The 144179-nt window shown below is 35.0% G+C and overlaps 11 protein-coding genes and 1 long non-coding RNA gene across 14 annotated transcripts in view; 4 read left to right on the top strand and 8 right to left on the bottom strand.

Annotated features, from left to right (window-relative positions):
• LOC146163114 (uncharacterized) overlaps positions 1-11917 on the bottom strand; it is a 15197-nt gene extending 3280 nt beyond the window's left edge. The window contains exons 1-7 of the mRNA XM_083381196.1: positions 11391-11917; positions 10791-10921; positions 10018-10107; positions 7755-7982; positions 7007-7120; positions 4878-4976; positions 2003-4258 (exon numbers count right to left, since the gene is read on the bottom strand). Coding sequence (XP_083237322.1) covers positions 2003-4258; positions 4878-4976; positions 7007-7120; positions 7755-7982; positions 10018-10107; positions 10791-10921; positions 11391-11478 — 3006 coding nt within the window. The 5' untranslated portion in view covers positions 11479-11917. The remainder of the gene's footprint in view (positions 1-2002; positions 4259-4877; positions 4977-7006; positions 7121-7754; positions 7983-10017; positions 10108-10790; positions 10922-11390) is intronic.
• Positions 11918-16000: 4083 nt separating this feature from the next.
• Positions 16001-35040, bottom strand: LOC146163113 (serine/threonine-protein kinase NIM1-like). Its single transcript, XM_083381377.1, has 9 exons — positions 34788-35040; positions 34098-34304; positions 32925-33046; positions 31860-32006; positions 29560-29631; positions 25642-25810; positions 22400-22613; positions 21741-21900; positions 16001-18137 (listed from the first exon to the last, which is right to left on the bottom strand). The coding sequence occupies exons 1-9, from the start codon at positions 34930-34932 to the stop codon at positions 17631-17633; spliced, it is 1743 nt and encodes a 580-aa protein (XP_083237503.1). The 5' UTR covers positions 34933-35040; the 3' UTR covers positions 16001-17630.
• Positions 35041-41394: 6354 nt separating this feature from the next.
• LOC146163112 (uncharacterized) lies at positions 41395-64146 on the bottom strand. The gene is made up of 26 exons (XM_083382886.1): positions 64051-64146; positions 63543-63583; positions 63076-63150; positions 62573-62636; positions 62082-62156; positions 61549-61702; positions 60083-60177; positions 59354-59472; positions 58136-58284; positions 57436-57524; positions 56693-56809; positions 56070-56130; positions 55647-55702; positions 54769-55107; positions 53644-53721; positions 52872-52998; positions 52310-52426; positions 51545-51738; positions 50489-50626; positions 49990-50134; positions 49261-49466; positions 47291-48917; positions 46618-46833; positions 45935-45983; positions 44229-44735; positions 41395-43532 (listed from the first exon to the last, which is right to left on the bottom strand). Exons 1-26 carry the CDS (start codon positions 64144-64146, stop codon positions 43517-43519), a joined length of 4950 nt encoding a protein of 1649 aa, XP_083239012.1. The 3' UTR covers positions 41395-43516.
• Positions 64147-69571: 5425 nt separating this feature from the next.
• Positions 69572-80636, bottom strand: LOC146163110 (cytochrome P450 2B4-like). The gene is made up of 9 exons (XM_083382881.1): positions 80355-80636; positions 79299-79441; positions 78937-79036; positions 78113-78222; positions 76955-77076; positions 75927-76057; positions 73799-73943; positions 70458-70618; positions 69572-69883 (listed from the first exon to the last, which is right to left on the bottom strand). The coding sequence occupies exons 1-9, from the start codon at positions 80634-80636 to the stop codon at positions 69572-69574; spliced, it is 1506 nt and encodes a 501-aa protein (XP_083239007.1).
• On the bottom strand, positions 72135-72902 carry LOC146163111 (uncharacterized). The gene is made up of 3 exons (XR_014494567.1): positions 72697-72902; positions 72472-72626; positions 72135-72360 (listed from the first exon to the last, which is right to left on the bottom strand). It is a non-coding gene; the product is annotated as an uncharacterized LOC146163111 (long non-coding RNA).
• Positions 80637-82202: 1566 nt separating the features above from the next.
• LOC146163109 (protein pelota homolog) lies at positions 82203-85098 on the top strand. Its single transcript, XM_083381862.1, has 2 exons — positions 82203-82468; positions 82959-85098. Exons 1-2 carry the CDS (start codon positions 82325-82327, stop codon positions 83961-83963), a joined length of 1149 nt encoding a protein of 382 aa, XP_083237988.1. The 5' UTR covers positions 82203-82324; the 3' UTR covers positions 83964-85098.
• A 10506-nt stretch (positions 85099-95604) lies between these two features.
• Positions 95605-101547, top strand: LOC146163108 (serine/threonine-protein kinase 3-like). Of its 3 annotated transcripts, none has more exons than XM_083383189.1 (5): positions 95605-96253; positions 97394-97540; positions 98845-98971; positions 100055-100165; positions 100761-101547. In XM_083383189.1, the coding sequence occupies exons 1-5, from the start codon at positions 95676-95678 to the stop codon at positions 101289-101291; spliced, it is 1494 nt and encodes a 497-aa protein (XP_083239315.1). In that variant the 5' UTR covers positions 95605-95675; the 3' UTR covers positions 101292-101547. The 3 variants fall into 3 exon arrangements, with proteins under 3 accessions (XP_083239315.1, XP_083239317.1, XP_083239316.1); XM_083383191.1 differs by having other exon boundaries at positions 100055-100169; positions 100774-101547; XM_083383190.1 differs by having other exon boundaries at positions 100055-100169; positions 100771-101547.
• A 4653-nt stretch (positions 101548-106200) lies between these two features.
• LOC146163107 (ATPase GET3-like) lies at positions 106201-111735 on the bottom strand. Its single transcript, XM_083381147.1, has 7 exons — positions 111526-111735; positions 110598-110806; positions 110211-110301; positions 109089-109239; positions 108599-108709; positions 107619-107828; positions 106201-107041 (listed from the first exon to the last, which is right to left on the bottom strand). The coding sequence occupies exons 1-7, from the start codon at positions 111675-111677 to the stop codon at positions 106919-106921; spliced, it is 1047 nt and encodes a 348-aa protein (XP_083237273.1). The 5' UTR covers positions 111678-111735; the 3' UTR covers positions 106201-106918.
• Positions 111736-111772: 37 nt separating this feature from the next.
• LOC146163106 (lysophosphatidylserine lipase ABHD12-like) lies at positions 111773-113317 on the bottom strand. The gene has a single exon (XM_083381148.1). The coding sequence runs from the start codon at positions 113283-113285 to the stop codon at positions 112257-112259; it is 1029 nt and encodes a 342-aa protein (XP_083237274.1). The 5' UTR covers positions 113286-113317; the 3' UTR covers positions 111773-112256.
• A 1603-nt stretch (positions 113318-114920) lies between these two features.
• LOC146163105 (lysophosphatidylserine lipase ABHD12-like) lies at positions 114921-116085 on the bottom strand. The gene has a single exon (XM_083382459.1). It carries the CDS (start codon positions 115969-115971, stop codon positions 114958-114960), a length of 1014 nt encoding a protein of 337 aa, XP_083238585.1. The 5' UTR covers positions 115972-116085; the 3' UTR covers positions 114921-114957.
• Positions 116086-121206: 5121 nt separating this feature from the next.
• On the top strand, positions 121207-142696 carry LOC146163103 (uncharacterized). The gene is made up of 20 exons (XM_083382877.1): positions 121207-121353; positions 121876-122000; positions 122520-122604; positions 130947-131007; positions 131686-131743; positions 132057-132210; positions 133170-133294; positions 133962-134046; positions 134665-134725; positions 134948-135005; positions 135118-135271; positions 136385-136509; positions 137172-137256; positions 137739-137799; positions 138293-138350; positions 139308-139458; positions 139962-140086; positions 140821-140905; positions 141236-141296; positions 142422-142696. The coding sequence occupies exons 1-20, from the start codon at positions 121207-121209 to the stop codon at positions 142694-142696; spliced, it is 2139 nt and encodes a 712-aa protein (XP_083239003.1).
• On the top strand, positions 128776-129693 carry LOC146163104 (uncharacterized). The gene is made up of 2 exons (XM_083382595.1): positions 128776-128922; positions 129568-129693. Exons 1-2 carry the CDS (start codon positions 128776-128778, stop codon positions 129691-129693), a joined length of 273 nt encoding a protein of 90 aa, XP_083238721.1.
• Positions 142697-144179: the final 1483 nt, after the last annotated feature.

Here is a 144179-nt window from a genome sequence, read left to right as displayed (position 1 = left end):
AACGGAAGGTGGACCTGAAAAACAAAACAAACAGACAGTTAGAACAAAACCAGATTCTTGCACGAGAGAGCAATATGTGTTTAATCTACATCAGTGGTTCTCAACCTCTCTTGGCTGCGTACCACTTTGCAGGGGGTTCTAATACTTTTTTTACACATACCCACCCAAAAAAGTTCGTGTTGTAAGGTCAACATGAATATTTTAGCTGAGGTCGCAAATTGACAAAGTAAACTTAACAAAGCTGTTGTTCTCGGTCAAAAAATGTGAAACTCGAATGAGTCTCAATACATTCAGTCATTAAAACGTTTGTTCGTTACTCTTTTCTTTTCGATAATCCAACACTTGAAACACTAAAATTATAATTATACCCCTTAGAACTAGATCACGTACCCGAAAGCGGTCCTTGGACCCCGGTGCAAAAAACCCTGGGCCCTAAACAAAAAAAATGTTATGGACCAAGTCATAAATTGACGTCATAATGCAAGTAGACCTGGAGAAATTGTTTCCTGCCAAAATTATGCGTAACTGAAATAGAGACTAAATATATTCCGTTGAAAAAAACTTTTTTTAACTAAACTCCTTTCGTTTAATAAATTCATTTATTTTTAAGAAATATGCTAATAATTTAATTATAAATTCATGGACCCCCTAACAAAAGTTCACGAACCTCAAAGGATTTCATGGAGTCCAGTTTAAGATCCTTGACGAATGTAGTTTAACTGTTGCGTGCTTAATAGTATCCGATAATAATTTTGCTAAAGTCCTTGAAGATGTAGTATACCGCCACTGCGCAAGTTGTATTATCTCCTTGCAGCAGTTAACTGATCTACAATCTCAGGACCCGAGTTTTACTCCATATTTCACCTACAAGGTTGAGAACCACTGATTTACATTATCAGAGTGTGTGCGAGTGTGCGTGTATCAGAAAGTGTCAGTGTGTGTGCGTACGTGTGTCAGAAAGTGAGTGTGTGTGTCAGAAAGTGTGTGAGTGTGAGTGTGTGCGTGTATCAGAAAGTGTGAGTGTGAGTGTGTGCGTGTATCAGAAAGTGTGTGAGTGTTTGTGTGTGCGGTTACCGTGCTACTACTGTTCCCAGCCAAATAACCATCTAGATCAGAGAGCGTAGAAGCGTAACTGAAGGCCACAGAGCTGCTAGAATCGTTATCTTGTTCGTTTTTCAGCAGCGTAAACGCACAGAAGGGTTTTCTCTTTTTATTGCGGTTCGTGTTTTGCGGAGGTGGTTTAAGTTTTGGGAAGTTACGTTCCAGGTTCCGTGTGTTCTGGATGGAAATTTGAAATAGAATAAATTGATTATAAAAAGGTTAACCAGTAACCTAAATACAGACAAAAACACACTAAATGTCGAAGCATAATGAATGGAGGTTGAAATGTGTCGTAGAATGAATATCAAAGCCCATACAGAAGTAGTGAGCGTTTTGTGAAAATTGCGTTTGTTATATTAATAGCATTATGTTAAATTAAACAAATGTTTTGAATTAAATTGAGTCGGGAAACTTAAAATAAATTGTTAATGCACCAAATAAATTTTGTCAAAGGGCTTTTATTTTCCAGTTATAAATATAAATAAAGAAAACATAATGCAAAATTTCCTGTTGACTTGCAGAAATGCATTTAGAATAACGAGTGAACGTCTATGGCTCACGGAATTCCGAGCTTTATTTTTGTAGCTGTAAATCTTGTTCCAATAAACAGCAATAACGACTGGAATAAAGCAGCAGGTAACCAGAAGAAACCACTGTATGTAAAACTCAAAGTTTAGTTAAAAAAGAAAGAGTTTAAGTAATATCAAAACAAAAACATGCAAAATGCATCTAGTCAGGCAACAAAACAGTCATCTACCGAACAGAAATTCTGCAAAATGCAACGAGGTTATTTCTTTCCAAAGCAACATGTATAAGTTTCCATGCAAAATGCACCTGAATACATTGAAACTTAGTCTAAAGCAACTCATGCCAACCGAAGTAACATGCCTAACATCTTAACCTTTCCAGGGTCACTTTGAGATGATGAGTCAGCATTTTCTGGCGCAGTAGCAAATGATGACTCATCAGTTCCCGATGTAGGGGGTTCCCGGTGTTTTGACGAATCAAAGAAATCGAACCCCAATGACCCCGACGATGACACTGCACTTTTCGAAGGCGGGGTTTCAAACGATGAGTCAGCGTTTTCGAACGAGGCAAAGTTTTGAAACGGTGACTCATCAGAACGAGAAGGAGATATTTCATCCTCAACAACAGAATCCCTTTGTTCGGGAAACGGTTGCCATGGCAATGATCCAGGATTTCTGGTCGGGATCGGAGGTACAATGGCGCCATCTAACGGTGGAAGTTCAGGAGGATCGCAACTTGGAGGTTGGGAGAAAATATCTACACTTTTATCCTCATCTTGCTTCGGAAGATCTTCCTTAATAGCATATTCTTCTCCTTCTGTTGGTATCACAGGAAGAGGAGGTGGAGGGATGGAAGGAGGAAGACTCTCCTCCTCATTTGGGATCGATCTCCGTTTCGGGAGGCGAGGGGGAAGTGGTGGAGGGGCTTCATCGAGAGGAGGGAGCCGGAAGTCCTCCGATAAATCCTCGAATGAAGAAGTTGGAACGGAATCGACGTTCTGAGGAAAGTTGAACTCCCATTGTTGGTGGAAGTCGGTTTGGACTTTTTCTTCCTTTTTATTGTCGCTTGCGATCTCCGCTTCTTTGTTCAATTTACTCGGCCCGTCGATTGAATCTTCGTTCCATTTAAAAAAGTCCTCGTTTTTTACGGGTGAAGGAGTTTTATCTTTGAGTAAGTTGCCGAAAACTTTGCTCACGTCGGCGAACGGATCATCCAGCGGATCTTCGACCGTCATTTCACCGAAAGGGTCGCAATTGTCGAAGACCGTCGATGAGATTACATCGATTGTTTCAGGAGTAACCTGGTTTGTATTTGTTCTCACATCTGTGTCTTTATTAACAGCTGTAGGACTAATACTCGTGGTTGGCATAAACGCGTCATTGAAGAGGTTGCTACTGGAGGTTTCATTGGTCGACGACGGAGTTGGCCACGCTTCTTCGTTCGCTTCTACAAGCGTCGACGGAAGTCTTGAAGTCTCCGATTGTGCAAATTGTGAGGAAGGAGCGTCGTCAAAGCAAGCCCACGTCAAACTTTGAGGCTTCGATGGCGCTTCTGTTGTCGTTAGACTCGTTGTTGAATGAACTGAATCGAGCGAAGTGGTTGAGCTGTGCTTTCGTTCATGGATAACGTCCTCCAGAGAAGCTTCACTCCGCATCTTCTTAAACATCGGAGGATTCTTCGAGTCTTTGTGCGTGACTCGCATCGACAAACTTGACTGCGCTCGGGGTCGCGACCTCGCTATCGAAGCAGGAGGCGGAATTCTCTCACTGGAGTTTGCTCGTAATTCTCCTCGCGACGACGATAAATCCACCGTTGAACAGTTCGAAGCGGAAGAATAGGCGCGGGAGAGCTTGTTGCTAGGCAACCGGTCGCTGCTCGTCGTTGAGGAGCTGCTGGAAGTCCGCTGGAGCCGAGCGGAACCGGTCGGAGAGGAAACGTGGTCCGTGGAAGATGCTTTCTGCATTGGAGACCTTGAGGAGTTTGGAAGAACGCTCGTCGATAAGCTCGGCTGGATTTGTTTGTTCTTGTTTCGCGACTTGCTTTTGTCGGACTTTGAAGAAAAAAGGTTGCTGATCGACAGCGATTTGCGAGGAGTCGACGCTTTGCTGTTTGTGCTCGAGAGCGATGACAATGAGCCATTGTTGTTTGTTGCATTGTCTGTCTGCTCGTCATCGGCGGGGGATTGTGACGCAATTCCTGTTGCCATCATGACTTCTTCGAAAAACGAGTTGTCCATGGGTTTCGTTGTAGCTTCAACGCCATGTGTCGCTAAAACCGGGGAATTGTTTTTCTCGCTCGAAATTTCTTCAGTACTTTTTTCTTCCGTCACGGCCGCAGCTTTTTCCAAACTTTTATTCGATTTGTTCGAGTTGACCCGCGAAATTTTTCCGAACGGAGGTTTAGTAGCAACACCGTTTTCTGCGCTCTTCGGATTGGTTCGCTTCTTTCGATCGGAGCGAAACGCGGGCCAGGGGTGCGATGTGGACCGACCGTGCCATGAAACAACAGACTTTCCGCTGTTTGTGCGACGGAAATCGCCCGGTGAAGTTCGAGTGTCAATTTTGTCGAAAGTTCCCGAAGAACTCGCGAGGCTAAAGTCGCTGCTCAGACTCGAAATGTCGCTCAGGTTCTGGTTTATAAATTGCGCGATAAATTACAAGAAAAGTCGCAAAACCAGGATATTGAAGAATAAATTAAAAACCTAATGTTTAAAAATGAAAAAAAAATATTTGGTAATTTTCCAAAAAGTAAAAGTGTCATTTTTCTTTTAAAAGTAAAGTTGTGTCATTTTTTAACATTTAGGCGGTGTTGAAAAATCTATTTTGAAAACAAATTCCTGGTTTTACTTTTAAATGAATTTCATGGATCGAAAAAACGAAGGTGAAAAATTATCATTTTTCAATATATATAAAAATTGAAAGAAAACCCAACAATAATTAATATTTAATTTTTTAACAAAATTAATAAGCAAGAATAATGAAATATCATGTAACAAAACAAAATTGAAATTATTTTGAACAATTGCTTTAAAAGTAGACAATAAACCTACCTATGATATTGATTTTTTTGGTTTAAACAATGATTACAATTCGATTTCCAGTTTTGCAAGAATAGGAATGAGGTATCATTTCAAAAATTACTTTTGTTAAAAGAATAATTTTTAAACAATAATTTTTTTTAGCCCCTCAAAAAAATTTTTTTGAACAATTAAAAGCAAAGATAATCAGATATTGTTGTTTTTTACTTACTGCAATGCCGAACATATCTGAAGAAGTTGGTGAACCTGGGGTGTCTGGGGATGTTGGGGTGTCCTCTGGCCACGGGTTGAAAGCATCCAGCTCATTCAACTGAAATATAATATGTTTATTGTAGAAATTGTTTGAAATCTTTTTATTTCCATAGGCCAGTGTAGCTGTGTCCAATAATATCGAATTGGAGCTAAAATATACAGAGTGGGCCAAAAGTAGGCTTACAGATATAAAAAGTAGGGTTTGGGTCTTCTCACACACCATTGATGTCAGGTCAGGTGAGCGTGGTGGCCATTCAATGCTACTTAAAAAAGTTTAATAACTGTAAGCCTACTTTTGGCCCACTCTGTATAAGGTGGCATCACTAATATTTTAGACATGTTTTGTAATTCAATGCAGCTATTTCTATTTTGAAAGGTAATTTTATTGAACAACATAGGTTAATAACAGGAGGTAATAAAATAAATTTCATTTTTTATTATGCAAATTTTGGATTATTAACCTAAAAAAGGAACTTTAAATGTTTGAATTTAATCTATGCTGTTTGCTTAAGCACAGTAATGATGTTGTTTGGTATCAGATAGCGCAATATCTGGTATTGAACAAAATGCCAAGTATCGAACATCCATTTTTGAAATAAGACCTAGCACTTTTATTAGACAGTTTTAAGGAATGAAGACAAAAAATCAGAGAGAGGTACAATTAGCACCATATCACAATTCTAGTTAGCTATTTATGCATTTGGTAGATGATTTGCAAAAATTTCTGAAAGAAAAGTAAAAGACCTTCATTTAAGAACTGTTCAACAATGGTAGGCCCCATAAATTTGATGTAACAGGCTACATATAGTTTTATATTTTTTTTTTTAATTTTTAAATGTTTGGTTGACCAAAGTGATTGCTGTAAAGCATTTTATTTTAATCATTATCTCACCTGTAACTTTAAATAAAAAAAATTGTAATATATTATTAAATAATATTTCTCTTAAACATTATATCAAAAAGTGACTATCGTTTATTATTACTGTTTTGCAATTTGGAAAAATTAAATAAAAAACAAATAAACAACATCTAACTATACAAGTGCGCACCACATAGCACATACTACTTATTTTTCAATTAAATAAGGTGTACAATTAGTTTTGTTTATTTATGAATAGCATTTAAAAAAAGTTGTGGTAGCTGCTAATATTTACAAGCTTGTCAAACACTATTGGCCTCAGGGCAAGTTGTACAGTTGCTCTTACAATTCACACACAAGTGCATAAAAGTTTAACTAAATTGCCTTTTAAAGGACATATATATTTATTGCAACATTCTTACTACCACACAACACAAGGCAAGTGGGATATCTCCCTATGAAGTTAACAACAATACATCTGTAATATAAATCAAACACCATAGAAGCCTGGAAGGAAAACTCCTCTCATAACTAGCAACAAAAGGGCCTAGACTTAAAAACCGTTTGTGCAAAGTTTAGTATCTATTACAATGTCATTCCATGTTTATAGAGTTTTATCTATACAGTAGTTTGCTACACAATTTAGTCAGTAAAGAATAAAAACACTAAATGGGTGCTGTAACGCAGTAGAATATGCCTTAATTTGAAAGGCTGCAGCCTACAAATTTACTAACCAGAAATTTGCAATTGACATATATACATATTTTGTGTAAAACCAATGAAATTTGGCTCCTTTCTTTGATATGACAATAAAGCCACAGTCATTTAAAGGTGTTTAAATTTAATTTTACTTTTTTATTTTTTATTTTGTTTTTAAATAAACATACAAGATTTATGTTTTTTTAGTGGTGAGAGTTTGCATTTACAAGTCAGTAAATTTCTTGTGCTATATCAGGGCCAGTCTGGATGACCAAAATTGATATTTAGGTTGTATTGAGCTAGGATTGTGCTTACATAATTTCCGAATACTTAATGAGCAGGATTGCAAAAAAATTTCGGAATAGGTTAGCAATAGGCTCACGCAATTACAATCCTATTTATTATACACAGATATTTAATAGTACAGCAATAAAAAAACAGCAATTTAATAAAATTATTGCGGAACATCTGACTATCTTTCACACTGGGTGAAAACCACTGCTTTACCTCACAATGTAAATTATATTTACCCCTTGCATATCCTGCAGCTGCTGTTCCATCGCTAGCAAGTTGCTTTCTTGTTGTTGTGCCTGCGGAGCCGGACGATTGTTCGGGACAGCGTATGTTTCCTCCTCATTAGGAGACTGCGCAAAAACATAAAAAGTTTTCAAAGATCAAAATTTGGTTTGCTAGACTTGTTTTGAATATAAATCCATTCAAAAGACAGATATAAATGCAATGGTCAACACAGTACGTAAGTTAAAAAAATTGTTTTACTACTACACTTAAGCTTCACATAAAATAAATTCCAAAACTTAAAAAAAAACTTTTAAAAACATAGTTATTTTTACATAAATTTTAATGCGCAAATTAATTTATTTTTTAAGAACTTGTGCCAACCCTGAATTTACAAGTGTATACCATCTGTTTATAAAAAGAGATAAAACACAAAATTATTTCTTAAAATTTTACAGAAATATATATTCCGCCTATAAGGTAATCGTCAGTTTTTCTATGCCCATAATAGCTTTTTAACTATAGTATTATTGGCCTTTTTACATGTTTGTGTTTTGTACAGAAACTGGGTTTATTGGCATAACTTTGTCCACTAAGGTTTTTGACATTTAGTGCTTGATTTTAACAAATTTCGTAAAAACAATAAAATCACACTTCTTGCCAATTAAAAAAAATTACACAGCAAAGAAATGTTTTGGACTGTTCCTTTTTGCAAACCCGACAAAGGACAATATAATGATAAAAAAAAATTGAAAAAAAAACCTCAGCTTTCTGTTTAGCTTCTTCCATTTCTTTTTTCTTCAAATCGTAAACAACTTGGAAAAGATCGCGAAGCGCCAGGACGAGATGTTCAGCGATCTTGGCCGTCTTTATCGCAAAGAAGCTGTGCTTGCCCTCACCGGCGCCGTAGATGTACCCGAAAGCCCGGCGGTCGGTCAAATCACGGGCAATAAATGATATTCGATGAACTGCGTGTTCGTGTTCAACATCCTGCCATAGAAATTAAACTGAATGCTCATTTTGGTTTTGCAGTTAAGAATAAAAAAGGGATCGTCGTAATACAACTTGGCGTCGTTTCTCTAAGCTTAATATTTGTAGGAATTTAACTTGTTCTTCAACCCATGGAAAAAATAAAAAAATCCAAACAAGCTTTTTTTTTAATAAAATCAAAATGAGCTTTTTTTGTTGGCGTGTCTAGTTATTTAATGTTTGTTAAAGATCCAAGTGAAGAAAAATCACTAGAAGAGAATTACAACAATTCTAAGATCAGGTACAGAACCAAGCACAGTCATCATACATATTGCTTTGGTGTTTGTTAAAACTCTGCATGTTTTTCTTATTCTAAAATAAAGACTAGTAGCCAATAAATAACATTTTTTGTAAACATTTAAGATTAATGTATTTCTTGGAATTTAGGATTAAAATGTAAAACTAACCAATGGAAAATGTATGAATGATGTTTGACAGAGTTCACTTTCTAAAGTTGTATAAACTTAATAAACATAAATATATTTTATTTTTTTAATTTAGACCAATGAATGGATTTCTTAATATTTTCGATTAATCTGTCAAACTTGTTAATAAATAAAGATATCTTACTGCTCTAAATTAAGAATAATGCCACTCTTGAAATTTCTGATAAGGTATCAAAGTTTCTAAAAGATGATTAACCCTTTGTTTCAAACAAACATTTTTAATGTTTGCGTATAAAGTAACCAAACACCAAATATTTACGTTTTTTTATATGATTAATAAACATCAACAGAATTGTTGATTAGTGTATTAAAGTGGCCAATATCTAATATTAATGATGATATCTCACTGTCTTGGTGATATCCCTACATTAAAAGCTATTTAAACCATACAACTGCATCCTAAATCATTTAAGATAAGGGATTAATGAAATTATGCAAATAAGACTAAATTCTATTGGGAGTTAATATTAGAATCAGATTGCACTGACAGGCAATTTCAAAGCAGTTTAAATCCTAAATAAGCTCAAAGCTTATTGGAATGCAGACCGCTATAGCTTAATCTTTCCTGTACAACAAACTAAATTCAAATGAATGAAGTATTCTACTTCAGTATCATATAACCTATATATATTGATTTTGAATTATTCTAAGCAGATTATATGGGTACTTAAAGATTTCAAACTCATTTTACTAGACAGATTAATCAAGTATACACTAACACTCACAAGATTAAAATATAAAGCTATGAAAAACACCCCATACGTACATTGGTAATAGGGTTTTAATTTAATTTTCAAGGTGGTTATTAGTAACATAATTTTGCAATCTAAACTATGCACAAGGCAGCAGAAATTCTTTGCATGTTTCGAACATAAGCACTATGAATAAATCATGATTCAGACCTCAAGGCCATCAGCTGTCGCCAAATTAAAATACATCAACACAAGATGATGCACACTAGCTTGCAACCTATGATGCATAAAGGTAAATTAAAATAACAACACCTTAATGTAAAAAATAAGCAAATTGTAAGTACAACAAAATCGCTGGCACTGTTGGCAATATTACAAAAAACATATAAGTCTGACATAGTTAGTTAAGACACTTCTTGCATCTTTGTATACATTTTTTTGTGTTGAATAATCGTTTGTTTACATTTTTGTGTAATGTTGTACTTACATATGAGCAGGTAAGTTTAACAATTCACAGCTAAGGAAGATGTCTCTGGCAATGTTTTCATTGTAGCATAAAAGTAACAGTTAACAGAGTAACACTCAAAAATTCATTTCAATGTAAACAAAACACATTTCTTTCCATGAAATACTAACATTTTATTAAAACAAATATTCAAATGACTGTAAGTGTTACGGACGTAAAATTAAGAAAAAACCTATTACAGCCGTAACAGTTACTAAAATAAAATATTGTGTTTTATCAGTTCATCGCAATACAGTAACAACTCATTAATTACTATTGTTTAAATAAACATTTCTAATGAGGAAAAAAAGGGCCAAAGAAAGATATACATACTAATATATACATAAACTTACCCCGTTTGTTAGATTGATAATGCGCAGTCCTTTCAAGGAAACATTGATGATAATTTTCTGTTTATGTTGGCCCGATGCCAGAACAGCAGCCTAAAAATTAATACAAGCAATTTAACACAGCACCACGACAACAAATGTTTTGGTTGCTCAACAACAATTTAACAGAATAACCTAAGTTTTATGTTTTCGTCGCACTTAAACTTGAAACTAAGTAAGTCAGAGAGCTAAAATTGCCCGAAAAACTTTTTTTTTTGATCAAAACAGAGGTGAATTTTAGCCGGAACAACTATTGAAAAAATTACAGTTTAGCCACTTGGCGAGTTGTGGGTAGGGATGTTCAAAGTAGAATCACTATTTATTGGATTCGATATTCTACTTTGAACATCCCTTGTTGTGGGTTGTTATTTTAGATTACTTTAAATTGATTATGAGTTTTGTAAATACAGCTTATAAAATAGGATTTTAGTTATCAATGTCACACATTATTGTGAGCCATTTTTATTATTCTACTCTAATAAAGATGATCAATACTATTTTAATAGCTAAGTTTATTATGTGTTGTGGTGGTAAACAACAAATACATTTTTGCAAGTGTTGAGCTTACACTAAAACAAGTGAACAGTTTAACACAGATTAAAGCGTAACAAAAATACACATATAAAATGTAAACTTGATAAAATAAATCTCTAAGTAAAAAAAGGTTGAATATATTGTTATCCGTTCAAAATTTGGCGTTAAAATTCATCATAGAGCTACATTACAGAAAGACCAACCTTTAGTTTAAGAATCGAGTCTTGGCACATTTTGTCGCCCCTGGACTCTGGAACATCGTCGATTCCGATAAGTTTTGCTTTGAAACTAGTTCCACTTCCTCTAAAGCGAGCTGTCGAATCCTTGATTTCTTCTGGAAGGTGGGAAATAAGTTGTTTAAATAACTGCCTTTAAATTGTTGAAATGTTATGAAGACAGGAATATTATACAAAGTGATGTAATAAATTACATCATATGCAATTAATAATACATGCATTGGGAGATCTTGTAATGACAATAAGAAATTTGTCAAACATTAGAAATAGTGATAGAGTTGTTGTTTTTTTATTATATTCCATAAATATGAATTTATTTAGCATCATCTTTAAGCGGAATTTTTAAATATTTTTTTAAAACAACCCAAGTAGGAAGCAGTGTTTGTTTTAATGCAACTATTTATTGGTGGTCACTAATCAGTAAATGATGAATTGTCCACACATCATTAGGATACAAAAAACAACATTACTTAAACCTAGTCCCAAAAATAAAACAAACTCCGCAATTTTAAGATAATCTTCTGCTTTAAATATATGAAGAAAAACAAACGGTTTCTTTGCTTCCACCTTGTGGTTTAACAGGTGTGGTCAGAGTCGAACCCGTCCCGTTTGTCGTTTGTTCCGATCCTTGCGATTGATTTGTGTCGAGCTCCATTATAATTTGAAAGTTAAAGAATAAAAAAATACAACAAAAAATTAAACATGGACTGGCTAAAGATGGAAATAAAAGTTGCAATTAAATTACTGTAAATATATTTGGGATTAAAATTAATAACGGATGATAGATTTTTTTCAATTTAATTAGTTTATTAGTTTAGCTGTGCTAAGGTTGTTATATTAAAGGCCTGACTGATATTTTATTAATGACACGAATAGTAATTTTGTAGGATGTTTTTGTACTTATAAACCTGGCTGTTTAAAAAAACTGTTATTCCTAAAAACAAACAAACAAAAAGTATTATTTTTTGTGTAAAAAAAGTAAAACAATTAGTTGGAAACAGCACAAAAATAAGAAACAACAAAAGTATTTTCATCAGGAAAAGGCAGGCATTTTGTTGGTTCATAAACAGCTTTAGGAAATGCATGACCACGGATTTGAGGCCAAACATAGTAAATGTCACTTCAAGAAACACTAAATCAATTATCCAAAACTTCTGACATGTCATGATTGAATGAAGTTATGGCGCTGCGTTGGGGAAAAAGGCGTCATTAGTTTTTTTTTGGGCATGTAGGAATAACTTTCAACTGGTTGAGCCAATAACATAAGTCTGCCTCTTATATATGTATATCTTGATGGGATGAACTTGCATTTAAATTACAACAACCTAATATTCAGGGCTATAAACAACCTAAAATAGTTACAAAACAAATAATTTTGAACTTTCGAATAAAACAAGCATTTTTTAGCATAATGTCTGGAGCTGGTAGTTAAATATTCAAGCCTATATATATTCAAGTAGGTAACATTTTGTAAACATGTTAAAAATGAAAAAAAGAATAATTTAATACGTTCACAAAATGCTACCTACTTCTGCATAAGCTTTGATGTTCTTTCTATTTCTAATTAACACCCAGCCATTATTTTTAAGATGTATTTTAAACGTTTACAAAGTCCGAATAATATTATGTATGAGATTTCATTCTACATCTAAGACACACCCTAATCTATTAATTAAACAGCAATCCTCAAACGTGAGATATTAAACTACATAAAGACTTGTCAAATGGACCAGAAAAGCAACGGCTAATTGCAACGAGCCAACACAAAAGTTAAGCACAGGAGGTTGGTTATCGATTAATAGGAGACCTGAAATAACAGACTGTGTGGTAGCGGGACAGCAAACACACGCACAACGGTACCAGGCGCTGCAGGCTCTGGGCAGGTCCCACTAGCAACTAAACAAATATTGCCTAATCATCAAGCAGTGGAAACAATGAATAAAGCGAACTGCAAAGTAAAGAACAAACTCCAAATTGAACAAGTTTTTATCAACTCAGTGCTTGTGGTCTTATAACTTTTAAAAGACTACAAAAAATAAATTATGCTGATATGATACCAATCTTAAAACTTTTGAAATTAACTTATCAACCAACTTAGTTAACAATTTTTATTTAAACTAACAGATGACCGTAAATTCAATTCAACAAACACTACACATATGATAACACAATACAGCAATGTGTAATGTATATACAACAATTGGTGATATGATATTGTATTATTATGTTCCAGAAATGGCCACCATGTTTAAAATATTTATTTAAATCAACAAATAAACCTTGATTCAATTTTAGAAACATTAGATAACTAAATAAGGCATGTGTATGTAAAACCCAGTCATACAATATTTTCTTATATTGTTAAATAAATTGATTTATAAGTGAGTTTTTATTCACCTCCATTATTTAAAACATTTATATAGACACACATACTAACTTTTCAAAACTAAACGCTTAGATAAAAGGTCAGCATGTTTAAAAAGATTGCCTGTAAAACCTATGACAAGCTAATTCAGACGATTGGCAATGAACCAATGAACTAAGATGAATTGAGGACAACACAAAATTAAACTTAAAGCTTTTCAACACCTTATGATCAAAAGCAGAGTTCAAATTAGAGAACAGAGAAGGGTCAGCAATAAGTAACAAAATATCCATGGCATATCACTTTAAAAATGTTGCATTTGTAATAAGAAACTATAAGGAATTCACAAGCTTTACAAATAAATTTGGCTTTTATCGCAAATGTGCTTAACGTAAATGCAGGTTACACAAAATTGTGTTTGACATTTACAATTAGATATGTATTTTTTCAGTTCTTTAATACATAGATTCTGATTCAGATTCAATTTATTTTGTGGATCTTTTCAAACATTGAAAAACAAAATAACACAAGGACAGTGAAAGGACCGTTCGCTCATCGAGTCAAGCTGGACCTAATAGTACTCTGGTTTATTTAATTTAAAAGCTAAAAATGGTGTGTAACTAAAACTGCCTTTATCTGATGAAACACAATGAAATTATTTAACCAGCCTAAATTACTTGAAACACTAGTTGCAAGAATGTTACAAAATACATAAGAAATTGATAAGAACTTTAGATAAAGGCAGTTTTTTAACAAGCCATATAGTTGTCAAATCTAATTAAAAAAACAATAAAAAAAAGAATCATTCATTTGATCAAAAAACTAAAAAGAGTCAAATATAATTGTTACATACAAATCACTATCCATATGACTTACAACAGAGTAAAGTTGCGTTGTTTGTCTGCTATTTTAGGCGGCTTGCCTTTGTATGTCTCAATAATATTGTCAAATAATGTAGAGTAATGGGTAAACTTAAATATTAACGCCATTACCAAAAAGCTACAAATAGTAGGGTATTTGTATTTAGTACCAACACCTGCTTTAAAATGTCAAGTAACTAGTTCAATAAAATTTCTGAACATTTCTTAATTATCTCCATCTTTAAAAAGGAGAATTTTGCACAGTAAGGACAGATGCTGAAGGTTAAGGCATGGGCCTTTATGCTTTTCACAGCACTTCCTTTAGAGAACTCAGGTGTGCGGCACCAAATTTTCAGGAGAGTCATGTTTTTGCACATCTGCAGAATCCTTTCACTATTAAAAAATTATTTGTATAATTTAGTAATAAGGTGTACATATACTAATGGCTTTAAAATATTTAACAACATTACTATTTTATTTGTAAACAAGAGCAAATTTTAAACTTGCCTAAGGTAAATGTAATTTTCTAAAACTACAACAAATCAAAGAGTTGAGCTAATTATACCAGTTAATAAATTGTACAATATGCATTGCAAGCTTCCAACAAAGATATATAGTTTTAAAATCACAACAAAGGGAAAGAACATTAAAACAAACACCAAAAATATATAGCGAACTATTTCCCTATTTAAAATGTATTTTTACATAATTTAATAAATACGAATTACTTCATTCCCGATTTTTGCAGGGTTTTTGGGCCTGAATTTGACACATGTTACTTATACTTTTAAGCGAATAAAATACTAACAAACAAGGTATCAACATACCTAACCGGCGCTGGTCTAGAATCCTACCACAATTATTAAATCAACGCACAATATTTGGGTTAGGCTGCGGGTTAATGTTTGGGTGAGGGTGGGTCAATTACTATTATATTAATTATCGAATAATAATACTTGACCCACCCCAACGCGAAACGCTAACCCGCACCCTAACCCAAATAATGTGCAGGATTCTAGACCAGCGCCATACAACCTTATACCAGCGCCCTATACAATTGTGTATTTACTAGTAACATGAATTTCGCAAAAATAATACTACAAATGTGTTGTAATAGCATAAAAAGTTTATTTTATACCTAATATGTTGATAACAGTGTGTTAAAGTTAACTAAACGGCCACAAAACGACTTTTAACACCAGTTATCGTAAGTAACACTCACATTCCAACACATTCACACTCACAATGCTGATAGTGCTGACCTCTTTGCATTCTGCGTCATAATTTGGAGTTTGGTCAAGTTACGACCATTTCACGCATGAGCAGTTGCTTCGCGGTCGCTCAAGCAAAGAATGTTCGTATGTAGGACATACTTTGTTCAGCATAGAAACCGTCAAAATAAACTGATTTTTTTGTCGTCTGCCTCAACCAAAGAGATTATAACCTCAACAGTATATATACAGTAACATACTTAATAAATGCCTTCTCGCTATGTTAAAAATGAATGGAGTTATTGAAACATTCACAAAATGCTACCTACTTTTATATTGGTTTTGCTACTTCACTAAGTCTAAAAATCAGATTATTTTTCAAATTATTTTTAACTTTACCTAAATATAGGGCCAAAATAGTGGTTGTCAAACTTTAATAGTAACTTATGTAGCGACCTCCATAATTTATTCAATAATTCGCCATCCGGTGAAAAAAAATATCTTAAAAACGCAAACGTGAATCTATAAAAAACAGTTTAGAATTTCATAACATAAATAAAGTAACTAATTTACAACAAAATTGTTGAAATTGATCAATTGCATTGCTTAATTCCATTTCACAATTTACGTTTAGCTTTAAGTCTAGATTCTTTACACTCCTAGCCCCACTTTAGGAATCAATAGGCTGGACAAAAACTCAGTCTTCGTATTTAGAAATTTATTAAAATAAACGAATGTGCAGAAAAACACCTCAAAACCCCCGTAACACACGTCCTGAGTTTTTCCAGGGGATGAGGTTTAGTCGTAGAAATAGAATTCGGGTTATTGACTACAGTGCTTTGAAAGATCGAAGAAATTAAATAGGAAAATATAGTGGATAACAGTAAAAAGAAAACAAAAAATTAAAATAAGAAAACGGGCAAATAATTCGCTTTTTGCTTAAAAATGTGGCAAATAATAATAAAATCACAAAATAACGCGCAAATTGATAAAATATTGACAAAGCAAAAAAGGCAAAACAAATGAAAGTAACTGAAGTGGCTTTAAAATGATAGATTTGAACTGTTAGGACATCTATAGCACTCCAGAAAATATTGACCCGCTATAGTTTCAGGGGTCATTGACCTGCTATAGTTTCAGAGGTCAATGGCCAGCTAAAGGTTTAGCGGTCAGTGACGTTCTCGTAAATTAGGGGTCATTGACCCGCTAAAAAATAAAAATTCTGTGACAAGTTTCATTAAAATACAAAAAACGTAACATTTTTACCACTATTTCAACATCTTTTTCAAAACACCTTTGCTTTTTACAGAGTTCCTAAAAATTGCAACAAAACACAAAAAGCGCAAAATACACAAAAAGGTAAAATTGAATTGCACCTGGTAAGACAAAAGAACGACAATAAAAACGCTTTTGATAAAAACGAAACAGTTCAAAATAAACGCGCTGTATTTGTCTGTTGGCTTTGCAGTTACAAAACACTTTTAACGTAAATATTTAAATGATGGGTTACTTAGGTGTGAGTGGGTTTGTAATGTGGAATACGCAAGATTAAAAATGTTGAAATATACGCGTCTTGTTCAATAAGATTATCGTAAGTGATTTATTTAAAACACCACCAAGCGGACAACTTTTAATATTTTATTGGTCCTGTGGTGGCGCAAGGGAGTCAGCGGTTCGAAGTGCAAAATATAAAAAAGATACTTTTAATGGATTTACGCATCCATTCCTGTGCACAACTCTCAATGTTTTACTATCGTATAGGTTTCAACTTACAAACACATGATATTTGAACCAGAATTATAAAGAAAAACATGGCAATTTTAAACTAGACTGAAAAATTCAAAAAGAAAACTTTAAATAAAATGTTTTTTTTTAAGTTGCAAATTTTATTTACTAGCAACCGCGTATTTAATTTATACTTGTAAGTTGTAACCAATACCACTTTCGCCGCCACACAGCTTATCAGCGACTCATACACCTTTAGAACAGCATCATGCCAGATTGTCAGTGTTTCTTAACCCATGGGTAGCGACCCAAAACTGGGTGGGCGTTCGACTTGATTGGGTCGTCAAGAAATTACCATATTTAGTATTTTAAATTAATTAATGCTACTGTAATATTTCTTATTTTGTTCACTTTAAGCTCACGATAAGTTCATTGAAGAGATTAAGTTCACCGAAGCTTTGCTGTTAACCTAACGCTCAGAAGTTGGATCGCCCCAATAATGTTGAGAAACACTGCTGTCGTGAGCTTAAGTTAGTCAGCCAACAATTTCTCCGACTTAACATTTCTCGCTTTCCATTGGCCAATCTTGGCACGTAATCGTTTTTCAGAGTGACGTCATCAAATCGTCACCGCGCGCTCAGTGACGTCACAATATAACGCAGAACTTTGATTTGATGTGCGCGGCGCCAGCTGGTCGGACCTTGTTTGACCTTGCGGGTGCCACGTGTGACCTTGGGTTTGACCCCGACACGGTTGAGAAGGTGCTATCCAACCATGACGATTTGGCGCCGTTGGTGGTCACGTGATGCGAAGGGAAGGCCTCTGATTGGCCGCCCTCAGCATTGATCGTTGAAGCGTGAAGGTCGTTTGCCTCGCACATGGCGCACGACCACGTGGTATCGCTGTGATTGTTGTGGTGATTGTGACGACACTTAGCTAGCGCGTGTTCGGTGAGCGCGCGAAGTTTGCGAAGTTCTTCTCCTCCGGCCGGCCCGTACAGCCGCTTGTGGGCGCGCAGGAGCAGGATGCGGTAAGTTCCCACCAGAGCGCTGAACTCATTGATGCGGAACTCCTCGCCCAACGTCAGCTGGCCGTTGCCTGGCAACTGGGGACGACGGGGAATCACCGGGTACGTCATCGTCGCGTCCGAACTCTGCAACATATCACTGTGACGTCACACAAGGTTAAGACCAACACGGCGCAACAACTTTTATGTCATTACTAATATTGAACAGAGCACATTGTGACGTCATATAACAGCGAGGTTTAAATCATAACAAATTTGTGTTTTGGCAAAAAAGGGAAACTGTGGCCTGCTAATTTAATGTGATTAAATGGTTGTAGCACAACAGCTCATTAAGGTGGTTCTCAAGCATTTGTAGTGTACGGTATCCTGCTTGAGATTTGACTAAATACTTAAAGTTGGATTTACAGCTGACAAGTTTTATATTTGGCAAACGGACATATGTGCTGCGAAGGTAGTTAGACCGGATGCAATGCAGTTTGTTGTACTTGTGTATACTTTTAACAACTTATATTCATGAAGGGCTCGAGTTGCACAGAAAGCCAAACTGTGCTCAAGTAACTTAAAGCATTTTTGAGGGGACATTTATTAGGATTTAATTGAACAGAAAAGGCAAATTTCCATCTTAATAAAGTATATGATGTGTTACCCATTTGGGTACACGTGATGCTTAATTAACTAAAAATGTCGCACAAACAAACAAACAAAATAGTGTGTTTTAAATATGTGATTAAATGATTATATAGTACAATCTTTTAATATTTAAAGTTACAAATCACAAACTCTATATTTGGCAACTCAGTTAACAGGTATTCTGTGAAGGTTATCGTACGTGTATTATGCGTTATTGAAATAATCGACAAACAGCTTACTCGACAGTATAACTTGAAAACCACAAGAAAACCTCACGATTCCAAGAAAAAGAATCTCTATTTCGGGAATTGGCGCAAGAAGTGATGGGTTGGGGTTTATTCGAGCGAAACGGGACTTTTTAAGCGTTCGAAAAACCTAAACAAAGTCCCCCCTTAAAACCCCTACAACCCCCTTATCTCTCCGCCGTGTAAATATTCCCAGGGCGGGGCTGGGAACGGTAAATGTCACCGGAATTTCTGGCGTAAACACGAATTTTAACTCAAACGCGAAGCCAAAAATATACCTGTTTAAGATTGGGTTACATACACTGTTCGTGAAACATAAATTATCATCTCTTAGGTTTAACGTTAAAATACAGAATAAGACTTGACCAAGCGTAAAACATTAAAATAGTTTTAGCTTAAAACGTTAAAAAAGGTTTCCGATTTTTTTGTGCAGTCAAAAAACGTTCTTTTTAAGTAGTTAATTAACATTAAGGATAGACCATAAGGCCGAGTATATATTTTTGAACCTAATTAAATAATTTATCCCGCACTGACTGTAACATGAATATGTCGCTTTGAAACGATTAAAGATAGGCGGAATGTAAATGTAAATGTAAACCCAAAAATTATGAAAAACTTTTGTCCCTTCAAGCAAATTTAAAAATATGTCGAGCAGAATATATATAATGGAACTTATTAAAATATTATTTTAAATATTTCCAAAAATATCTGGAAAAAATCGAAAAATCGAAATCAGTTTGTTTAGACGCAAATGTTTTACTTATATGAGGGCATAATTTAGTATTTTATTTCGTCAAATAATAATTTTAAAGTTTTTTGCTAGGTTACTAATGCCAATGTGCATTGAGAATCGTCTGTGGAAATACATTGTGTTAGTGCAAAAAATAATTTCGGAACTTGCTCAATTAGGTGATCTCCAACACTTGGCAACTTTACCTAAATTTGCGAGCTTATTCCAAACACAATAAGCACAAGAATACAAAGAATTTCATGATTCAATGATACTTGAAGCAAGAGACCGTAACATATGAATATATTTGTCAAGAGGGAAGCTTTTTGAGGTTTTAGTTTCCCGAAAAACGTCCAACAATATTCTTCCACTTCACATTAAGTTTGTGTCCTTGACACCGACATTGAACTGCCCCCGAGTGGTGCTTGTAACCCGGATTGTGACATCACAAACACAAAGTTAATTATACAAGTGCTCTCGGGCGCTTCAAGTGTCGGTGGAGGGCTGTACAAAAACTAACGTCTTTAAAAAAATGATGAGGAGAAAATGATGAGCAAAACTTCGCACAAAAGTTTATCTTGGTTACAATGGTTTTCAATATATTTCAAGGTTGGTTATGTAAGTTTAGAACATAGTGGACAAAGGAATAAGGTCGGAAATTGTGAATAAAACTTATCAAGGCGATAGTTATGTTTTAAAAGGTTTATTTTACGCATCTAACTCCTAATATTTATCTCAAAAACTGTGGATTTTCCGCACTTTAAAACACTTTGAGTTGGCATCGTTCATGTTTTTTGTTAATGATGTTAAGATTTTCACATTTTAACTATTAAAAAACATATTTAAAAACCCAACATTTTTAGAGCGTTTTGAAAAGGATGTCTATAAGCAGGAAATCTGAAATTTGGGAAATTACCCTTAGAAATACGAACTAGTAAATAACAATTCTTTAAGATAAAGTAAGATTAGTCGGATATTTCTAAGCTGTATTTTGTTAACTTTACCTCCACGTCCATAACCTAAACACAAAGCGATTGTTAACTACTGTCGCGTCACAGTCAAGTATTGTTCCCGCTAATATTATCGCGTTGTCATGACAACCGTTGACGACTCTGAGTTCAAACGCGACCAAGCATGACAACGGTTCGGACGCACAAGGGCTTGTGACGTAATAATAAGCACACAGTTGATTGTTGGAGTTCTAGAACGCTTAACGCTGCCGCTCGAGTCTCAAACATTTAACTTTGAAGTTGACAGCTGCAAAAAGCTGCAACAAAACTGCAGCGACATTTATTCCAGTTTAATTCCAATATTGTATCGGAACCGATAGCCGATACCAAATCAATATTTCAGCCATGATTTAAACCAAACCCAGCGATGTAACAACTTAGTAACAACTGGAGGTAACAAACCGTTGAAGCAAAGTTTGGCCTAAAATAAATAAATTACCCTTGAACGTTTAATTTAACTATTTTTCTTGTTTGAGCATAGTAATGACGAGCGTATTAATGAGATCGCGATACTAATATTTAAAATATCGGTTTTAGGAATAAAATGTCAACCACGTGTGTGTCCGTGTGTCTCTATATATCAATATATCAATATATTAATGCACCCGTGTGTCCGTGTGTATCAGGGTGTGTCATACAATGGCTAAACAAAATTTTGAGTTGGAAAAATTGGATATCCCCTAATCCGTATGTCGGTCTTTATGTGTCCTTGTTTCTCCACCTGTGTACATTGTACTCATGAATACCTATGTGTCCGTGTATTTGTGCATCTTTATCATTGCGGCCATATATTCCCATATCTATATTTCCTGTATACGCATGTATTTGTGTTTATGTGTCCCTCTTTCTACCTGTATGCATTGCGGCCGTGAACGCCTGTGTGTCTCTATATCAGTATGTTAATACATTCATATGTCCGTGTGTATTTGTGTTTCATTGATGCATCACATAAAAATAACTCGTCGTTAAAAAAAACAAAAAAAAAGTCTAGACGGCTGCATTTTGTTAATTTTATTTTTTATAGAAAATCCCATTTTCTAAATCTTGGTTTTTGTTGTTCAAATTTGAACTTGATTGATTGGATAAAAAAATTCCTAAACCTGTGTGTTCTCACCTCCTTAGCGTGCCATGAGAAGGGCGACTGCCTCTCCAGTGTGGACGATGACTCGAACCTCCTCAGTAGTTCCTGTGTGATTCCCAGCTTATCGAGGTAACACAGCGCGTAAGCTTCTTCGGGTTTGCATTGCTTCAAGTTGATCTGAGTTGGCTCCAGTCTGTAATAATGTAAATGGTTGAAGTAAGATGTTCTTGATATGTGTAAACAATTAAAGTCCCGGTATAAAGTTGCGAGCATTGGCAGGTTTCTGTTTGTCGATCACTGTTCCGCTGTGTGTAGAAACAATAAAACTTAAAGTTTAAAAACCAGATTAAAGTCAGGCGCAGACATTTTTTTGTAAAGAAATATATATTTCGCCTATTCTGGCATCGTCAGTTCCTTTAAGTAAAGTAGATTACATATACAAAGCAAAATAATAATGAAATCATTAAAAAGGTCAAAAAAATTATAAAAGCGGTAGAAATTGGGTAAATAAACAAACTAGGCTGTCAGAAGAAAAGTATGGTTTTCTGAAAGGTGATCTAGAAATTATGCAGTTTTAAATTACTTTACTTACACAAATTATTAGATAAGTAAAATTGTAGTTTACGTATAGGTAACATTTTAGAGTTTTTATTATATTTTGGTGTTACATTCTTAACGTTAAAGTGACGAACCTGTAATAACCCATGGGTTCTGGGTAGCTTGTCCTGGCCAACCATTCGGAAGATCGAATACCGGGGATGTTGAATCTTTCCGAGGGGGTCGACTTCAGGATTCCCCGAATGAGGGCTTTGCAAGCGGATGAGACGTTGGAAGGTATCGTGAACTGGCCCGATAAAATCCGCTTCTTTAATTTCCCGACGGTTTCGGCGCGAAACGGCATCGTTCCTGACACGAGAGGGCGATAAGGAGTTAATTTTAATTAAAAAGGGGCCGCTTATTATGTTAAGGTGATTATAGTGATTATTTGACAAAAACCCGAAAATATATATTCACTATAAGGGATATCCGTTACTTGGCAATGTATTCCAAAACCGACACCCGATATTTTAGAGTTAGACCAAAATCATGGACATCCAATCCACTAAAAAATGACGTCATTACTATGCGTAAATAAACAATATTCTTCAAATTGAAACGTGGAAACGCTTTCTGCGTTACCAGGCAATAAATGGCTTTAGTGCTGGAAAATTCGGTTACATTTCTTGTAAGCATGAATTATCAACAAAAGTTTCAAACGCAAATAATATTTATTCGGATCGGATCGGCACCGATATGAGCCTTATATCGAACACGTACCGATATTTTCGACTTTGCATCGGTAGCGGCTCTAATCCGATATATTATCGGGCAATCCTAAGGTCGGGCTAAAAATAAATCAACAATGACCAAGAGTCAGGGCTTCAGTAAGTGAAATTATTTTTAGAAGCTATGCTTGTTCCAACATTGAACATTGTTGTAGTTCAGTGCTCCTCGACCTATGGGTCGCTGTTTGATTTGGTTGGGTCGCTGACCGCAGTAGCTCACATGTTTATACTAATTGAGATTGGTTCTGAGCAAAATTCTCAATTAGGAAAATTAAAGAAGCAATACAAATTCTGTATAGTTATTAAAATTCGAAAATCTTTATGCTAATGCCTATTTTTTGTTTGCTTACAAGAAGCTAGTTATATTTCGCTTACAAAACAAAAAAAAAATTGGCTCGCCAAAGCTTAGTCGTCATATTTACGTTTAATATTTGGGCCGCCGCGAAAAAAGGTTAAGAAGCACTGTTGTAGTTGAAGGATAAAAAGCAGAAGACACGCCCTAGGTGACACTTCGGTACAGATTTTAATTTGAACGACGTATGCTTGTGGCACCTTTTTAAAGTACTACTTTGTCGCCTGAGGCGTTTTTAGTAAAAAAATTAGCAGATCAACAAATCACTCCAGGCAAACTTGGTTCATGATATTATGACACTAAAGGTGTAGTGTTAGTCTAATGCTGATTTTACAATACCCAGTGCGTTGCTCAAGGAGACCGGGATGCCCGAAAGTTACAAAAGGCAGTCTTTCCCAACCTTTTCGCGGCCACCCAAACATGAAGCGTAAAGGTATAGCAGTGAAGACTAGGCGACCCAATTATCTTCACTAAAATTTTGTAAGCGACAAAACATAAGACATTAGCATAAATACGTTTGATTTTAATCGTTGCGAACCAAAGTCATTAACGTCAAACTGAAAGCACAGGTTTCTTCTCACACCCCAAAAAATAAATTGCAATCGCGTTTTCTTCATCAATTTTATAATGTTTGCCGTGTCATTGGGCGGCCTGTAATAAGCTGGGAATAGATTTTTGGAGGGGAGTGAAGTGAAACGGTGGTGGTTGGATCAGTTCTGACACAAAAGCTGAAACAAAAGCGCTCGGCTTCTTCAGTTTGGACACGCGCAGAATGAACCGTGTCTTAGTTTTGCTAATACGAGAAATCTTGCTCACAAACAGTCGCAATTAACCAAGCCATATGAACTATATAGTCGGTGACTCAAAAAATGGCATAAACCAGTTTAAATTTAATTAATATGAGCCATATATGTTTTCGCATTGCGCAATTTACTCAAGTTTTAGAGAAATCCTGTTGAGAACCAAGCTCCATGAACCTAACAATGTATAACTACTGCAGTTGCGTCTCAACCAAATCTAACGACACAGTTTGGGATCGCGATCAATAGATTGGAAATATATGTATCAGTTTTGACGGTTTTAGGTTAAGGTTTACAAACATCGCCTACTTTGCATATTTCTCCAAATACAACCAATAAGATTGATACATTTATAGAGATGTGTGTCAACAAATGTGATCTAGCCTTTCAAAAATCGTCTGTTTGACCAACGATAAGATCTGACATATACACGGGGCTAACCAAATTCAGTCGATCAATAAAGGGCAGGGTTTGAATAGAACTACAAACATAAAACCGAGATAAGAACAAAATCAACGTCGGAATAAGACCAAAATAAGATATAGTCGAAAATAGGACTAATGCCTTAACAGTCGCAGTACCAAGTACCAACCGACCAACCGTCTTAATTAGGAATAAGTCCTAAACCCGTCGGAACCAGAACTAAATTGTCACAATAAGGCCAATACAACATTTTACCTAACCCCAAACCCTACCCCTAAGTGCATCACTAACTCTTTAAATAATTTTAACCCTAACATTGGACTTAATGCTATGGTATTATAGAATATTCTGCTTTGTTGCATTGTAGGTTTTATTGTGTGTTCATATTTGAACCTGTTGCTTTTTTGGCCTGTTTAGTGTGTTCCGCGCCAACTTAAAGTTTTGGAAATCACTTCAACTAATTTTGTATACTTTTACCTTCACAAAAAATTATTAAAATAGAAGCTACAACATAGATTTTGTAATCAATTTCTTTTAAACCAAGTGGGAACCCTAAAATTCCTGTTGGTAAATGGTCTAGAAAATACTTGGAATAAGACATTGGAACAGCGTTACCTTTACTTTAGGCCAGTGGTTTTCAACCTTTTTTCTTTGGTGGCCCATTTTCGTTGCATAAAAATTCTGTGGCCCAATAAATTTTCATGAATGGACAAACTATAAAAAGGTTTAGAACAAAATATAGCGGAGCATATAACAATAAATTACATTTCATTTACATTTCTACTCAATTCGTCCCCAAGCGATTATTCCTGTAAAATTAGGCATAGTGACACAAATGAAACTAAATTCTTCAATAAATCTAGCTTTTCAAATTGGTCGGTGGCCCATCTAAAAAGTTTCCATGGCCCACTGGTTGAGAATCGCTGCTTTAGGCCATAAAAAAACTATATTTTGCTTATAATGCCAAGCATAGGACACCCCTACTTAAAATTTAGCTTCAACTATTCGATTTCCGCTGACTCACGGTGACTCACCAGTTACGGAGAAGTAGAGCAGAATGCCGAGCGCCCAAATATCGACGCTCTCCCCGTAGTAGAAGGAATCACGGAACAACTCGGGCGCCGCGTAAGGGGGAGACCCACAGAAGGTGGTCAGGGCCTCACTGGAACCATCGGCCTCCGTGCTGAACCCGAAATCACCCACCTGGAACGAAGGGGAAGGTGAGAATCGAACCCGGGGCTCAAAATCACGTTTTAGTAATTTTGTTATGAAATTTGTGAATGTAAGTACTGGAATGGCGGACCAAATATAAAGTTTAACATAAAATAAAGGTTTCTAATAAACTTAACAAACTTTCAACAACTTAACTAAATTCCATAAATCGAGGTACTGAAATGGCGGACCAAAATAAAGTTTTACAGTGATTAGTTCACAAAGGTAAGATAAAATGCTTTAAGAAAAAAAATAGCTTTAATTCTTTTTTCTAATGAAAAAAAATGTTTAACTATTAAACTTAACAAACTTTCAATAACTTAACTTAATTCCATAAATCGAGGTACTGAAATGGCGGACCAAAATAAAGTTTTACAGTGATTAGTTCACAAAGGTAAGATAAAATGCTTTAAGAAAAAAAATAGCTTTAATTCTTTTTTCTAATGAAAAAAAAGGTTTAACTATTAAACTTAACAAACTTTCAATAACTCAATTAAAAAATAACAAATACGCAATCCATAAAATTCAGAAATTGAGATGAACAACCACATTTTATAAATTAAAACACCTTTATTTGAGTTAAGTCCAAGCTAACTAACTGGTCCGCAGGATTTAAGCCAAAAAAACTTAAGCCAAGTCATTTAGAAACAGCATGTTTAGTGCATTTAAGTCGTGTGATTAACTTGAGTCATTTCAACACTGGTACATACTGCAAGGATACACACCGCAAAAACTATGATGTTCGTGAGGTGTGGGAATCGATCCAAAGACCGTGGGAACTTTGTTTCTTTCAAGTGGGTTTTGTTGACACAGTGGCGGAAATATCGATTGCTTCAATTGTGGGTTTAGTGGAGCTTCGTAACAACTCCATAATGTTTTTACTACAACCAGTGTTGTAACACGCCTAATCCCCATTATACTTGACACCACTGTCATAAAACGAAGGTGGCAATGCTTTTTTATTTTTTTTTTGAGATTTGTCCATCACACGAGGATTCAGCAAATTTTATAACACGAGGATGACACTACACAATTTGTAATGATGATTTTGTTAATCACGAAGACTAGTGTGTTTATTGTAACGGTAGTCACTTGAGATTGCCAGTTACAGTATTCAAGCTAAGCAAGGGTATTCGTAACTTACTTTTTCGTCAAGGTCAAATTTTCACAATTATTTTTTCAAATCACCGGTTATAACACTAAGCTTGAGTACTTAATTACACGGGGTGGCACAACACATTATACAGCAGTGGTAAAGAGGCCACAGCTTCATGGCTTCTTACATTTTGTTTAACTATGCTAACTTTAGATCGATTTCGTAAATTATCGCGCTTATTGTAGGCGTAATTAATTTTTCTTTAATTCGCAGGGCCAGTAGTCCAAGCATTTTTTTTCATTTTTTTTTATTTAAGACGGCATAGTGTTAATCTGGTCAATGCGATCTATTTATCTCCGCAAGTAAAACGACAAGGAAAATGTGATTATCAACAAAGAAACTAAAAAGCGATTTATGGGAGACCACGCACAGATCAGTTGTTATCTATCTCCGGAAGAGCTCCTTTCAGTATCTGCTAAGGTAGGCAAACTTTTAGAGGGCGCAGGAAAAAATTGAAAGGTCGCTTCTGTTATTTAAAACACATTTCGTTCCACCATCATATGTTCAAATTTAACGCATCCAGCTCGTATAGAAACGTCTTAATCAAGTTGATGTCGATCAACTCGACCTTTTTGGCTTTGCAATTCTTTATAAAGCATCATTACAGATCCGTGCATAGTCTACCCTAGTTAAAGGTGTTATGTAAAATTTCTATGTACATAAAACACAAATAGCTACGCGCAGACGGAACCTACTAAAATTAGCACAGTCCGGCAGTTATATAGAAATGTGAATGAAGCATGAGACATCGAAATTACCAGCAGCTGCGAGAGGTGTGGGTGTTTTATTGTTACCGAACAATGTTTCTATTATGACTACATATTGGAAACGCCCGCGCTCGCAATACAACAAAGAGAGAGGTGCCAGACTCGCGAGTTATTAATCATACTTAAAAGCTGGAGTGCCCAGCCAGGAGTCTGTGCTGGGAAATGTAAAACTCAACGCTACACATTGTTTCTCATTAAGTGAACTTTTACGCCGATAATTTTGTGCTTGAGGTCACCTACTGACGTATGCCAGTGTTTCTCAACCTTCTGGATTCACTGAACTTTTTGTGAGCTTAAAGTAACAAAAACACAAAAACTACATTTGCAGAAATAAAAGCAAATTTAATGTAACTGCTTGATTTTGTTGCAAGACTTTTATGTTTACTTCAAATTAAAAATGACACCCGTCGATGAAAACGCAATTTGGAGTTTTTACACAAAAAACAACATTTTTCTTATGTATTGTTTTTATTTAGCTGATTGTTTTATTACTACAATCTTTTTACTTGCATACTGTGGTGTTTTTTTCAATTAAAAAAGATTTTTTTTAATTTTAATCACCTTGAATATCGCAAAAACACGTTCGAAGCAAAACGGTGAATTTTATCTTGCAACCATAATTTTTAGCATTTATATTTCCACAAATCCGAAAAACAGTTTAAATATCGTAAATTTAATTAAATATCCGTGAAAGACAATGGTCATATTTATGTTGGCAATTGTCGCCAAGAAGGTCGCATCTTTCAAACCGTGCTCAGTCAACCTTGACACGCACTGACCCGTAAAGATGCGACCAGTAGATTGGCCGATTGTTCACGCACAATACACAATTATGACGTAAATGCAACCCGACCCAAAGGTGGTCTATGTCGTAACGATGTAAACATTGTGTTAAACAAACAACTGCTTCGACTTTCCCATAACACGCATTGTGTCGAAATAAACCAGAAGAATAGAAAATATATTGTGCCCTCAGATGACATTACGTCTTATTTAATTCTATTTCAGAATTTTTTTTTTGGTTGGGGTAAAGACTAATTGTGGTACAAACTTTTGTAAATTTAAAAAATGTTATCAAAAGATCTTGTTTGTCTTCGTTTTCAACAAAAATAATGTTCCTCCGATGAAAAATCTCTAAATGTTGTTACTTTTTTTTTCTTTATTTACAGTATTATACATTCAGTTGACTTTTCGGCACGTTAAGTTAAGCCAAATGACATTTCGGCGACAGAATAATTCGAAACATTTTTCTTGTTAAGGTTTTCCAATGAAAAACACTAAATATATAAGGTGGTAAGCTGCAACATAAATTCGTCTCGTGTCTGTGTCTCTTTTCTTATACTTTTGCTGAATATGCGTAAAATTTTTTACAAAAGAGGTGACAAATTCTTCAAAAAAAACTCATTTATTTTGTAGTTTTTGTTAAGTAGGCCCACGCAATCAATCTGAAGTTAAAAGTTATTTGTACATAATTTATCTTTTCCTTAGTTTTACAGAAATTGTAACAGGTGATTTTTTTCACCATATGCTGGGGAAAGAATCAACAGAAAAACTCCAAATGTTTACAGCCGAAAGATGACTGAATGTCAATATTCATAAATGTGACTTTATTATTTTATTAGTAAATAAAAAAAGTCGCATGTCAAGAATAGTTATGTCACATGAAGTAATGTGTGAAAACTTACTACGCCTGCTAGCAACAGTTTGTATAGCTGGTTTTAATATCCAACGAAGTTAAGCAAGGCGTCAAATCGTCAAATTGTTAAACATGTTTAATTCGATACGTTTCGGCAAAGTTACATGAGGCGAGTTTATACCTTGACGTGTCGCTTTTCCGAGTAGAACACGTTCTCAGCTTTTAGATCTCGATGGATAACTTTGTGTTGGTGCTGGAATGTAGAAACAGAGGAGTTAATCAGTTGAAATCTAACTGTGGTCTGTATATTGTTCAATGCTCATCTACGCACTTTTATTTCCAATTAGTGCTACTTTCAACATTGCCATTATTTTTATTTATTAGTTTATTTTAGTGGACAGCTCTACTCGATGTACATGTCCTTGTGTTATTCTTTATCTTTTTTAAGTTGGTAAGTATGGACAAAAATAAATTGAATCTTGTGGTACAAGAACCGCTGCCAAAAAGCAATTGCCGACTAAAGTCTAAAGCCAACGCTACGCTACTACGCACTGTTATTTCCAATTAGCGTTACCTTCAATATTGTCACTAATTTTTTTTTCATTTCAATGGGCACTGAGCAAATAATCTTTTCGCTGTCCTTGTGTTATTCTTTATGCTATCTATTTTAAGTTTGCAAAGATGCACAAAAATAAATTGAATCTTGTGTTACGACGACCGCGGTCAAAAAGTTATCACCGGCAAGTAAAAGAAAACAAATAAAAAAATGAATTTTTTTTAAATAAATTATATATTTTCTATTTATACGACTGACTGTAAGGTGGTTTTACTGTCCTTGTGTTATTCCTTCATGCTATCTTTTTTAAGTTTGCAAATATGGATAAAAATAAATTGAATCTTTTGGTACAAAGACCGCTGCCAAAAAGCTTTTGTCAGCAAATTAAAAGCAAGCTCTTTGAAAATCAAATTGACATTTTTTAAATAAATTCTTTCTTAAATAAATCATATACATTTTTATTTATATTTATAGCCAGCAATTTTAAATGATATTTTCAACTAACAATTTCACAATAAAGATTAAAGTGAAATAAAAAAATCTAAAAGCATACGTTAAAAGTTTTTTTTTATAATATTTCAATTTGTAATCTAACCATATGCTATTTAACCAATTGTATTTATTCTGAACCTTTGGCTTATTTAATTAACATTTAATCCAATTATACCCAATGACGTAGAATAGATAATATCAAGTATTGTTTGAAGTTAATTTGAACTTTACCAAATGTGAACTGAAATGTCATGTCAATCGTCATTCGATTCTGAGCGCTTGCTGCATCGGGCGAGGGTTATTATGACGTCATACACTTACGCAGTCGACCACAAATGACGTCACGTGTATCAGGGTGTTAAATTATATTTATATGTCTTCAAATAGTTTGAACAAAACTTCGGCAGAATTTTATTTAATCTTTAGCCAAAATGCGTTACCTTTTTTTACAAACCCATATCGCATAATTACAACGATCACTTTTCGCGAATGTTGCGGTTGTAAAAAAGCACAATTTTAATGAAGTCTTTGGTTGAATTGCGTTGAACTATTTAACAAATTAATTCACGAAATTGTAACGACCCTTTTACAGGTTGTTCCGTTTGAAAAGATATTACCTATTTTTTTTACATTGATAAGATGATATATTGTGAAAACATTTAATGGTAAAAAATATATTAATATTGTCCAATGCCATTCGTTTTGCATTTATATTAAATTGGTGCAAGGAAGTTTTCAAAACCTACAATGAAATACCTTATTTTGGAATGTGTAAAATTTTATTTTGAAATGTGTAAAACTTTATTTTGAAATGTGTGAAAGTTCATTTTAAAATGTGTAAAGTGTAAAAACGTGCGCAAATTAGCACTGAAGGTCGTTAATTGCTAAGGCTAAGTAAGGCTTTAATCCCCACAGGCGTCCACATTAGCCAGTGTAACTCACCAGGGATTGCAAGCTTTGAAGGGCCTTATTATCGCTTCAGCGACGCACACAACACTCACTGACTTACACCTCTCTGTGCGTGGGCAAGCAAGCGAGAGAAAACGGTGATTATGACGTCACAACAGGTTTTGTGCGTTTCGAATGCAGGCATCGTCTAATTGCGTTTGAAGCGTGCTACGGTTTAAAGTTATCAATTGCCAACAGGAAGGATTTTTGTTTTTTGAAAGGTGTTTATACCTTTTTCTTTTGAATAAAATGGTTTATTACAGTTAGGTGATTAGGCGAGATGACAAAAAAATCAGGTAGTTGAAAAATAATTCAAAATTTCAAAAACCACAATAAAAAAGGCCTAATACAAATAAACCTTTCCACGAAACAAAGCCTTTTAAAAACTGTAAAAATTAAAAAAAAAATAAAAAGTTCATAATAATTCATCCCCAATTAACATAACCATACCTTTAAAATTACCAAAATAGTCATTGCCAACTCACCATATGTTGGATTGCTGAGACGATCTGAGCAAAGACAATCCTTGCTTCAGACTCTGGCATCTTTCCTTGTGTGGAGAGTCGAGTGAAAAGCTCACCACCACTCGCATATTCCATCACGAGGTTCAGTTTCGTCTCTGTGTGGATCACCTGGTCAAATTCCAATCTTTAATCACCATAAACCAATAAAAACTAAGGCTATTATATATTAAGGGAGGTTATTCTTATACAAGTTATTGGTTTAGGAGGTATATGATTAAAAAATCAAAAATTTTTCGAACTTGCATTTAAATTTCAGTTAAAAGAATCTTGTATTTGAATTTAAGTTTTGTAAGACCATTTGTAAGAAAACGACCATTTTTTCGTGGCAGTGTAAAAACATCTAATCCTTACGAATCAACCAGTTTTGCCTAAAAAACAGATTCAAGTCTAAAGTATTTAAAAACTGTCAATTGAACATTTGTGGGACTGTAATTACTACAGACACAACCAAGCCTAGGTTTGAGATAAATTGTAAAAAAGGTAAACAATATTGTCCAAGCAAATGCCTTATTAAAGGTATGAATTTATCAGCAGTTAACTGAAACAAATTTAGTGATTGACTGCCTTTCAAAAAAAATATTGACATTGTGTGTTTGGTATTGTTGAAATGTAAACAGAATGTGAAGAGTTTGTGCAAAGATACAAAAAAGCACTAATTCATCAACTTTGATTGAGCATAAATCAGTGGCACAGTAGACAAATTGCAATATTATTATGCTATATTATACTTGTATTTTTATTATTCTATTATTCTGGTACAATTTGTCACTAAATTTGCACTTTTTTATTTTTTAAATAAGACAAATGACCTTAAAATCAAGATTAACTAAGTAGAGCCATAAATGTTATAATCTGTGGATGTAAGGTTTATTTTTTATTTGTCTCTGTTGCTTAGCAGAGCACACCAACACTCCCAAGACATAGAAAGTTGTTTGCGCTACAATAAATATCCACGGCAAGCCACTCAACGAACCCTTGAAACGCCTTCATAAAGCGTTATTACTGAACTAACAGAGTGATTGTTACCTCATAGAGATGAACAATGTGGGGGTGATGAAGCTTTTCCATGCTCGAAATTTCACGCGAGAGAAGTCGTTTGGTTTTCTTGTCCATTTTTCTTTTGTCGAGAATTTTAATAGCCACTCTCTCTGTACAATTACAACAAAAATGGATTATTCAGTTTGAAAGCAGCAACACATTTAATAGCTGGTTGGCTAAACAGACATACCCGGTATTTTAATAATTCAATAATGGTCTAACTGGTAATCAATGCATTCAACAATTTCATTCACAAAAGCATTTGAGAATTTCCCCCTTTTCAAGTGTATTATATTATGATACAATAAAATAAACACACTATTTGGTTTTCATATACCATCAGAAATCTATGGTAATGTTTATATGGGAATAGAGTTTAGGCTAGCTTAAAGATTAATGTTGTATGTGTTCAATCATTAGAGATTAGAGATAATATTTTTCTCTGAAAGGTTAAAAACAAAAACATATGAAGCTTTTCCAATATGAAGTCTTTCAAAAATTAACATTTATTTAAGTTTATACAGGAATTCCAAATCAAGGGAGCTGTTAACAAATCGTTTGCATTCAGTTAAAGTGTGAATTAATTCGTTTTTTAAATTCAATTTAACCGAATTGTTTTCAAATTTATTTTAAGGCTTTATGTAAATTTAAAGATTGTACTAATTAAAATTAAAATTTAACTTAATTGATATTTTCAAAAACAAATAAAATTATATAAACCAATTGTAACTACATCTTCTACTTTGAATGAGAGTGTGGACTGTTTTTAAGGTTTTAGTTAAATTTAAAGTTCGTACTGAATAAAATTCTTCAACTGAATTTAAAAAAAAATATAAAAAATTTCAAATGCCAGAAGCTCTGAACAAATTTTGTACTTGTTTAGAGTTTTAGTTCAATTTAAAGTTTGTACTAATTAAATTCTTAATTTAATGTAACTAAAATAATTTTTAAAAACAAATGTAAAAAAATTCAAATACAAGAAGATCTTTACAAATTTCCTTTAGTGTGTGTTTGGTTTATATTTTTATATTTTTTGGGGGGTTTTTAGTTAAATTTAAAGTTTGTACTGATTAAAATTCCTAATTTAATTAAACTATATTTTTAAACAAATTACCTTTAGTGAGAGTGTGGATTATATTTTTGTATTTTTCTTTATTTTACCTTTAGTTAGAGTATGGATTCCCGACCGTACTCGTGAAAAGTTGCCGCTTCCAAGCTCTCCTCGTAGCGTGTAGAAGCCGATTCTCTTCCCAAGAGCGAGTTCCCACTGGATCCGATGATCGCACTGAATCGTTTGCAGGAACTTGTTGTAAGGGGTCGGGGTTCCGTTGGGGAGTTCCCCAACTCCATTGGGGTGAGAGGTCGGGGCTGGAAAAAAATTTTGTCCAAAAATTATTTGTAAAATCTTGAAAGATAAAGCCTTATGCTTGTGAAAATTAAACAACAAAAACAAGTTTAAACCAACATTTACTAAAGTCATTGGAATGTGAGGTTGGGATGAAAAAAAAATAAAACAAAAAGTTGTTTGTAAAATGTTGACAGTTTATACCATACTAAATCTGTATAATGCTTGTAAAATTTGAAAACAACAAACAAATTTTAACTGGAATTTCCTGAAATAATTTGAGAAAATTGATTAATGTTTAAAAAAAAATTGAAACAACAAACAAATCTTGGGTCAGTAAAAAATTGCATTTCCATTAAAATTTTTTTGTAAAATGTTGACAGTTTATACTAAATCTGTATAATGCTTGTAAATTTGAAAATAACAAACAAATTTTAAGCTAATCACCAACAGAAAAACAAAGTTGGACAACAAAAAATCAAGAAAAAAGTAAATTCCAGTTTTACCCAATTTATGGTTGTCCTGGGTTAGGCTTCTTGTTTTTATTTGTCCGTTACTTGTTGGTTGGTGCAGGCCGTTGGATGTTGGTGTATGGAGACCATTTGGAGGGTTGTGGTCAGTCACTTCTGACTGTACTTCACCAGCTTTCATGGTCAATCACATTTGTTTTTTGGATCGGCCAAAATTTTCTGATGATGCAACTATGTAATGCTTTCTTGGTACAGACTACTCCATTTATAATTATTTTAACACAAAGTAGGAACTGGAAATTAAAAATAAATCTGTTTATAACCTTAAACATAGATTAAACGGAATTATTAACACTTAATCATACAGCTTCCAACTAATTATACAAACTATAGTATAAATAACAAATCAACTAAAAAAATAGAATGCTGTAGTAATCAACGTAACCAAAAACTTTAAAAAACAACAACACATAATTCAATACAAACCACATTTAAACAAACGTAACAATTTATCAGTTAGTTTCAGGCTCATGATACAATCTAGTTGTTAAAAATTTTACAAGCGAATTATGCAAACTATACATTCAAGTAGTCCATTTGTTAACACAACAAACCAATTAAAACAGATATAAAACTGTTTAAAATTTAAGCAACCAATGAAACTTTTAAAACTATAATCAATCAAATAGAATACAATACAGACCCAATGTAAATGAACACTATATTATTTAATTTTCCATCTAATTATACAATTTATTTATACAAGTTGTACTTCATCTTATAAAAGTGTTTCTTTCAAAGGCTGATGTCACCACACTTTATTGACATTTTCAATTTTTAAACTACAATGCATAATTTAGGTAGGCTGTGCATGCAGGCTAAACGGGTGTTTAATAAAATATTAATTTAAAGTTCATGCATAAAAGATTAGATGCCACTTAAGTTAAGTTAATAAAGGATTAAGAATTACATTGAAGTAATTAGAATAAGTTTATATAACTGGTTGGTTTTTCATGGATGTCAATTGACAATTTGGGTTTAAATTTAAGTTAATTTTGGGAAATCTTGTACTGCAATTTTTTAAAGTTAATGCATATCAATGGTAGAGATATTGTAAGAATGTGAAAGCCCAAACAGAATTCGGTAGCATTTTGTGAACGTTTCAAATAAATCATAAGATAATGGCTGGAGTTCGATGCAGAATAAATATCACAGCCCATACAGAAGTAGGTAACATTTTGAACATTTCAAATATATAAACTTTTATTTACTTTTAACATGGTGCAAAGGCACTGATTTTAAGTATATATATATATATATAGATATAAATAATTATATATATATATATATATATATATATATATACTGGCAGACTAATGAAAGAGATAAAACACGACACAACTAAGCTAACATTTATTTCTATACAAACAGAATTTTTTATTGATAAGAGTAATAGAATATGTAAACAAAACCAAATGCAAACCATCCAAAGACCCTCTTAAAAACTTACACAATACTATCTAAAGAAACAATGTCACTACCAACTATATCACCAATTTTAATGTATATCCGTTTTGTTGTAAATGACAGCTTATCCATGTTAATAACGCCATCGCTAAAATAATATTAATAGCTAGCCAGTTGCCTGGTAACAGGCTGTATTTATAGAAACATGTCTATATTAAGCACAAAGTCTTGTCATAAAACCGCTTCTACGATCATAATGGTTTACCTTTCACTATATCAATGAGTCATTAAGCTGACAGAATGGGCAATAAGGAAGTCATTGCTCATGGAACATTGTAATCTATCAAAGGATCCTTTTTATCCACAGATGAACATTAATAAATAATTAATTGATGGATCGATGGATAGTCGCTAAAGTACCTTAAAAATGCAATTAAAACTTCTAGCACAAAAGGCTTTATTTAATTACGCATTTATTATTTATTTAAAGCACATAATTTGCATATTGAGCTAACCTTTTAACAAAATTGTCCACATAAACCAGCGGTTCTTAACCTATGGGTAATTACTCACATGTGGGTAATTCTAGGATAGCAGGTGGGTAATCAGCTGAACCAGAATATGTAGAATTATAGATGTAACAAACATTGTCACAGCTGTAAGTGGTAAAGTTGCTTTATTACTCTTTTTTGATGTTTTGAGGCCGTTTAAACTTTAAAACAACCAAACAAGCACAGTGATATTTTATCGTTTTTAGAATTGTTTCGTCATAGTGTTGCTTTAAAATCAAAATCTCGAAAGTTATTAAAGTCAGATTTGCGTTGTGCAGTATCTAAAATCGCCTAATATTACATTGATTGTATACAGACAAGAGCAAATATCTAAGTGACACTGTTGATGTCGTTTTTCACATTAAATGTTGTTTTTGTTGAATTACACTGTTTTATATTTTGATTACATGGCAAAATGCAATATAGATAAAATTAGATTTTGGGTAATGGGACTTTGATCTGGACAGCAATGGGTAATAAGGGAAAAAAGGTTAAAAACTGCTGGCATAAACTGAGAAATCATTATTTAAAAAATAAAACCGTGGTCAAATGTAACTAGTTTCATTTTGAATTTCACGAAAAAAAATGTATTTGCAATTAAAAAAAAAACTTATATGTGTTTGCAATTGTTACACCAAATATTTTCACGAGTCAATAAATGTACAGCATCAAAATGTAATCACAATAACTTTTAAAAGGTTTTCTTTGCTCTGAATTTCAAATATAAGTAAAATTCTAAATTTATTTTTACACTAAACTACAACTGTAGGAAAATAACTAATATATACTTCAAAAACTAACAAATGTGCACCAGTGAAATGCAGTTAACACAAAAATCCCTGAACAAGCTAATTTCTAAATTTTCTACTTCACCCAACTTATCTTAAGCGAAACTAAGCAAAAAGGTTATTTTCATCATTCACATAAATATTGTTTTCCATCTATAACCCTTGTTAAACTTTCAGTGCAAAAATGATTTGCAGCAGACAAGTGAGGACGCTAAACTTGGCACAAAAAGGTCTGAAGGTACAATGAGCAATTCGCTGGGATTTAAGAGGAGTAAGAAAAGGCGATAAGTAAACACAGACAGCTAGGTGCCTTGGTGTGAACGCAAAGCAAAACAGAAAGTTCATCTGCACTGACAACAGTATGGGAACGTGATTGGAACAAAAGGCAGTCGGAAGACGACTGAAATAGCCACGCTACTCCTATGACACATCAATAAGTCTCCAATGAATGGCAGGACGTAAGTAAGCGTCCTGTACTCCAAACTTCTTTTATTAAACACGTGTAAGTGCCGTGCTTAAAGGGCCCGGATAGGTGTTGTTGTAGCCAGGTGTACAATTACATGTCTTAAACCCGAATGGACTGGTTGAGAAATTTTGCGAAACAACAGCAAGCGATTCGCTTACAAACGAGCCAATTAGTTTCACAACTCTGAACACTTTACTTACAGACATGCTGTCTGTTTGTGACGCTCAGAAACAATATATGTGACTGGAAATTCATTATGCTATGAGAGTCTACAAAAACAATTTATCATAAAATATTTTTCACAAATAAATTTTTGTTTGGTATTTTTAATTATTTCCTCAAATTTTAACTAAATATACACATCCAGTTAAGGTAGTAGTAATACAATAACAGGTTGGCCGTCAAGCAAATATATTGCCATATTTTCTGCAATGTTAAGTATGATGGCAAGCAAAGTTTTGTAGATTACCATAAATATATTTCGGCTATTTTATGGCAAAAATGTAGGTAATTTTTCCAACAATAAAAAATAGAGAATGTTTTAAAAAAACAAAGTTAATTGAAATAAAATTTAACAAAAATAACATTTTACGTCTTGAAATAGGAAATATTTTGTTGTTTGCATAATTATGTATATCCCAGTCTGCATTCTGTGGCAATATTTTTACCAATAAATTTGTGTACATGGCTGAATTGGTATATGGCGCACCTAAATTTTGTAAAAAAGGTGTTTGTTGTAGGATTTCCAACCTAAGGTGTGCAAAAAATATAAATTCACACCTGCACACTTTAAAATTTGGATCTGCACCCTCGAGATCTGGTCCGGAAGTGCCATGAAATGAAGACTGGTGGATATCTATATTACAGTACACCAAGAAAATAGTAATTCTTTAACATTTAGGCGGTTTTTACCATTCAATGCAAATTTGCATTTGACTTTCTCTTTTATCTACAAAATCAACAATATTTTATTCAAATCACAGCTAGGTCCATGAAAAAGCAATGTGATAATAATTTTGTAGAATACTTCAACGCTTTACATGTTATCATCAAACCCTGAACATCTGACAGAGGATGAAATCACAACAACTTAAATTGTCAACTTTTAGACAATTTAAAAATAAAATAGATGTGTAATAAAAAAAGAATTAAAACTAGATTAAGCTCTATTTATGTCCCATATTTAAGAATCTCTGAATATGTTCTACAATAAGAAGATAAGATAGCATTCAAGGTTGACTTGCTACATTATGTTTACGATAGACAGCATCACAAAATACCTGAATGAACCGACTTTAATCTAAAACACGAATAGGAAATCGAACAGCGAACATTATCATGAAATTTTGATAAGTAACGAATTAAAACTGCAAATATTCATAAATTTAATCTCCATATTGCATAGAAACATGATGGCAACACACAAGACTTGTCTATTACGCCTTTCATGAAGTACAAACATGGCGAACACTACGCATCTTGCGTCTCTAGCAATAACTACAACAACTCAAGTGATTCTGCGTAGAACTGAAAAAAAGCTTCGCTGTGCCTAGCGACACAATACTGACATCTAGCGGAAGTAAAATTAAAGAATACTAAACAGTAGCGAACAGCTGTCCTAGAATACTACCACATTTTTGTCCGGTGGGTTATATTGCTAACAAAATTGGGTTTGGGTTGGTCAAGTTTTATTATTATACTTATTCTACCACATTTGTTTATTTCTTGCAATTTCAATTTTGACAACTTGTTTCGTTACTAAAAAAAGTGGTACGATTCTAGCTAGATCGCCGCCAAGAATTGTCTCAATTAACTTGTCCGCATACGAAATATCATCTGTGTTTTATTGTATACTATTCAGAAAAAACAAAAACATATATAAGCGTTAGGTTGAACACAGTGAAAGCAGTTAAAAACTTACCTTATTGCGTACCGGTAGTCAAAATATAACTCATGTCTAGTTAAATCAACGCCTATCTATTATATATAGGCGTTGGTTAAATGCACTATAGTCACTAGTCGGTAGAAGTACTTATCGCTTCTTGTTAGGGGCTCTTTTTCTTTTGTTTGATCGTTTGTCTCTTTTTTTCGTTGTGTAATTTATTATCGTGCCAATAAGTAAACAAACAGATAAAAATTCATTTGTCTGGGAACAAGTCGTTAGGTTGGTTAGAAACTTGTTTCGAACCAATTGCTTGCAACATACATTTTTAATTGGAACCAGATATAAAGTTCGAAAACAGAGATTATTTTGTTTGGTTTAGAGTTGGTTTCAGGGTGCACACCTTTCTGAAAATCTGTGCAAACAAAACAAAAGGCAAGTGTTGCAAAGATTTCAGGTGTCTTCAAAACTTTTAATTCGCTTTGCCATCATTATGAAAAGTGATTGTAATCTACAATGAGCAATAGTCTATCAAAGGACATGCTAACTTAAAGGTTCGATAGCTGTTCAGTGGAAAACCCCACAGAAAATATGACAATGTCGAGTGATTAACTAATCGTCTATTAGCGCGTTACTTACAAGTTAGCAATTGCGTTTGTAATTTATTTTAAGCTATTTAAAATTTATCGAAAAATTACATTACGGCAGGTCAGGGGTCGCAAAGTTTTTATAAAAAGGCCGAATAACTGAAAGGATTAAAAATCGCAGTTCGGATTTAAAATTTTATGTCTAACTTTATAAACAATAGCTAAAGAAATATAAATAAATAATTGTAGCTTTATAAAGTTGTCGTTAAGTTTAAAATTTCCTTAAAATTTAGTCTGGAAATGCATCCAACAACATTTGAAGTGTATTTCTATTTATTGGGGCATTATGTCGTAGGTCACATTTTGTTGCTCTACCCGTTGGACATAGCGTTAAAAGTAAGGTGAAACGGCGCTCCGGTTAAATAAGAAAAAAATAGCAGGCCATATCCCACTTTCACAGTTCTTTGTATTTAAACTAAGGTTTCAGTTGCACATTTGTGCACTGAATCGAAAGATAACCTTAGGTTTCCTGACATACTTGCCTTAAGCGTTTTTTTATGACATACTCTTGTGACGTCATTTTTAAAATTTCATGCAACTAATTCTCCTTACTCTTGGGCGAATTATAACGGTTGTTCTGTAACGCGAAATTTGGTCTGGGGCCAAAACTGGTCGGATCAATTTTGGCGTTGGAACAGCCGCTAAAACTGGTCCGGCCTAAACCTAACCCTAGCCAGACCTGTTTTAGCGGCTGTTCCAACGCCAAAATCGATCCGGCCGGACCGATTTTGGCGTGACAGACCCACCTTCCTTCTAAACTGCTTAAATCCACCACACCAACTCTACTATTGTGTTCTTTTAAATCGAAAAATACAACACATGTAAAAAATAATGGGCGCCAAACTGGAAAAGGTTGATATTTGAAGATTCTTTGCATCACGTTATGTACACGACTCACGAGCGACGTCTAGCGGAAGCTACACCTTGGAAAAAGCCGAATATTAAAGCGGAAAAGCCAGGTAAGAATAAACGCGAAGTAAAACGTAAAAATACGGGTTAAAACTACCAAGTCGACTCACACAGGGGAATTTGGTGCAGAAAATTCATAAAAAGTACGAGCAGGTATGTTTATAGCGGGAACCTTTTTGGCCGGCTGAAATTTTTGAAGCACCCTTTCAAAATATAAAGGACTAAGATTGATGATGGGGCACGTGAAGTTAGAAGAACAAAGCCGGAACGACATTGCGTAAAGGCTACGAAAAAATTCATTTATTTTAAACATTGGGCTAAAAATAATTTAAATAGAGTTTTTTTATTCGTGCGATCAAAGCACGGAAACGAGCACCCAAGAGGTTAAATATATTTAAATTTAATCTGTAAAACCCTTTTTCTTGAAGCTAAACTTGAATTTTAAAATGGCTTTAAGGAGTTGGTACATTATTTCTTGAACAAATTATTCGTCCTTTTTTTAGCTTGGGTGAAATTAGCTTGAATTTGAGCTAAATTTGGAAAAAAATATTTATTGCGTTGGAAAATAAGACGTAGAAATATCAAAAAGCCTATTCAGAAGAAGGCAACATTTTTGAACAATCCTAATGCATCATATTTATTATTTTAATAATAAAAAGGGTTTTTTACTCTGTCGAAGAAAAAAAATGTTTTTCTGTCGCCCAAACTAGTATATCACCAATTTTTGGCGGATTTTTTTTATAAAGAGATGCGCACAGTATAATCATTTGAACAAAGACTAATGCAGCATTCTACACAAACAAATGTCGGATGCCGCAAAATGTGGAAATACAATTAAAGGCAGGTTTCTACATGCAATCATATCAAAAACAAAATACACCAAAAACTAACCACTAAATTTGTGGCTAAGGAAACTTTGTTAAATAGGACACACATCTGAGTAAAAAAAACAATTCTAGGTTTGTCAGGGATGTGGATATCTTGTCGAAAAATTCATTTTTAAATCACAAAGACCCCTTATTACGTAGGACGATAATGACGCAATAGACATGCAAGAGAACGGGAAATACAACACACCGGGTGCTTTGGAAAGGTTATTGACGAAATCGGTTGTCATAATCAGGATTGCAGTGAAATAAAGACAAGGCTAGAAGAACAACTAGCCTGCAGTGAGGTTCGAACTCACGACCTCGGTAATACCTGCCGCTTTACCAACAGCCATAGCACCGTTGCCTGCTGCATCCTGTTCGTAAAACTAGTCTGTGGTGAGGTTCGAACTCACATACAACTTCATACTAAGCAACAATCACGAATTTCTTAATTATGCTAAAAATATCGCACTATATACGGTAGTATTGACACTGGACCGATAATAGGTGTGCAATTAATTTCCTAGGGTGCAATTAAGGACTTTTCTGGTTGTTTCACTTCAGCTTTCCCAAGTATGTAAAGCAATAGGCTCAGTCAATTTGATTAAAATCAGGTTTTAAACAGTTTTTAAAAACTTCAACATAGTATGGTAAGTCAAAGGTGGTTAACTTGTTATCCAATTTAGATCTGTGCGTTTGGTTTAACACTTTAAGGAAGATTTAACACTTTAAGGAAGATTAAAACTTATACTAACACGCCAAAATCATTAGGTTGAAGGCTCCACAACCCAGTAAAGTCCTTGTAGCACGAATCCACAGTTCTTGTGTACCTCTTGTCTAAAAAGGTCGCTAAGGCTTCGCATGACGAGGTGTTTGTGGAAGCTATTTACAAGAATTACCTACAAAAGTCCTAAACAAACGCGACTTAATGGTCTCACGTTCGCAACATTGGCACGCTTTTTATTTTTTCGACCTTTATGTTGCATATGAAGCTATTTGAGGCGAATTTGGTAAAAAAAGAGGCGTTTTTTTAGAAATTTCCTAGCGTTAACTTTGCATAGCTGCTCCGTCTTGTTTTGACTTGTATTTTTTCTCCAGTGCTAAGGAACATTTGAGGCACCGCTGGGTCTCTGGAGGAGTTTTTCCCTCAAATCGCTGCGTATTGGAGGCACATTTCCTGCAGACGTCAGTGGGAATTGGAACTGAAAACAACAAACGAATATAAGATTTAAACACAATTTTAAGAACAAAATTCTAAGACATTTGACAGACAATTTACAGCTTTTCAAATAACTAAAATTGCATCACCTACCGTGGTTTAAATATATTTGATATACAAAGTATTGAAGTTCAGTGGTGATGTCAGAAACACAGTTTACTACTTCTACATGGGTATTGATTTTCTCACTACGCCAAAGTTTGCTTTTGCATTTACAGGCTCTGCTACCTTCAATCGCCATTCAATTAATTTGGGGTTCCTTCAAAAGATACATAACGCAGCTTCGTATCGCAAGCACAAATTAATTTGGTATCGTAGGCACTGATACCACCTTAGTATCCGCCTAATTTCCCTACTGCAACTTTATATAGCAAGCATCGGGTCCGGTCAGAATTTAAAAGTATATTTTAATTCGTAATAAGAATGTCAAAGCCCATATAGAAGTAGGCATCATTTCGAACGTTTCCAATAACTCTTTATTCTTTTTCAATATATACCTACTTCTGTATGGGCTTTGATATTCTTATTACGTCTTACTACAGCCTCCAATCATTATACACTAAAGTATATTTTAATTAATTTTAATTTAAATGCCACCTTAGTATCGTGTCCCAGCAGATGTCAAACGTATATTTTAGTTAATTTTTATTTTAATCAAGGTACAACTAGCAGTCTTTACCTTGCTGGTGGCCTTCCCGGTGGAGGAGGTGGCGGTGGGAGGTCGCTATTGATGCTGCTCAAACTTTGGGGGGTTTCCCATTTAGGGGGTAAAGGAGGTTGCGGAGGGGGACCCCCGCTCGGGAGAGGTGGGGGCCCATTTGCCGGGAGTGGGGGAGGGGCGAACGCGGGGTTAGGGGGGTAAAACTGCATTGGGGCTTGGAACCCAGGGAACTGGACCCCAGGGGTCACCATTGTGGGGTAGGGGATGTTTGGGGGGTAAAACCCAGGGGTGATAGTTGGGGGTTGTTGGGGGTAAAAGTTCTCGTTCCACTGTGGGTGTGGTGGCGGGGCGGCCATGTTAGGGGGAACCCCGAGATTAGGGGGAGCCCCTATAGTTTGGGGGTGAGGGCTCATGGAGGGGCGAGGGGGTGTTGGCCCCATGTTTTCGTGGAAGTTGTGGGGTCGGTTACCCCTCCAGCGGGTGGGTGGGCGACCCTCCCAGGATGGCCGCTTGTTGCCCCAATTTCTGCAATACAAGTAGGTGGTATTGTGACAACGTTCTGTTTGAACAATGTGTATTATCAACGTCATTAAGGGGTTTACTTGAGGCAAAACACTGCATTGTAATATAACAGTTACACTTGAATACTTTCGCATTATAAACGCCATAATGGTATAAGTCGCGAACTAAAAATAAATTTTGCATAGTACAATTAAATAAAGCAGAGCAAAATGATTGCTATCTGCCAAAGAGCAATATAATTATTAAGTTGCTTACAAAAACGGGTCATAATTTCCGAGCTATTCAAATTTAATTGTGCTTGTTAAGCTAAGCATTTTAACTTTTCAAACCCGTTTTAAAATGGTATTACCAGGTTCAATTAGCATATATGATAGTGTTTCTTAATTCAGAACAAGTAAATGAGAAAGCTATATATTTTTGTTATTGCAGGGGTTCTTAAACTAGGACAGGGGTGTCCAACAAGCGGCACGCGACCTAATAAAAAATGGCACGCAAGCCCTCCCCCCAAAATACTAAAATTGTTATTTAGCTATTGCTAAAAAAGCTCAATTTGTTATTTAGCCAATTGTCAGAAAATACTAAGTTTGTTATACAGCCAATTGCCATTGTTTGTTCACAATATTCCTTTGTTTGTTAACAATATAAAACAATCGCGGCAATCACAACAATTACTTTTGATATAGTAACATTTACTGTATGGAGGCTAGCATTCACATAATATTATATAGCTTGGTGTGAAGAAACAAAAGTCAGCTCACCGAGAGACACTTTGATGTAGTGATGCGCATTTCTACTAGACAGTTTTTTTTTCAAGTTTAAATAAACGTTCTTATTTTTTGTAAAAAAGGCGCTTTTATGATTAAAAAGAACTGGTTCGGTTACGAAACTTTGGCACAGGAAGAAGTTATAAGATAAAAATTGGCACGCCGGCATGTTTGAGTTGGACACCTCTGAACTAGGGTAATTGAATTCCTTGGGGGAACGTGGACTAGTTTTAGAAGTCAATTAAGGCCTACTTTTATCTTTGTGAATGATTTTAAAAATAGAAATGTAATTATTTTAAAAGTCTTTATACCAGCTTGTGCAATAGCCAAGTACGTGGTATTGTTTAAACATTCCACTCAAACAATACGTATTCTAACGTCATAATGGGGTTTACTTGAGGAAAATCACTGCACTATAATAATACTTAAGGTAAATACCTTCGTTTTTGGGCGTCCCTTGCATGCTGCTGTGGAGTTGGTTTGCCCGCTGTAAAATAACAGTATAGATGTTATTGACAAAACAATTCGTTAAACAGGGGCGATTATGCAATATTACCAAAAAATTATGAACTAAATCACTAACTTCCCTATTAGGTTTGAACGGTCCCGATCGTCCCATATCCTCTACCTACGGTTTCAGGCGTTATTTTGGCCATTTAGGCCTTATTCCGATGAATTTAGGCCTTATTCCGGCAGAGTTAGGTCTTATTCAGACGATTTAGATCTTATTCTGTCGTGGATATTAATGCGTGTTTGGCTTTATTATGTCATCGGCCTCAATACTGTAAATATAAATTATTCTACTTTAGGTATTGTTGCTTCATGGTCTTTTTGTGTTTTACCCAACCATCCTTAGCTAATATTAAGGGAAGTATATAATCACCTTTATCTAGCTTTTATTTTTGTGTTCACGTCAATCAGAAGACGATCACGGATTAAAGCTTTTACAACAAAAAAATCCATCATTGGTGTTAATACTATGATATAGATCATTCCGATTTAGATATTGCTGTTTTTAAACCTTCTCGAGTGATCGCTGAGTCCACCCTTACATGAAGTTACCGGCCGGAGAAAATTTGGCGACCCCTAATCTAGATTTATTTTGTAACTATCCTACATACGTTGTTGTGTCGGAGATGGTTGAGAAACTTCATTCTTTATTTGTGCTGCGGGTTTCGGAGGCTGGGAATTCCCCCAAGTTGGGTTGGCGCCAGGGGTTGTGCTGCGTGGGGGAGCGTTTTGAGGGGGAGGGGTGCCAGGGGTCGTCACTGGTGGGGGAGATGCAAGGGCGACGTCGGTGGATTGCTTTGATGCTTCGGTTGTAATCTGGGAGGTTTCTGGAAAATAATACAATGGGTAAAGTGTAAGATGTTTGATTTTTTGTAGGTTCATTTAACACGCACCAAGAACTTTTTATTCGTTCTTAGTAAAGTATAAAAAAGGTAGTCTATTAACCAGACACGAAAGAAGGATAAGTGCATAATGAGTTAATCAATAGAGCTGGGCAGATGGCAAATAGACATTTACTGAGGCTATTTACCCGGTTCACTAAGTAATTTAAATGAACTACAAAATGAATCATGAGAATTATGCAAAACTCGGGAAAGTTATCTATAAATAGCTGTATTTAGTTTATTGTATGTCCAGTGGAGCAATTAACTGTTTTTCTTAGTAAGCAAATGATACCACTATGGAACAAATTAAATTTTTAAACAAAATTTAGGCAATCGTAGTTATTCCACAACTTTATTGCAACGATAAGATAGAAAGCATTTACTTTAAACAAATCCCAACCTGCCGGTGCAACTTTGGTGCACGCGCGCTGCTTCTTTGTCTTCGGCCATTGTGTTTGTCCAGCCGATGGTGACGTCATAATCTGCTTCTCGTCGGAGCAATCCTGTGGGTCGTTGGAGGAGCTCTTGTCATCCGCGGGAAGATGATCTTCCGCATCAGTAGGAGGAATTTTCTCGCTGCTCGAAACTTGCAGAAGAAAGTCCTCGCTCTTCGCTTTCCCTTCTTCATCGATCACAAGCGGTGCCTCTTCCGGGCTCGCGGCTTCGAGCTCCTTGGCAACCGGTTCCTTAGCAACCGTGTGATCATCGGTCGGAAGCTTAGGAGCGTTGTTAGTAGCAACCGCGATCATGTACGCCTTCTTTTTTGGAGGACTCAGCTGTTGTTCTGTCTCCGGAGCGGAGTCGGTCGCCGAGTCGGCTCTCGTGGTTGTCGGGGAAGCGAAGGAAGGTTTGGTCGGATACTTGACGCTGGTCAGACTCCCGAGGGTCTTCGCTCCCGGGACTTCCTGGTAGACGGATGCGAGAGCAATCACATCCTTGATTGAGGTCTCAGTCGGAGTCAGCGGCGAGAAGCCGTCGTTGCAGAGATACGTGGTTGTCGTGGTAACCGCCGGTTGCTTGATCGCGGATCGAGCGAGGAGGTTGCTATGGTCGAGGCTCCTGGCAACCGCATCCGAAGACACAGGAGGGATCTTCACAGAGAGCGGGAGGACCTTTGGGGATTCCCCGCTGCTCCTGGGAGGAGGTGGAGAAGTGAAAGGAGCGCTTCTCGATCCTCCCACGGAGAGGACTGACATCATGAGGGGCTGCTGAGTGACCCCGGACCCAGGAAACATGGACTGGGTGCTAAAGTGGGGGGTTGAGTGGATGTGGGGGTACAGGGATGCCACCGGGGCGCTCGAGTGGTGCGGGGCCGAGCTGAGGGGCCTCTGGTGCTTCCCCGGTGCAGCGAACCCCGCCGCACCCACTTGTCGCTGTTGGGGCGAGATGTAGCTGGGTGAGGCGGGGTAATGCCTGGGGCTTAAGGGGGACGACAGGGGTGGGTTAAAGTGGGTGTGTAAGGGCGGGGTTATGGGTTGGTGGGGCTCCGTCTTGATGTGCTTCAGTATCGGGGTGACCGGGGGCTTCGGGAATTCCCCAGTGGGGGGTAGGGGTCGTGCCGGGGAAACCCCGCCTTTGTAGACCAAGCTTTGTATGTTGAAGTGTGGTGGGTTATCGAGGGGCGGTCCCATTGACGCTGGGGGCGGGGGGAGTCCCGTGTAGGCGGGGTTAAGGGGCCAGTCGGTCTGGGGAAACCCCGGAACCTGTCCTGAGGCGCCGTGGGCCTTGACGCCGGTGTGCGGCCATGCGGGGGCGGTAGATAGCTTGTTGCTATGGGTTACGAAGGTGGGGTTGAGTAGGGGGGCTGTGCTAGCTGCAGGGGTGTCTGGAGGGGTCACAGGGGAGAATTCTGACGCGGAAAGGAGATGCTGGGCCTCGTGGAGCCGGATCGCTTCTCCTGCGAGCTTGGAACATCGGGATGAGGACTTTTGCTTTTTTCTCTTCACTTGAGGTTGGGGAAGAGTTGTGGATGTTGGTGGTGGATGCTGCTTCTTGCTCTGCATGTGCTCGTCGTAGTTGGTAAGCACCTGAGGTTAGAGGTCGCAGGTCAGGGCGCTATTAGGGGTTAAACATGCGTCCACATAAATATCAGAAGTTTTGTTTACGGAATCCCACTAGGCCAAAAGTTAAAACAGCGGAAATGAAAAATAAAGTGTGTGTTTGATTTTTGGCAACGTTTTTATATACTTTGGAACACAATACACGGGTTTTTTAGTAATTTTAATAGAAATAGTAAAGACATTATACAAGACAAAATCATAAAAATGATTTATCGGATTTACAGGCTTTTAAGTGTATAAAATACACTTTTAGAAAACCTTGTTAAAGTTTTCCTTTACGGGCTTTTAACTAGGCCAAAGTTCAACTCACTTGCTGGACGATCTCCATCGCCTCTGGTGGCAGTTCTTGGTGCTCGGGGGAATCCCCTAGATCGCGGGCTTCATCCGGGACCCTGGGGTGATCTGTTGCCCGTGGCAACCGGGTCAGGGGGTCGGGCGTGTGGCGGTAGTTGCTAGGGTAACCGCCGGTTGCTAGGGGCGCACCGTCACTTGGCAACAGGGAGTTTAACGTGAGGCCTGTGAGGAGGTAATTAGTGTTAAAACGACAAGGCGGTGTGGTTTTGAAGCATTATCAGGATTGTTATTTATTTATCTGCGTCTTTTATTGCGAATCCATATTTTATTTTACATGTTGTTATTTATAAATTTAGTAAATTTTCTGTAAAGGTTGCCTAAATGCTTCTTTACTTAAGCCTAAGGTCTGATTTCTTCAGTGACCAAGAAAACTTGTTAAAAGCAAATTTAGGACCGATATTTGGACGAGTGACATAAGTTTCATTTAATTACACTATCGACCCGGACAAAATCCAAGAAAAAAATCATAAAACGATCTTTCTTCTTCCAGTAACCTATTCAGTTGGAACTAGGAATAAACGACATAAAAATTAGAAACTTAACTTGTTTCAAATTAAAGAAAATTGTGGCAGGTCGACCCTAGTACAGTAATGACGTCATTTGATATCGAATCGGCCAGCCGTTATTTTCGGCCAAAATATCGAATATCGGAATAAAATACAAGTATCGAATATTATTTACTGACCTAGCGACTGAGCCATCCCCATCCCATCTAGGTTCTGATGTTCCAGCATCACCAGAGCGTTCTGGAGCAAGTTGTTCACAGAATCGTCCTTGGAAGCGTCAGTAACCGGTTTCGACTCGGGGGCAGTACCTGGCTCTGTCTTCACCTGTGATGTCATAATTGTGGATTGTTGACTGATATTTCGTCAAGTAGTTGCAGTTTCATGCGAATAACTAAAATTGGCAGGGCCGTTCTGTTTTTTAGAAAAGGGTTCTGGCTTTAGTTCTTCCTAGTTTTATTTTTTGCGAAAAGAAGTAATTAGACTTTTTCAGGTTGTTTCCATTTTGGTTATTTTTTGTTTTTTTAACTTAACTTTTTTTAATTTTCTATAGAGCGTTTTTTTGTAATAACTCATTCCATTGCAACGACAGACATTCCATTCACAACTTTCCAGTTTTGTCGCTAATACGTTTTCAGCACCCACAAGTTATCTACATATACAGGTGAATTGGTGACCCACCATTCGCCAGCTCTGCTGCTGCACGAGCCTCAAGCTTGCATAGAGGTGTTGGAACTGCGCTTGTAGTCCCTGGTTCCTCGCGTGTTCGGCGTTTATCAGCGAGTAGAGGGTGTTAGGGTCGCGAGAGTCGATCTGAAGCTGGAACAAGTAACCACACCGGTAAGATCACAAAAGCAAATGGTGAGGCAAGTCGGAACGGTCCAGAACGGCGTCCGGTAAGTAAATGCATTGTTTAACAAGCTGAAACACTTTAGAAAGTAAGGATCTCCCGCGGACAATAAAATGTAAAAGAAAGATTCTTGTCTTCGTATCCAAAAATCTTAAGACTGTTTATTTATTAAAACACATAAAACATAAAATCATTTCTTAAAATCTTTCAGAAATATATATTACGCCTATAAGGCATCATCAGTTTCTTAATTCATTTGTAGGCATAGTATATATTTCTGAAAGATTTTAAGAAATTATTTTATGTTTTATCTGTTTTAATAAATAAACAGTCTTAAGATCATTGTTTGACAAGTCATGTATTTTTTCACCAGCCAACCCGTCGTTCTCTTGAATGTATTTAAACAAAGGCACGAACTATTTTTTGGTCTGTCGGTTGCTTATGATAAAAAGCTTGAGAAACACTGGTCACATTACCAGTATGCGAAAAGAAGACATTTACCGAAATTATCAAAGTTCCGCTAAGCAAATATAGGTTTAGAATTAGACCGTGTAAAACGTTTATGATTTCACAACCAAAAATGAACAATCCTTAACTACACTCTGGAAAAACAAAAGCTAAAGATCACTTAACATGTTTAAATCTAATTTAAAAAACAAAACACTATAGTTCAAAAATTTCCTTTGATATGTGAGCTTTTCAAACCTATATCTTAAGCTTTGCATAAAATAAATTCAAACACTATTATATTTACATTTTCAATATAACTTTTGGAAAAAACACATGGTTTATCAAATACATATCACAACTATCAATCCAATAAGAAAGACTCTTAAAGTTAAGACTTTGTGGCGACCCTATGAGATAAACAACAACCCCGAACCGACCTCATTGAGTCTAGTTTGAGCGAGGGCTGCGCTTTCTTCAGTGAGTGTCTTCACATCTGCGTGGAGGAGCTGGAGCATCTCGCGCAGCTTGGCTTGCTTCTTCTTCTCCTCCTGAAGTTGGATCGTAAGCTTCTGGAGGAATCCATCTCCCACAGAATCGCACATCAGTCGAAGAACTCGCATCTTCCAACGCTCTGGAAAGAACAAAAGGTTTTTTTTTTTCTTTTTATAGTCTATTTTGACTTTAGTTGATATTTGCAAGGTAAATAAACTTTCTTCTTAGATGTAAAACAGAACCAAGAGCTTTTGTCTGCTTTTTCGGCGAACACTGGATATATTACTGTTTTGGGACTTTTTCTTCAAATCGGTATGGAAGGCAAATATCAAAGCCCATACAAAAGTAGGTAGCACTCAGCATACTTTAGTATAGGCTTTAAATTCTTACTACGCCGAACTAAACCTCCAACCATTACGCTGCTGATTTTTTCTCAAAAGCTCTGAGGAATAAACACTTGTTAGTTGTGGTGTCCCTCGTGCTCTTTAATACAAGGGGCATTGGACTTGTGGCCCACAAAATGCTACATAAATCGACTGCAAAAAGCCATTAAAACAGTAAACCTAACTAAATTCAGTTTTCTGTGTTAAAAAAATAATTTTGAGGCCGACCCTGGCCAAATGTGCCTTTTTTCAGTTACGCACCTTGTCCAACAATCTAAACAATAGTTAGCCTCCGCACAAAAAGTTAAAATAACATACAAAACTCACCAAACATAAAGTCCAGCGCATATATTTGTTTCTTTTTGAGAGCAGAGGCAGGACTTGATGAAGCTGCTGTTATTATTGGTTTGCTTAGTTCAGCAATATTCACAAAGTCACCAGGATCTAACAAAGAAAAACAAAATTAACAGTTAGATATAAAAATATCAAGAAGGCGTAAACCGTGCGTTTTAAAATATGTTTTTTTGTTTTTACTTTTTTTGATTTGTTTTTGCTATGAAAAAAATGTTTTTCCAGGGTTAATAGAGTTCCAAATTACTTCAGACGGTGTAATCATTTGTAGAAACTAACAAACAGATCACATAACTCTTTTAAAACACATTTAAATAAATTACTACAAATTTTAACATACAATAAAAATGCCCTAAAAGTATATATATATAGTTAAAAACATAGTGTTCGTTATGTTGAACAAAAGTAACTGTATTTTTTATCTATTAGGGGTTGTAATAAGAGAAAGGGGCCGAAATGAACTGTAGCTTGCAATAGAAGTTATTTTTTCATGGTGCAAATAAAAAGTTATTCAATAAAAAAAACCTTCAAGTTTCACCTCTAACATCGCTTCCCACGGTTTTATCGTGGAGGAATTGGATGGCCATCATGTTTTCCTCGTTAATCTTCTTCTTCGATTTCCGGGCATCGTTTTGTGCGGATGAGGGCGAGGTTGTTCGGTTTCGCTGCAAAGAAGAAAGCATTATTCCTTGAGCAAACAGTTGGCTTGATTTTTAGTATTGCCTTTAAAATCATGAGATTTTTGGAATTTTGAGTTTTACATTCCACCACTTCTGTAAAGTATTAATATCTATACATCATTTAATAAGACTTTACACTGCAGCTCTGGGGGAAAAATAATGGCAACCTAAATTCCATTAACAAATTTGGCAATATTAAAACAGCATAAGTTAGAAAATGGTGTGGGTGCAGACTTTAATTAAAAAAATTGTAACCATATATGCAAAGGTTTACTATATTGTACATTTGCATTAAAATTGCATTTTAAATATAGGAAGGACTTTCAGTAATATCAATTCTTGCATGACATGTTACACTTGTGTAATGGTGAAAGGTGAACCTTTTAAAAAGATCCCTAACCGGATGGTCGCCTTTGTTTTGTTTACAAAAATAAATGTCTCTGCACAGATATTGCAAATTTCATCACGTTAAAAGAAAATTGTACAACTGATTTTTATAAAACCTTGGAATTTGAAAGAATTTTAGATTTTAACACATTTTGTATTTTACAAAAAAGTTTTTTTTTGCAAAGATCACACTAAAAACAATACAGTTAAGAACTATACTTTATATAAAAGTAACATAGAAACCTTAGGTACTGGTTTTCTGTTGCTCCGACGAATTCTCTTTGATTTTCCCGAAGTGGTAATTTCATCAGGAGATTTTATCTAAATAAATAAAAAAACTTTTATTCAAGAAGACTTTACTGACACATAAGGAAAAAACAAGAGCATGTCTGTTTTAAATTTAGCAAATAATGATTTTATGCTCCAGTGGTACAATGGGCCAATATACATGGCATTTGCAAGCTTTTATTTAAGTGGCAACATACAATAAGACAATCCAATCTAAACGAGATGGAAAAAATGTTTAAAAGAAAGTTTGACATACAAGCTAAAAAGCAAGTTAACAAAAACTAGATCAATACAGCGTGCTATTAAGAATAAACCACAAATAATGAAGTGCCATGTGCCCACCAATATAATGTGGGCGTCACATGCTTCCCTTAAATGTGGTATATTAAATAAACTGTCCATTAAGAATGAATTAATTATTCATGAACATGGAGCTGTGGTTTAAAGGTTCTGCATTTACCAGCACAATCAAGTCAGGAACATTGCAGGGTCAATTTAATTTGGTAAATTTAAGTCAACTTGGTTATTTTAAAAATCATTCACAAAATTTACCAATGGTTTTATTTTTTGTCTAACTGGAGCTGATAAACAATTTACTTTTAATTAGAAAAAAAAAACTTTTTCACACAAAATTGTACTTTAGGTAATTTATTATTTAAAAAAAGAAAATGAAGTTTAAACAGTCTAAAATATGGTATATTTAACTAATGACTTTTTCTAAACTTTATTAATGCTACTATTGCTAAAACCAATTTGGTTCTATTAAACAGTTGAAAAGATTTCACTAAAACTTTGTGCAACAGCGAATGATTAAGTCACTACAAATTAAAAAAAATAATAATTAAAAAAATGGTTACAAAAACTAACAAAATTAAAAAAAATATATAAAAAAGATTATATTTTGTCTAATTTATTATTTCGTATCACTAACAAAAAGTAAGTTAATTACACTTTAATATCGTTGATGTTTAAAATTTGCAAAATAATCAAAAAACAAATGCTTAAACTGACCTGAATAAGAAAAAAATTGTTTACTGCCAAAAAAATAAAAAGATTTCATTTCACTAAACCAAAAAGTACCTTTTCTGGGATTGTGTCTTTAACTTCATCAGTTTCTAATGGAAACTTGAGGGTTAATTTTGCTCGCTTCGAGGTATTTTTCGATTTATTTGCAACTCGTTTCGGGGGAGCGTTTGCGCGTTTCTTGTTCAGAGGGGCAACGTACTCATCGGAGGATGACTCGTTTAGGTCGATGCTGTTTTCCGAACCTTCTTGCCCATCGTTTGTCTCTGCGTAATCCGATTCATCATTGTCGTCACTTTCGCTCGATAACTCGCTGACTTTACGACTTTTTTTGGCAGCCGCGGTGATGGAACCTGGACCAGGGGTGGCGGAGCGTGACGATGAACCGCTCTCCTTCTAAACGGAAAATAAAGTTGCATTTAGAACATTATTTTATCAATACAAATTAGTATCATCTTTCAGTTAATGCTCGCATTTAACAAATGATGATACAAGTATGTATCAAATGACCTTAATTTAATATGATTTATTATAAAATATTGTTGTTATTGTATTTTAAGTTGGTTGATCCAAATGGTTGGAATAGAAATGTCAGTATTTTGGAACGAAAATTAAACTCTTTATTTTTCTCCATAATGAATTACAAAGCCAGAAAGGTCATATTCTGTTAATGTAACAATGTGACACAGTTTGTATCGAAACGTCTTAATCAAGATGCTGTCAATTTACTCGACCTTTTTGGCTTTGCAATTCATTATTAAGCTACATTACAGATCCTTGCATAGTGTACCCAAGTTGCATTTAGCAAAAAAAGGCTGGCCAAAAATTTATTTTTTATAATTAATTGTAGATTTAGTGGATTTGAGTAGCAAAAGTCAAGAAAGCCTAGCAAAATGAAAAAGTTAGAATCTATGCAAAGCGATCAAATAACTTGCCTTATTTTTTATCCCATTTAGCTTTTTTCCACCAGGAGACAACTGATCACTTTCATCTAAAAACAAAAAAAATTATAATTTTTAAATATTTGGTGAATTCTAAAACATACATCAAACTACTAGAGCAGTGGTTCTGTGAAATTTCTAATGTTCAAGGGTGCCGATAGGTATTTTAAAATTTCAAAGAATCTAATTTTTGTTCAATTGGTAAGCTTCTTGATCCAACTACTTATGTACGATTAGAGACCATTATATCAAATGACATTTTCCTGCATGTTTTAAGTTGATTATAGTGTTCCAGCTCCATTTATAGTGACATTTCAGTAAAATGCTCAACAGAAATTCCAGTGTGTGCCAGAAATTAATTTTGCCATAAGCCATAAAAGGTGAAGACTCAATTGCCCTGGAGTTCTTAAAACCTACTTGGTCTTGTATTTTCCTTTCCATCTGCTGGGGGATCGAGGTTTAGTTTTCCCGCTCGTATCTGAAAGAACCAAGGTTGAAAATTAACTAGGCAGATATATTACAGCTAAATAATAAATCTTAATCAAGATGATGTCGATCTACTCAACCTCTTTGGCTTGGAATTTCATTATCAATCATCGTACATAGTGTACATAACCTATAATATATTATTTTAGTTTTCATTTTGAGGCTTCTTGAAGAAATCATTATGTCGTGAAAAAATCAACGGTGGTTTTATTTAAACCTGCAATATTTTACCTGTGAATTACTTAAAAGACGAAACTTTGAACAAAGTTCGGAAAAAATGTGAGATATCCTTATTTACTATAAACATTAGAATGTCCTTTTATTTTTACAAAATGCTATCAAATCTATTAAGATCTTCTTAAGAGTTAACAATATTCTTGATTCAATGACATACCATTAGTCAATTTAAATTAATTAACTTTGAATTTAGGAAATTTCGCAAGTTTTGTATTTTGGTGTACAAATATGTCTAGCACAGGATAACATAAAAATTAGCTAGTTATTCTTCATTTTAATTATTAGATGCTAAGTTTAAAGTTTTTACTTCATCTTACCATTTTTATGGACGGACTATTTTCTTTAGATCTGCGGTTCTCGAGCTCAATTTCCTCGCGTAGTTTCGGATCTTTTTGTGAGAGAAAATATCGTTCTAACATTGTACGATCCACAATCTGTGTTGAAGAATATTGTGTTCAAGTTATACAACATACATACATAATTAAATATTAATTTGATAATGAATTGCAAAGCCATAAAGGTTGGGAAAATCAACATAATCTTCATAAAGACGTTGCGATTTGAACTTGTATCGACATAAGTTAAATCCTTTGTGGCTTTGTAATTTATTATCAAGCTACAATACAGATCCTTGCATAGTGCACCCAAATTTTAAGTTACTGTTACAAATTTGTTATTTCTGCAAAAAACAACTTCTTAATTTTATCAATATATGAATTCAATGGTTTGCATTACAAAAAGTTTGGTCAAAATGATTTTTTTCAACATTTTTTTTATTACGTGTACAGTACACCTAAACATCCTATAACTTTTTATATTTAGTAATCATAGACGATCAGTTTTTTTTAGTGACATTGCTAACATATTAAAATAAGGGTAACACATAGTACAAAAAATTACTGAAAGTTTTCCTTGAATATAAACTAATCCCAATATGATTTTACTTTAAAAATTAAAATAGATACAGTAGAAAATGCATTTTTTTGAAAAACAATTAGGTGTAGAAAAGCACAGTGTTGCTTGCTTAATAAAGTCCAGCTCAAGTTAGGTTTAAACGCACCTGTAGGTAGTAAGTAACAGGGTTTGGAGTCCACGAAACTGAACCTCGAAGTGGAGATAACACAGAAACTCTCAGGATTGTACCAATATCTGCAAAATAAATTGACATGAATGAAGGCAACAAATTTATATCATAACTAATACAAATGATGCAGGTTTTGCATTGCCCCAAAAGTTGTCAATGCAACTATACATATTTGAATTATCCATTGAAACTACTGACTTCAACAATGTTATTATATTTTTAAGTGCAATCATTGCCCATTTTGAGCAACTTTCATTGCAATCATATATAAGTTAGCTGTCTATTTGATTCCACTAAAAAGAGGAATTAAAAATTATATTTTTATTTTCCTAAAACTTGAAAATACTGCAACCAAGCCTTAAATTATTACTATGGGTTGCTTTGTGTAAATACGTTTTCTAATATGTTTGATAATAAAAAATATCATAAATCAAGAGTAAAAATAAACAAGTTTTATTTGGAAAAAATCAACTCTTTGATGTATGTCTAGAAAAAGATAGCATAAAAACAAATAAAAATTACAAGCAGAATAAAAAGCACTAATTGTAAAACAAAAGTAGAAATTAGTTTGTCTGTTTGCGCTTTGATATCCTTTGGTCATGGTCATTATGCACAAAAATAAAAAAGACAGTTTATATCCCAATTATAAACAATAGGTTTCCGACTTGAGTTTTACCTGATAGATTCCTGTCTGTTATCCTGAAGTTGACTTGAGCGAATGCTTTTGACGACACGATCCTGCATCCTTCCTTAAGGTTTGCAAACCTCAGCTTAAGTTGGTGATCAACTTCGGGACCGAACGCGTAGTTGTTCACAAAAATAACCCTGGAAATATCAAGTACATGGAGTGTCATGATTACTGGGGATGGCTGGTAATATGAGATCAGAGCCAATACCTGATGCCAAGTGATAGTATCAGGACTTTGTTGGTATAGTAATAAAATGGAAAAAATAAAACAACCTGGAAATATAAAGTTCAACAGAATAGTATATGAAATATCTAACGATATAGTATAGCAAGCTTCACATAGTTTCCCCGATGACAGCTTTTTTTAAACAACCGGATAAAAAAAGACTCGGTGATTTGCTTTAAACGGTTTTCAAAAAAATCTATACGCAATATAATATTCGAGTTTATCATATTAAAAGGGTAACAAAGCAAGGAAACTAGTTAGTTTGCTCCAATGCGCTTTTTAGCAGCAGTTGTATGTGACTGGAAACCTTAGCTGGCCCAATTCATGTTTAACATTATTTTAAAGATTCCTACATTGTCTCTACAATTTGAGACATTTAGGCCTAGAAAAAAAGATGCTCATTCGGTCATTAAACATACGAAGAAACATCAGTAAAGCACTGGTTGGCCATGGTTACTAGGGATCTCCATTACTGATACATGATACCAAGTGATAGTATCAGAACATTGTTGGTAGTATAGTAAAAAAATATTGAAATATAATAAATGATCAGTAACGGCAAAATAGTCTAGCAAAGCTAGCAATTCAGGTCAGACACTAACAGATCTTGAAAGATATATTTTCACCAACAAAGTTTGCTAGCTATTATGCTGTTACTGATAAACAATTGATGTTAAGTTGATTTCAATAATAATATATTCAGTGCAACAATTATAATAAATAAATTCTAAGTTTTTTAAGAACTTGGCAAATCAAAAATTAGTATGTTTTAAGGTTATATGATTAATATATTTCACTCCTATCAGAGAAACAACAGATAAAAAAATTAAACAAAATATATACCAAGAACACTGAAAAGTAAATGGTGAAGAAAAAGAAGAAAAAAAAAACACTATTTAACAAAGCGATGTACTGACAAAGCTTGTGGTAGGAATAATTTTTTGTTTAACTTTTTAGCAAAGATATTCTTAGCAACTTACGACGACTGGGCGATCCTATCTTTCCATTCTTCCTCCAAAAAATCACCAACTTCCAGATTAAAAGGCCGATATTTCTTCCCGTACCAACGCATCCATTTTCTGTATTCACGTTCCATGTTCTAACCAAAAAACATACTTTAAGCAAAAAAATCTTGAAAAAAATTTTAACGTTATGGGGTGAGAATTGCCTAAAAGTAAGTAGTGCCTTTATAACTTAAGTAAAATTGTATATAACTTATTCAGATATAGAAGGACTTATTACCGACTTATTAAGTTAATCCACAAAATAGTATTTTCTCATAGGAGTTTTTTCAACTTGTTCTCTAAAAATGTCATAGGTGAGATAATAAATGCGAGCTCACAAAACAGGTTTTATCATCAACAACCAAGACATTTATATAATATATAATGTGTAAATGTGACCAAGCTATTCTGAAGTCCTAGCGACAAACGATAATGACACCCATTACATCATGTCATTGAGAAGCCTTACCGAAACCAGTAGCCTGGTCAGGATTATGATGCAAGCAAGGAATATTTTTATATTTTAAAAAGAACGATTGAAACATTAATATACAAAATGTGTATTCTGTGATCACGCCCTTCTGGAGCCGTACCGGCCAACAATAACGGAACACCAAATTGCATTTAAAAAAGTATTTCACTTCCGCATTCCAAAAGTGTTTTACTTGAACCATCATTGAGCATGATTCTAACATTATGACTGACCTGTGAGTATTTTGCAGGTAAAGGTGATTTTTCTATCCCAGTGCACATTTTGCAAGGCGAAGCAGCAGCCACTTGTAACACAACCTGACCAACACCTGGAGAAAAAACATGGGAACGTTACAATTTGTAGAAACACAAGGATCATTTTTGTGTAACTTCAACACTAGTGGTTGAATTTTAAAGGTTTATCAAACAGGTTACCGAAACCAATTTATATGTAGGTTTAATGTGACTGGATATTGGTTTTGATATTGCGCTGAACAGTTCAATTTTTTGGTATAAAAAGTATGTAGAGTTTATGAGCGAGACCCACAATTATGGTGGTAATAGTGCTATATAATACCAAAATGCTTTAGAACCACAGTTTGGCATATTGCTATTCGTTATATTTTAAAACCAAAATATATTTGAAAATACATTACCTGCTTTAATCAACATAATGACTTGTTATGCATTGTTTATGCAGACAAAACAAAAATACTAATTTTATACAGCAATTAGATTGAAATTTCATTCGTAAAATTGCAATAAAAAGCGTAGTTCCACCAACAAAATATAAGAAAAATCGCATTATTTTAAGTTATACTGTGATTCACACAGATTCTTAGTATATGATTCACGGTGAATCATTCTAACCACAGAATCTTTGGATCAGACAAATCTTGTAAATATAGAACATGTTTACAGTGACGCGTGGAATCAGAGTTGAAAACCACAATCTCCACTCTGGTGGCATGGAATGATTATGCATTTAATCCGCACACAGAAGCGCTTTATGGTGATGTAAAATGAGAAAATCAAACTTTATAAAAGATATAAAATATACTCCCACAATTCTCTTATAAAAATCCGGTCTGAATACTTATAAAAGTGCCTCTTTACATTTAAATATATCTAAATCACACAGCCAAAATGCCCTTTTAGTCAAGCTAAAAACTTGAACAAAGTTTTAGTCAAGCTAAAAACTTGAACAAAGTTTTAGTCAAGCTAAAAACTTGAACAAAGTTTTAGTCAAGCTAAAAACTTGAACAAAGATTTAGTCAAGCCAAAACTTTAGGTTTAAAAACTAAAACATAAACAAGCAGGGTATTTATTTTTGTTCTTGCAGACAGAATATCTTTTATGCATTGTGGCTTTTCGCAGGAAATGGCATACATCATGTCTGGTGATTGGTGGTAGATCAGACATCAATGTGAATTCCCAGAAAGCATTCGTTTCAGGCAACTAAGCATCACCCAAGTTTTATTTTAATCTTTATTGTAAAAGCAATGGAGTGAATATGTAAAAATTTATCATTTTGGAGTTAATTATTTTTTTCCAACAGTTGATAATTGAAAATGTATGCTGAGCTTTAAGGCATATACATTGAAAATTTTCATTTGAAACATTATTCAAGCAATGTATTTATTGCAATGTTTTTAATTTTTACCCCTTTGAAGAAATATAATACTTTGAGTATATCTCACCACTTCCCAAATCAAGAAAAACATCGTCTTCTGTGAGTTTTAATTCATTCAACATCTGGTCGACCAAATCGAAGGAGGTTTCGCCGTAAACTTCGGGTGAAAATGGTTCGTATTGGTTCAATTTCTCTGGCTCCAACACACTGTGGTTGTACACCTGTGTAAATATCGTTTGATGCTGACTGCATGAATGTATATTGACAGGTTTATAGTTGTTAGTTATAATTTTGCAAGGAAATGGCTCTGTAACAACAGTATTAAACATTAAAATTGGTTCCAATGGCTTGGTATCAAAATACAAAACAATGGCATTAATATGACAAACAATATATGATTAAAAAACACTGCTTTGCAAACTGGATTTGTTATTTAATATAAACTGTGTCATAATTGAAATAGAAAACCAATTACAATTGAAAAAGGGCCAAATTCTTCCCTATATGTTGTATCAAGGACCAAGGTGTTTTGTAAGAACAAGTGAGTTGGTGCTATGGGTGAGTTATTACCCCCTTGTACCAACTTTCACACCCACTAACCTGCTGCATAATGTGCTTGAGGAGTCCTACAGACGGTTGGGTTTGAAGTAATGCAGATTTGCTTGTTCCTTGCCACTATAAATAATAAAACACAAAAAATAAAACAATACTCCTGAAAAAAAAAACATGAATTCTTTTATGGATATTTTTTTTATTTTAAGCATGTTTTGGTAAATATTGTCATGAGACCCATATTTAAAAAAATAATATATTATATTAATGGGACATATTGAGTGCTGCAGAACACATTTTTAAACACATTTGGATAAAACTGACAAAGTAACTAAACAAGACTAAAACATTAACGAGCCACATGCGTCAAACAAGACGTTAAAACTTAATTTACTTAAAACCTTTATATTTCAAATTATACAAGAATGTAAACTTACGCTAGACATTTAACATGTATTGCATCAATAAACCACAATTAAAGTAAATAAATACAAATGTATATATAAAGGGTAAATGGTGATATTGTGTAAAGTTCTTACCAGTTGCAGTATGGAGTCGATCGCTCGGTTGTATTTGTTACAAAGTTCTTTCATGCTGTCAAAACTAAACACAAGATGAAACGATTAGAAACAATAGAACGATGAAACTTGATACAGCGGTTGTTTGGCTGTTATCAAATCTAGCAAGGAGACATTATACACTCACAAATATTCAAATTATAAATATTAATAATCGTTTGGCAAAGCTAACATAAAAATATAAGCTAAAACACATTTTCAATGAGCCAAAAGTTAAATTCGGCCTTGCATTTATATAGTAATTCAATCAAGTAAAAATTTTCAAAAAAAAACTCAAAAATGTTTTACATATTCAGATTCATTCAGATCAGCATACCTGTTGTGTTTAGCAAAAAAATAAACAGATTTAAATTAATCTACATTCAACCATGTATATGTGATGGTTTGTTTTAGCCAAAAACATTACTTGAATGAATTTACTGTGAAAATTGCCTTATACCATCAAAAAATGGCAAGATACTCACTTGTTGGTGTTGTAATCAGCCAGTATGTGTTTCTCCATTGCCATTTCCAAGTCTGGGTAATCCTTGCAAACCCATCTGTGAAAAATATATTGGTTGTTATACAAACGAGTATAGATGTTCAATAAAAATGCATTTGAAGGAGATTCCTGGTTTAAGGTTGTATTATTACTTGCTTAAACAAAACATTAAACAACTAAAAATTTGGGGAGCTGTTCTTGAAAACAGCTAATTAAATATTCAAACAAGGATCAACATACTTTTTCATAAAGGATCCGATAGCCATAAGAAACCGGATAAAAATTTGTGTTAATTTTTTTAATTCATTATCATTAATTTAATCAAAAGTTTGTTTAAAATACATCAAAATTTTAGTTTTGTTTTATTATATATGGGTTTACTAAACATTTTGGTTAATCAACTATTAGTTCTGTCTTGCTTTATTGGGTAAAATAAGTTACTAAACTTACCGAATTGTGTCGATAATTTCAAAGGCCCCATCTCTCTGTTCCTAGAATCAAAACAAAAGCACTGTAACCTTACCTGATAAACTATAAACTATGTTGGCCGAAAAGGCAATAATAAGCCTGGTAGCAACAGTTTACATAAACTATCTTGCCCGGCATTGTGTTTAACTTTTAAGTAAATATTTGCATAACCTGTAAAAGTTATTGACCTTGTAAGGCACTCAGAATAAAATGTGATGGAATTTATGTCTTTTGAGCATTGTAAATGTAAGTTATAATTGAAATAGGTGAGAACAATAATGTTAAAAACCAAAATAAGCAATTTGAGATTCAGAATAAAATAATTTGATTTGATTTGATATGTTGATACTTTACTAGGTAGTTAAGTACCAACGATTGATCCAATTAATGTTGTTGGATAATAATTACATACTTTCAATTTTAATGATACCATAAAAACGTTAGGTCAACCACATGAAGCAAAATAGTTAAGAAAGCTGTAATTACTTACATATCTCGGTAGTGGCCACTTGTAAATCGCCGATTCAGCTCCAGCTGGGCTCTTAAGCCTTAAAACTTGTCCGTCATTATCATTTCCCTTATTCATCTTCCGATAACCTGTAAGAGAGGAAATGTTTTACTGAGAATGACCGACACCGATTACAGCATAAGAAATAAAAAAAATTTATAAGTGAAAATTTTTTATTGGGGAAACTTCCTTTTGTGTTAGAAAGTCTATTTCAATATCAGGAATTTATCACTGAAGAAAGATTTTTTTATTGACTAAAGATGATACTTGGCTGATGTTTTAGGCAGCGAATAAAATATGCCACCAAGTTAGGTCATTAACACCGTTAAACAAAAAAATTAATAATTTAAAAAGTGGAATTTTTTTATTGCAGACTTTTTTTTGCATTATGAAGCCTGTTTCAGCTATTATTGTAGCAGTTTTCCGAATTATTTACCTCTTTTCCGTTAATTGGCTAATATTTTAGGCCAAATTATGTCTTTAATACGGTCAAATAAGTAAATTGATTAAATTGATTAAATTGATAAGAGTAATTTTTTATTGCAGATTTATTTGTTTTTATTATTCCTTTTGGGTTCTGAGCCTATTTATCTATAATTTAAATATATATTATATCACTACTTTATCTAAATAAAGAAAACTCTATGTTGGATTGGTAACCATGGCTGAATCCTATTTATTGACTATTAGCTGGAGCCTAAGTTCATTTGTTGTGGAAATAAGTAACTGCAAACAAGTTGGATTGAAACATTTAAATTAATATGATTGCACATGCACACAAAAACATAGACTTGTAAGTTTACATCTAAACTGCTATTATATAAACACATAAATAGAATTATTTGTGAAGCTGAAAATATTTTATTTGTTGTAGAAACTAAACATATAACATGGCACTGACATTTAAAAAATATAAGCTTGGGAAAACAGCTGATGTTTTTTTCTTATTGTTTAACTTGTGAATATTTATTTTACATATATATCTGTCCTAAAGATGCTAAATTGATTTTAAATATTGTTTGATTAGAAAACACTATAAACCATTCTTAGGAACATGTATTTGCATAACTGATTGCAGTCGATTGTAATTTGGTTTAGGTTGGGCTTGGCAATAATAAATACAAAACTTTTTCAACCACAGAAACATAAATTTACAAAAGTTATTCTTTAATCTGATTGCAGTGAACCTATATGGTGAAATTTAAACACAAGCTTTTTACCCTAAGTTAGGGTTGGAGAAATTTTTCCAGGTGATAGTCAACAAACTAAGATTGGTTTTAGGACAACCATTACTCTGCTATTATAAACACAACACAAAAACAGCAAGATCAAATTTCTTGAGGTGCCAAGTTACTAGCATTCAATAGATTGGCATTTCGTTGAAAAGCTGTACATAGTTTACAGAATGCTACAAACTCAAGTTACTGGTAAGAGTATTATTATCAATGCCCATGAATTATTAGAACTGCAATGCTAAAAACTAAATATATACATATTCAAAATTGAAGATTTAATTTTTTTGGTTTAACATTTACAAAGAGTTTTAGTTGCTCAAAAACACAAGTGTAAAACATTTTTATCATAAAATGCTAATTATCAACAAGGTAACACAGAAATATAATATAAACATATTTTATTCAAAATACAAAACTACAATATCATAAAAAGCATTCAGCCATGTGGCATATAAGGCATCAATATGGCTGATGATTCAGTTGGATTATTCATAGACAACTTGTAAGCAATCCTAGGCTTGTGAAGCTACATTGATACAATAATATTGTTCAGGGGAAGGAAAGCAACATTTTAAAGGAATTGTACGATGATACCATTGTAGTGCCTCAGCACGATTAAAATAGTTTTGTTCATAAAATTTTGGTGCTGTTTAGAATCCTACTAATTTGATTTTTGACAGTAACAAAGCAAGTTGCCATAAATTAAATTGTAAGAAACAAAGTAAATATGGAAAAAATAAATGTAATAATAATAATATTTAACCCACTTAAACCCAAACGCTAACTCGAACCATCACCAAAATAATGTTTGCAATATAAACACATGGACAGAAATGTGGTAGGATTATAAGCTGTCATCAGAATTTCCAATTAATGTCAGATAGAATAAAATAAAACTTACCTGAACAATAATGCTACAAATCCACAAATCTTTCCGACAAATATTTGAACCTTCTTGCAATCAAGGAAATTACATATTCATATACTATCCAGCATCCATGCTAAACAAAAGGTATAATTCGGTAATCATTAGCTTTGAACCACAAACCCATGTATGTTTGCTTGTAATAACAAGATATAAACTTGCACCCAAATAATGCAAACATTGTATATATTTTAAGCAGTTTAATAGTAGTCTGTAAGTGGTTACTAAGTGTTAGAACGGATTGATTTTTGTGTTATTCATACTTAAATTCTTACCAGTGATAGAAACTTTCTAAATACGTTACGTGCTTAAGTTTCTATGCATTACTTATAAGTTCTTTCGGTTACTACATATAACTCTTCATGCACACAACATAACAAACATCAGTTGAATATAGAGCTCTTATTTAGTACATTAACTAAACTTTACATTGCATTTAAAACTTTTGTAAATCATGTTTTATTTAAGCAGAAATCAGTCTGCAATATATCGCAAATGCAATCAAGATTGTATGTACACTTGAGGTTGGTAACTACTACAATTTAAAGACCAATACAAACTAAGCGTAAATTTTCCGCACAATTAAAAAAAATTTGGATATGTACCGGCTGCCACAGAATTATAACAACTAATTTACTTGTTGGAAATCATTTATATACTTGTTACAGTTCAATTGGTTTATTCTGTATATTGGACAGTGAATAAAGTACTTTTAAAAACTGTAAAAGTGTCACTGAAGTTTTGCACGTTTGATCAACGAAGACATTTTGTTGCAATTTTAAAATATGATTGCTACAGGCCAAACTTTCCAATCTTTCATCTAGTAACATCCATGGTAATTGTGGGTTATCATAATGTAGTAATTTGCAATGTTCTACGAATATTAAATATTTTAATGAACTATTTCTATGCAACCAATATTTGATAAAACTTATTGTTGTTAACTCAGTTTGACTGCTGACAGTTAAATATGTGGCGCTCTTTCACTATTGTACGTAAAAATTAATAAAAAAAAATTTTTCTTTAAATGCCACATACCACAACACATATTGTTTGGGTTAGGGTTAGCGTTTGGTTGATGTCAAGTTATTATTAATAATAAACATAATATTACTTGACCCACCCTCAACCAAACGCTAACCCGCACCCTAACCCAAACAATATGCGTTGTGGTATGCGGTATTATTATTATTTTTTTTTGCATAACTTTTCACTTACAATAGTGAAAGAGCACTAAATATGTTACATTGAATAGATATGTCCGCGCTCGTCTAAAATCTTACCACTTTTCGAAACAAGTTGTCAAAAGCAAAATTACAAGAAATACAAATGGGAGAATCAATATATAATAATACATGACCCACCCAAACACTAACACGCTAACCCAAATAATATTAGCAATATAAAACCCTGGACAAAAAGTAGGATACCAGCGCCCTGAGCTGTAAAATGGTAAACTTTTCCGGTGTTGGTCTAGAATCCTACCACAGTTAAGAAATCAACGCACAACATTGAGGTTAGGGTGCGAGTTAGCGTTCGGGTGTGGGTGGGTCAAGTATTATTATATTTAGTATTTAATAATAATACCTGACCCACCCTAACCCAAACGGTAACCCGCTCCCTAACCTAAACAATGTGCGTTGTGTTAGGATTCTAGACCAGCGCCACTTTTCTAAATGTTTTTCTTACAAATTTTATACACTCAACCCATATAACTTGATACCATGAAACATAGAACTGACGCTGTACTCAGGAATGTATTGAACGTATCAAAACAGCGAACTATATTCAGTATGCGTCATTAACTGTATACACTACAACAATGACAGGAAACAGCAAAACGCAATTGTACAACTTCCACCAAACCTTGCAAAATCAAATTTAACCTAACCCTGTCAGGTTTAAAAGCAAACTGCGGACAATAAGTCGTTGCTTTCCTTCCTACAAACTTGAACTTTGATCGAAAGTAACCTTTATACTTGGCAGACTAAAGACAAGTGAAAACCGCAAACCAGAAAATTCAGTTCACTTTACAAAACGAGAGGAACTGCCCGGCATTTTGCGGTATCCTGGATGGCACCGCTCAAATTAGCCGCCATATTATTTCTCAAAAGTATTTTCTAATGCTGTGTAACTTAAAACCAATAATAAACTTTTGCTGGCTAATACCTTATTCAATTGCTGCTAAAGTGTGTACAACATCAATTAAATTAGTTTAGGTGGATGTACGCCAAGAAGTAATACTGTGTCGAAGTTTTTTTTTACGCATGCTTTTTTACATATGCCTCAGGCGCCAAATTTGAAGAGGCGTTAGCCTTGTCCAGTTATAAACGAATGGACAAAAGAATAATTTTAGGTTTCTACATTAAACTTAAACATTTAGTTAAAGTGAAATAGTACTACCGGTACGCTAAAAATGTACAGCATTTCAAAGAAAGCAAATAAGTTTTAAAAAAGTGATACCTGAAACACGTTCTTTTCTCTTTTTTTGTACTACACGTTCAAAAGATGGAACATGAAGTAAGTGAATGGTAATGGTGTAGGACTGTAGGGCATATCATAAATGTATTCCTATTGTCGGCTACTAGGTGTGGTGTTAGCTTGCATTGTTTATTCCATCACAGAAGGACAAGTTGAGGGGAAGCAAGGGAGGCCAGAGAAGTTGGCCTTAGCGAGAGATTTGTGTGGTCTCTGACGAAGAGAGTAGATACAGCAGTATATATTATCAGACACAAGAAGAAGGCAATTGATACAACACAGCAGGGATATATAAATATTTTGATCGAACTTTGAACCATAGGAAATTGACTCTTCACAAAACGCAATTAAAACAACAGATTTTTACTTTATCTTATTACCTTCCCAAGTTTTATATACACAACATAATTTAAGTCAATTACAAACATAAATTAGACAAAAATTATTAAAGACATAGCTAACTAAAAAGCAAATCATCCCACCGAGTCTATTTCAATCAGGCATAATTGTTTTTTTTTTACTTAACACTTCGAAAACATGAATAGCTAGCAAGCAAATCACTCTTAAAGACTTAATTTCTGATTAATCTTTTTGTTGCACTTGTCTTTAGTTTCTTTTTTTTTCAAACTGAAGATCCTTTGCACAAAAAAGTAGTTTACTGGTAAATCGTAATGCGAAACAAATGATAATTATAGATGTTCTAATTGAAATAGGTTCCTTTCGTTATGAACATTCGGCTTGTAAAAGGTATAGCAATGATTCGAATTCTGACAGAAAGAAGTGATTTTATCTTTGTTTTTTTACTCAACACATCGAAAACTTGTATACCAAGCAAGCAAATCACTGTCAAACTTTCAACTTGATCTTATTTCCTCTCGGCCAGTCGTACTTCAAACTTATCTGGAGAAAGAACGATATTAGCCGAGCTTGGATTCATGGAGGGAATTCCCCCGCTCCCCTCCAGCTTGAAGTTGCGAAGAAGCTCAACGAAGAAGAAGAAGAATTCCCTCCTTGCCAACTTCTCCCCAACGCAGAAGCGGGGTCCGATTCCGAAGGCGATTATCTTCCGACTGAAGATGAACCTTCCTTCTTCGTTCAAATGGCGTCCAGGGTAGAAATTTTCTGGGTTTGGCCACAGCTTTGGGTCCCACAGAGCTCCGTAAAGATTGAGTGCGACCTGTGAAGCAACGTTTTATTATAAATGCATTTTAAAAGCAAAATAGGACAGTGTTGGTTCTTGATTGTATGAAATACGCGTATCAAAATTTCAAAAGTATAGTCTCACAACTCACTTACATACATATATATACAGTTAACGTTCAACGGTAACCTACCTTTAAATAACATTGACTTTTTGTAAAAGTTTCTGCCTTTGAATTAAAATCATTTTAGTGTAGCAGCTACTTGCTGGCTAAGTTTCTATCATAGCAGACCAGGCCAGTAAATTATCTAATCTGGAAGGATTTTAACTGTGGACCTCGGTAATAGGACCATGGCCAACTTTAGGCTCATTGGCGAAACTAAGTTGAGAAACAACTACAACACCGTTGCCTGCTGCACACTGTTTGAAAAACCAGCCTGGTGTGAGGTTCGAACTCATGACCTCGAGCATACCGGGCCGTTAGAACTGTCAACTTAGAACGTGAAAAGTTAAGTGATGAAAAAAGTCAAAATTAATCACGTACTATGACGCAATCAAGCCAAGTTAAATGTTGAACCTTATTTAATCTTTCGAAGTATGTTTTTCCTACCGATGTCCCTTTAGGGATCACGTATCCCCTGAACTCTGTGGTCACTGTAGTTTTGTGCCTTCCAACGGGATCAGCAGGTCTGTATCTCAACACTTCTTGTAAGAAGGCGTTTGTGAGAGGAAAATCCTCGTTTCTCGAATCCAAGAGAGGGGTAGATTTACCTAAGAATAGGGTTTATTTATTGGTTCAAATATAAAAGAATGTAGGTAGAGTAGCGATACTATAACTTGGAATGTATCGGCTTGTTGTCTACAGTCTAACTGTAGCCTAAGCTTTTTCTGGTATTACACAAAGACTGTGGAGGCCATTCAAGTCGGGTTGATGGTTCTGGGATAAAAAAAATTATTACTTTTCAACTAACAATCTAAGCCCATACCGGTACAGAAGTAGGTGTCATTTTGAAGGTTTCGAATAATCTTTATTCATTTTTAACATAGAATAAAGAGTTATTCGAAACGTTCAAAATGCTAGCTACTTCTGTATGGGCTTTGATATTTTTATTACGTCTTACTACAACCTCCAAACCGAATATACAAAAAGGGATTTAAAAAATTTTAACGAAGAACATTTTCTTAACGAACTCCAACAATCCCTTGACAGTAAATTCTACCAATTAGAAGACAACGTAACCTTAGAGGAAGAATTTGTAATGTTTATAGATACGTTTAAAAACATATTACGAAAACATGCCCCAATGCGACCCCTAACTAGGAAAGAAAAAAAACTAAAATGCAAGCCATGGATAACACCTGGCATACTAAAATCAATCACAAGAAAAAACAAAATGTTTCAAAAATACTACAAAACAAACGACACTGAAAAGCTCAAGGCATACAAAATATATAATAATCACTTAACAAAAATAAAAACTATGTCAAAACAACTATTTTATCAAAACAAAATAGGCAATAAAAAAGACACAACAAAAATCTGGAAAGTAGTGAAAGAAATACTAAATAACAAAAAGCCTAAACAGGAAATTAAATGTTTATCAGTAAGTAATGATAATGTTACAGATCCTCAAATAATTTCAAACACACTCAACAAATACTTTCAAACAGTTGGGGAAACACTGGCCAAACAAATTCCATCTTCGACCAATGATTTTACAAAATACCTAAAAAATCGACAACAAAACTCATTTTTTCTTTCGGCGACCACAGACTTTGAGGTATCAAAGTACATTGCACTTTTAGACCAAAAAAAAGCAGAAGGACCATACAACATACCAGTAAAATTTTTAAAACTTAGTTCAAAAGTCATTACACCATACCTAACGTATCTGTTTAATAAGTGCATAACTTCTTTCTCCATACCACAATGTTTAAAAAAGAGTCATATAACCCCAGTTCCTAAAGTAAAATATCCCCATTTACCTGCTGATTTTCGCCCAATAACAATAACACCAGTACTGAGCAAAATTTTTGAAAAGATTATTCTTTTTCAACTTACCAAATTTTTTACTAAAAACAATACAATTACACCAGATCAGTTTGGATTTCGCAAAAACCACTCAACCTCATTTGTAACTGCAGCCCTCTATGAAAACATACTACATTCTTTAGATAATGGACAACACCACTGTACTGTATACATGGACCTATCTAAAGCATTTGACACAGTAAATCACTCAATATTACTCAGGAAGTTACAACATTATGGAATTAGAGGGGGGCCTTTAAATCTTTTGGAAAATTTTTTAACAAATCGCCTAAACGCAACAATTACCAGACAATGCAAATCACAATACTTACAAGTAAAATGTGGCTTACCACAAGGTTCTATCCTATCTCCAATATTATTCCAAATATACACAAATGATTTACCAAATGTCACAGACATGTCATGTAAAATGTATGCTGATGATACCATATTTTATGCGGCCTCTCTTGAATCAAAGGACCTACAAAAACAAATGCAACAGGAAATAATTAAAGTAGATGACTGGATGAGGACAAATAAACTATCACTAAATTATACAAAAACTCAATATGTAGTAACACACAATAAAAACCTAAAAATTGCAGATTTTTCACTTCATATAAATAATGTAGAACTCCACAGAAGCAACTCAGTTAAATATTTAGGAATTGTCATGGATGACAAAGTCAACTGGTCACAACACATTACAGCAGTATCATCCAGGGTCTCACAGTCCATTGGAGTACTCTACAAAATTAAACGATACATAAATAAAAACACATTATTATTGCTATACTACGCCTTTATTCACTCCCACCTGCAATATGGAATAATAAACTGGGGACGAGCTAGCCAATCACACCTTCAGCATTTACAAATACTCCAGAACAGAGCATTGAGAGTCATATCTGGAATCAGCAATTACAGTCATATCCATACAAAAACAATCTTCAAAGAAAACAAAATACTACAAATACAAGATATAACACAACTGGAAATTCTTAAATTCATGCACCATTACAAAAATAACTTACTTCCAGCTTTGTTTCAAAATTTTTTAAGACCTATATCTGAGATACATAGGCATAACACTAGACTGGGAGACGCAAAAAATTACTATGTTGAAAAAATACGTAGGATCTCGGGCCAAAAACAGCTTAAATATATAGGACCTAAAATATGGGCAACCTTACGTCACGAACAAAAAAATCTCACCTTCAAACACTTCCAAGACAGTGTGAAATCGCAACTATTGCAATCGTATTAAATACAGCTTTATCATCTTCTATTGATTTTGTTTACTTTCTCACCATGACAACTAAATGTAAACAACGGAGCAGACGCTGCCCGAGGTTTACAAATTGGTCAACAACCATTTTACTTATTATTTACCACTTATTTTATTACTATTACTAATAATTGCCAGCCGTAGGCGAAGTCGCACAGACACGTGCGAAGGCACAGATTTAAAATAAATCCTGCAGTACGTAACCGTTGTATAGTACCTTCTGACCTTATCGTTTTTTGCTAGTTTTACATTGCTTTTTCGTATCCATTTCTTATTTCAAAAATTTATATAAAACCGTTAAAATCTACATACTTTTTATCTACGCACTTTTTGTTTCCAATTATTGTAACTTTCAATATTGCCACTAAATTTATTTATTTTTGAGGGGCAGCTCGACTCGATGACCGAATGGTCCTTTCGCTGTCCTTGTGTTATTATTTATGTTATTTTGTTTTTTTTCGATGTTTGCAAACATGCACAAAAATAAATTGAATCTGAATCTGAATCTCCAACCATTATGCTCCAAACTAACAATCTGTTTTGCGAAACACTAAGTATTGGGAAGGGAAATACTACATAGCCTATCATATAACTACATTCTTAAACTTATGATAACTAACCACTGTATTACCAAGAACACTTATTATTTCATGGACGATTGGTTGATGATATTGAGGGTAGTTGAGCAAGCAGATGATTGCCCAGGATAATTGGGACGAGGTGGTTTCGGTTCCTGCCACCAGAAGGTCTCGTGTGCAAAGGTTTAGTTGCTTCTCCTGCAGTAAAAATTCAACTTGTAGTTCGCCAACCTACATTTTACTTTGGAACACAATACACGGGTTTATTAGAAATTTCAAAAAAAATATTAAAGTGAGGCATGTGGGTTTAATTGCAAGTCTCATTAAACTAATTTGCCTCGGCAATCAACCTCGCTATTGCTTCAATAAGTATTGCTGTTGTCTGATTACAATTCCACACAGTTTGTGTTGGCTATTATGGGCAAACCGGCTGATCCCGGCAAGCTGATCCTGAGAACTGGACTGGTTCAACAGCAGAACAACTTGTAAATTGATCCTGAGAACTGGACTGGTTCAACAGCAGAACAACTTGTAAATTGATCCTGATAACTGGACATTTTATTTTTGTAAGCAATCCTTTTTATACACAAAACTTAGAAGAGAAATTTTCTGTGCGAGAAAAAGATTATGACGCAGCAATGACACGGCAATTGTTACATTATCTAATAGTAATTTCGTCACACGGGTGTTGGCTTATCGCCTTTCTCTCTCAACTTATCTCCTACAAGGAAGTTAGAATCTGTCCATATTAGTACACGAAAAGCGGCTTCTAACTGTAAACACAATTTCAATCATTGTTTTGAGATGCGGCTAATGTGCCAATTCTCAAAGCGGCGATTTTTAAGGTCACACATTTTAGTACAATATAAGGAAGGATATGCGTCACGATATAACATTTATCATGTGTGAAACAGCCGAATGCTTTGTTCTCAGAATGACAGCGAGTGTTTGGTAAAAGGCGTAAAAAAGTGACAAATCATAAAATATTTGATAAATATACAACAGGATGTTTTTGGTAAGGATGCGTTATGACAATTTTGATAATTAGACAAGAAATAATAAAGGGGCGCATGTTTTTGTTATTCGTTAATTACTTAAAACGATTAATTAAACATCTAAAAATGGCCACTGCCACCACAAAAGCAATCATATTCGATAAAATCGACATTTTGCCGTTACAAACGTTTCGGCAATACATCATGCCTTCATCAGTGTATAAAGTTTATACATACTGAAGAACCTATTTTAAAAAATGTTTATACATACTACAAACACAAGTAAAGATAAAAACGATAAAACACACACAAAAGAGGTATACACTTTAAAACGTAGATGAATACTGTCGTTTCACACAATGATACATAGATTAATTGATACAATAGATTTTAATTTATAGTGTATTTTATAGTGCCTGGGACCACAATGAAAACGGCACATTTTAGTTTAGCTGACTAGTAATATATGCTATGGCCCCCGAAGACTGCTTAGCAGTTTTGTAAACAAGTCATTTTGAAATAACTTAAGTCCCAGTCAAGTCATTTGAAAAATAACTTAAGTCCAAGTCAAGTCTTTTGCGAAAATAACAAGTCAAGTCCCAGTCCAAGTCATCTGTTGCCCAAGTCAAGTCCCAGTCATGTCATTATGAGAGCAAGTCAATTTCAAGTCATGTCATTGACATAAAAGTAAATTGTTAAACTATCGAAATTGGTAAACTCGTCCGATCATAAGCAACAATTTAACTAAACAACTAACACAAACGCAACATGCACTTGGAGTGTTTAATGTGCCAAACTTAAAATAATTTTTAATGAAAAACACTTAATTTAATCTCAAGTTATTTGACATAATGACTTAAGTCCAAGTCAAAGTCATTTGACCAAAAGACTTAAGTTAAGTCAAGTCATTTTGGTCAAAAGACTTAAGTCAAGTCAAGTCATTTGAAAACATTGACTTAAGTGCACTTAAGTCAAGTCAATGACTTAAGTCATTACAACACTGCTGCTTAGTGCCCCCCTAAGGGTAATTGAGAAACCGTGATTTAGAAGTTTATTGACGCTAAGTACTTGTTTCACAAAACGTAGTGATTTTAGTACTTTTGGTATGTGTTTATAAAGGGCTGGGATTTTTTGTTAAAAATAAAAGGCAAAATGCATTTATGTTTCACAAACTCTTTTAACTCACGCATAAGTTAGGGTTACTGTCGTTTGCGGCTTGCTTCATCTCACGAAGGTAGGCCCCAACATAATCCCAAGCTTCATCGTCATTTGATTCCAACCGAACCTTGCGCTCATCCAGGAAGATTTGGACGAGATCTGAACAAAAAAACATGAAAAATACAAAAGTCTTAAATTTCATTGTGCAGAATATTTCCTGTGGTTTACAGAGGGAGGTCAGGTCGTAAGTCAGGGGTTCTTAGTCCCTTGGGGGTTTGTGAACGCCTTATTGAAATATGTATATTCAAGAAAGTTATCAATTTATTAAAGAAAACAGTTTAATTAAAAATAAAAGGACTTTGCACTGAGTGTATCTAGACTCATTTCACTTTGGACTTTGTCTTTGTACCCACTTTGTATTTTTGGACCGAAATCAGCAGATTTACAAAGTTTATTTGTATTGTGACAAATTTATAACGCCATTTTTGAATTTTTTTTGCCTTCTGTGGTTCACACGAGCCAAAAAACAAATGTATTAGGGGTTCACGGTAAAAAAAATGTTAAAAAACCTGCCGTAAGCAATCGCTATGCCTCTAAAATACTGAACGGCTGCCTATTTTATTAAATGCTGTATGTCCAAGCATATTTTGTAAAATGATTTTAGTCCAAATGGCATGTAGCCAACCTTTGTAATGTGGGTCGCAAACGAGACAATTGATAAAAAAAACAAGTGGGTCATACTTTAAACCGCATGTTATTAGTTAATTTGCTGCTACATCTTTTATATAAAATATGCTTAGCATGGTAATCCATAACTTTCTTAAAATAGTACATTTAAAAAGAATTAGCATTTACACTAATATTAAAGAAAAAGTGTTGTATACTTTATTAAACTGTTTAAAATTTGGTGTACATAAAAAATGCAGGAATTACGTTTCCATAGGGTTTAGAAATGGTATTTATATAATTTTTGTTTAGTTTGATGCTATACTTTTACAACAGAATATACTGGTTTGTTCGCATTATGCGGTAGGTCTATATGTATCAAGAACCTACCAATCAGCTCGTTGATGTAGGCGATCATTTGATCGTTAGCTTTACGAAGATGCGGAAGAAATCGAAGGTTCCAGAAGGAAACCAACATCAGGACATTGCGAGAAAACTTCGGGTGAATGAGTCTGGAAAAAAATAAAGCAAAAACAAACTGGTTTTATATGGATTTGCTAATAGTTTGCCATACTTTGTACCACAATAACTAAACCAGAGGTTAAAGTAGAATAATTTTCTTACCTAAAAGCATAAATTTTTTTATAAATGACGTCACAAAGTTTCGTCATACGTGACATCTAAATCAAGTAATAATTATAAAGAAGGTTCTTCCGACAATTATTTATTCTGTACCGACGTTTCGATAACCTATCCAGGTAATCTTCATCAGGGCATATAAACTTGTAACCTTGCAGAGGTATATATATACAGTGAAGAAAAACGACGAAAAAACAATGTGGCAAAACGAGGCGAAAAAAGAAAAAGAAAACAAGGCGCGAATAATGTGAAAACGTGAAAACCGGCTGCAGCCTTCTAATGGCCGCTACTGCACAAAAAGTGATAGCAATATAAGCACGTTTTTAGGACACCACAGAAATTTTCATAGTCGAGTTTACAATAGTTCCTCAGTGTTTAATGAAATGATTCGAGTTGGTCAGACGACTCAGACCTCAATAGAGGCCCGAGTGAAATGAATTGTTGCTTATTAACATCTTGTGTTTTATTTTGTTTATATTTTAAATGACACATATATCGGACACCAAAGTCTTAAGTGCTTAAAGGGCATTTAAAGTCATGATCCGGCATTGGTCAAAAACCCCAATGCAGGGGGTGCGACAGGCAGTGTGAAATTATGCCATATTTATAGGCACATTTGTGAAGAATGCATATTTTATTGAAAGCAGCAACAAAAAAGCCATTATTAAATTAATTGATTGTTTGTGTGCTGTAAATATGTTTGAACTTTACAAGGCTGTTTTAATTGCATGCATTCAACATGTAAGTTATAATTACACTACGTTTAATTCGTATTATTACAATTTTATTTACTTCTGTCGGCCATTGTAGACAGGGAGTGCGAGAAAATTTTATGAAAGCTCAAAGGGTACGAACGCTAAAAAGGTTAAGAAACACTGCAGTCTAGCCACTATATTTTCGTTTACTTACATATCGTGCATAATATCGAGGAATCTGTTGAATGGAACGTTTTCGTCCTCGTATCGTTTGCCCAAAAGAACGGTGGATATCACGTTGCCAGCAGCCTTGTACAAGATCGACTGTACAACATTATGCGACTCATTATGGTGATAAATGATTGTTCACGCGGCGATGAACTTCTACAAAGCGAGAGAATTATTTTCCCGAAAAAAAAAATTACCGCCAAAGACACCTGTGTGGGCTTTGACACTTTGCTAAAATCTATACTTTATTTGAAGTTCAATAACCCACTTATCAAGAAGTAACAATATATGAACATCAGTTTGGATTTTTAACGACAAAAACGGCGTTACCATTGGCATTTAAACTGCGTTCAAAGATTATTATTAATTGTAAAGCTGATAATACTTTTTCTACCTAGCGGTCAAAGGTAGCATACATCACAACATTGACGAACTACTGCTAAAACACGTCGAATAATACCGTGGACAAAATTATTTTAACAATGTTATTTATCATATTGTATTGGTAAACGCGTGCAGGGCTGCGGAGTCGCTTTAAAATAACTCGAGTCCGACTCCCGAGTCCCAAGTCCGACTGGAGAACATTCCACCATATGCTATTTCACCTTACAATTTCCAGTAGGCAGCCATATCGGTTTTAAAATTTGGTACTGCGCATGCGCATGTCGGACCCGGGACTCGGGTAGTTTTACGCGGTCTTACTCGAGTGCCGAGTCCGACTCCGCAGCACTGACCGCTATCACTATCACTAGCAAATCTAAAATTATGTTTTCTGTCAATAAGTAGAATACCAGAGGAACGAAACTTTACCGTAATCGCAATCGGTTTTCCGTTCTGCTTCCGTATCTTTTCCATCAGACGATCGGCCTCAGTAGTAAGAATAACGTCCATTTTGTTTTTCCTAAATACCCTTTGGAATAAAATATACGACGTTTTACGTTTATGCCATTGAACATAGGCGTTACATCAGGACAAATCCATTAAAGGCTAACTGGAAGACCTAATTAACTCAAGTTAAATACGATTTTATCGTTAAACAAATAGTTAACTAAACAAGATAAAAAGATAATGAAAACTACACAGGAACATTCTACTATGACACGCCTGAATAGGCGGAATTTGTTTTCATAAAATAAAGAGAAAATATTTAATAACCGTTTATATTTTAATACCCGTTTAGCGCTTGAATCCCAAAGTTGCGGTTTTCCTTGTAGGCGTCATCGTAACGATGAAGTATTCCATAATATGTGGCCACTTGCTTGAAAACCTCAAGTTCGGCTCCACCGCTGAACGCTTTAGGTTGTTGTAATAGAGCCTGAGTAAATATCCATTGAAGTCAGGGTGTTTTAAAATAATGTTTTTCAACACAAAATTGGATCACAGTTCAATTTGGTTGGGTCGCCGACTGCAGTAGCTTATGATTTGATTTATTGATATTGGTTCAAAGCAAGATGTCTCCAAAATTTTGAAAGCTTATTGAGAAGCAATAGGAAAAGTGGCTCACGTTTATTAAATTTGACCTTATTTAATGTGTTTTTTGTGTTTTGTTTTCGTTGAGCTTACAAAAAATCTAGTGAAGAGAATTGGGTCTCCAAAGCTTTGCTGTTAAACTAACGCTTAATATTTGGGTCGCGAAAAAAAATTGCGAAACACTGTTGCAAATGTTTTACATATAAACAAAAAACTAGGTGTGGAACATTTTGTGCCTTACAAAAGCCGTGCGCCCCAAACACTTTTGAATGAAGTGAAGAGGTCCTAGAAATGTTTAAAAATACTTTTGGGACCGTTAAAAAAAAAAAAAAAAAAAAAAAAAAAAATTAGTAATAGTCATTTTATAAAACCAAAAAGTGAGCACTTTTCACAACTTTTTTAAGCACATCTGATTAATTGACTCGAAAATGTTAGGCATTTTCAAAATAAAAAGTGGGCTTTTTTATAGCAATATATTGAGCAAACTATAAATTTGGAATGGCATGAGCTAACCTAAGTAATAGAGTCTAATGTGTAGAGCACAACATCAAGTTTTAATAGTTTAAAGTTTTGTTTTTATGACTCTAACTATGACTTGACTTGGACTTGACTTGGGCAACCGATGACTTGACTGGGACTTGACTTGTTATTTATTCGAAAACACTTCACTTAGACTTAATTAGGCCTATTTCAAAATGACTTGACTTGTACTTAACGCATTTCAAAATGATATGTTTCCAACACTTGCATGTTCATACCTCAGAAATGGACTCGTATGTGTTGAGCACAACCACATCCCTACTTCCCATCCGAACCGACATAACATCCCCGTATCGCTCCAAACTCCACTTCTTGAACATTTCGTGGGGGAGCTTCCTGTGGTACTTCATGTAGGGGAACACCCCGACCACGGGAAATCCCCTGGGGCCCGGGGGGAACCTGGGGTGGGGTCTTTTTCGCCAATACTGGAACGCTGTGACCAGAAGGGTGGCCAGACACGTCCAAGTTACGAAAGAAAACTGATTAAAAACAGTCTCCATTTTCCACCAAATTTTTTTGAGAACTGTTGTAACGGAAAAACTAGTGTAACATTAGGCTCTTACCGGAAAGCATGAATAATGTCAGACATGACGTCACTACATTACGTCATAGCAGGACATTATTAAACTTACATTAAGAAATCTGTCTACATGCAACTGAAATTTTAGTCGAAATTCATTCCAGGAGATTGTAGTGAAGCAATTGGCCGCAAATGAAAAGGAGGTGAAGTAAAAGAACATTGCTTTTTTCCGAACGCGGTAGAATATTTTTTTTTATTCATAAAAATTACACAAAGCCGAAAGCACAGTTAAATATGAAACAGCTTTAAGGCTTTTACGATTAGCAAACTCGATTAAACACAAAACACATTTACATGCATTTCTATCAAACAAACAATAATAAACCAGGATAACGTTTTCACTCTGACAACACAAACTAGCTATTGGCTGAACAGAACAATAACAAAACATCGTGTCGAATGATGTAACTATTATGTTGGTGGTAACTATTAGGCCTAATTCCTTCTTTCTTTGCAAGATAACTGGTGTAGATAAAAGGGCGCTGGTCTAGAATCCTGCCACGCTTTCGTCCGGGGGTTTTATTGCTAACATAATTTGGGTTTGAGTGCGAGTTTTGGGTTTATGTGGGTCAAGTATTAATATTATATTTATTCTCTCATTTTTAATTAATCTTGCAATTTTAATTTCGACAAATAGTTTCGTTACTGTAAAAAAAGTGGTAGGATTCTAGACCAGCGCCGACAAATTTTTGCAAGCCTCTCCTTTGTAAATTTGAATATCTAATGCCTTTTAAATGTGTAGGCATCGCCCAGACGTCTGCGCACGATAAGCACGACTCAAATTACGTGACATATTCTGGCAGAGTTTAGCTGACCTAACTTTACACTGTTTTTCCGAAAACAATACATTTGTAGAACCAGCCAACACGATTTTAATCGCTGTCATTTCTGTACTGCCTTGTCGGGTTTCACCAACGCCTATCTATAATATAGATAGGCTTGTAATATACAACAAAACACCTTAGCACTCTGACAAACTTGCACGAAATAGTCTCAATTTATTATCAGAAAACAGGCTCTTACAAATTTTGCTCTTACCATCTACAAAGCACCTCAACTATAAACATAACCTACATTAGCTCTTAGTCTACAATATAGACACAAAATGGAATCAAAACACTCATATCCTGGTTAAGTTGTGACATTCAAGTTATACTGTAAGGCGTGATGCGTTTTAAAACTATTATGTTGATTTGTTACAAAAGCCCGTAACAGTTTTTGATTAATTCTAGTTTTACAAATTACAATATATAATTTTTCAGCGTAATCTGTGGATGTGCCACAGTTTGGTACAAATTTTGGTGCTGGTCTAGAATCCTACCAAAACGTTAAAATGATTATTAAGCAATGCATAATATGTGGGTTAGGGTGTCGGTTAGTGTTTGGGTGTGGGTAGGTCAAGTAATATTGTTTAACACTATTACTGGACTCACCCAAACCCAAACGCTAACCGGCACCCTAACCCAAATAATGTTCGTTGTGGTAGGATTCTAGACGAGCGCCCAAATTTTACCTTGTTAGTTGTTAATCAAATCAACACACTTATTATTGACCTATAGCTATTCGCTGTTAATCTCAAACTATGTCCTAATAACTGGCGCCAAAAGAATGAAGCTGATACGCCGCGACATCAGCAAGGATTCTTCGGGTCAAGTGACCTTAATAGCAGAGGATGGAGAGGATATGTGGCACACTTACAACCTGCTGCAGACTGGAGACAGCCTGCGTGCCTCTACTTTACGAAAAGTCCAGGTGCGGTCTCGATTACAATCCATGTTACTTTTTGCCATGAGCTCTGGTGTCTTTCCAGATTGATTTTTTATATGTGTGAACAGTTCTAATTTGTACCGAAATTTCTAGAACTGTGACTTTAACAACAATCTCTGTCAGCAATAGGTGATCATGATCTAAATAACTTTGAAAATAAGCAATTGTTTTAACTGTCAAATAATGCATCAAATTAAACTTTAAAATACCTTTTGTAAAACAAAAACAAAATTTTTAAGGAGTTACAACCAAACCAATACCCCTATACAGAAATACATTGATTTATAGAGTTTTGTAAACACAGGAAAATCTAGCTTTAGATGTACTTATGTTAATTAAAAAAATTAATAAGATTTTCAGATTATTTGTGTTACTCTCCAGCTGTATTGTGTGTTACACATCGCGCTGTACCCCTCATTTAAAGAAAGCAAAACTCACTGGATGCTTAAATCCTGTAAATTGTGTTTATTTTTAGGTCGAATCGAACACCGGTAGCGTGGGAAGTAACAGAGTGCGGACAACCCTAACCATCGCCGTTGAAACAATCGACTTCGACTCGCAAGGTTGCTGCCTTCATGTAAAGGGACGTAACATCCAGGAAAACCAGTATGTTAAGATGGGGGCTTACCACACGCTGGACCTCGAACCCAACCGCAAGTTTGTACTGGCCAAAAAATGCTGGGACAGTGTCCACCTGGATCGGATCAATGTGGCCTGCGATCCGTCCCAAAACGCCGATGTGGCTGCTGTCATAATGCAGGAGGGCCTGGCCCATATTTGCCTTGTCTTGGCTAGCATGACCTTGGTACGTGCCAAGGTCGAAGTGCAGATACCACGGAAACGAAGAGGCAACGTTACACAGCATGATAAAGGCGTTGAAAAGTTCTATGAGTCGGTAATGCAAGCTGTAATTCGTCACGTTAACTTTGACGTCGTAAAGTGTGTTCTTGTAGCAAGCCCTGGGTTTGTGAAAGACCAGTTTTACGATTTCATGTTCGCGAGGGCCGTGAAGACCGACAACAAAGCTCTGCTTGAGAACAAGTCAAAGTTTCTGTGCGTCCATTCTTCCACAGGTTACAAACACTCACTAAAAGAAGCACTGACTGATCCTGCAGTGGCTGCGAGGCTTTCCGACACAAAAGCCGCCGCTGAGATTAAGGCGTTACAGGACTTCTACAAAACCCTGCAGCATGAACCGGATAAAGCTTGCTACGGAATGCGACAGCTTGAGAAGGCAAAGGATGCCGATTCTATTGACACTTTGCTCATCACGGATGGCTTGTTAAGATCACAAGATATTGCTTTGCGTAAAAAGCTGGTTGCGATAGTGGACAGTGTAAGGGACAGTGGTGGTGTGGTGAGGGTTTTTTCATCAATGCACATCAGTGGTGAACAGTTGGGACAACTGACCGGTGTTGCGGCTATTTTACGTTTTCCAGTCCCCGGAATGAGTGACTCTGAAAGTTCAGATGAGGACTGATGTAGTTTCTGTGTTAGCTATTTAAAAAGTTGACAAAATTTATTCATGACAAATCTCTTTGGGGGAAATTTAGTTTAGGTATTCTCAACCACTGATTAAGAAGTTTTGTTCTTATTAATTATTACCATTGAGTCAAAAGTACTATTGTCATTTATCTACCATTTTAAAGTAATGTGCAGAGTTTTTTTTTTAATTTATAGAAAATTTATTTTCACTATCTTTTTAATCTAAAAGCCATCATTTTTTAGCCTCACAAAAGTTAAAATTAGGATAAATACTTTGGATGTAAAATGTACTTCTTACTGCCATTGTAATTTTGTTGCTCCTTAGGTAATCAGTATATCTATGCGATTAATGGAAATAAAAACTATAATATTTGTGATAAGTCCTGGGTACGATGTTTAAACTTATTTGTCCATCACAATATACATGCTTGCAACCTTTCACTTTTTAAAAAATTACAGAAGAAAAAATTGCTGGAGTGTTCTATTTGCGGGAGCACTGGTACCTTAGCTGAATGAAGGTAGTGAAAAAGATAAGAAAACATTATACTGAGCACTAGTTATTCAAGTCCAAAACCTGTTATAGAAAAATAAATTTCTTACTTATCTGCTACGATGATAATGAAATGTGAATCCAAAATATTCATTTCTATATGATGCTACAAGATTATTTACTATCTACTTTATTTATGTTATTTATTGCCTTTGAATTATCCCAATTGGGATAGGTTAGCTTTTTTGTGTCAAAGTTTCATTTGTCTAGTTCTCAAATATCTGCATATGTAAGAACACAGAAAACATTGTTTAAAACAGAGTGTTCATTAGATGTTTATTGAACTTAAATCCAATGGTTCACATAAAAAAGTTCATTTTGAATTTTTATTTTGTGATAAAGTGTTGGCAGTAGACTATCGGTGATTTTGTGGGTATTTTTATTTTATTGTATTCAATGTTAGCTTTAATTTATTGTCAAGTTTTGTGGCACACAAAAAAACACTCTCAAGATATTAAAACTAATTTAGTCAGCTGTTCTTTTGTTTATGTAACTGTGTGTGCGCATAAGCGCTAGGTAATTCGTGTTGATTTGTAGGAAATCTCGGTGTCTTTTGGATGATGTTAATAAATTTGTTCAACATTTACTTGTGAATTGCAATCATCTGAAACTAATAGTAGTCACTACTCTAGGACTAGACAGATGTCCAATACTTAGTATTTCATTCCGCTACCCGATATTTTGGGCAAAAATATTGCCAATCTAATACCAAATAACGTCATTACTATGGTTAAACAAGCAAAATTAATCGAATTTAACCTGCAAATGTGTTGTTTATTGAGTTCTCTAAACGATTTTTTTAGAGCAGTGGTTCTTAACCAGGGTTCGATCGAACCCTTGGGGTTCGACGCAGCTGTTTCAAGGGTGCTGCGATAACGTCCTCTGAAATATAAATGCTGTCAATGCGCCAAGTGTCATCTAACGTTATAAATTGAACGTTTGGTCAATTTAACCTATATAAATGTAAGTATATAATTTGAATATGTCCAGTTTCAGCTGTATAGGAGGAAGAAACGAATACTGAGCGAAAATTTGGGGTTCGACGAACACTTGCAGAATAACATAGAGGTTTGACAGGTTACAAAGGTTAATAACCACTGCTTTAGAGTTTAGATATATCTTTTGAAGTAGAGACGTAGAGTTTATTGTAAATTACAACTGAAATACTTGTATTAATTTGGTATTAGATCGGGCGTTACCACCCTTGTATCGGACGAATATCGATACCAACATTTGTCATCGGGTATCGGCTCCGACATCCCTGGTAGTTACTAACAGTTAATTGATACCTTGGCATTGGGCTGAACCCAAGTAGCACTGAAAGTACGTTTCAAAACAGAAAGCAAGAGACGATTGCCCTCTTCAAAACAACTTCAGTCTGTCAGATGTTGTCTTAACCGCACTTGAACAATTAGTCTCCTCATTGCTAAATCATATTTGAACAAAGTGACTTAAGCATAACAAAATTGAAGCCAAATTTGAAGCGTTTAGCCAACAATATTTTCCCCTATGTGTTGATAAAAGTATGCTTCAACAAGTAGTCTACTATTGTTTAACTATATTACGTTAGCTCAGTGGTTCTCAACCTGTGGTACGCGTACCATGGTACACGAAGTCATTTTGGGTGGTACGCTGTACGCAGTATGTTTTTAAGTAAAATTACAGTTTTACCAAAAGGTTAAGCACTTTTTTTATTGTAATAAACTATACACTCATCGAAATGATTGTATAGTTCAATATTTTATGCTTCTTTAACGATTGGAATATCTTTCCGGAACATCTATGCAAATTTATTTTATGACATCATAGCAAAACAACAAAGAATCACAGAACTTGACTAGTATCTTGCAAGTTAAAAAAGGGAAACTTTTTTGAGAGTAGTGGGCCGCATTTGTTTTTTCCGGCCTAACTATAATTAGCTAATCCACACCTGTTAATAATCCTTTTGAGTTTTTCGACAATTTGTTGGTACGCAACAAGATCACGGAAGCTCGATGTGCTACGCAATGAAAAAAAGGTAGAGAACCATTGCGTTAAAGCAACCTATTCAAAAGTAAATTGAAGGCAAATACGAAGTCATAGTAAGAATATTAAAGCTCATACAAAAGTAGGTAGAATCTTAAACGTTGCGAAAGCAATTAAGTAAACCACCTTGTGTTATGTCTAGTCTTTGACACAGAACTAGGCAGCGGAACACTATAGTATTAATACTTAATGGAAGCCGAAAGGGTTGTAATTTCTCTGCTTTGTCACTCTCGCATTTTGCAAGCCTATCGATTGGGGTTTTCAAAAGTGGACTGACTTTAACCTCTCCTGAAGCACTTAAGGGCAGCTGAGGCTGGCTCTTCACTTGACAGCGACAAAACAGCTCGCTTCGCCCAGCAATAATAGTTGCCCTCTACTCTCGACAGTCAAGTCGAAGCAACTATTTGCGGCCGATTCGTTCGCCAGAGCTTAGCTGAATTGCGGCACAGATAATTTGGCTGGAAAATTGTTGGCTGATTCGCGAATAGAGCGCGAAATAAATGGATTGAGATTGTAGTTTAGACGCAGAATGAATATTAAAGCCAATTCAGAAGTAGGTGGCATTTTGAACGTTTCGAATAACTCTTAAGATAATGGCTGGATGTTGTAGTTAGACGTAGAACGAATATGCAAGCCCATGTAGAAGTAGGTTGCATTTTGAAAACGTTTCCAATAAGTCCTTATGTATTTCCAACATCTAATTAAGATTGTTCGTGATGCTAGAACAGGGGTCAACAAACCTTTTTTCAGAAAAAGCTGGTTAATTGTAAAAACTAAAGATTGCTTAAATGACTCGATTAAACAAAGGTAACATTAAAAAATATTCCACACAATACGTATAGTGAGCTTCATAAAATTGTAGTTTAGGGTAAAATTAATATTCGCATTCGACTGACATCTCCGTTTTGAACAATTATGAACCGTGTTTTCTAAAATATGCCGAGGCAAAAGAATTAACCCAGTTGGTTTAGTGACACCTAGAGGTAGTTTAGTGCGTTCTCAACCTTTCCTGGTCGCCTTCCACCTACTGTATGGTGACTTTTTACTTACGCTTCGTACCACATCGTTTCAAAAGCAGCAAACCTGTTCAAATTTACTAAATAAATACCTTAGATGTAAACTTTAAACCAGTGGCTCTCAATCTGTGTACTTCTAGTGAAATTGAGAAAGTCTAGTGTAAAAGACAGCAATGTGACGACCCAAGTCAATGACCGGACTTAAGTGCAATTAGCAACTGTTTTTAAATTACTTAGACTGGGAATTGACTTGTTCTTTTTCAAAAATAACTGGACTGGGACTAAACTTTTACATCGTAGATTGATTTATATTTTATTTTTTTTACCGTTTTAATGCATCTTACGCCAGCAAATCACACGGTAAAGGGTTAACACATTAAGGCACAAACGCATGGAAACAAGTTAAAAGTCCAGCCGCACCATGGTGACATGTTTAGAGATGTTGAAACAAAGCAAACGTTACAACATCTACCCGCCCTCTCTAGCTCCATCTTGCGGGCAACGAAGATGCACCAACAGTGAAATGAATCCTTATTTGGTTTCACTCAAGGGAGGAAAGCAAGGTAAAGTAATATAAAATAAAATTTATACAATGTTGCACTACAAGTGTGTTCATTTGAATTCACATTTATCTTTTCCGAAACCTTTTTTGACGGAAAGTTGACTGAAAGTATGAGTTGATGATTAAGTTTTGTATTTTTTCATTCTTTGATGTATTTGCCAGGGATGTCCGATACTTAACATTTTGTTCCGATACCCGATATTTTAGACGAAAACTATCTCGATCCGATACCAAATGACGTCATAACTATACGGTCAAACGTGCGAAACAGAAGATATGAAAATCATAATGACATTTTTCCAGGTTATAACTGTTATGAGGCTAAATTGACTATAGCTTTAAGAAGTTAAGTCGTTAATTTTTTAATCAATTTAATTTTAAAGTATAACCCCTGCTTTGGATCACAAATTAATATTATTACATTAATTTAGTATCGCACAGATAGCACGGGAAACAATCACTTAGCATCGCGTATCGGCTCCGATCCGATATTAACAAAGTAATTTGTTTTTAAACTTGGCATACCGTTAACTAAGAGAAATGTACGAGTAACAAAAATACAAATATTTCTTTGATATTTTAAAACTCTGAGCAAACCTCACAAACCTCACTACACTTTTCCCAAAATAATTCAGCTAAAGAAAAAAATATTTTTGCGTTGGCGCCCACCAAATCACTATTGAAAAAAGAGTTTCTGCAGACCTTGACCCCACAGCTTCTGATGTTAAACTCCCAAGATATTTAAAAACTTCCCATCTTCCAACAGATCTCACTCATCCTCTCCTTTCCTCCGGGACCCCTCGTTACCTTAGCAACCGCTTCCACCGCCTGAGCCTCCACTCCAGCATCCCGACGCCGGGGGAGCGGAACCTGAGGCGCCAGTGGCAGCGGAACAGTGCCCGGTTCACCAGGGACGAGCACCCGATCAAGATAACACGCAGTAAACAAACTGAGGTCAGTGTGGGCGTCCGATATCGATTATCCCTTATGCCAAGTGCTAGTATCGCTACTCGTCCGATAATAGGGTGGTGTCGATGACCTTAAGGCAGAGGCCCGTACGAAAAATTATAAGTCACTTCATAACATTTTTTTATAGTCCTTGAAAACTTTAATGATGCTTAAAATTACAAAACTTACAGCAAAGTTACTAAAACATTTACAATAAATCTAACTAAGCAAAGTTCCGTAAGTGAGTGAGGAAAACGTAGTGATATTTATTTCTTCCCATGCGTAAGATGTGGCTATTTGTAGTTAATCAAGTAGTTGACTTTATATATATATATTGCTACAATTTTTATTCAGGTGAGCAACATCTACGAGCTCAATCCTCCACGTGTAGAAGAGCGAGGTCTGGCAAGTTGCCCCCAAGCCCGGTGCTCCACGCGACACGTAAGCAGTGACGTCATACACGAATATGGCACGACTCCTACACTGTTTTTCAGTTCCAGTTAATTCGGCAACACTGTTGTTTTTCAATTTTAAGTTGTGAGACTTTTTAACTCAAAATGGTTAATTTTAACAATTAGGATTGGATTACTTTTGTCTGGAATTTTCCACTATTTTTCCACTTTAACTAATTTTATGCAAGTTGAATTCATTTGTCCCCCACCAAGCCACACAACTTTTATGGGCTACTAACCGAATATTTTTTAACAAAGTTGTGGTAGTTTACTAGTTGGCAAATTTTTCGATTGAGTTAAAGGTTGTTGTGAAGCCTAACTGAATTTGTTTCCGAGAACTATGTACATAAAATAACAAAAGACACTTTAGGGGCTTCACCGTCAATTTTTTTTTGTAGGCACAACTTAAAACGCATGGCTAACTTACTTTGGAGCATAATGGTTTGAAGTTGTAGTTAGACGTAATAAGAATATCAAAGCCCCAAAAATGATACCTACATTGTAGGAACTTTGATATTCTTATTACGCCAAACTTACTGATTGAGGTAATTATTTCTATTACAAAGTTTTACACTTTTCACAGTGAAGTTTTTCTGGTAGACACAACTTAAAACTTAATGGTCAACTTACTGATTGAGGTTATTAATTCTGTTACAAAGTTTAACACTGTTTAGTCGCAACTTCGCTTCGTTCGATTGTCAAGCAAATCGCCTCATCCCCAAGTGAAAAAAATCGATTCTACAGCGCCACCAAGGGGCAAAACAGTGAACTTGACGATGTATGAAACGCCCTCTGCGCCTTCGAACAGCCCCAGGAACTCTGCCACTAAAGTAGAAGCAAAAAAGGGCAACTTTTCGCAAAATATAGCCTTGAGAAACCGACAGGCCATGGGGAGACCCAAGACCGCCCAGGCGGGCTCCCGGGGTGAACCGGGGAATTCCCGGGAACACTCAGCCACCATTTTGAAGCGTTCCGGTCTGGTGAACCCGCGGATGGCCACTTGTGGCGTTGAAGGCTTTCGGTCTACGTCGCGGGAACCGGAAATGACGACAGAGACCAACGCGCGAGCTGCACCGCGCACCGCTCATCCGATAAGACGGTTTTATCGGATGCTACGTCTGGTGAGTTGGTTTAGTTGTCAAAAAATAAGTATATTTCTGTGGTTTTTAATTTATATTTAGTTTATTTCAAAGCTAAAATTACATCACGATTTTTTTTTTGCATGAATAATATTATGTAATGAGATTGTCAAACTATTATAAATGAAAAAACAGCTCCTCTGGCAGTTGTAATTAGTATTGTCACACTATTCTATCGTTAGCATATAGGTAGAGCCTTAACCTTGTCTTCAATCATATCTGGCTGTAATACTATATTTTTAAATTTTAAGAAAGCGGCGAAATTGTAGCCTGCCTAAACCTTTTAACATCTTTCCTTTTTTTTTGATCTTTTTCTTTTGTTTACTGTGGTTAAACCTTTTCACACGATTCTTTAAGTTGAACATTCCATATTTGTAGCCCAGTCAGGTTTTTGCATTCCTTGTCGAGCTTTTCGGCTACTTACATTGCCGCATACCACATTTGTTTGTAGCCCAGCCAACACGCAATAAAAGCGGCGAACCAGATGGGAGTCAAGATGAGTGATTCAGCGGGAACTCCGACCAACAAGTAAGTTTAAACCAGTGGTTGGCAAACTGCTGCCGCGGCCCAAATGTGGACTTTTGAGCAATTTTCAGTGGACCGCGAGCTACTTTTTAATATTTTAGTTTTGCCACCAAGTAGTGGACCGCGTGATAACAATACATTCACTGTAGGTACTGTATTTTAAAAGTTGTGTGTCTCAGAGATTTTTTTACTTTTGCTTATTGTTGCATCATAGGGCCAAGTACAACGTGCTATGCACCAAACTGCGTGGTCAACGATTGACTGTTAACGATTGTAAACAATCAGAGTTTGAATCCGGACAAATTTACCGATTCTGTCGAGTCCCTAGTCCAACTCCGACTATGTAGCCCTGGTTACTGTTACTGTTAACGATTAAGCGTGTTATCGGGAAGTAAACTGTCTTTAAAACTTATTTTTCAGATCGCACCAAACTCAATCCTTCACCTCCACACACGGCGTATCCGACTGTTGCAACGCCACCATCGAAAACACTTCTTTTTCCTGGTTTAAAAAGCCCAAAGGCAACCCAACTGACCCCTATACTGGTCGAGGTTACGCCTCACTGGATTCAAGCATTTTGCAGTATCACAGTTCGGACCCGGTTCTGAACTGGCGGATTCTTACGTGGCTGGAAAGAGTCACCAGCAACCCGAAAATCTACTATGGGTTTGAAACCGATATGACTGACTTGGATAATTTTGATGAAGACTGAAACTGCTTGAGTATTGGAAACTTAAGTCAATGAAGGGAATCAAGTGCACTTATATTGTTTTTTTATCGTTAACTTTTTACTGCATTTGGCCGAAATTACCGAATCGGTCAAGTATTGTTATATTTTTTTCTTTTCTTTTTCTGTACATTTAAAACTATTTTTGACATAGTTTTCTGTTTTTGTATAGGGATATTTAATTTTTATCTAACATTAGATAAATATACCGACTTGAAATATTTACTTGGTAAAATGTTATATTTAAAAAAAAATATTCTAATCGTTATTTAGAAACTAGCATGGCAAAGACCTTATTTAAAAATGTTTTTTTACTTGATGTTTTTGCGTCACACAAGTTAGTTTAAAATTTTCCAATAAAAACGTTGTTTTTTTACGTTGTCATTATAGTGTTGTTATTAAGTGCGATTTCTGAAAATGCTTGACTTAGCTGATTCATGAGGATATAAGGAAAATCCTCAGTGATGCAAACAAGTCATCTTGAAATGACTTAAGTCCCAAAGTCAAGTCTTTTTGAATAAATAACAAGTCAAGTCCCTGTACAAGTCATCGCTTGCCCAAGTCAAGTCCCAGTCAAGTCATAATTAGAGCAAGTCATGTCCTTGTTATAAAATAAAACGTTAGCTAATAAACGGTTCGATTGTAAGCAATAACTTCAATAAAATATGCCATAAACGTAGCGCAGGCCTATATAGCAATCAAATTGTTTAACGTGCAAAAATTAAGATAAATAATGCAATTTCACTTCATTTTAACCAAAGTCATTTGTCCAAATAACTTAAATCAAGTCAAGCCAGAGGCGTAGCTAGGGGAGGGCGGTGGGGTACATATGTCCCTGGGCGCCAAAATGAGGCTTACAAATGCCAAAATAAGGCAGCTGCTTCTTTAAATACAATGTTCTATTAAAATTTGAATTGTTTTTTTCTGTACAAAGTAAGGTATATTATGTTAATGTAATGGAAAATGTGATTAAACATGGAAAATGGGGCGCCAATTTTATAGTTTGTCCCCGAGCGCAAAATATCCTGGCTACGCATCTGAGTCAAGCCATTTGGAAAATGTGACTTAAGCCACGTAAGCCATTAAAACACTGGCAAATGCTAAATAAAAAAAAAATGTTATGCTACTTGAAAAAGAAATATTACGCTACACAAATGACAATATTTTTAATTTGCGCTGTCAAATCGACCGCCTATGATTTAGCGGTTTTCAAACTCTTCTACTTGCGACGCCTCTGGAAAAGTTAGTTGGACCTGTGATGTATCAAGCTATATAGATGTCACTAAAATATAGAGCCATTTTATTTAGTTATTTGATTCTGAAAGTCATACTCAATTGAAGTATTCTTTTAAACTAAGTTCCAAGACACATTTCATGGATAATAATACATGTAAGCAACTTAAACACTAGCACTTTAGCTGTAAAAGTTCCTACAATAATTATCCGGTGTACAACCTCTTGTACAAACGTGTTGTTATCGCATGCAGGTGTAGCCAACTTATGCTTGATTGCCATCGGCTGAAATATTTACGACGGGTTCGGTAAAAAAGTCGCAAGATCACTTAATAGACTTTTGAGTGTTAATTGCATTCCAAACTAACATGAGACCAGAATTTTTTTAAGGTCTAGTTTGGGTGACCGCTAAGTAGTTTTAAGAGGCCGCAAGTGTTTCATTTAAATACCAAAAAGTCCAAAATTGGGGAAACCGCTGGAGAAATTTGGGGGACCGTTTCGGTCCACCAAAACACCTTAAAAAAAACACAGAACGCTTTTTTAGGCTTGTGCAGACAACAATTGTTCATTTTTTAATGTTCCGCTTGTGCGCGACAGCTACTATTATGACGTAACATATATTCGACGCAATCGACCAGGCGGAATGTGGCGATCGACGTGTTGGTTAAGGTTTTATTTTAATGATAAATTATAATATAAGATAACTTTTTTCGTTGTAATAACTTCCGTTTTTTCGTTAAGGTCCGTTTACACTACAGCTGCACTGAACGGAGCTGAGCTGCGCTGGGCGTGAAAATCGCGTCAAAACGTGTTTGACAGAATGTTTTTCTATAGCTGCACTGGGCTTGAGTTTAGCAAAGCGTGAAAATCGCTCCAAAGCGTATTTTTTTCCAGCTGCACGGGGCTTGAGTTTAGCAAAGCGTAACTTTAAGCTAGCTGCAGCTGCTGCACCGGGCTTGAGTTTAGCAAAGTGTGAAACGCTCGCCACAATAGAATTTAAATGCAAATTACGCTTTGCTCAGCTCAGTGCAGCTGTAGTGTAAACGGGCCTTAGGCTACAACTAATTTTTTTTGCTGATCGGTATTACAACCACAATACGCTTCAAGTCAATTTAAGTTTACGGAGTATTACTTACATTTATGGTTTTAGTCTTATTTATAACTATAAATATTTTACAAAAAAAATGATTTAGTGTTCAAATCAACTTTTACTTTAATTTTCTGCTTTATATCGTGGCTTAACATAGAAACACGCATAATAAGTGAACAAAACTTGAAAATCGACTAAAATAGCACTTCTGGACAAGATCTGCAAATAGCAAAACTCATCACGATCCACTGGAGACGCACCGGAGCGTGTCGCGTGTTGTGACGTCACAAGTGGAAGCAGCAGGCGAAAAGTTTTGGAGGAAATGATTCGTTTCGTAAAGAATTAATCTTTCGAAAAACGAAAGTGTTTTTTTGACTCACAAATTATCCCGTTTAAATTCAAGGTATTCTACATACGTGTTTGATTTATATCTACCAATGAAAATACGTCAGTTTAAAACTAAAAAAAAAACGCTGTAACTCTTTGGAATTTTTGACTTGTGTTATCGTATTAAGTAATGCTCTATCAAGTTTAAAAGTGCCGTAAGTAATTAATAAAATGAGACAAACTTTTGGTAAGAACCTGGCTCATTTATTTAAATTATTAAGCAATGTTATTAAGATCTGTACGCTTACCTTCTCAATTAATTGTTTTTTTACACAAGCTTTCTCGTTAATATTTTGTATGATTGGTTATTTAATAATAGTGATAGTTCTAAAAACGTAAAAAGTTTACCGTATAGGGTTGCAAGTAAGGCGATGACCGACGGCGGATTGTTTGTCTGTCTGCGCCCCTTACTTATTCCATAATTTGTGGCCAACAAAGATTTGTTGCAAAGTTTTTTTGGGATGAAAATCACATCGAAATTCGATGTATTTTTTATTTTAAGTTCACTAGACTGAGGGTGCTTTTGGGCAAGCATTTTCACTGGTGTGGTTTTGGTTAAGCATTTCATGCCAGAGATCTTTCACAGGAAAGAACTGGGAATCTAGTATGCACTTATTAGCACACTTTATTATTTATTATACATCACCATTTCATAAAACCAGGCTGGAAACTTGAATATTCTGCGGGAGATGTTTTTAAATAGATACAACTTGCGCGGCAGTAAATAATAACTGTTAACAAAAACAGTAAGACTGTTGTTGCGCATTTCATTGACTTGTTGAATGCTACCGACACGACTGAAACTGCAACTGGCCTAACTTTCTAATCTGGCATAGTTCTTGCTAAATATCTAGTTCCTTGTAGACACACTCTTAAAAAATAAACATCTTAAAGTTCTTTAACAATAATAACAACCAAGAATGTCCAAGTTGTCATACTATTTGTTCTTTACGGATATGTGTGTATTCCAGGTTTCAATTTTGTTTAGCATGTTGTAATCAATGGTTTAATAAATTTTTTTGGTAAATCTCTTTGTCCACCTTAATCAACAAAATGGAAAACAAAAAGCCGCTTAAAAAGTTGAGCGAAGAGAGTTTGACGAAGCAACCTGACGAGGTTTTCGATCTTCTCGAAAAGCTAGGAGAAGGAGCCTACGGATGCGTGTTCAAAGCTATTTACAAGGAAGCCGGGCAAGTTGTCGCTATCAAGCAAGTTCCAGTCGAGTCCGATTTACAAGAGATCATCAAGGAAATAGCAATTATGCAACAATGTGACTCTCAGTACGTGGTAAAGTACTACGGAAGCTACTTCAAGAACACGGACTTGTGGATTGTTATGGAATACTGCGGCGCCGGTTCCGTGTCCGACATAATCCGGCTCCGGCGGAAGACCCTGACTGAGGAGGAGATAGCCACGGTCCTCCGGGACACACTTAAGGGACTCGAGTACCTTCACTTCATGAGGAAAATCCACCGCGATGTGAAGGCTGGCAATATTCTCCTGAACACAGATGGACACAGTAAACTGGCCGATTTTGGGGTCGCAGGTCAGCTGACCGACACGATGGCCAAGCGTAACACTGTGATCGGAACTCCGTTTTGGATGGCACCTGAAGTTATTCAGGAAATTGGGTACGAGATTGACTCTATTTTTTCAAGAAAAAGTGAAACACCTGAACAAATTTTATTTCCACCTTTTAATCCAGATTTTTGTACATTTTTTTTTTTAACAATTAATAAACCCTTAACATTATTTTTAAGTTTATCATGAAAAAGGATCATTAAAATGCAAGTAAGACAGGGTCATATAAGTAAAAACATTTTCTAAACAGATAAAACACTATCCAGATGTAATTTATTCAGGAAATTGATTGGTTAGGAGATAAATTCCCTTTTTTTAAGGTTTTTTCTGATTGATTAATTGTTTTTAATATACGAAACCTTTAGCACTACTGCGGCATTTCGCAAAAAAATTTCAAACATAACAAAAATTAGGTAGGCCTTCTAAACTTAACAATCCTAATGTGAAAAGAGGAAAACTGTTTAAGATAAACACCGGAGTAAGGTCTGTTTAACATTTCAAATTAATTATAATATGCTGCTGTTTGCTATCTTACAAAGTATAGTAGCATGCATAGAGTACTTTGGACGAGATGTTTGTTTAATAATTATTTGGCTACACGCTGAAGGTTGAACACTGTTAACAAGCTTGTTGTATGTCTGCTATAAGCCTCAACATGTTTGCTAACATCATTTAAGCTGTTTAAACCACTTAATAAATGCATTATGAATTTGTTTACTAGATATTAAATGTAGAAACCAACTATTGCAATATTTTGAGCAGTGGTTCTTAAATTGTTGGATTATATCCCAAACAGGTTTGTCATTTTTACCAGGCAAACCTAATAATGATAAACACATGTTTTTTTTACCTTTTGGTAGCAAAAAAAATTCTGATTGTTAAGATCCTTTTGTTTGCAAATTAGTACTTTATTTTAGATGGTTAACTATTAATTGATTTTATACCATGAAGTGCTTCCTAGGGGTTAATAAAAAGTTGATGACACACCAACTTAAAACATATACACTATGAAAGAAAATGTTTTTGTGTCTAAAGGAAACCAAAAAACTACAAAAATAATTTAAAACATTTGTTTCTCAGTAAGCAGTGAAGTTGTTTCAATCTGAATCTCTTTTGTAACTTTTACCTATCACTGTAAAATTAAAAAAATCTAATAGATGAATATAAAATAATAAATTATAATTTTCTAGGTACGATTGTGTTGCTGATATATGGTCACTTGGAATCACCGCAATCGAAATTGCCGAAGGAAAACCCCCTTATTCGGACATCCATCCAATGAGGGCGATATTCATGATCCCAACGAAACCACCCCCGACTTTTAGGGACCCAGAAAAGTAGGTTAAATGAACAACATTATTTTTCATTGCAAAGCTATGTGTGTTAAAAAGTATATACAGTTTTAAATGCAAAGGTTATCTATAATATTCTTGGATATCTAGTAAATTGTTGATTGGAAAAAAGAAAGTAGTTTTAAAACCTTTTCTTAGTTTTGATAGTTGTGTTAATTGCAAAGAACCATGGCTTTATTTACGCTTTATTACTTTCTATGTTCTGTTTGCACTTTTTTGCTTAGTTTCTGTTTTATACCGCGGTGTTTTTTAAGATAATTCTACTAAAAGGATTTACGGCTTTCCAAAAGACTTTCAATTCACTCCATACTTTGTAACCATACAGCGATATACCACTAAGTTATTGAATCTTTGTATATCTTAAATGTGGTTTGCTTATTAAAGAGAATGTTCTTGAATGTTTTTTTTAATTTTTCAATTTTGTTTTATGCCAACCTTAAGTTTTGAGTTTGTAAAGTGTTGACCATGGCATTTTTACTGTTTCTTTTTTTTTTATTATATTTAAAACAAATCAAGTGATCCAATTTACGTCCTTAAAAATTCCACAGATTTCATTTGAAAAGTTATTTAATGTCCTATTACATAAAAAGTTGTGGCAACACTGGATATAAATGCTTCAACTAACATTCTGTTAAATGGTCTGGCCAACAATAAATAGGGCGCTTGTTATGACAACTGTTGAATCATAATTGCGTCGAGAGGGTATTGAAGGCCTCTTCACTAAAAATGGTTTTGCCTGACATCAATTTAAGTCTGACAAAAATAATGATGTAACTGTTCAAGTGGGTGGAACATCCTCAATTGATTATTTATTGGTAGTCAGGTATTGAGAGTGATCAGGATATTTTTAGATTATGTGTTGGTAAAATTTCCGTTAGTTTATATTTATTTTTTTAAACATATTTTTTGAAAAGTTTGCATTGGGTTTTCTAATATAAAACACTATCGGATGCAAGAAATTGATAATTGATTACACTTTATCACCCGAAGAAAATTTACTTTTATAAAATGTGTTTTCGGCCCATGATCACGAAGTCTGACGAGTATTATTTTTTATTTTTAAATAAAACATGTTAATCTCAAATTATTTTATGACTTATAAGCTTTTACGATTCCAACACTTAAGTTAAAGTATTTTTTCCAACATTAAAAAGATGGCAGGAAAAGCCAGATTGTAGTTTGACGAGGTATGGTTCAGAGGTTAATCTGAATCGTACTTACAACGTACAGTTAATTGTTTCACATGATACACAACATGAACGTTAAACTTTTTTTGTTTTTGCGTATAGGTGGTCGGAAAAGTTCATTCACTTTGTGAGCAACTGTTTGATCAAGAGCCCAGCACAACGTGCCACTGCAACAGCTCTGCTACAAGATCCTTTCATCAAAGAAGCAAAGCCGCACAGCATATTGCGGGTGCGTTGTATGTTTGTGTTGCATTAAGAACAATAAACTCAACCTTTGAAAACAAATTAGGAAACAATAATATTTTTTGAATGTGTCACCAATAAAAATGCTCTGTACTCTTATCTGTAGTGATGTTTGCTCTGTTAGTATGAAACACAATAAAGTAATATTTTGTTTATACACAAGTATATTCTGCTTAGAGATACATGCGAATTCTGAAGTAATTTTTCCCATATGGAAAATAAGATTTGCTTGGCCACCCTTAAAGTGAAGGAGAAAAAAAAAGAAAATATTTTTCTTGACTGTCTTTCGATTTGAACTATGGTGTTAGGGATTTGGAAAATTTAAAGTGGTTTATTAATTGAAGCCAAACTAGCTTGTTGCATGCTACAGATAAGTGTGGCTTTTCAATTCACACCGATACTTCGGTTTCTATATAAAGACACATGGGTAGCGTGGCTGATTAATTATTAAGTAGCTTCTGCAGACATGTTTTTTGTCACCTTTTTGCCTCCTTAAATGTCAATACCTGTGCACGTTTTTAAAAGAGCTATTTAATGCTAAACGTTTTTATCATGTACAGCCAAATCAACTATTGATTCCCAATGGTTATATTGTATTTTATTTCGTGCATAGCAGACACATTAAATAAAAAACCTTTGTTGCTGTCATTCCTCGAATTAGTCTTTAGTTTGAAAGCCGCTAAATTTAAAGACAAAAATTGCATATTCTGGTAGTTTTATGTAGATCATGAAGTTACTATTTTAGGTTAATTATAGTTAAATGTTTGTATTATACTAAGGCCAAACCTCTCAATATCCTAGTTTGGATTTATTTTATTTTTAAACTCAGCCAAAAAAATTTAATCTTGGTAATCTACTGCAAGAAAATAATTCCTTTAAATGTAAGACAATTGTGAAATGTTAATAACATAATATACTGGTAGCACTGAATAATTAAATAGATTTTTTTAGCTTTTTAATTGTTGATTTTTTAGGATTCAACAACAAATTCACTGCGTGTAATCTATCCAAGCACAATAGCGCTGGATATTATGTTTTTGCAACAGATTTAATTTTATTTGATTTTCAGGAGATGGTGCAAGAATCAATGGAGATCAAACGGCAGAAGTTGAAGAACGGATCGGATTCTGACGAGGAAGATGACGATGATGAAGACGTGGATGCGGGAACAATGCTTAAGGTCGGTTGGCAACATCTATATACTAAATACATTAGAACTAAAAATTGTGCCTGTGTTTTGCAAGGCAGTTGTAACCCTTGAATGCAGTTTCAGTTGTAGATGTGGGAACAATGCTTAAGGCGGTTTTGGGTGTATAGATAGAATTAAACAAGCTAGTTAAATGGAGCAACATTCTTAGAAATAAACTAAGCACACAACTAAAAATAATCACGTCACTTGTTTCCACGACCCTGTACTTGGAACAAAGTCGCTGTAACCCAGAAAGATTTCTACATAAATGTGCAATCTGGCATTTTCATTAGTAACAAAACACATGCCATAGCACACCTTCATGCAGGAAAGAAATAAAAATTGTGCCTGTGTTTCACAAGGCAGTTGTAACTTTTAATTCTGAAAAACTGTTTATTTAAAATTCGAAATTTTTGAAACGTTCAAAATGTTACCTACTTCTGTATGGGCTTTTATATTCATTCTACGTTTTGCTACAACATCCAGCCAATATTTTAGGATTTATTTGAAACCTTAACAAAATACAACCTACTTCTGTATGGACTATGTTATTCATTTTACGAATTTAACTTGCTTTTCGTAAAAGGTTGACGGAGGAGTTGGGGTCGGGGGTGGCGATGCTTCCACGATGAAGTTGAAGAGCGCTTACGACACAAACGCAAGTAGCGGAACAATGATCCAACATGGTGACGACACAATGGACGGGATGATGGGAACAATGGTGATAAACGACGAGGACGACGACAACTCGGGGACAATGCAGAGGTTCGACACGGGACCGTCGTCAAACAGCCAGCAGGGCAGCGGCAACCGACCCGCGTTCATGGAATATTTCGACAACAACGCTTCGGGAAGCGATGGGAGGTCGAACTCCGGGAGTGGATCGAAGCGCGAAGGTCTTCCGCCTGAGGAAGCGTGGAAGTTTGGGAAGAACCTCACCGAGATGGACTTTGACTTCCTTAAGAACCTGAGCGTCTCCGACCTCCAGGCGCGCCTCCAAGCTCTTGATCCGCTCATGGAGAAGGAGATTGAAGAGCTAAGGAAGCGATACAGCGAGAAACGGCAGCCCATATTGGACGCGATTGACGCCAAGAAGCGGAGACAGCAAAACTTCTGAGGAAGACAGACTTTTTGCTCCCCCCTGTGGGTTGTTTTTAGCTACTGGGCTTTTAAATGTCAAAATTGCGACGTTTTAAAGCCTAACTGAGTGGTCTGTAGGGCTTTAATAGTTGAACAGTGTTAGATTTTCAGTCTTGCGGTTTATCGAGTCGATTAGCATTTCGGCCCAAATACAGAAACCATATGACGCTCAAATAACCTTTAAATTGTAGCGTTTTAAGTTTTGTCTTGTAAACCATTAAAATTTACAAAACATAGTTATTCAAAGAAAAAAAATTTTGGTTAGAAAATAGGAAATAAGGATTATTTTCTTAGTATTTTTTTTTATTTATCCCCGGCCAGTATAGGGCTTCGACGCTTCGTAATACATTCATAACATTTACAATTCTCCGTTGGGCAATATTATACAAATTTATGATTTTTTAATATTTATTGAATTCATTTTATGTTCAGCTTAAGTCATGTAATAGTTGCGTTAAAAACAATTAAAAAAATATTTTTTTAGTTGTGTTGACCATGACATTAATACTGTTGTATTTTCGAAATAATTAAAAAAACGCAGGACTTCAAATGTGCAAACCATGCCGTCGTACTCTACGGTCTATAACACTATGGGGTCAAAATTACAATATAGTGATCAAAATACTACATTTTTTTAACGTTTTGATTTCTCTGTTCGCATTGCATCAAGATATAAGCTATCACGCTAAGACTGACCATGTGATCAGTTATGATAGATAACTTTTAAGTACATAAATGGTGGTTTATGCTTAAACATAAATGGAAAGTGCAACTTGTTTTCATCACTGATTTATATTCTGTATCGCTGCTTGCAATGTTATGTGTTGAATGGGACCAAGCGCCGGTAAAAAGGTAAAATTTATAAGAATGTAAAAAAAAAAAAATTTTAAAAAGGAAGAAAATTAAAGTCCAAAACTGCGCTAATCCCCGCCGCATTTTCGTTGAATGGCCTTTTACGCTGCTTTTTAATTGAATCGAAAGCTGTGTTCGATTTCGCAATTTCTTAATGTGCAATCCCAGGGGCCTAAGCTTATAGAATCCACCCCTGGGAACGTTTGTATGGTGGAGGTCACTAAAAAAACGCGACATTTGTGTTGTGTAAGTGCACCAGCATCATGTTCCAAACCAAGCAGTTTCCCTTGGTAATAATGGAATGTCTATACTCGAAGTTTGCGCAGTTCAAAGTACAGAACGCTAGGAAATGATATTTTACTCGGGTTGTATATTTTAATTATACTCTCTCTTTGTGAACAACACGCCTACACTGTGCGTCTGGGAATATTTCGGCGAAAAATTGCTATTACGATTCGAAATTATTTGTTAACTACCTACAGTTTTCTATCGTTCACCAAACTGTTTATATAAACAACCTTAACTTTTCTAATAGCATTTCCCGTAAAACTTAATGAAGTGTTCTAAAGCTCAAATTTTTATGATTTCCTTACAAAACTATACGATGGAAAATCACGGAGTTTCGTTACCTTGAAGTAAAAAAGTTTTACTTAATACACATTTGCGTTTTCATGTGATCTTTTTTTACACGTTTATTAGTTATTTTCAGACGCCTAATAAATATAACTGCTTACTGTGCACCAAATATAGGGATACAAAGGGTGGGGACATTTTTTTTAACTTTTAACGCATAATTTCGTCGTTTCAACAACCTAGACTTCACACCACGACATATTTTTTAACCTCTTGTGGATTTTTTTTATTATATTTCGTTAAATCTTATAAATGTTCGCGAGGATGGAAACAACATTTCTCACGTAATTTTGTCTGTTTTTCCTGTTCTTTTGAAGCTGTGCCTTTATTGCCACACTTTTGTCGTTCTACACTTCCTAAAACCTGGAAAAAGTTTTTTCTCTCCTGTCCGCCAAGTTAAAATTAATCCCACTGTCCAACATTTTGGCCATGTGTAAAAATATCGCAAATATAGGCACAAGACCGTTATTGTTGTATAACTTTGAAGTAATATATCACCCTAACTTAACTTACAATAGTTCTAAGCCATGTTTTGGTACGATAAGTGGCGTTCATCTGTTTTTAAGTGTTTGCAAAATCATTCTAACACATTTTTTTCTTGTCTGTTCTTTAGGAAAATACATTTCGTGTGTCTAGTATGAGTTTTGTACATTAGAACGACAACTTTTAATAGCGCACCATCATTATACCGGCGATGTATTCTTATCTACTGCTTATGAAATGATTTCGTTCGTTATTTGTTGTTGTTTTTTCTGCAATCAAGCGAAGTTGCTTTCACTGTGGAAAGCTGCGAGTCATTTACCCAAGAAAAATTCCTTTGCTAATAAAAGCTCAAACTCCCTGTGAAATATTAAGTGTTTCCTTGTCCTAAATGTATCTTTAACAGTCAGGTGATTAATTAATGAAGTATATATCAGTGTTGTTTAAAAGGCTCAAAGGTTATCGAAAGAAACATGCACACCACATATATGTGTTAATAACTGAGATCTAGCCCTTCTGAAGTTGCTTTTTGACCATGTTTCATTGAATAAATGAGATGATACTGTGGATCCCCTTCAATTGAATTGCTTGTACTAACAAGTTGAGCAATATGGTTGTTTCTCGATACGCTCCTCTCTGAGCCTGTGTAGCTCAGTTGGTAGAGCGACGGTCCCGGCTTGACCGGAGGTCGTGAGTTCGAACCTCACTGCAGGCTAGTTGTTTTTCTAGTCTGCTCTGCTTGCATCATTGATCTACAGATTCGGTGAGTCTGCAATGGCTTTCGGTGTAGGTGTTTTCTTTGTCCAAAATGTTTTAAACGGAAAACAGTCAGGCCCGTAATTAATTAAGTAAATGTAGGCTACAAAGTTGGGGAGATGAAAGTTATCGAAAGGATACAAGAATTTATAGGTTGCCTTAAATTTACCTAAAACAGGGGTGAGAGTAAACTAATTTTTTTTTACCACAGTGAACATTTCTAGAGATTACGTCACAAAGTTACGTTATAACGGGGCTTACTTAGTTGTACTTATTATCGCATTTTCTAATAGGGAAAACTTTACATGATAACGACTGGGAACTAAAGAATGGTCGACATATGAAAGTGTCACATGTTCGATTGTTGTCGTGACCTTTATCAATAAAAAATGCATGAGTGTGGTATCTCTTATAGGTACTTTCATCCCTGACTTGAATGTATGCATATCTATTTGTCAAGTTTTCATCTTTTGCCCGAATAAGTTATCGAAACGTCCAAGGATTAACAGCTTTGCCAAAAGTAACACTTCAAAAGAGTTGTAAAAAACTATTCCACAGGGGGAAGTTAATGGGGAAAATGTGTAGTTCATAGAATTGGTTAAAAGCAAAAAAGCGCAGTCTATAGAACAAACTAAAACTATAATTTGAAAGCAATTTACACTTTTGTAAGATTAGCATTATCGAAAAATAAGACCAAAACTAGTAATATCTTTTTTTCCTCATTCAATAACTTTTTCAAATTTATTTGCATTTTTGACATTTTTTTGATTAATTTCGTACCGTAGTATATGTTTTAAAAGCTGTAAATGCTGATTAATGCGAATTTACGCTTGTTGTCAAGCTGATTTGGTGTTGTAATGCAAATTATATTGAAGTGTATTTACACATAAATTTATTTGGTCAAATCAAAAACATTTGTACAATATATTTTATTTGATAAATAAGCAGACATGCAAATTCGTGGTAATGAATAGCATTGGTATGCGACTTTTGCGAATGAGCGTTGCATCATATCTATACGGAAGTTAACAAATATACGCAAAGTTCGCACGTTTTGGTCTATTCACAAATTATATAAATAGATTTACTAATTGAACTTTTGGATATTATTTGCAATATTCGTACGACTTCCCAATAAATGTGGGTGAAGATAAAGACAATTTCAGTTGAATATTAAGGTTGCATGAAAAAGCGTTCAACAGAATTGGTTTACAAACACTGCCCGCAATTCAAACTTATAGATCCATGAAATATTGGTGGGGTGTTTTCCCAACATTTGTTGGAAGCAGAACAATATTTTGTAACTCTCTTCGATTCGGAATAACGTAACAGACAGGATTTTTTTACAAGAAAATCTAGTTGAGCGTTTTAAAAAATATTCAACGCTTCATATTTATTTTTTAAACAATGAAAATCTAACCATACGTAGTCGGGTTATCAAAGCCCATAATAGGTAAGCACTGTAAGCAGCATTTCATCCGGCTCTTCAATACAAAACTAAAGGTGGGATGGCGAAAATAGCCAAGCGCATGTATTCGAATGTACATCATTAGTCGTTAAAGCAATAAAGATAGCTCAATTATGATCTACATCGCGTTATGAACTTTGTTTTACGTTGTGATAACCTACGGAAAAGTTTCAAATAAACGTGAAATTGTTTTATACAAATGGAACTATTCATTTTTTTAATAGAATAGCAAGTAATTGTCAATCTAGCACCGCTGTAGTAAAAATCGTATTGGCAAAAAATAATGGCAACTTGAGTCAACACTTTTTTTAATTATAAAGAAAAATGCATTTAGCAGTGTTACCAGTTTTTAGAGTTAAAACTTAAATATTGTCCTGCAATATGCATGTGTTTTTTTTAAGTCAAGTTGAAAAGATGTTTTTTACAATTGCACAAAAATGAACTTACGCGAAGCTCCGGTAAAGTATTAAAATTAAACACGCTGTACACAAAAGTAGGGAGTCCGATAATATCGGATCGGAGTCGATACTCACGTCCGGTAGTATCGATAATCGTCCGATACTAGGGTAGTATCGGTGCCGGTACGATACTAATTTTTTAGGCATTTCATCCATGATTTGGTTTCTACATAAGCTTTTCCACTGTATAGTTTTTTTTAAAGAAAATACATATTAAACATAAAATGTAATGCATTTTCTGGGGACAGAATCAAATTTTGCATCAAAACCTAATATTATGTTTGCAAGTTTCAATTTGATTATATTTATTTATAGTCATGACGTCATTCGGTATCGGATCGCGATAATTTTTGTCCAAAATATCGGGTATCGGAATAAAAAGTATCGGACAGGTCCTGTATGTAAATCAGTCTACAATTATTCGTACCCACAATAATTTAACTTCAAGGTTAGGAAGGTGGTTACGATAGTAATGACGTCATTTTGTATCGAAACACAAAACCTTTTGTTCAAAATATCGGGCATCGGTATCGAACTAATAGTTAAGTATCGGACATACCTAGTATAAATATGAACTGAACAAAACAAAGCACTTGCAAATTAATCCACACTTATCCAATTCCTCAATAACGTAACACCAAGGTTTTAGGTGGTCGCGATAGTAATGATGCATTTCGTATCTGGTAGGGATCATTTTAACCACAATATCGGAAATCCGTTCTAAAAAGGCCTTGTAAATTAGCCTACAATTATCGATTCCCACAATAACTTAACATCAAGGTGTAGGAGCTGGTTACGATAATTACGTCATGTGGTGTCGGATCGGATGTTTGTTGTCCAAACTATAGGGAATCGGAATGGCAATCAAGTATAGGAAAACCATATAAACAAGGCCTTGTAATTTAGTCTACAATTATCCGATTCCACGCGCCCGTAATACTAAGGTTTAGAAGGTTGTCACGATTTCTTGTAAGGTACGACGAGGTGTTTGGAGAATGACTTCACACTTTCTACTCCTCGCACTTCGTTATCAAGCAGGGGCGTCTTCGTGACGTGGAAGTCCTCGTACAGGTCCTCGATCTGACGAAATCATGACGTCATAAAGAGTTCACGTTAAATTTCGCGAGTTAGACAAAATAATATTTTTTGGAAGGATTATACTCAGGGAGTCGAACCGTTTGACTTTTCCGGTTCAGGTTTGAAAGATTGTTTATAAAATCCACCTATTCAGACACTTTAACTAGCTAGTATTCAAAATAAAGGTTAAAACAGTTAAAAACAAACAAACAAGTCTCCAAAAACAACTAATAATGGGTGGCTAAAATCCCTAAATATTCATAGGTTTTAGATAATTTTTCTAAAGCTTGCATCTAGATTGATAAATTATAGAGAAACTAGGTAAGACGGCAAAACATTTACCCGTTTAAGTTACTTACACATTGACTGGCAAAATAAAAACAACAGGTACAAAAAGTAAAAAAGAGCAAAAACAATTATTAGACAAAAGTAGAAGTTTGCACATTCCTCTTCAAAAAACCCAAAATATTCACCAGTTTAAGGTACTTTGCCGAAAGCTTACACCCTTGCCTGGCATTTCATATACCAAAAAAAAACGTTAAAAAACAAAAAAAAAACAGTTTGTCGTCCCCATATTCACCTGTTCAAGGTACTTTGCCTGTAGTTTACACCTGGACTGGCATAGAGGGCACGGTTTGGTTTGGGCTGATGAAGGTGGAGGGTAGAGGATCTGGTTGACGATGATGTTGTGCGTGTCGATCGTGAGTTTAGAAAGTTCCTGGACCAGTCGCTCCGTCTCGTACAACGAGAGGAACTCGGCGATACAAACGCACACGAAAGTTGTTAAGTTCTGAAAAAAAGGATACATATTTCTAAACAGCAGATATGAAAAGGGCATGCTTTGCATAAAATTTTAAGAAAATTTTAATTTTTTTTAACCAAATATAGGCAATAGATAAGAAAGTTGTCAGATTCTGTAAAAAAAGTATATTTTATATAGTGAAAATTGTGCCGATTTCAGCATCAAATTTTAAGTAATTTTTCTGGACAAAAAATGCTATTATTTTTAACAAAATAAAGACAATATGCACAGATATTTTCGCGTTCTGCCAAATTTTAAGGTAATTTTAAAAACAAACTGTTAGGTGATAGGCTCATGCTTTTGGACTGAAGGTTTAGGCTGGTTAAGCCGAAGCTATCCTTGTAACAGGTTTGCCGAGAAGTATATTAAATTTACTTGTCAGATTTATTTTAGGCAAAACATTTACACAATTACATGACCACAATTTTATTTGCGACCTACAAAGTGTCTTTAAACTGCACGTTAATTTTTTGGAATATTAAAAGAACGGTTTTCTGTAATTAGCTTTTCTTTTGTTTATATATGGATATAATGAGAAAGACATAGCGATTAAAAAAAATGGAACAATCAATACATAATTCTGTCACCATGCTTTCTACGCAACTAACAGCGTCTTTAAATTGCTCGTTAATAGTTTGTATTATTGGAATTATTGGTTTTCTGTTGTCAGTTTTTATTTTTATTAAGAGAAAGATATACCGATTAAAAAAGGGGGAACAATCAACACACAATTCTGTCACCACGCTTTCCATACTTACAGCGTCTTTAAACTGCTCGTTGATGGTTTGTATCGTTGGAAGGATATCTTGCAACTTGCTCTCCATGTGCTCAGTGCTCATCTGATCTCCCATCCCCAGCATTCCACTGATCTACAGAAAACATATTGTAATATGGAACGTGGAGCTTGAAATAAAGAAACTGCTACAGTTTAAATATATGTTTTATCTTTTAGTTAGATATACCATACACGGATCTGTAATGTAGCTTGATAATGAGTTGCAAAGCCAAAAAGGTCGAGTAGATCGACATCATCTTGATTAAAAATTTTAAGTGAAGATTAACACATTAACTGATGGTGATAATACAAGCTCGTATTAAAACGTCTTAATCAGGATGATGTTGAACTACTCGACCTTTTTGACTTTGACATAAATTATCAAATTTATCTTTTAATATGCTATGCATTTTCTTTGTTCTAAATTACACAGCTTTATAGAACATAACTAAATACAATTTATACATTTATACCTGGTCAATAAACGGGGACATCTTATTTTTGAGCTTAAGTAACTTGCCAAGACCAGATTCCACGACAGCTGGAAAGTTGAGCAAGCGTAGCGTGTGTCCGGTCGGTGCTGTGTCGAATATCACAACCTCAAAGTCCATTCCCCTCACTAATCTAAAGTAAACAAAACATAAGCTTGCCAATGGGCCTTATAATGTGGTATATCTGCAAATTGTGTCCGCACAACATTTTAATGCTAAGTATATATAAAAAATTGTGTCTTGTCAGAAATCTTAACACCAGAATAATGCCTACAAATTAGGTATGTACGTGTTCTAGTGCTAATTTACCCAAATATAACTGTGCCTGATTAACTATTATGAATAGTTTTTTAGTATAATATAAACCCAATATTTCCATCAGTGTTTTTTGAGATTTTTTTTGAGACAGCTCTTTTAAGTAAGACAAAAAAGGCCAATATCTTAGCTGAAAAATTGCACAATAAAACTTTACCAAATTATCTTCTTTAGACTAAATCATAAAAAAAATAATTTAAATCCTAACTTTTAATTAATGTACTGATGAAAATCACTAAAATTTAAGTAAGGTTTATCAAGTATGCATAATAATGCTCCACTATAGATCATTGGTTCTCAACCTATTTATTCAACCGTGCATTAGTGAGATACATGTGGCTAAACAATAAATTTACATTCCTTTTTAATTCATCCCCAAGCCATTATTTCTGTAAAATTAAATATAATGACACAAATTAAACTAAATCTAGCTTTTTTAAATTGGTCTGTGGCCCACCTCAAATGTTCTTATGGCCCACCAGTGAGCCATGGCCCACTAGTTGAGAACCGCTGCTATATATAATAGATTATACTTATTATTTACATTTCAGGTTGTCCTATGTAAGTTTTAAATCCAATTAAATTTCTTTGCCCATCTAATGTCACCTTTTATCAACACAAACCGAGTTACCTCATCACAAATTATATTATTTGTTGATAAACTTTACATAAAACAAAAAAATTAAAAATTAAACAAAAACCATATTTTTTTAAGAATTTGTGATATTTTAAACTAAATTAGATTTCCTTGTCCATTATAAAAGTTAGTAGAAACACAACCAAAGTTACCTCATAACTTCAGCATAACTCATAGCTTCGTCAATCCCAGGAAATGCAGAAACAAAATCCTGCATCATTTTTCTGCTTAATCCCATCATACCTGTGAAAAAATAACTATTAAAGAAAGCCCATCATCCCTTCAATGTGAGGCTGCTTGTACCAACAGAAAGTAGCAACTAGCAAGCATTGGCGTATGGTTGTTTCTCGACTCGCTCCTCTCTGAGCCTGCATAGCTCAGTTGATAGAGCGACGGTCCCGGCTTGACCGGAGGTCGTGAGTTCGAACCTCACCGCAGGCTAGTTGTTTTTCTAGTCTGCTCTGCTTGTATCATTGATCAACAGATTCGGTGAGTTTACGATGGCTTTCGGTGCACTAGTTCTTTCATAGAATACTTACTAGCATCGCTGTTGAGTAGTTCGTCTGGAAGTTCTGCGACTCCCAAGTTTGGGTCGATTTCCATCGCAAAGAGGTTCTCGAATCCTTTCACCTGCGTCGGAACTTTGGAGAACTTTTGTGCAAACGCATCGGAAACGTTGTGTGCTGGATCGGTCGATATGATAAGCACACTCTTGCGGTGCTTTGCCATTTGTGCCGCGATACTACAGCTAGAAAGTAAAGGCATTATTGTGTGTTGTGTTACAAGCAAATATTAATTTCACCTAAATTTTAGTGGAATTTGATTTACAAGTTTTAGCTCAAACAATAAAAAACTAAAGCTGACACCTTCAGTAAATACTAACTAGCTTCCAAAAACAAAGGTAAATTAAAAAAAAAATTTAAATATATGTTTTTTGGGGCGCTTAAATTTCCAGGGACTGGGGATGGCACTTAAGAGTGAGTTTTATTTTAAGGGATATAACAAAATCTACGAGGGTTTAAAGGATATAATAAAATCGATATGCAGGACAAGCTAGGAATTGTTTATCTTACTAGTTACTTTATACATAAAAACTAGCAAGTTATTGCAACGTTAGATTGTTGGCTGGCAGTTCATTTCATTCTGTTAACCTTGCACATTTCATGCAAGTGTTTCATGACTATTCTAATTGTTTAGGCATTCTATGTCTTGAGGTCAAAGGTCACTGAGCACAAGTTTTATAGGTCCACATTATTTGATCTGTTGGAAGGCAAGATTCTGTTGTTGAAACACATACCAAGCTAACATGATTTACAATGTTAAAATGAAATGTGAACAAATCTAACTAATGATGACACAAGTGCAACAAAATGTCTTTGTAGATGATATCGGGTTAATCAACCCATTCAACTTTGTTATTCACACTCAAAAGTTGAAAAACTTATTTTTATATTTTTCTCTCAATACCTGCACGTTGTTTTCCCCACGCCTCCTTTTCCACCAACAAAAATCCACTTCAGCGAGGATTGCGCGAGAAGATTGTTTATCGTTGGTTCAAGTTGATTTCTATCTTCTTGTGCATCGAAGAATTCATCGTCGTGCCCATTGTAAGACGCCATTTTAATTTGAAAGATTTTGGCACAAAATTAAGTTACTAAACCTGGTAAAACAACAATTAAAATGACATATAATTAATATTTAAAAACGTCTTAATAATTCTTTGCTTTATACTTGCAACATAAAAAAACACAAAAAAGAACAGTTAAAGAATAGGGCATTTGCATATAAGTTAAATAAGCTGAGTTCAGTATGTTGACAAATAGTATTATTTACATAAATAAGCCTATATAGGAACAATTGTCAGTGTTTAAGATTTTGAACAGTGGGTAATTTTTTGCAGCTCACATAAAACAAATTAGCTAACATAAAGATGTAAAATACAGCGACAATAACAAAACATTTTTTGTATCTGTGAAGTGTTTTAAGAAGCTTTTAACAACTTAAAATGTCTGCTCTGGAGTGTAAGTGCACACAATGTCAAAAACACTAAATAAATATAAAAAAAGGACTCTAGTTCTTCAGATTAATGCACATAAACTATGGTCCTAAACTCTGAACACAAAAAACAACATCACACAAAAACAAAGAACACTATAAATTATTATCTCATTTTAATAGAAAGTTCAACTTTTACTAATTTACACAAGGACTTCACTAATTCCATGGCATGATGCTTCCTTAACATTGCTGGAAAACTCTTGCACAATTTCTGGAACCTTTTCGAACGAATAAATATTATTGTGGCCAAGACGGTGCATGTATTTGAAAGAAATAAACTTGCAGGACCGACAAGAATGCTTTGTGTTAAGTGCTTTAAACAGTCTTTTACCATAGCGGTAAGGTACCCTAGTGTCATCTTTCGCATGTAGTATCAAAATATCGACTTTAACTTTCGGCAGGTTTTCAACAGTGTTAAAGGAGAGGTCGTTTTTCTCAGCGGCAAACTTTAACAAATTGGTCATGACCCATTTCGGATAAATGCTGATGAAAAACCTCGACATTGGATAACCGTGTGTAAGCTCGAGAAAACTTGTAAAGGGAGCTTCCAACACAAGACCGTTTGGCTGCTTTACCTTATCTTCCTGAATTCTAACCATCATTTGGGTTGAGACGGTAGTACCAAGGGAATGCCCCCACACTAATACCTGGCAGTCGTCGCGCTTTAGTTGAGCCACCGTCCATCGGTAAACATCGACCGCATCTTGAATAACGCCGGCTTCCGTTGTCAAACCGCTTGAATCAGCGAACCCACGATAATCAAAACAAACGACGTGAAAGCCAATTTTGCGCAGTAAATTGTACAGACTTAAACGATGCATAAAAGCACGATGAAATGCATTTCCATGGCAATAGAAAATGACTTTTTCGGCTTCTGCAAGAGACTGCGAATTCTTGCCAGTAATGGGCGCCATGTGCCAAATTCCCAATCTAACACCTTTGTGTTTTTCGAGGTAGTAGTTGGTGACTCCCTTCAGATTCCAAGTTTTTCCTTTTGGATCGTGAAGTTGCAGCATTGAAAGTGGAAGACAAACGAAGTTTAAGAAGGCAAAAGTTCTTATAATCGCCGGAAATAACTTAACGCCAATTGGAATAGCAAGGTAGATCACAAAACCAAGACGGATAAAAAGAGGAATGGATTGTAGTGAGATTACAATACAATCCAACATGTTCTTTGTTGGCTTACAGTGCTGTTATTAAAACAAAACAACTACAAAAAAATAAATTTTGTTAGCTGTATTTTCTGTGTCTAAACTAATGGATCTCAAAGTTTTTTTACTTTGCCCGCCCTTTAGTTTTCCTAAAATAATCTAGGACCCCCCCTAGAAACAAAAAAGTTAAACAAAACAACATGACGTAATAAATAACTTAACCATTAAATCCACACAAACACAAAATGCTTTTATCATAAAAGCTGTCAAATAATTTATTATCTTTAAAAGTTAAAAGAAAGTAACAGGCTACAACTAATCTCTTTTATTCCGTCATTTAATTTCATAAATGCTGCATAGATCCAAGTTTAAGAACTACAGTGTACACTATAATGTTTTCAGATATTCCATGTAAAGTGCTAAGCAATTTATTGAGTCAAATTAGAAAACCACAAAGTTAGGAAAATAGTTATATAAAAAGTAGATATTTGGCGGACAGCAAATACGCCATTCGCCCTAACTTTACTATGACTAAACAGTTTTCACTAAATAAGGAATATCTTAGCATAAAAAATTGGCTTTCTGATACAACTGTCACTTTATTATAATTTAAATATTTCAGCAGTTTTTACTTTATTATAATTTAAACAGCTTTAATATAATTGAACAAAATAACATACAGTATATCCTACGTAAATATATCCCATGTGACCTATTTTTTTTTTGAGCTTTCCTGCTTCTGTACCACAAATTTACTCCAATTTAATTTGATACAGGCGAGCATCAATTTCCTAAAACCTAAACCTTAAAAACAAGTAAAGGCAATATATTATATGATAAAACAATAATAACCTGGGTTAGTCTTAAAATGCAACACACTTCTATATTAAAGGCACTGACAAACAAAATCAATACTGAAAAGCCTATTTCGGTGGCAAAACAAGTAGTATGTAGGTAATCAAACGATAAAATGATCCTAAAATAAGACGACATTAAAATATAAGTACATTAATACATTGAGGAATATGTTAAAGTGATATAATTGTATAAAACACTGGGTATTAAATAGTAGTCAGACAAATGTAGCTTAAGACAAATGTAGCTTAAGTAAGGTAAACATTTAGCAGTAAATAGTAGCTGATAAATACTGGTAGTATGCAGTTAGGTAATCATCCAATGTAGGCAACTTGTAAAAAAAACACAACAAAATAAAAAATTTCTTTAAACAAAACAGTGTTTTATATTTGTCTTTCATAAACAAAATTGTTCTAGTTGTAAGCATGGCTGTGGAGTTGGGACCCGACTAAGACTCAGTAAAGCTAATTGAGACCAAAGTTCAACATGCGCCGTACCAAATTTAGAACCTGAAGGCAGAAAACTGGTATTGTGAAGATGGAATAGCAAATGGTGGGATGGAAAAGGTGGAATATTTTCCAACCATGAATTATATGACATCCATATAAGTGGATTGCTGTATATCAACTGTATCTAGTTATATAAATGAGTAAAATATAGGCTGTAGAGTTGGAGTTGGACTCAACGAAATTGCACATTTGGCCGGAGTTGCCCAGGTTGTAAGTTGTACTAATGGTTATGTTGTTTAAAATTCACATAAAATATCAAGTTAGATTGAAAACACAATATATATTTTAAAACATCTTATTTAAACCACATATTGCAACACAACAATTTAAAAAATACTTTCACTAAATCCACTACAAGTTGCTTTGTTAATATTGCTTGAAAATTCATCCACGATATCAGTCATCTTTGAGAAGGAGAAAATAGTATTGTGGCCAAGCCTGTGTGTTTCTTTAAAAGATATAAATTTGCAAGATCTACAAGAATACCTGAACTTAAGGCCCTGAAATATCTTTGTGCTGTAGCGATGTGGAACTCTGGAGTCGTCTTTTGCATGAAGAATCATGACGTCAACTTTAATTTTCGGCAGATTTTTAACGGTGTTAAAGGAAAGATTGTTTTTTTCAGTTGCATTCTTTAACAAATGGCGGAACAGCCATTTTGGATAAAGCCTAATGACAAACCGCGACAAGGGGTAGTCGCTCATTACTTCAAGGAGGGTGGTGAAAGGTGCTTCAAGCACGAGACCGTCTGCTTTTCTCATGCGCTCTGCTTGAACTTTTATCATCATTTGGGTGCTTATTGGGGCACCAAGGGAATGCCCCCACACCAATACCTGGCAGTCGTCGTGCTTCAGTTGAGCCACGGTCCATCGATAAACATCGACCGCGTCTTGAATAACGCCGGCTTCTGTTGTTAAACCGCTTGAATCAGCAAAACCACGATAATCGAAACAGACAACGTGGAAACCAATTTGACGAAGCACGTTGTACAGTTCCAAGCGATACCAGCCAGCGCGATGCAATGTACTACCGTGACAATACAAGATGACTTTTTTTGCTTGAGCGAGAGACTCTGAAGTTTTACCATTAGTTGGAGCAAGGTGCCAAATCCCCAATCGGACTCCTTTATGTTTTTCGAGGTAGTAGTTTGTGACTCCCTTCAGATTCCAAGTTTTTCCTTTTGGGTCGTAAAGTTGCAGCATTGAAAGTGGAAAACGAACGAATTTAAGGAAGACAAAAGTGTTTAAAATAGACGGAAATAATTTGAAAACAATAGGAAATGCGAGGTATATCGCTAAAATTAGACGGAAAAACAAGTATAAAAGTTGTATAATTGCCATTGTACAATCCAAAATGTTTTTAAAGCTTTTAATGTTTCTGAATAAAACAAAAATACCTGAAATTTAAGGCTAAAACAAACTTATTATCGCCATAAAACTCTAAATAACATCGCAGTGCAGTTAACATATGGAAAGTCATGGAAGCACTGTTGCATAAAAAAATAAATCATATGCAATTTCTATGATCAAAAATGTCAGACATTTTATTGAAAATCGATTGCTACTAAAGTTTTTCAGAGGTAAAAAGTTTATAGAGTTAAAAAAACGAACGTTTTTTTAACAAAAACCTGGTATGGAAAGCTATTGTTATTTTCAGAAAGTTTTTTTGGAATGTGTGCTAAGTAGGAGTTATGTATATCATAGACTGCTTGATCAGTAAATTTTAGTACAAAATATAGACCTTTAAGTCAGGTTGTAAAAAAATAGTAGTTACTTAGACTTAGAGAAATAAACGAATGGAACTCGTGGTTACAAAACCAAGACTTGCCGCTTATATAGCCTGGCTAAATCTGACAAAATTTTGCTATTTTAACTTTTGTATTTCGCAAATAGTTTGTGTTACCCTGTAAGATAATATTGGCTAAGTAAATGTTCGCGTAACTGCAAACTTACTATTATTCGTACAAAATGTTCTTTATCAAAATGTTCTTTATCAAGAAAGAGACTTCAACAAGGCAAATAGACTTAGTTTAAATCTCTTTGAAGGCCACTTAACTAGTTTTGGCAAAGGTCCAGATACGAAAGTACACATTTTTTCAGGTTCAGTTAATGCGAGAAAATATTTTAACATAGTTCAAAATGCAATGTCTAGGGAGTAAAAGGCGATATATTGTTTTTTAGCTCATGGAAGAAGTTCTTTCTCTTCCAGTAACGATTTTTAACTTTTGCGATGTTGGTAAAAAAATGAAAAAAATAGGACGTTCACTTTCATCGATTTTGATTTTTTGATCGTATGGTAATGACGCCATTAGGTATAGAATCGCGATACTTTTGCCGAACAATCGGGTATTGGACAAAATATATGAAGTTTCGGACATTTCTTTATCGCTCATACTCGTTGGATCTCTTTTGCAACAAAAATACAAAACATTACAGTATTTAACGGTAATAAGTTGTGTTTCTGTGAATTGAATAAAAAGCTTTGTTGGTGGTGGCCACAATGAAACGGTATTTATTGCGTGAACAACTAGGATCAGTTCACGGGTTTACTTACGATACGTTCAATAATTTTACCTCAGTAAACGAACGCGATCAGAACTCCACGTGTTAAGAGACTGCTTGCTCGTTTTGGCATCGAATGACATCACTTAAATAACATATTCCAGATGGCTGTAAATTTCGTGACAACACGCCTAAACACCAAACAAAAATGCAGGAAATTCTGGACAATGACGAAACACGATCAGCAATAGGCCTATGCTGCAAAATTGATAAATACGCACAGTCAGGCGTAGAAACGCAAACGGTCAGACTGAATGTCGATACAGGACAAGCTGTTCACGGAATTACCAGAGTTTGACCAGATAATATGGAGCAAGCCGCTACAGGTTTCTAGGAAGCATTTTAAGAAAGAAGCGACTGATGACATTTACCGCATGGTGGAGCCAAATATCCGCTGGTAGCATGTTTGCCGCATTTCCATTTTAAAACACGCCAATCCAATTCTGTTATCACGCTTTTTAATGTTCGACTAGGGATGTCTGATAAATAATTGACTTAGTATTCCGATACCCGATATTTGGTAAAAAAATATCGATTCGTTCCGATACAAAATTCATTATTAACGAAAAACAGATGAAAAGTTGAAACGTTTAAAAAGTACATTTTCCCCGAGGTATTGATCTAAAAATTTACTTTTGGCTTTTTATTAATTTCAAGTTGTTTTACTACTTAAAAAAAACATACTTTGTAAGGTAGAACTTGCTACGTTGGATCAGAAATTATTGCGGAACTAACTAAGTAGCAATAAGATCACCAGCGATTATACGCCAAGCAGCTTTTTGTAAAACACTTTTTGTTTTTTCCGGTTTGTAAAGCAAAGTATATGGAATAAAAATATCTAGGCGAGAAAATAATAAATTTCACTTTTAAAATAACCTTTACACGTTTATCTTGGTTAAGAAATCTTACAACAATCTATAGGTATTAAATGTTCACTCAAACGCCGTTGGATAAAAGGAAATTGAAACTTGAATGCGCTTTGGACATTTGAAAGTGTAGAAAAAAAAAATAAGCGACCACCTCGATGTGTAGTTTTAAAGTTTATAACAGCTTCCGAGAACAAAACGCTGATTTACTGGTCTATTTAACGCGTAAGACTAACGCATGTGGTATAAAGGGTGACTGTGAACTATATGACCGAAATTTAAGTTTATTTGCGAACAATCTAAAATTCTTGGTTGATTTGTAGAAAATCTTACAACAGGAGTTTAAGCAACTCAAAGTTTACCAAAATTATTTCTAATCCAAAATAAGCATTATTTGTTAGTGCGGCACATTTGGAAAAATAGTCAAAAAACGATATACGCACGAAAACTAAATGTTGGCCACCCCTGGTTTAAACGTTATGATTGGAATTATACTCATACAAAATTGTACAATTTGGTCACAAACTCATTAAACTCACAAATTTCCGCGAAGCAGTGTGCATACAATCAATATTGTCTTTACCTGTTCGTACCAAGCCATGCTGGAGGTCGTAAATAGGCCGCTTCATATTTGTGCGTGCTTGGTGCAATAAAGTATAAGCACACAACCCTTGCAATGATACGCAAACAAAATACACAAACACACAATGCAGCTTTATGCAGCTTGCTGTAAGTAGGTTGTATCGCAACGTATTGTCAGCAGGGGTGGATTCAGAATTTTTTTTGGGGGGTATGATTTATTTTTTTGGGGGTGACACGTCTTTTCAGAAATGACATCACAAAGTTGCGTCACAATGTGATGTGATAAATATGTAACTAAGGAACGCCACACATTTCGTTTATTTTGTTGCAAGTTTTACATTGGAAAGGTGTTACTTTGAACGAAAAAGCAAAATAACAAAGATGTTATCGATTCCCGCAAAGCGAAAAATGCCTTTATATCGTTTAAGCTGCAAAAACTTTCATTTTCTCTGGTGCGATGAGCCGCACTCTTTGGGCTAAAACGATTTAGGCAGAATATATTAGGAAATACTCCTATAGAATCATAATTTTTTTATTTCAATTTTTTTGGCCTTTTTTTTATTTCTTGGATTTATGTAGGTTCAGGCTAAAATATTTTTTTTATTTTTGATTTATTTATTTATTTTTTTTGAGGGGGGTCCCCCGACCCCCCTGAATCCGCCCTTTGTTCCAGCATACTGAGTAAGTAAGTTATGAGCTAACGCATTGTCAGCTGTAATAAGCAACGAATTCCGTGTGTACTGTAAACGACGACAAGCAACAACGTTATAACTACAGAAGAATATTTAGTGATTTTAAAGTTGTAATTAACCAGTTTATCGCCTGAGGTTTTACTTTGTCTACAGCATTACAGGCAGGTCACACTTTTTAAGCTGTTGAAAACTATCAAATAAGCATGCGCATTGCACAGCTTTAAGACCGTGCTTTAAATATTCTATTTCATTCAGCGTTAACCTTGGAATGTACGTTTTATTTTGACGAGTGTTTTGCAGGATAAGACTTATTTTAGTTTCTTTAGTTAAATGAAAGGAAAATAAATTGACCAAATGTTGAGTCCAAGGCAGGATAAGGTATGACGTAATGCTCAATGCAGCTACTCGCAACAATAAATAGATTTTATGTATTTTTTGGCATCTATTGACTTAGTTAGGAGAATAAGGATAATAGCCGAATACTTGATCCACCCAAACCCAAACGCTCACCCGTACCCTAACTCAAATAAATAGCTGCAGTAAGCATTACATAACATCTTATTCTGCCTTGACTCAACCTTTGGTCAAACTATTTTCCAAATGAAAAGTAATAAAAACGTTTATTTGGCGCACTCTTTGTGTCAGATTAACGAGAAAAGTGAATTTTGGACTCCATTAATTGTTTTAAGCAAATACGACACATTGGTTGCAATATGTTTGCGTCAATTGCACCAGTTGTCACAAGGTTATAAACTTATGTCGCAATTACATTGTCAACTGTATACATCTGCTACGTGAGGTACAAAGTTGATCAAATAGTGCAATGGCAATCCATTATTGATACTAATATTGATTTATTTATCTTTGTAATTGTTCTTATTTGTCTAATTCTAAACCGGTAGCAATCAGGTACCACCTGATTACCCCAATATTCATTCATAAATCTCTAAACTGGACATATAAACTGGCTTATTTCCACCTACACACATAAATCGAACATTAATGGTTGACATCAGCAAAACAATATTGAATAGATTCAGTAATACTATTTCTGTTATCAAGAAATATAATGTATTTCCATCTTATTTTGCATCCATGATGATCATACATATGTGCGACTGTGCGTAGTACCTTCAAATAACAAAAGCATTTTTTATTGTGTATAGTACAATTTTTGAACCGTTAACTTTGCGTTATTACATTATTATCAGATAAAATTTTGTTTGCGATTTCGTCTCATGACGTCATACCCTATATAGTGACGTCAAAGCCGTTGGAATGAGAGTAAAAATGTGTGGTGGGCTCAGTTAAAATATTAATATGTCTTATTCAGTCAAACTATTTTAACCATCAGTTAAAATCCGTATGTACTAGAAGTGTTTTATAGGGCTTTAGGCGATAAAGATGGTGGATTGTAGGCAGACCGTTGTATCTTGTATCTTTCTTGTATTCCTGCTACTTGTGGAACCTTCAATTTCACAACAATGCGAAAAATCAGGAGTATGCAAGTTAGTCTGGGCTTTTGTTTTTTAAAGGATTGCTTATAGAGTCCCTATTTGACACAATTCCCCTGAATTTGCCTTTTTTAAACGCAATCTTCTTTTTACCGTATATTTTTGCCAATTTTAACTGAAGCCTTGTTGTTTAAAATTTGTTTTAAAACTACAACTTTTCTATTAAAGGAACTTACTTAAATGATTGGAAAAATGATATTCGTACAATAAAATTTATTTTATTATTAAGGAAATAAAATAACCGGCAATTCTACCCTTAGGAATTTCACGAAACAAAACAAATCCCAGGCTACAACAAGATGTCTTAATTGACTGTTATTTTGTGATTTTTAACAGTAATTGTTGCGTCACAGATGTATTATGTCGGATGAGAGCGGGGAAGTGAATCTGAACAGTTTGGCGGCCACTAGCGGCGTCCCACGCTGGACACTAGATGGCCTCGATGGGTATGAGTACCACTACAACCCCTGTCTTGGGTTTTCAGGGGGGACTTTTACTGACCTGGCCGTAAGTATGAAAGTATATTGGTAAAATGTTTATGTAAAAAAATTAAAGGTTTTCTTGCGAGCGAGGTTAGGGTAAAAAAATGGGCTGTGGTGAGATTCGAACTGACGACCTCGGTTATACCAGGACCGTCACTCTAACAAATCAGCTTTTTTACCGACCTTGTGAGTATAAAAGTACATTCTTTGGTTTCTGTAAACATTGTGTGAGGAAACACTCTAATATCACTGAAATACATTTTACTGGGGCTTGAATGGGTGTCTATTTAAATTACTTTCTTAGCTGGGTAAATAGCCCCAGGAAAGACCTATTCGCTATTTTACCGGATCGATCGTTTACGCTTGCACCCGTTAGTGTTCATATGTCGATTTGAACTACTGAAGTGTCGGGTTAATAGCCTCTTCCTTTTGTTTATTTATGCTTATCTTTGTTTAAACAAATACACTTAAACTCACCATTAGCCGTCAATTTAATCAAATATAATAAAAATTTTGTCGCTCAAACGTAAATTTTGTCCTATTTAAGGTTTACCAAGTGCACCTTGGCAACGACGAGTTTGACTATGACCTTGGAGTGCAGAGTAGCGAGGAGTTCGAGTACACTTCAAGCAGGGGACTCGCCGTAAAGTACCTGGCTGCAGATGGAAAAAGGTGATCCCGCTTTATCATTTCATTATGTTCTTAATAATGGAAAGCAAAAGATCTAACTAAATTTTAAAAAGGGGCGTTAAAAAGGGGGTTTGCGATTTTGAACAGGTTGTTATAGCTTTGTAAAAAATAAACTTTGTAAAACTGTTAATTATCGCTAATGTACTCAGATGAAGCTGATTCGATAATCATTTTGATTGATTCTATAACTACTGTAACAATCAAATACAGTTCCCCTGGTAATTGTAATTGTTAGCCAACGTTTAGGCAACCCATGCAAGTCGCTTCCGTCAGGGTCAATGGCACAGAATGCTCGTACTAAAATAACTATAACTACTATTTACAAATTTGTAATTATTTTCTAGTTATATTGAATTTAAAGTAGAGCTCTTTTTATCCATTAAAACCAATGTTAAAATCAAGCCGGAACGGTCCGGATTTTAGAATACAAGTTGCATAAATAGAAATGGTCTAACGACTGTGTAAAGTCGTTTTTTCATATTTTTTGCGTGTTATTTGCAGAAAGTCCGCCGTGGTATTGGTTTGCAATCCTAATGTGGTTGACCACTATCTGGAGTTCATGGGGGAGCTGGTCACAACAGAATACGTGAGTACAATATCTGTTGATGCATTCAAATAGGTTTCGCTTGATGTTATAAAATTTGCCTTGCCTTATCATGAATATTTCTAATGTAGTAACCACACATTGTTGAACACGCATTGTATTGTTAAAGAGACCTTATACCAGGGGTCGGGAACCTTTTGGCTAATGGAGCCATAAATGCCAAATAATTTTGGTTGTATTTCCATGAGAGACATATATCACTTTTTTACATCTAGTTATAGGTTGGCAAAAAAACGTTGAGCAGGGGAGTTTATGTTGTTCTCATTTAAAGGAACATGCTATGCACCAAAAAATTAGCTAAGTTTGCGCGACTTTGATTAAGGAGTACCGTTGAAAGAATATGGCTTTTTGGATATTAAGAGATTCCTTTAAACGGGATAACAGTCTCGAAAAACAAATAAGATTCGCGCTAATAACCAAAAATTGCTATTATATCTGTTAAGAAAGGAAAAATAAAGTTAGGAAAGCGGTCGTGACCGCGAGCATTTTTTTTCCCCCTTTTAAACCTTTTAAAGCCCCTTTCTTTTGAACCAACAGAGCATTTAGCCTGCTGCCCCAGTATCACTTGGTTTAACTTGCTGTTTTATTTTGCAGGACTTTCTTCTGGTTGGTGCGTGCGCATGTCCGGGCCGTTGCGATGACTACGGAATAATCGGTGGGTTGTTACGTCACTAAAGCTCAGTTGCTATGACAACTAGTTACTACTGATGTCATACTATAAAGGAACTTCGTAACGTCATCTCTAAAACTTGTAATGCCAACCCCCTTTTATATTCGGCCCTGCGTCAAAATTGAATGTCTCTTCACTAAATAGTGATTTGCCGATTCTCTCTTTAACCAATTAAAGTTTGGCTTCTCTTTGTATATAGGCTATAGTTCCAATGTTGCACTGACGTTTCTAAAACACAAAAATCGGGACACTTAATAAAGAAAAATTACTTTGATTACCAGATCATCTTTTATATCTGTAGAAGAAAAGATTCCACAAAGCAACGGCGTTAATTGGAACACGGTGGGGATCGATCTGGTCGGCCTTATATTTCATGACGTCATGCTGGTAATCGTCATCATTTCCATTGTCGTCATCATTCGGTCGCTGGCCAGCCAGCCCGGGAAACCCCCAAACGGCCTAGAGGCGGCCCCGAATGCCCCAAGTGCCCCAAGTGCCCCGAGGGCCGAAAACCAATATGAGATCCCGAAGTCTTTCGACAACGTTAATTACAAAGTGTCGGATGAATTCGTTAAAACCGATTTGCCTTGAATTTATTAATTTCGTTTTGCGTTTAGCTTTGATAAAATGTGTATTAAGAAGTAATAAGAATATAAAAGCCTCTATACAGAAGTAGATATCTTTTTGAACGTAGTGACAATCATCTTATACCTACTTCTATACGGGCTTTGATATTATTATTACGCCTTACTACAACCTCCGAACATTATCTTATAATTTATTCGAAACGTTCAAAAATAATTTCCTTGTTATTTTTGATACATAAATCAAAAAAGGCCGTTGTTAAGATGTTAAACGTCAAACTTTTGCAATTGCTATAGTGAGAAAATTTGACACCCAGGCCTCCCAAGACTATTTTCTTTGCTAACTTTTAGTTTTTAAATAGCCTACATAGTTTCAACAAAAGCAGTAAGGCCATTATCTTCGATAAAATCGTCATTTCACACAACGATAAAGGATTTAGTAGTTTTTTTAATTTATTAAAAACAAACCTATATTGTGTTCAAATCCATAATTATTCGCGTTTTTACTCCTATCCGGGTGGCTAACCCTGTGTTATTCTTTATGCTTTTTTCGATGTTTGCAAAGATTCACAAAATAAATTGAATCTTGAATCTCTACGTTTGTGCTATTTAAAGCATTTACCCTTTTTTTAGAGAAACCTGTTCGGTCCAAAGACAGCGTGTTAAAGATTGTTGGGCCGTGTGACTCAAGAATTAAAAAGCACTTTTTGTTAAATTAGATTAAAAATAAATAAGACTTCACGCTTTGCGCGATTAGATAGGATTTCAGCTCCACATTTCGATAACGTTAATTACGTGTCGAATGATTTTGTTTAAACCAGTGCTTTCCATCCTTTTTCAGTTCGCGGCCCACTTTCAATGCAAGTGTTATTGTGCGATCCACAATGAGATATGACCAAGCAAATAAAGTTACATAAAACTGCATCTTTTCTACTGGCGTACGTACTGAAATAGTTAATGGGACATAACACCCCTGATTGTGACGTATTTGTGATAGTGCATAAATGTTACGTAATAATAATGCAATAATTTCCACATCCAATAGAAAACTGTAACATCTAGAAATGCTTCACGACCCACTGGTTGGGAAGCACTGCTAAACTGTTTCGACGTGTTTGCTGGCCGTTATCTGCCATTCATATCACTGATGATGGCATGAGCATTTGCCGAAACGTTTGAACAATAAAGCATGTCGCTTTTTATGTCTATTTGGGCCGTTATTTTCACCAATAAGTTAAGTCTCAACTTGAAATATTTTAACACTGTTTAATTGTGTTTTACAGGTTTGTTTTGTTTGGTTGCATTTTATCGTATTTAAAGGCTGGTTCACACTAGACGCGTTAACGTCTAGCGTTAGCGTCTGGCGTCCAACGGCTATAACGTCGTCCAGTTCACACATAACGCGTTGCCAGCGTTGACGGCAAATTTCCTCGCTTCTAACCGAAAGCGTCAAAGTTGAAATATTTCAACTTCCGCAACCGAAAGCGTTTTTTAAAAACGTTTTACGTTAACGCTAGACGCGTCTAGTGTGAACCAGCCTAAGAGTGTGATTTTGTTTGTTTTATTAAATCAACCGACTTATAAATTCTTATCTTGAATATGCAGTTAAAACAGCTTGTTTTCTAAAATTCAATTAACATGTAAGCGGATAAATAAAAAACATAATGTTTTAAGCACGACCAACTAAAGTTTTATCTGTTTAGTTCAGTTTTTTTGATTAATTAATTCACAAACGCAGTTGGGACTCTGGCAACCTTTGATAAATTTGTTATGCGGCCAGCATCAGCAAAAAAAACACCTTGCTCTAAATATTTGATGTTTTCAAGGAACAGTTCAGCGAAATAGTAATATAGGTACAATAAAGGGAACACAACAGGAATCCTAAAGTACATTTCTAAATTTAGCATGTCCTTAAACCCCGTATCCTTAAGCAATGTTTTGTACGGACTTTATTTGTTTTGTGTAAAGTGTGCTCCAAATACTTTACAACTCACTTGTCAATCACTTATTATGAACGACACAACCCCGCTTTGACCCAACACAACAAACAGCACAAGCATCTAAAACAACCTGAGCATATTCCACTTAGCAATGTTTTGTACTGGGGGTCAGGCTGACTAAATACTCCTCGTCGCGCGTTGTTCATTGTTACGTAACAATCGAAAGCTACTTTATGAAGAGGCCACGCGACTATCACGTGATCTACTTGACCCGAAGTCAATCGGGGGGCATTCCAAAAAATGCGATGCGAAAAACGTTTAAAAATTCAAGACAAAAAACTTGTAAAAAGCAAGAATAAAATATCTAGTAAGTTGCCGGAACTTTCATGCGGTTTCTAAACCCAAAATTATATTTTATGAAGGATTCTAATTAAATGGCAACAAAATAAAGAAAATTAAAGTTGTTTATTTTTTAAGATAAAAAAGTTATTTTTTCCGATCAGACATTTTGGAATCTCTATTGATAACTTCGGCATTGATCTGGTTAGATTAATTTTTCAAACACCTTAGGAATAGATTTTTATAAGAATTCTCAGTAAGGTAAATATTGGAGGGTAAAGTTATATTCAACAACGTTTTATAAAGCGATATTTTCAAGAAAAATAGGGATTGAAATTATTTTTTTGGTACAGGAGCACATATTTGACCTAATAAATAAAACAAATTAATTTTAAATTATTATAACATATATTTTTTATTTTGGAACACTGTATACGGATCTGTTCATAAGTTTAATGGTGAAAATAACGGCCCAAATAGACGTAAAAGTGTATATAAACGGGTGTAACTGGCCTTCATATATGATGATGGCATGAGCATTTGCCGAAACGTTTGAACAATAAAGCATGTTGCTTTTTACGCCTATTTGGGCCGTTATTTCCACCATTATATTTTTTATTAATCCTAAAAAACTATAAAATTGTAATAAAACTGTGCCCGGTTTTGTGTTAGTTAATATTTATACAGCAGTTAAACAACTAATGACAAACAACAAGATGAACATATTGCATGTTATGCAACTGTGCAAATTTACCGGGTCGGTGAAGTAATATTTACCGGGTCGGTAGAGCGCTTGAAGGTGTTTTAATGAAATCGCTTTTCAACCTTCCGACATTTTACAGGGTCAACGAACTTTGTAATAATTAACGCCGCGCGATGCAACAATGCAAGCGCGATATTATGCAGCAAACAATCGAAGGATTGCGACTTGGCAGATGCAGCTGGCTCGGAAGAGGTTTTAGCAGTTTTTGATTGTAAAGATTGCTTTTTGCTTTTTCCGGCACTGACTTAAAAATTGAACCAATAACAATGTATATTAATCAGTTGGGTTGTTTAAAGTTTCAATAAAATTATATTTCTGAATTGTTTGCGTTTCTGTAAATATGATATTTTATAGTCTTACTGAAATCTGAGACTTAAACTTTAATGTTTAGAATATTATTTTTTAAATGTTGGTTATATTTTTTATTTATAACTGTAAATGTTCATGAGGTTAGATTGGCGTTAGAAAAAAATTTAAGCACTGAGATATTTCAATTCTGGTAAATGATACCTTTTAATCCCATTATTTTTTAATTTTATTATAATTTATCTTTTTTATTTTTTATTTTATTTTTAAATCAGTTTAACGGTAAACACTACATTTGTACAACCTCAAATTATTGTCTTATTTGTTTAAAGAAAGCGTGTAAATAATATTATTTTTCGCCCGTAAGACAGATTAAGCATTAAGGATTCGGTGATTTTATAAGAGATTTTATTTAATAAAAAGTAATTTTTAACAATTAGCCCTTTGATCAACGCCTATCTATGCCGTTACTTTGATCGCATAAAAATGCTAGACACGTGCGGTCAATAAAATAAAAATCGTAGAAGTGCAGCCAATGTGAATAACTTTAGACTTCAATCTTCACGTTCACTATGTATAGTTGTATACTTGCGTTTAAACTTTTCCAGTAGCGAAAACGGTCATAAGTTGTGTTAATTATTAAATGTCGAATGCCTCGCATGCATCTCTGTTGTTTGCTCACTCGCATATTTTTAGATCGCTCCGACAAACACTAAGTAAACATGACAATTTATCCGGGCCTTCTGGGTATTATTCTGGCTTTTTCTTGCCTTTTTTCCCCGGCTCTCTCACAGACATGCACGAAAACTGGATCCTGCAGGTTTGCTTATAATTAAGGAAATCCATTTTTTTTTACGAACAAACATAAAAATGGGTACTTGACATTATAATTTCCTGATATTATACTATGAAAGTTTATTATTTACAGATAATTGTTTTTACATTAATTGCAAAGCCAAAAAGTTCGAGTAAATTGACATCATCTTGATTAAGACGTTTTGATACGAACCTAATCCATCTTTATTTTAATGATCATACAAGTTTCTATGGAAACGACTTAAATCAAGCTGATGTCGATCTACTCGACCTTTCTGGCTTTGACATTGATTCTCAAGCTATATAGCTACGTACATAGCGCACCCAAGTATTTTGGCATCCATTGCGTGTTTACATCATCTAGTAGAGCTTCCCAAACCGGGGTCGCGCAATAAGTTTTGAAATTTAATCACGGGCCACCAAACTAGTTTCAAAAAGGACGAAAAACTGCAAAGTCGACGAAGGCGATTTGAACAAGTTCTGAAACGATGCTTAAAAATAATTTAAATTAAATTCAAAACTGCGTTCAATCAACCAAAAGTAAAGTTTGTCCAAAGAGTTTTGTAGAAGTTTTTAAAACTAACACTGAAGCCATGATAGTCAAGCAACATTTTTCACAAACGTTTCGTCAATAACTCATGACGTCATCAGTTTCGAAATACAAGTAAAGATAAAATCCAAAAAAAATTGATGTCAATTTTTCGACCGATGTATTTGTGTTGTTTAAGTTGCCAGATGAATGACGGCAGCGGTGAGATTAACTTGCGCAGCCTAGCGGCCACCGACGGCACGGCGAAGTGGACACTAGATGGCGGTGACGGGTGGACGTACTCGTATAATCCTTGTGTTGGATACGATTCAGTACAGTTCACCAACTTAGCCGTAAGTACTTTATATACATTTCGCCTATACTGGCATCGTCACTTCCTTAATTTCACCTGACGATGCCCGTATTGGCGAAATATATATTCCTTTAATCCTGGTTTTATTCTTTTTGGTTTTTAAACTTTGAGTTTTATTGTTATAAACGCTTGTATAGATTTTGGATTCCATAAAACTAGTTGGAGTTTCATAAAAAATATTAAAGCTACAATACAAAAATACCAGGAAAAAAGGCGATGTATAGGCTATGGGTCAGCCGCTAGGTAGTAAAAATATATAAAGTTGCCGAGGTTGTATCTATATTAAGTTCTGGTTTGTGATGTTGAATTAGCAGAGACGTGTATAGGTATCTGTCATGCTGGCATGCGGTGCTACTGACTGACCTATCCATCGCCTTCTTTTCCTGTTATTTTTGATTATTGTTTGGGTTAGCATTTGGGTTAAGCATTATTATTAAACAATAAATACCTCCTCTCCCCCAATACTAACCCTATCCTAAATAATGTGAGTTTATTTAATAATTGTTTGAACTCAGTGGTAGGTTCCAGACCGGCGTTAAATCGGTTTATTTCAAGTGAACGAAAAACAACAAGGTTCAATCGCATCGTTCTTGAGAAAAAAACTGCTTCGTTTTTGTTTTTCAAGGTGCTGCAGAAAAGTGCTTTTGGGACCGACGAGTACAATCTTGGAACTCAGGACTATGAGGACTTTATCACGAACACTGACACAACGATTTCCATCTCTTATTACGCACACGACTTCCAAAGGTGAAAAAAAATATTTTTGCCAAATGCCCTTTCAGTGCTATTTCGGTGGCCATTTTATTGACTCGATAAAATGCAATAAAACTGATTTGTGTTGCAAAACAAAATACTGGATTTCCAACTTTAATAAAAATATAAGTTAATCCGAAAATTGTCAAAATTTATGCAAAAACTTTCTAAAATGTCACGATTTTTTTTCTAATTTTTTTAGTTACCTTTTGTTTCGGTTTCACTGACTTTGCAAGCCATCTCAATTCAATGGAAAACATGATTTTACTCCGAGTATTCAAAATTTCAAAGGAGTTTTACCTTGCATGTAGATTAAATGGTTGCATTAAGTTAACGGCGTTTTACTTACAGACTGTCTTTGGTTCTCCTGGTTTGCGCTGCAACGGCCACAGACCACAGCCTCGCGTTTCTTGGAGAACTGATCACCACGCAATACGTAAGTTAACCTTTTACGTCAGAAGCTTTTAATTGCTAGTATTAACGGGTTATAGCAGTACTTGAGGTCGTGAGTTCGAACCTCATCGCAGGGTAGTTGTTTTTCTGGCCTCCCATGCTTGCATCATTTATCGACTGATCGGTTCAAGTGTTTTATGCTGCATAAGACGTTATCGTTGTTTAAAACGCTGCTTCAGATGGGCTATATAGTATATTAGTGTTTAGACACGTATGTGGATGCATCTTTTACATTAATGAAAAAACTATCGCGACATCTAAGAACCCTAATTGCTTCTATTATGGGTTTTTCTTAAAGTTACCTGATGACGACTTATAATCTAATAATGCTACAACAACACGTGTATTAAGCTAGTGTTTCTCAACCCACGATTTACGGTTTAATTTGGTTGTGGCGCCGGCTGCAGTATATAGTTGACAAGTTTCTTAATCCCCTTTTTTCGCGGCGACACAAAAACTATAAAGAAAAAAAATAACAGCGAAACTTTGGCGACCAACTTCTCTTTACTTAACTTTTCCTAAGCGAACAAAACAAAATAATTTACCATAATTAAGTTTGAATTAACTTAATGCGATCCATGTGTTCGCATCGCTTTAACAATTGTTTCAAACTTGGAAAAATATTTCTCAAACCAATCTTAATAAATCAACAATGTATACTCTGATGCAGTCGGTGACCCAACCTAATTAAACAGGGACCCATAAATTAAGAAACACTATCTTATGACAACACCCATTCGTTGTGTATATAGTTATAGTGGTTATAGTTTTGTGTACCAGTTGATTCTTCTTGTTTAGGAGTTTATCCTCACCAGTCCTTGTGCTTGTCCGGGAGCCTGCGACGACAACGGGATAATATGTAAGTTTTTGGAGCATAATAACTGGAGGTTGTTAAACGTTAAATGAATATCAAAGTCCATGCAGAAGTAGGAAGCATTTTGAACGTCGTTGTGGCGCTACTTTAAAGTAATGAACCTTACTAAAGGGAATTCCACTTAAACAATCTGTAAGAAAGATTATGACAAAATGAGGTCAAGCATTTTCACAGACAGCTGAAGTTTGGTTGTTCTGAGCTTGACATCTGTACGAAAACTACAATATGGCTGGGTATATTATAGACAATAAATAATATCGAATGGGAGCCGATACCCGATGTCAAGTGGTAGTATATGTACTCGAAGTGTGGTTTTGGTGCACATTCAATACCAAATCAATATCAAATCAGCCATGATTTACCTTTAACGGAGCGATTTCTAACTTAAACTTAGGCCAACTAAAAAACGCACGGTTATAATTTAAACTAATGTTTTACAGGCACATCTTAATTTTTTGCACTTTAATAGCATCTCTGACTTGTAAACATACTTTATCGGAATATGGTCTTATATAAACATAACACCCAGTATTAATCAGGAAGTGGCAATTATATTGGATCAGACCCGCAGGCATTGGTTTGCCCAGGTCTGGGTTAAACACTTGAAATAATACAACGTGGTTGCCTCTTTTCTAAAGTGTATTTATTTTAACCCACTTTTAGCGAACACAGCCGCCCCTCCAACAGTTGCACCAACTTGCGTTCAAACCGGGCCTTGCAGGTGAGTGGATATTCACATGTTTTCCATTTTTAATCAATCGAGTGAAAAAGAAAGTATTTAAATTTTAAGTGTGTGTCTTTAAATTAACGAGTATGTGTTAAACGTTAAATGCATAAAATATGCCCTTGGAGAGTTAAATTTAATTCTACGCTTTGTTTGTTTAAATTATCTTGGCTAAGACTTTAGTATTTCTGCTTTTGTGAACAGTATAACAAACTGAATCGAAAATCTATAGGTGTATCTAAAGTTCGGTATCTATACGTTAACTCTTAAACTTTAACTTACCCCTAATGACCTCTAACGTTATCTACAGTTGCAATATGGTGGATGGGAGTGGAGAGATTAACCTGAGAAGCCTGGCGTCTTTGAACGGTAGTCCAAGATGGTCTTTGAGTGGATGGGATGGTTGGACTTACTCGTACAACCCTTGTGTAGGGTGGACATCAAGCCAGTTCACTAACCTCGCTGTAAGTAAATAACTTACAAACTTGCTGTAAGTAAATATCACATTTTTCGTTGTCAAAAATTTTCACATTTTTGCATTTGTTCTGAGTAGAAGACTAAGCAACTGTTTGTAAATTAAAAAAACTGATAAACTTCCATGTAGAAATGTAGCTAAAAGAAGTAATCAAGTGAAGCGCGAAAAAATACGTTTATTTGTTTATAATTGGTAATCCTTCAATTAAAATAATAAGATACGCATGGTGCACTTAAAATAGTTTCTAATATTGCATATAGCGCTGTGGGCTGAATAGATTTCGGTAAAACGAATAAAAGTTCGGTATTTTCATAGTTAAACTTGGCTAAAAGTATAATTTAGGGGAGGGGGCCATGAACTGGAAGCCCTGTGACGCAACAATGAGCCAAGATAAAACTCTTAGCCACACCAAATATTAAAATATAGCAAAATAACTGTACGGCTATCACGCGGCCCTCAACTATAAACTAATCTATTATAAACTAGCCCCCGGCCCACTAAAAATGATCAAAAAGGCCCACATTTGGGACCGCGGCCAACAGTTTGCCGCCCACTGGTCTAATTGAAAAAATATACCAAGTATAGGCCTGTAAATACATACCAGTGGTTCTCAAACATTTTTAGTTTGCAGGACACAAAAAAATTAAAAACAAATCGCGACAGACTCTCTACAAAACAAATTGTTATATCAACATTAGGCTACTATCGGTGTTCTAACGGATATTGTGCATTTAAGTATATATGCTGACCTGCCTGCCTAATTGTGATACTCATAGGTATATTTTTAAAATTATATTTTTGCGGCACACTAGAGAATTTCTTGGGTCACACAATTAACAACCATTGATAAAAACAGTATTTTTTAGTTTCTGAATGTCAGTAAGTCAGCTGAAATTGCCACTGTTATAAGCGAATAGCATTTCAAGCCTCCTTTTGTTTTAATTTTAGGTTCTGCAAGAGAGTCAGTACAACCCTTCAGAGCAGTACAACCTTGGAACTCAGGACAAGGAGGAATTTGTGACAAACCCTGACGACTCGATCGCAATCTCATACCTTTCTCATGATGACGCGAGGTAAGTGAAAGCTATTGTAACATTATAGAGTGGTTGAACTGTGTGCAACCGTACGAACATCTAGTAGTTTTGGAAAATAACCTACTTATATTGCAAATATACATGTAGGACTTGAATGTTCACTTTCTATTATTACACAACTCGCTGTATCACGGTATTTAACTATTGCCTGAAATGATAATAAATATGTTATTTACCTATTCCTTGTCATTCTGTACACTTTAAAATGTGTAGAAGTAGATTTTTAAAGCAACTTGTCCTGTTAGAAAATGATCAGCGATTTATTTTTTTGTGCGGTGAACTTGCTCCCCTCTGGAATTCCAAAATGAAATAAAATGTCTACTGGTATAAAATCGTGTACATATTAATATCATACGTTCTGAAGTTAAATTATGTGTACATATTCATATTGGCCCCCTCCTGGAAAATTTTCTGTGAGCGCCTCTAATCCGTGTGAATAAGATCTCAATGCTTAAACTATTGTGCCTATTATGCATTAGTGCCGTTTTACTTGCCATCCAAAGTGTGTTTTATTCACACGATGCAGTTGTTACAATTTCGGTCTTACTGCTGGAGTCCATTAACAGAATCACGACGTTTTAATTTAATTAGGCGGGCGCGTTGCTGATGAAATAAGTTAAAGAGATTTTTGTTCTTTCGTTTTCAGACTCTCTTATGTTCTTCTGGTCTGTCAAGATCAAAATACCGACCACGATCTGCTCTTCATTGGAGAAACCGCGATAACGCAATATGTAAGTTGGATTAAAAAATCAGCAAGGCAATAAATAAACAAACATCAGCAACGTGTATCGCGACATCTAAGAAACCTTAATTGCTTCTATCGCGGGTTTTTCTTAAATTTAACAGATCACGACTTGTAATCTAATAATGCTACAACAACACGTGTATTAAGCTAGTGTTTCTCAACCCACGATTTACGGTTAATTTGGTTGGGACGCCGACTGCAGTATATAGTTGACAAGTTTCTCCCCCTATTTTCGCGGCGACACAAAAACGTAAATACAACATCCAACACCAAATTCCCTTCACTGAACTTTTTGTAAGCGAACAACACTAAACAAAACAAATTACCATAATTAAGTTTGAATTAACTTAATGCGATCCATGTGTTCGCATCGCTTTAACAATTGTTTTAAATTTGGAGAAATTTTTCTCAAAACAATCTTAATAAATCAACAATGTATACTGATGCTGTCGGTGACCCAACCTAATTAAACAGGTACCCATAAATTAAGAAACACTATCTTATGACAACACCCATTCATTGTGTTCCACCATATAGCTATAGTTATGGTTGTTATAGTTATGGTTGTAATAGTTTTGTGTACCAGTTGATTCTTCTTGTTTAGGAATTTATCCTCACCAGTCCTTGCGCTTGTCCGGGAGCCTGCGACGACAACGGGATAATATGTAAGTTTTTAAAGCATACTAACTGGAGGTTGTAGTTAAACGTTGGATGAATATCAAAGTCCATGCAGCAGTATGGTGGCATTTGAACGTTTAGAATAAATTTAAGATAATGGTTGAAAGTAAGACGCAGGCCTGAGTTTGCCCAGGTCTGGGTTAAACACTGGAAATAATACAATGAGGTTGCCTCTTTTCTAAAGTGTATTTATTTTAACCCACTTTTAGCGAACACAGCCGCCCCTCCAACAGTTGCACCAACTTGCATTCAAACCGGGCCTTGCAGGTGAGTGGATATTCACATGTTTTTATATGCAATGTTTAACTGAATCGAAAATCTACAGGTGTATCTATACGTTAACTCTTATACGTTAACTTGCCCCTGATGCTATCTACAGTTGCAATATGGTGGACGGGAGTGGAGAGATTAACCTGAGAAGCCTGGCGTCTTTGGACGGTGGTCCAAGATGGTCTTTGAGTGGATGGGATGGTTGGACTTACTCGTACAACCCTTGTGTAGGGTGGACATCAAGCCAGTTCACTAACCTCGCTGTAAGTAAATAACTTAACCTCGCTGTAAGTAAATAACTTAACCTCGCTGTAAGTAAATAACTTAACCTCGCTGTAAGTAAATAACTTACAAACTTGTTGTAAATAAAAAAACACATTTCTGGCTGTCAAAAAATAAATTTTTTTGCATTTTTTTTACGAAAAAAACTAAGGAACTTTTTGTAAGTTGAACCCCCCTTAACTTCCATGTGGAAATGCAGCTAAAAGAAGTAATCAAGTGTAGCGCGAAAAAATTACGTTTATTTGTTTTAATTGAAAAAAAAGGCAATTAAAATATCAAGTGATGCATGAGGCACTTAAAATAGTTTCTAATATTGCTTGAAATAACTGCATTTATAGCCTAATACTCTAATTTAACATAAATGGGATTGTTGAGCGTATGAGTTACACGACGCAAGATGCCACAGTATGCATATAGCGCTGTGGGCTGAATAGATTTCGGTAAAATGGATAAAAGTTCGGTATTTTCATAAGTAAACTTGGCTAAAAGTATAATTTAGGGGAGGGGACCATGAACTGGAAGCCCTGTGACGCAACAATGAGCCAAGATAAGACTCTTAGCCATACCAAATATTAAAATATAGCAAAATAACTGTACGGCTTACACGCGGCCCACAACATGTAAAACTAATCTATTGGAAAATAGCTCGCGACCCACTAAAAAGGTTAAAAAGGCCCACATTTGGGCCGCGGCCCACAGTTTGCCGACCACTGGTCTAATTAAAAAATACAAAGCAGGGTTGTAAGTACATACCAGTGGTTCTCAAAAACTTTTAGTTTGCTGGACAAAAAATTAAAAATTAATCGCGACAGACTCTCTACAAAACAAATTGTTATATCAACATTAGAAGGCTACTATCGGTTTTGTAACGGATATTGTGCATTTAAGTATTATGCCGACCTGCCTGCCTAATTGTGATACTCATAGGTCCATTTTTCAAATTGATTCGCGGCTCACTTGGATTTCTTGGGTCACACAACTAAGAACCATTGATAAAAACAGTATTTTTTAGTTTCTGAATGTCAGTAAGTCAGCTGAAATTGCCACTGTTATAAGCGAATAGCATTTCAAGCCTCCTTTTGTTTTAAATTAAGGTTCTACAAGAGAGTCAGTACAACCCTTCAGAGCAGTACAACCTTGGAACTCAGGACAAGGAGGAATTTGTGACAAACCCTGACGACTCGATCGCAATCTCATACCTTTCTCATGATGACGCGAGGTAAGCGAAAGCTATTGTAACATTATAGAGTGGTTGAACTGTGTGCAACGGTACGAACATCTAGTAGTTTTGGAAAATAACCTACTTATATTGCAAATATACATGTAAGACTTGAATGCACACTTTCTATTATTACATAACTGGCTGTATCACGGTATTTAACTATTGCCTGAAATGATAATAAATATGTTATTTACCTATTCCTTGTCATTCTGCACACTTAAAAATGTGTAGAAGTAGATGTTTTAAAGCAACTTGTAGAAAATGAGTAGCGTTTTATATTTTGTGTGGTGAACTTGCTCCCCTCTGGAATTCCAAAATGCAATAAAAATTTCTACTAGTATAAAATCGTGTACATATTAATATCATACGTTCTGAAGTTAAATTATGTGTACATATTCATATTGGCCCCCTCCTGGAAAATTTTCTGTGAGCGCCTCTAATCCGTGTGAATAAGATCTCAATGCTTAAACTATTGTGACTATTATGCATTAGTGCCGTTTTACTTGCCATCCAAAGTGTGTTTTATTCACACGATGCAGTTGTTACAATTTCGGTCTTACTGCTGGAGTCCATTAACAGAATCACGACGTTTTAATTTAATTAGGCGGGCGCGTTGCTGATGAAATAAGTTAAAGGGATTTTTGTTCTTTCGTTTTCAGACTCTCTTATGTTCTTCTGGTCTGCCAGGATCAAAATACCGACCATGATCTGCTCTTCATTGGAGAAACCGCGATAACGCAATATGTAAGTCGGATATAAAAATCAGCAGGGCAATAAATATACCGAGACAAACTTTAAACATCATTTTGTTAATAATTAATTGCAAAGCCGAAAAGGTCTAAAAGGAGCAGATGAACATCATCTTGAATTATAAAATGTCAAAATAATAACAATTGCGTCCCATCTCTTATAAGTGATGCTTGAATTGCTTCTCAGTCAAATTAACTGATGGTGATACAAGCTCGTATCGAAACGTCTTAATAAGATGATGTCGATCTTCTCGACCTTTTTGGCCTTGCAATCTATTATCAAGCTACATTACAGATCCTGCATAGTGTACCCATATTTGTTTAATATCTTAACTAGCTAGGTTTTCTGTTCTAATAACATGCAGTGTTGTTCTGTGAGTTTCGAAGTAAAGCTTTTTACACTTATATGGCTTCTTTTCTTAAGCCAATAGCTTCATCTCAAGCACGAAACATTATTTTCTCTTGTTTCTGTCCCAGGAATTCATCCTGACCAGTCCTTGCGCTTGCCCTGGAGCTTGCAACGACAACGGAATCATCTGTAAGATCTTTTGTCGATGTTTACAAATATATTTATTTAAGGACTTTTTAAGGACTATTATATTTAAGGACTTTTTCATAACGCAATTTAAAGATTTCTTGGTATATGTCAACACTTTTCTCTTAAATGTAGACTTACTTTAGAAAATGCGGCCGGATTAATAAATGCGAAGCGGAATTTGGGTTTGGGTTGTAAAATTACTTGTTTAAATGTGTTTTAGGATTATAATGGGATTCTTATGGAAAGTCAGTCATTTTAGATGAAAGGTTAAGTAGAGTATATTTCGGCAGTAATGGCATTATTTGTATCATATTCATAATTTTTATCAAGTCATACGAAACAAAGCAAACTTTAATTATGTCTCAGTACAACATAACGGGTGTTTTTACGGATCTATTATATTTACCTAATTACAGGGGGCCAAACAAACTTTTTTTTATGAACGTCCAATTTGCCTTGGTACCAGTTAAACAATTGTTAATATTGTTTTTAGCGAACACAGCCGTCCCTCCAACCATTGCTCCAACTTGTACTCAAACCGGACCTTGCAGGTGAAAATAAAATAAAATAAATAATGTCCTATTTGCGCCATGACTGCCGAGTTAATTAAAGTGTCCTGGTCCTGACTCAAAAAACAAAGCCGAGTCTGACTCCAAAGCGCTTGCACAGACCCAAGTTTATTTATTTATTATTTTTTTTCATCCAATACTCAATACAGTGGAAGAAAAGAAGGTTAAATACGTTAAAGGATTATAAAAATGGAAATGCGTGAAATAACACCCTTGGTGATTGAAAAAGATTATTTTTTTATTATATTAATTATATTTTTTGTCACAAATCACAATCAGCTCAGTTGCAATTATACGGAGCAAAGACAATTTTTGACGAAACAACGTCTAAAAAAAAACAACAAACAAAAATCGGGTGGATTTATTGAATTCCACCCGTAGGGGTGGTTTATCGTTCACCACCTATTTGTGTGAGTGCAAATTATTTTCTAATGCTATGCCAACTTTACAATTTACAGTTTATGGCCATATCGTTTTCCAATGTGGTACTGCGCATGCGCACGTAAGGACTCGGCACTTTAAATTACAATTTATGGTAAACAGCGCCCTTATATTTTCAAGTTTAAAATTAATAAAGTAAATTGTTAAGCTATAAAAAATTTCCTTACAAAACTTTAACTGAGCGTCTTTTTATACAAACAGATAAAATAATGTTACCGAATCAAATCAAACGCTGCATCACATATCGGTTAATCAATGTCAACTAAAGACTGCTAAAATTTTGCGCATTCTGCACAGTCCTAAACAACTAACAGTAAAATATTGTTTACAATCATATACCAGCCCGACTCCAGCCAAATAAACCGTCTCCGTCGAGTCCCGAGTTCAACTCCGACATCTTGGATAAGTTTAAAGAGTTTTATCTTGTTTAAAACCTCTACAATGCGTTTGTACGGGTCATTTATCTGCACTTAACCGCAAATACATTTCTCCATTCAGTTGTTTGATGAAGGACGGGACTGGTGAGATTAACCTTAAGAGTCTTGCTTCTACAAACGGCCCGAGGTGGACTTTGGACGGTGGTGATGGTTGGATGTATTCGTACAACCCTTGTGTGGGATACACATCGACACAATTCACCAACCTCGCTGTAAGTTCTACATACGTGACGTTATAATAGCGAGGGTTATAATACCGATATACGATGTTGAGTTAAGGTATCGGTACTTGTCCGATACTAGGGTTGTACCGGTGCCGATCCGATAGCCACAGCAGAGAATTAGCTGGGGTTTATTTTTCCAATTTTTATAATTCGCAAAGATTTGAGCGTCTATTTTTAAATGATTGCAAACATTAGCGGTAAAAAAAATTTATTGCATAAACTTTTATATTTTTTACATAAAATATTATTCTGAATCAAGTTTCAAGTCCCACGACCTTTTAAAGGATGCTGTACCCCACCCTATAGACACACTTACTATATTTTTAACAAAAAAGGATATTGTTTACCAGGTAATAACGGCTAAAGTTTTTATATCATCTCGGTAAAAACAACAATTCAAAACAAATCAAACGTTTTAACATTTACAATATCTGTTTCAAAATATATATACCAAACCACAAGATATTGAAACCCAAGATGATTGATTTTAGGTTCTCCAAGAGGGTAAGTACAACCCTTCAGAGCAGTACAACCTTGGAACTCAGGACAACGAGGAATTCGTGACAAACCCCGACACAACAATCTCAATTTCCTACTACTCACATGATTATGTTAGGTAAAAACAAAAATAAATTAATTTTAACTTTCCTCAAATGTTTTATACTAGTTTACTGCTTCAACCCCCAAAACAAATAGCTGACCCCGAAAGGTATGTCGCGGTTTAAGAAGCACTAGGTTAATAGCAGTGCTGTAGGTTGTTTTGAATTAACTATAAGTTTCAGTCAAGTCATTTGAGTTTCACCCTTAGTAAGGCGATTTCACGCAGAAAAGTTAGAAAACAAATATAATTACCAGAGGAGCCGCTTACTTTGCCAATATGCCACAGTTAATAGGTTTATCGTAATAATCTAACAAACTTACCAATATTAGCAAAATACACATTTCTAAAGATTTCCAAATATCTTGCGTCAACCTTGAGCATTAATAATGGCACCACGGTTGGGGGCCACTGGTTTACAGGTTTATCATAACTTAAGTCTAATTTAAGTCTTTTTGAATAAAAAACAATTCAAGTCATAATTATAAAAGTCAATTCCATGTCAACTTCTTGTCATAATAAATACACGTTCCCATCCGATTAATTATGAGCAACTTACTTAAAAAAGAACAAAATGCAGCATACAGCAAGCAAATTATTTTACATGCAAAAATTAGAATAAATAACCATTTTTTTTCATTGATTTTTACGTTGTGTTAATTACAGTAAAATTAATATGAAAGCCACAGAAGTATTAATTTGAGAATCACCGCACAATAGGTTATTGGATTAAAGTTGTATTTTTATTCCAGGCTTTCGTATGTGCTTCTAATCTGCGATCTGGCAAGCAACAACCATAACCTACTCTTTCTTGGAGAACTGATCACCACCCAATACGTAAGTAGGCTACATCAAACAAAACAACTATACAAAGTGATGTTGGTAAAGTCCAACTCAATCGAAAATAAAATTAGGGCTTATTGTTCTAAGTGTACTTCTTATGTCGATTTAATTTTACAATAATTTTCCCCTTTATTACTTTTAGGTTATTTATTGGTATCTTTACTGTTTTTAGCAATTCAGAAAATAAAAATAATATGGTTTTGGATTTATAAAAATATCGAGTATTTTACTTGGGATTTTGAGCATTTATCAGAGATCCCAGCAAAGTTGTACAGTAGGATAGCTTAATGTCAAATTTCGTCAAAAAAATTATTTTATTGACAGGAATTTATTCTGAGCAGTCCATGTGCTTGTCCTGGAGCCTGCAACGACTTTGGAATAATATGTGAGAACATTAAATACTGGCCTTTTGTGATATTAGTCTTTAAATCAGTGATTCTCAATCTTTTATGGCTTACGGCACCCCTCAAAAATAATAAATAGACTTTCAGCACTCCAACTGGAAATTTTTGAGTATTTTACTGAAATGTCACTATAAATGGAACTGGAACAACACAATCAACTTAAAACACGTGGGAAAATGACATTTTATATAATGGTCTCTAATCGTACACAGATAGTTGTAGGTTTGTAACAGGGAGTCGAACCGTTTGACTTTTTACGGTTCAGGTTCAGTTCGGGTTCAAGGATTTTTTCGGAATCCGGTTCAGTTCTGGTTTCGCTTTTGAGCAATTTAAAAGCTCCGGTTCAGCTCCGGTTCAATCAATGTTATTTGATAACCGGTTCATAAAGTTCTGGTTCGGATATAATACAAGTTGCGTTAAATCTAAAAATGTGGGTCAACAAATGCAGAGAATAGTTTTTGAATAGTAAGTCATTTAATCGAAGTAACGTGACGTATTAAAAAAACAGCAACTCATTATTGAAATATCTAAAAAATAAAAAATAAGAGTTTTATTTAATCAAAATTCAAATTTGTTCAAAAAATTTCGAACATGGCATAACTTGACTCTTTAAAATATAAGTTGTGAAGTCATGCTGGAGTGAACCGCTTTTGTTGAAAGGTTCGGGTTCGGTTAAGGTTCATGTTGTTTCAAATTATTCGGTTCAGTTCCGGTTCGGATCCTTAAATACGTTCAAAATACGGTTCAGGTTCGGTTACGGTTCGAAAAAAATTGACCCAAAACCGGTTCATAAAGTTCCGGTTCGGTTCCGGTTCGACTCCCTGGTTTGTAACAAGAAGCTTACCAATTGAGCAAAAATCAGATTCTTTAAAATTTTGTTGAGAACCACTGCTTTAAGTAAATGTATTGCTTTTTATGTAGCCTATGTAACTATAGTTTACGTTTTTAGGCGGTTAATAACTTGCTTTGAAATAGGAATTGATTTAAGGGTAATTTTGTTTCTTCTGGGGGTATTATTTTTAAACGTAATATCCCAATAAAATACTAAAAAAATTTCACACAATAACCGCCAACCATTAAAACGGCAACCATATTCCTAATTTCAGCTCCAGTTACTACAACAACCCCTAGCGCCGTCATCACCACGTCGACCCCCCAAGACGGCGTTGTGCCCCCCTGTAACGGTGGTGACCCGGATAGTTCGGAACTCTACTGGTCTCAGGTTGGAGCCGATCTCGTGGGATTGATCTTCCACGATCTCATCCTGGTGGTTGTCATAGCAATGATCCTTCTTCTTCTGAAGTACGTCTTCAGTTACTCCTTCGCGTGTTGCTACCCGCAGAGTCCCAGCTTCTCGTACAAAAATCAGTCGGAAGCATAAACGCTTTATTTAAGCGGAATACGGACGACTTTGTACGCCTGGCTTGTTTTTTCTGATTTCTTATACTTCTTTTACCGCGGGCCCCTAAAAATTTCTGCTTTACATGGACCAGTGTAGACAAGGAGTTTTAGAGATTTTCTTCTTTGTGCAGTTCTTTTGGGTAAGGATGTCCGATAATATCGGATCGGAGCCGATACCTGACGGCGATTTCATAGTATTATTACTCAGCCAATTCTGAAACGGTACCGGTAATTAATATCAGATCGTCAGCATGTCGTACTTAAATAACAGATTAAAAAACTTCTGGGATACCGTTAGCGAAACTAATAAACGAAATAATAAATTTTAAACCAGTTTTAATGGCGTTTCTGTATCATGTGATGTGATTCATATAAAAGTAAAACCTATACATATTTGCTCCAGGCACATCACCCACCTTATTCTTCAGCTATTAATTAGTCTGAATTTGTCAAAAAAGTGTTGGTTGAGCAAAAAGAAAATATAGAATTCGAATATTTTTGATTTTATAAGTTAACGCCATGACTGTTGTATTTTTAAAACTTAAGGGTGTTTTATTGTTTTGCTTAAATTATAAATACTTACTGTTATATTTAGAATGTGCAATATTCTTCCTGCATCTCTTTCTATGTGTTGTGCAATCTAAAGTTTATGTTAAATCGCCTTTTCATTATATTGTGTGCTAAGTGTTAAATGCAATTTAGATGATTTAAGTTTGTTGTTTTCATTATGCCCCGGAAATACAGGTTTACTACGAAAGTCGCATAAATTACATTTGTCAGTTTTTAAGATTAGGTTTTTACATTTTAGGTCAAAAAATCGCCCTCTACTTATGGCCGTAAAAAAACTACAAGCCAAGCCAATATATGGATTGCATGTAGCCAACCTCGATAATGAATCTTAAAGTAAAAAAAAGACAAGTAAATAGATCAATTTTTATTTTTGGCTTTTAGATACATTTTCAGGCTAAATTTAATCCACCTTTCGCTTACATAACGTTGTTTTTTACAACATTGGTGTTTGATAAGTCCATACACAAATTACCAAACCTATCTTCCAGCGCTACCTGTAGATATCAAAAGCTTACTTGGTGTATTTATGATATAACTTACGGCAGCCGCAGTCATATTGCACTTTCGGTATTTTTCCTAAACTCTACCTACCCTTCGCGTACCACTAGGGCAGTGGTTCCCAACCTTTTGTGGCTTGCGGCAACCCTACTAGAATTTTCGTTAATTTACTCACTGTAATGTCAAAATAAACGGAACTCGAACAACACATATAAACTCTACACAATGTACGGATATATCACTTTTGTGTGCTTAAATATCACATTAGTGTACTCTACTCGCACACAAAGGGTTGTAAGAGGCTTACCATTAGAGAAATTACCGCATATTTAAATGTATCTAAGTTACTGTTGGCACCATTGAGTATCAGAAAGCGCGGCACCTGGTTGGGAGAC

Source organism: Ascidiella aspersa, chromosome 2, assembly GCF_963924565.1.
Source record: "Ascidiella aspersa chromosome 2, kaAscAspe10.2, whole genome shotgun sequence".
Taxonomy (NCBI): domain Eukaryota; kingdom Metazoa; phylum Chordata; class Ascidiacea; order Phlebobranchia; family Ascidiidae; genus Ascidiella; species Ascidiella aspersa.
The sequence above is the reverse complement of the archived record's forward strand: the minus strand, read 5'-3'. Positions and strand labels throughout refer to the sequence as shown.

Coding starts and splice junctions, on each gene's coding strand:
- LOC146163107 (XM_083381147.1), bottom strand. CDS start 111,677: ATGGCGTCTTACAATGGGCACGACGATGAATTCTTCGATGCACAAGAA. Junction 110,807..111,525: donor GTGGGGAAAACAACGTGCAG/GTATTGAGAGAA, acceptor TTTACTTTCTAG/CTGTAGTATCGCGGCACAAA. Junction 109,240..110,210: donor AGTTATGCTGAAGTTATGAG/GTAACTTTGGTT, acceptor TGTTTACTTTAG/ATTAGTGAGGGGAATGGACT.
- LOC146163110 (XM_083382881.1), bottom strand. CDS start 80,636: ATGGAGACTGTTTTTAATCAGTTTTCTTTCGTAACTTGGACGTGTCTG. Junction 73,944..75,926: donor ACAGTAACCCTAACTTATGC/GTGAGTTAAAAG, acceptor TTTTTACTGCAG/GAGAAGCAACTAAACCTTTG. Junction 69,884..70,457: donor TGATCCCTAAAGGGACATCG/GTAGGAAAAACA, acceptor GTTGCTTCACAG/GTCGCACTCAATCTTTACGG.
- LOC146163103 (XM_083382877.1), top strand. CDS start 121,207: ATGTCGGATGAGAGCGGGGAAGTGAATCTGAACAGTTTGGCGGCCACT. Junction 136,510..137,171: donor CTTTCTCATGATGACGCGAG/GTAAGCGAAAGC, acceptor TTTCGTTTTCAG/ACTCTCTTATGTTCTTCTGG. Junction 137,257..137,738: donor AAACCGCGATAACGCAATAT/GTAAGTCGGATA, acceptor TTTCTGTCCCAG/GAATTCATCCTGACCAGTCC.
- LOC146163108 (XM_083383189.1), top strand. CDS start 95,676: ATGGAAAACAAAAAGCCGCTTAAAAAGTTGAGCGAAGAGAGTTTGACG. Junction 96,254..97,393: donor GAAGTTATTCAGGAAATTGG/GTACGAGATTGA, acceptor ATAATTTTCTAG/GTACGATTGTGTTGCTGATA. Junction 98,972..100,054: donor AGCCGCACAGCATATTGCGG/GTGCGTTGTATG, acceptor TTTGATTTTCAG/GAGATGGTGCAAGAATCAAT.
- LOC146163106 (XM_083381148.1), bottom strand. CDS start 113,285: ATGTTGGATTGTATTGTAATCTCACTACAATCCATTCCTCTTTTTATC.
- LOC146163105 (XM_083382459.1), bottom strand. CDS start 115,971: ATGGCAATTATACAACTTTTATACTTGTTTTTCCGTCTAATTTTAGCG.
- LOC146163112 (XM_083382886.1), bottom strand. CDS start 64,146: ATGAATAAGGGAAATGATAATGACGGACAAGTTTTAAGGCTTAAGAGC. Junction 56,131..56,692: donor ATAGTCCGTCCATAAAAATG/GTAAGATGAAGT, acceptor TGGTTCTTTCAG/ATACGAGCGGGAAAACTAAA. Junction 52,999..53,643: donor ACAGAAAACCAGTACCTAAG/GTTTCTATGTTA, acceptor TCTTCTTTGCAG/CGAAACCGAACAACCTCGCC.
- LOC146163104 (XM_083382595.1), top strand. CDS start 128,776: ATGAATGACGGCAGCGGTGAGATTAACTTGCGCAGCCTAGCGGCCACC. Junction 128,923..129,567: donor TACAGTTCACCAACTTAGCC/GTAAGTACTTTA, acceptor TTGTTTTTCAAG/GTGCTGCAGAAAAGTGCTTT.
- LOC146163113 (XM_083381377.1), bottom strand. CDS start 34,932: ATGAAAGCTGGTGAAGTACAGTCAGAAGTGACTGACCACAACCCTCCA. Junction 25,811..29,559: donor CGGAAAAGCGACACGTCAAG/GTATAAACTCGC, acceptor CCTTCGTTCCAG/GTGGGTGATTTCGGGTTCAG. Junction 22,614..25,641: donor GCTCTACTTCTCCGTAACTG/GTGAGTCACCGT, acceptor CTCTCGTGTCAG/GAACGATGCCGTTTCGCGCC.
- LOC146163109 (XM_083381862.1), top strand. CDS start 82,325: ATGAAGCTGATACGCCGCGACATCAGCAAGGATTCTTCGGGTCAAGTG. Junction 82,469..82,958: donor CTACTTTACGAAAAGTCCAG/GTGCGGTCTCGA, acceptor GTTTATTTTTAG/GTCGAATCGAACACCGGTAG.